Source organism: Megalops cyprinoides, chromosome 4 (assembly GCF_013368585.1).
Source record: "Megalops cyprinoides isolate fMegCyp1 chromosome 4, fMegCyp1.pri, whole genome shotgun sequence".
Taxonomy (NCBI): Eukaryota; Metazoa; Chordata; class Actinopteri; order Elopiformes; family Megalopidae; genus Megalops; species Megalops cyprinoides.
Window position 1 is genome coordinate 41,488,513 of NC_050586.1, and position 144,179 is coordinate 41,632,691.

At 40.8% G+C, this 144,179-nt stretch overlaps 2 protein-coding genes across 5 annotated transcripts; one reads left to right on the forward strand and one right to left on the reverse strand.

Annotated features, from left to right (window-relative positions):
• Positions 1-2,844: 2,844 nt before the first annotated feature.
• Positions 2,845-37,347, forward strand: LOC118776341 (selenocysteine insertion sequence-binding protein 2-like). 4 transcript variants are annotated; one of them, XM_036526627.1, is made up of 18 exons: positions 2,845-3,104; positions 4,148-4,287; positions 4,491-4,716; positions 5,073-5,151; positions 5,918-6,117; positions 10,400-10,487; positions 13,804-13,934; positions 14,776-14,925; positions 15,321-15,431; positions 19,697-19,813; positions 20,829-20,961; positions 21,222-21,388; positions 21,487-21,580; positions 22,049-22,220; positions 24,503-24,723; positions 25,078-25,232; positions 30,775-30,940; positions 35,623-37,346. In XM_036526627.1, the coding sequence occupies exons 1-18, from the start codon at positions 3,075-3,077 to the stop codon at positions 35,748-35,750; spliced, it is 2,508 nt and encodes an 835-aa protein (XP_036382520.1). In that variant the 5' UTR covers positions 2,845-3,074; the 3' UTR covers positions 35,751-37,346. The 4 variants fall into 4 exon arrangements, with proteins under 4 accessions (XP_036382520.1, XP_036382519.1, XP_036382522.1 ...); XM_036526626.1 differs by lacking the exon at positions 2,845-3,104 and adding an exon at positions 3,202-3,375 and having other exon boundaries at positions 35,623-37,347; XM_036526629.1 differs by lacking the exon at positions 2,845-3,104 and adding an exon at positions 3,202-3,375 and having other exon boundaries at positions 4,512-4,716; positions 35,623-37,347.
• A 6,109-nt stretch (positions 37,348-43,456) lies between these two features.
• LOC118776403 (semaphorin-4D-like) lies at positions 43,457-110,979 on the reverse strand. The gene is made up of 18 exons (XM_036526741.1): positions 110,931-110,979; positions 78,235-78,283; positions 72,475-72,603; positions 72,043-72,188; positions 71,820-71,882; positions 71,616-71,714; positions 71,442-71,535; positions 70,917-71,033; positions 69,510-69,658; positions 56,395-56,570; positions 54,730-54,886; positions 54,154-54,376; positions 53,943-54,058; positions 53,147-53,319; positions 52,723-52,769; positions 49,006-49,290; positions 43,892-44,125; positions 43,457-43,712 (listed from the first exon to the last, which is right to left on the reverse strand). The coding sequence occupies exons 3-18, from the start codon at positions 72,593-72,595 to the stop codon at positions 43,621-43,623; spliced, it is 2,292 nt and encodes a 763-aa protein (XP_036382634.1). The 5' UTR covers positions 72,596-72,603; positions 78,235-78,283; positions 110,931-110,979; the 3' UTR covers positions 43,457-43,620.
• Between the last annotated feature and the right edge of the window lie 33,200 nt (positions 110,980-144,179).

Sequence of the window (144,179 nt, forward strand, 5' to 3'; positions counted from 1 at the left end):
TTTAAAATGTAACTGTAATTTGATTAAAATCAATTTAAATGGTAACTGTAACGGAATACAGTTACTCATATTTTGTATTTTAAATACTTGATGCCGTTACATGTATTCCATTACTCCCCAACCCTGGTGGTGACATCCACAAATGTAATTTTGTTCATTGCAGAAGTCATCAGTATATAATTAATGGCATTGATATTTCCATTTTCAGGCTCATCCATTTTGTAAAACAGTTGTATATGTGTATTACTTACTGCTCTGTCAAATTTCTGTCCATTTTATAAGATGTTAACCCTAACCTCTCCGCAACTCTCTCTCAAATGGCAATGGATCCCAGCACTTCTTGTTTCATTAATTTGGTTTTTGGGTTCATTTCAGGTTTTTATTTCATCATTTCATTGTTTTCAGACATTGTGTGCCTCGACGCTTGTGGCTGTTCTGATGATCATTAAAAATGGCGCTCAAACTTATTCATTTGGGCCTTGTTTATTCTCCTGAAGAACTAGCCAGAGCCACTCAATCTGTATCACTTGCCAAATGAAGTTCATACAACGAATGCATTAAATATACCTGTCAGTGGAATACACAAATGTAAATTAAGACTCTTTTGATTGATAAATACACCAATTGTTAAATATAGGCTATGTCTTACCAGCTTCATTCAAGAAATCTTCTCAGTCTGGAGTTGAAAACGAACAGGATAAACAGTTGTTTGTGGAAGCTCGTGGTTTTACAGCGAGCAAGTAGCCTAGCAGATTTGATGGTAACAAAACACAAAAACCTCTTAAAGTGTTTTGGATCACTTTATTAATATTTCAGACCACAAGGGGCAGCGGGATATTACAATTCCTCAAACCTTAACATTACAAAAGAGACTGTTACATTCCAAAGTCTTTACAATCTAGTCAGTTCACTAGTAGTGATGTGCAGTTCGTGAACGAACGAATCCTTTTGAATGAATCTTTGAGGTGAGCTGAGTGTACTGAATCCCTAGTCTAAAAGATTCGTTCCTTCCTCTTTGCAAACATGCATGCTGATTAGCTGGCATAGCAGCTATAACTCTCACTCCAGTGGACATTAGATATGCGGTCTGTCCACGAAGCAGCCTATCACAAAACTGTATCAGCAGTACGCTCACGACAACAACAACTGGCTGAAATGCTAACACTCTCGAAGCACCTCCCACTGGCCATCTCGGCACAGCTGACGATGTGTGACAATGCAAAAGATCCGGTGACTACGAAGACTCTAAACTCCGCCTACTGACCTGATGAACTATTGACAAGCTCCTCAGTTCACCCGTTCGTTCGGACTCTACAGGAACTGGTGACTATGCTGACAAGTTCCTTAGTTCACCAGTTCGTTTGGACTGCAAAGATTCACTGACTATGAAGACCTGGTGACTACGTGTTGCTAGAATCGCTAGTTCTCAGTATAGCAGGCTTGGGCTACATCCGCCATTGACTGTGACGATGCAAAAGGAATCAGAGCGCTTCCGTGACATTATAGGAATTAAAACAATATTAAATATTATTTTGCTCATCTACCAGCAATGTTATTTTATATTTATATTTTTAGCAGTAGCACATAAATGTGATCCATACGCCTATGGATCACATTTGTAGCGTGCTATGTCTACATTAACAATAAATAAAAATATGACATCACTAACCAGGCCTACAAGTTTGGGCTCGGTTAGTTCCAAACTTGAAAAACTAAATTTTTCGCTTCGGATATAAGCGTGGCTCCTTTTTCCTCTGTGCTTTTTTTAGTTTTGGCAAATGACATGTACTTAGTCTATTATACGCGTTAAAATGTGGGGTTCTATTACCTTCCTAAAGACGACTTTACTTTGCGGCTGCATGATTGTTTGAATAGCATGGTGCAGTTTCACGTAATGAATATTACGATTTAATTATTATTAATTTCACTGACATTAGTTTTCACACGCGCTGTTTTGCCGCAGAGCAGGCTAATAGTTGACATGATGTTTGCAACAATGTAGAGTAACTTTTAAAATGCAATAAAACTATTTACAGATTCGTGTATACCGGACATGGAAATGAACGAATCAGTGAGTCAAAGATTCCAGTCACTTTATTGAACTGAACGAAAGGAACCGAATCACTAAAAAGAACACCACTATTCACTAGCCGGTGGACTGCAGTTCATTACACACGCTTCAGCTTGACTTGTAGGGTCAGCTACACTCATGCTGCGTTCCATTCGCCTCGGAAGCCGGAGCTGGGAAGACGTCACACTCGAGTTGATCGCGTTCCAATACAAGCCGGAAAACCTTTGTTGTGCTTGCTTTCGGAATACAGACGACTACGGAACAAATATGAGATCCACCTCAAAAACATTATAGAAGACGTTATATCCACTCATGACTGAATGGCCTGGCGCACTTAACGCTAGCTAGTTAACTAACACTAAGTTGCTAGATAGCTAGCAAACGGTACTTAAGATCAGAAGTCAATACCTCGGCTTGCAGTATGAATGTAAAATTAACTATTTGTTTAGGAGAGACATGATGACGTTGTATTTGTTTGATAGCTAGCTAGCAAAGTGCATGAAAGCCAAATTAACTAGCTAGCTACTTACACATTCAGCTGAAAAGCACAAATACCACCTTACAAACACAAGTCTAGCTAGCTAGCTAGCTACAATACAATCAAAACAATAAACGTAACTGGCTAGCTACTATCACATTCCGATGACAAGTACAAATATTCAGTATTCTCAATATCAATACTTCGGCTCCGGCTGTTCACGCAATGTATCATGGGATTGCCTACCCAGTGGACACATCCCCCAGCGAAAAGGTAGTAGGAGGTGGAAGAGGGCTGAATGTTGACAAGAGAAAGGACCAATTAAAATTGACCACACTGTTTGGGGTTCAAAGCTCGATTTTCCTGGCCTATGTATAGGTAACCTAGCAATACCAAATAATGTGACCATAGCCAATAGATCCTGGCAGATGAAGATACGCATGTTGCTGCTTGGTTGCAAAGCCAATCTGCTTGCTAAAAATACAGCAATGAAACACTGGTGAAGTGGATATCGTATTCGAAATCATGAAGCCCCATCCGCACACACAAAATACGGTAATGCATTTTTTTTTAATACGCAACTAACGTTACCTAGCTGGACGTGCCGTCATCTGATTTCGTAACGTTAAAGTTTCTGATGTTTGTTCACTGGCTAACTCGCCATTGTACCAGTGTAACTTTAGCTAACTCACTAGCTAGCTAAATGACTGTCTAGTTGGTGTTAGTTCTCAGCTAGCTAGATGGTTTACCTGGTTCGTTTATTAGCTGCATTGTTTAGTATTAGGGAATGTTAGATAACCAACGTTTAGCCATCCAATTTGTTCAGGTAATCTGACGTTCAGATGGCCGAGTAATGTTGGCTAACCGTATTTACGTTTTAGCAGGGTGGCTAACGTTACTTGACTAATCGCAGTAAGCAAAGTTAGCTTGCTATATGAACTTGTAAATTGTAGCCAGCCACAAGGCCTTTCCTTGCTTCTTGCTCCCTGGTTTCTTCGCATGTTAGCGAACGAGGCAGATCCGATAAGCGTCACTACTAACAGTATGTAACGCTGACAAGATTGTCAGACTACGGAGTGAGTTTAGATTATAATGTTAGCTAAGATCAGATAATTTATCTCACCCAGCTGACTGGCAGACTGCCGAATTGGAATTTGTCTATCTATCTATTTAAGTTAGCTAGGTCGTGAATACGACAGACCAAACAGCCCAAAACTGGCTGTGTTTCAGTACTACGCTATATTAAATATTTTTGCTTGGCAGATAACTTGTTGACTTACAGCTACGTCAAGATCAAATTCTTACTGGACGACGCGAAATCATTGAGTGCTAGTCACATAAATTGGTGGAATTAAAAGATAGTCTTGCGACAGGTCGCGATAAAGTCCGTTTGTAATGTTGGTCACCTTAATCCCATTTGAATGTCGCTGCAAGATGTCTGATTTAACCTGATGAGGTGTCTCTCAAACCATTCTAAGCAAAACAATTATAGCAAACCTGTAAACTTGCCACTTAGCTAAGTGTCACAACTGAGTGTTCTGGCAAAGAAGGGGACTCTTTTAATTTGTCTCCCTTTTATTTTTATCTTGGATCTGCAGGAAAGCGATTTGTCACCTGCTGTTAAACCATTTGTATCTAATACACTGAAGGAAACGGGACCAACGCCCTCCAGAGAAGCTGCAGCTCCTTTTAGCTTTACACTACCAAATCCTTATGTGCAGGAGCAGTGTAAAAGAAGGTAGGTGTTGATGACGGGAGCTAGCATGTTTGAGGAAAACTGTACAGAGCGTAATTATCTTAGTAACTTTAAGAATTGTCTATCCACTTTGTGAGAGAATACATGCGGGAAAATGGATATTCATTTTGCAAATCCAAGGTTGAATTTTAGTTTGTGTCAACATTATTTGCTTAATTGCAAGATGGTGGGACCATTTATTGCAGAGCACAACTTTGGAATCCTAGGAACCAGTCCTCCTCAGGGAAGTGCTCCTTGCAGACTTCTGAGCGGAAATCCATAACCAGGGACAGTCAGTGGAGTGATACATCTACCAAGCATGGCTACAGCAATGCACGGCAGTATAGAGGGGAAATGGAAGCCCTATCAGATCCAGCGATGGAAAGCTCATCACATGAAAAGCACAGAAAGGTCTTTTCACAATATGCTTCTGTAAGATGGTGAAGTTAACATTTCAGTGTTTTTGCATGCATTAGTCCTAAAGCTTACCCAAGGGACCAGTAACTACCTCATTGTCAAGGAGTTGCCTAAAAATGATTTAACACACATAAAAATGACCGTGTGTTTTTTTTAATGTTTTGTATAATGCATTTTGATTACTTTCACACAGTCTCTGCTGTGTAAAATACTAAAATGTCACATCGATGCACATTTTGCAAATTAAACTCTGTGCATGAAATGGTATATTCTTCTTGTGACTCCCCTTTGCTTTTGAAGCAAAGCTATTTAGGACATGCTGCAATAAATTTTTCATAACAGAGTAAGTAATTTTTATCCAAACCTTTTAGGCATCAAGACCAAGTACTGACCCAGTCTCTCAGTGTAAAACATTGACAAGGGAACCACTGGAAGTAACAAAAAATGAAGGTAATCTAGAAACAGTTTGCACCCTGTTAAAACATAATTGCAGTTTTTAGGGATTTGGTGTTTTTCACCTTTAATATAGTAGAATTAACACAAAACCTTTTTAAGATAATGAAGCATGCTGATTTGAAATTTTAGTTGTTATGTGGCTAAGTCCATGATAACCAAAGTCTGATAAACACAAATTTTTATCCAGATAGAGAGAAGAGTATAAAGTACGTTGCTGTGCAGGGGAACAGGAGACTACTGGCAGCAAGTAGCAATGTTGAAGGGATTGCTATCTGTTTCTGATGATTCTTTTGAAATAACAGCATTCTCAAAATGGATTGGTCAGAGAAAGCCATCTAAACATTATTTAAGGACTCATATTGGTATGTTAAATAATACAGGCGAGTCTTAGGGACCCTAAAGTCAGTCAGGTAGTCACTTCTCACTGGAGCAGGGAAATGTCACGTTTTGAAGTTTCCTGCATAGAAACTGAGAAACCAGTGGGAGCATTTTGTGCTTCTGAGATGATGTTCTTAATTTGCTAAATATTATATAAGGTGCAGCACAGTGAGATATGATTTGGAGATGAGTGCCCCTTTTACTCAGCCAGTGATTTGACACAGTGTTTGCAGTATACATGAGACCCTTTGATTAAGTAGAACTAATTTTTTGTTTTGTCTCCATCATGACATTCACTGATGTTCAGTCAAAATACTAAAACAACATTTACAACTTGAATTTATTCAGGTGCTTTCAGTTTGACACAGTTCATTTTTTCCAGGTAGCAGAGCATCCAGATCTGCAGTGAAGTCCGCAGAGAGAACCATAGCCTGGCAAGGAGATGTTGACGCATTTGAAGTGAAACTGTCCGATTTCCCAGAACTCAGTTTACTTGCGTCTTGCAAGTCCACGTTTCCTGTCCCGCAGGAGCCTCTGAACCCCCACCCAGCCCATTGTCAGGCTTCACCACCCCACAGTAAGGTTAGTTAGCTATCACAACAGTTAGTTATTTCAACTGAAAGACATGTAGCATTGTACTACCTTTAGGGTCTAAGCACCTATAGTACATGGAACACTGTTATTAGTTGTCCTCCACCTCCTCATTCCACTCCCATCTGCTGCACTGTTTTCTTAAAAACACTAAATTTAGCCTGCAGGTAGAGACCTATGACAAATGTTCAATCTGTCAGCATGGGGCTTATCAGACACTTACAATCATCTTTTGCCCATAATATGCAAAAGAGTAAACTTTATTGTTTATTTGGTCATAGTCACATTTGATGACAGATTGGGGCATACTTTATCAGATATGTGTCATGTCGCTACAATCCAGTGAAACATGTAGCTGCGTTAAGCAGTGTATTTATGATATTTATGATATTTATGGTATTTATGAAATGTTCACTCAGAAAGCGTCATCTTAAAAGTTGCAGTACTTATGTGCATGAAATGTACGGTGTCAAAGTATTTAACATATCCTGTATGTGTTTGTTTTTGACTGCACTCTCTGCTAACCTATCTTTGACTCTACCCCTGTCCTGTCTAGACCAGCTGAGTAGGGACAGAGGGAGAGGGTGTGTTATGGGCCAAGCTACCATACACAAGGGCAGCACAACTTCTGGCTCATACACATCCTTTTTGTTTTTAAAATATAAAAAAGTGCTGTGAGTGTTAGTACAGGCATAAGCTGTAACATCCTGTTCTGATTCAAATGTGTAATATAGTCATCTCCTGAACAGAGGAGTGATTATTAAAATGAGTGGCAGCTCCAAATTTAACGTGAGGATTTTTATTATGCATGGCTGCTTTTACACAATTTGCCAATTTTTGTGTTGTGTTGAAAGGCATTGTTTGCAGTTCATGCCATTTTCACACTAACATCGTTGGCAAAATAACAGTCTTGCAATGCTGTCATAACCCACACCACTGACCAGTTCTGGAAGAATTCCATCAAATTGATAGTTGCAAGACTTTGATATGCACTAGGCAAATGGTGTAATGTTGCCCCAAGTAGATATTAAATTATTACAATGGCCAGAGCCTAATTTGTTTTTATGCATCTCTGTTTACACTTTCAATGCAACAAAATTTTGACAAAGAATACAGTACCTGAAGATATTGCTTTACCATGGTTGTATGCCGTGTATACCCTACTTAATTTTTTTTCTTTTGGCATCTAGGGTAATTGAAATTTGTTGTTTTTAATGAAAAGGATGTGAAAGGGTGTAAGCATTCCATACTGTGTGCACTCTGCACTGAATTTTTTTAATCCATTTTCATGGCTTGGTCTGAAAGTGGGGAATTTATCTGAGCGAAATGGTGGAATTCTCAGACCACACAAGTATGCAGTGAGTGTTACTTGTAAGACAACATATTTGCATCAGATTGTGAGCGCTATGGTGAGAAATGCCTCTGTTGGCCTTCTGACCATTAAGCTTAGTCTCTGAATACCTTGTGGTATTGAAGGATCAGATAAATAGGCAGCTATTTGGCATAAATTTAAAACCTAATGCCAAACTGTGCTACTTATATAGCTACCAGAATTGTCTATCTTCCTAGCTTCTGATCAACATTTTACTCCTTGTCTGTTTTCATATACACATGAACCTGGTAAATATTGCTTTTAGTTGCCACCCTCTCAATGTCTTGTTGTCTTCAAAACACTCCACTCACCACTGAATTGAATATTCTGAATTTTAATGCCAAGTCAAACCTGTTTATTGTCAACTTTGTAGTGGTCTTTGGATGTATAGTTTGAAAATAACTGATTAAACCAGTAATACTGTACTTGGTCATGGAAACATTTTGTACAGCTAATGTAAATCAGTTTGATGATATTGGATAAGAATGACATTGGCTAAACTAGCTTTGGTTTGCAAACTTCTCAAAAAAGGCTGCATGTCTAATCAACCAGTAATCAACAATGTACACCATTTTAGAATAATACATCTCAGGTTTTCTAAACTATCAGCTAACAGTATGCTGCTGTTAACCAAGTACATGCTTGCTTTGGGCTCATTCCATGCCAACTCACCTAGGACCTCTATTAACTAAGATTAATATTTTGTCCAGACACATGAACAAGATGACATCATCTAGTATGCAACAAACCAAGCCATTACAAACTGTAACTTGCAAATTTCCTGAACCCAATGAAAAACGGGCTCAATAGGTATCACACAGCACTATGTTGACAAGGTTTTCTATCTCTAATATCTACCTATGAACTAAAATCATTGAATGTAATATTATGAAAAATTAGCTGTTTATTTTCTATATATCTGCAATGAATATTAACACTTTAATATTGAATTGAAATAATCATTCTTGGGAAAATATATAGTCAAAATATCTTAAAAGTGGGTTTTTCAACTCCGAAGCTATATTTAGCAAGATCTGTGGCACTCAGTTTTTTATACAGGACCAAACAACTTTTAGATGTGATAGAAGTATATTAATGCTACACAGAGTCAAAATTTGGTTGCAAGAAAGTGAAAACTAGTGGATTTGATTACTGTAAAACATTCAGCAACAACTATTTAGATGAATACATGTTGCAAATTATCCTTAGGGTTTCTTGGATGTTCAGTACAAATCCAGTCCAGTGAAAAATAAGCAATTGGTGAGGCTTATAATACACACACAAAGAATCGAAAAAATGATTAAATTTATCTTCGAGGGCCAAACTTCAGAAATTCATAACTAAAAAAGTATTTTTAGTTAGTAGTAGTATAGGAGTAAAGCTATAGGATTTTGCAAGGTCCCATGAATTTAATAGACATTTTTACATGAATTTATTTCATGAAGATCCATGACATAAACTGGGAAAAGTTCTGAATTCTGGGTGAGTTGGCATGGAATGACCCTTTGGGTACCACTGTTGGATGCCACAAGAGTGTATCCTGGTGCTCTGTCCAGCAAAAGTACCAATATGCTATTTTTTCTGAAAAGCAAAAACATGTTAAAAACAGCTATTAACTATGTTTACTTTGCTTACTCAGAATATCACCAATATGGCTTGATACAGACAAATTTGTGTGTAAATGTAGCCTCTCATTTGATTTATTTATTGGTGCTTGTGTGTCTTGCAGCCTGGTTTTCAAAGACAATTATGGTGAAAATTAGGGAGCATAACTGGACGAATGTATGGCTTCATTTTTTTAAGTTACATGATGAAAGTCTTAACAAGAATGTGGTAATATTCCAAACCAAAATTTGTTAATAGTTAATAGTCAGCAAAAGCCAGCAAAAAAGACAGCAAATTCAGACAAGCACCTGATGTGTAGGGGCTATACAGTCAAGCATGTCATTTCCCGCATTTTGTGTTGTATTTGCACACTGATACATGTGCAAAGCAATGTGAAAATATCTGCTGTCAGTGCTGTTTTGCTATGGTTGTTATGAGAAAAAAATCTCATTCCTTTACAAGAGCTTCATGATCTGCACCACTTATTACCTAACATCTGAGCTTCATTTTAATAGATCAGTCACCTTTAATCAATCATTTCCATAAACCTGCCTTTCTGTGGTGCATGCAGCCTCCAGCCACTGCCCTGGTAAACATAGAGGGGTCCTCAGTTTGGCTGACCTTAGCCAACAATGAGTAGCAAAGCAGGCAGTGTAAAATGTGCTATATCAGGCTATCAAACAGCAAACACGTCTTTTCACAGTGTTCTGAAAGATATAATAACCTGCACTTTATGGCCAGGATACATTTGAGTAATAATAAGCCTCAGTGTTCTAGTGCAAGTCAGCCCTCACACTTGTGTGTACTTTAGTTTTGCTATATAGATTTGGTAGCTGTCCAGACTTGGTCTGGTTTGTCCAGACTGTATGGCCCCTTTAACGTGTCCTGTACATTGACAAGGCTTTGAGGTCTCTGGCTGTTGTTACATAGGCTAACTGAGTCTTGAACATCAACATTGATTGATGACTTTTTAAAAGCTTATATTGTACATATTATCCAGACAATAAAAGGATATTTTGTAGTATGAACACATTAGCTAACCAGTCAGATATGAAAACATTTATTTTTAGTTGATATGCATCTTTATAATAAGCCTTGAAAATAAAGTAATTGTATAAATGAATATATTTTGGGAATTATATTGGAGGTGTGTTTAAGAGGGTAAATGTTGGTGCGAATTGTGTTGTCTTCAAACATTATGTACATTAGGTTGAATGATTTAAATGCATAATCCACAACTGTGAATATATATGATAAAAAATTACTTACCTTTTTATTATTTCTGCTCATTCTTAGAATGAATTATCTTTGAAAGGACAAACCGGCTCCTTTCAGAGCGGTCCTGCAGGGGAAACTGAGGACATTCCGTCAGTGTCTACTCAAGGTATTGAGCGAGAATGCATGTTATTTGTGGTTGTTCATTGAGAAGGAACTAAAATAATTCCATTAGAATCACATATATAGTAATCTGAGTAGAGGTTGACTGACATCATTTTTGACTGGCTAACACTAGTTTTTTAGAGAATGTGCCAATTATATATGGATGTTTTCAGATATAGGTAGATATAGATAAATATACCTATCCATGCTGGCCCTGAGTTTTACATCATTATGTTAGAAATGGAAAATAAAAAAATGCTCATCATAGCTAAATATGCTGCTCTAGAACATGTAAAAGTATTAAACAACACTGTACTGTGCAGCTGACTTTGGAAACAGTGCCTCTTGTTTAATTTTATATAAAAATGTTTTTGTATAAAATACACGGTAGAATATGGTTTTACACATGCATACACAATTTTTTTTACATTTTTAAAAGACTTGTCTTTTGACAAGTGGTCTATGATATAATTTTTCTGTGGGCATAACTTCAAGAAACTCTAGCAGGTACTAAGCAATTTTTTGATGATCGTTGCAGCTGATCAACTAGCAAGCTACTTAACATTGTCAGCAATAAGGGCTATGCTAGATTCATTGCAGTGATGGCTAGCTAAATATATACTTTAGCAGTATGCTAAAATGGGCATCTGTGGGTCTCAGCTGTCACTTTAAGAAAATCAATAGGAATACATATATCACTGTAAACGCTCTTCCAGACATTGTTCTGAATTGATGGGATAATGGTCATTGGTCCTCTTTTTTCTCAATAGTATAGCCTTAGTACCTGAAGTCACTGTTACAGTTACTCCATTAAACCATGATGTTAAATCTATTTTATTCACTTGCTAGATTGCAATGAGTGCTGTGCCTAGGGCTGTGTGATATGACCAAAATCTCATATCCCGATATTGGCCATTTCATATCTCGATAACGATACATATCACGATATAGCACATTTCTGTAAATTCAATGAATAAGTAGTTTGTATAAAATGACTACATGGAAAGGCCTATTTCTTATTACATTTTGAATTATATACTCGACAAATGAAAGGTACTTACTCACATTTGATTATTTTTCTCCTTTTATTTAGAACCTTTGTGCAAATTTTCAACTTACGCCTCGTTTCCATATAGCTCTGTGTACGTATGCAAGTCAATCGGAACTCCTTTCATTCCTATGGGAACCTCCGTGATCTCCGATGTGTTTGCGAAACTCCTCCTTCCGTTTTTCAAGGTCCAGAATTTGCCTTTGAGTGTGTTGAAAAAATTAACTTTTGCAGCAGATTTCGAGACCGGAGAGACCGTATGCAGTCTGCCAGGAAGTTAATGGCATTGGAAAAACAAATTAGCTAACGGGCTATTTCCTTCAATTCAGTTGCTTGACTAGTGATCGAAGTTAAATGAAAGTGAGAGTTCATTAAACATATTTTGAAGAAAGAATTTGCGTAATCAGGCAACCTTTTGCATCGACATAAACACTGTGCTTTAACCAATAATCATAAGAAATATAGATCATCTTTATCACTTTGATATGAAAACTTTATCTCCCTCCCCTTCTACTGCTGTGATTCCCCTCCATTATATTGCCACTCATTTGACATATAAATAGAGGTTGCTTCACCGTTGCATTCATCCCATGATGACACCGACACGAGTGAGAGTTACGTTTTGATCCATCTCCTTTTCCTTGTGTTGAACACTAGAGGGAATATTGCATATTATACTGAATTACGGACACCAAACAAAACTGTGTGGAAACGAGGCGTAACCCTTTCGTGCTTACGGTCACACCAGTGTGATTTGCCGTTAAGTGTGTATGCTAAAACCGGTGAGATTAAAACATTAGACTGGAAAAATTCTAGCTAAGTATAGCTTTCAGGAAACAGCGATATAACGTTAAAAAATATAGAAAATGCTCACTGAAAACTATGAGAAGCTTAATAACGCTAATGAAAACATAACGAACTGTGTAATGTAACACGCACTACATAGCATAAAAATAAGTTACGTGCAAAAGGGTTAAGCATGTAACAAAATATAAAATATTAATATATAAAATATAAAAAGGTAAAGAGAAAACACTTTCTCTTTCACTTATCACATTCACTCTCCTCCATGTTTGTTTGTGTTGCTTTCATGCAAATTGCCTGCCTGCGTCCGTGACATGTGGAAGAATGCAAACGTCGTCCAAATGACGAAAAATATTGCCGTAAAGTGTGTGCTTTGCGACACAACGAAATAAACGATAGAACATGATATGAAACGCTAGACGTTTTTCTATCATAACACAATATATATCGTCATATCGCACAGCCCTAGCTATGCCTGTAAATACATGTATTGTTTTTACAAAAAATGTCATGTAACTATGCTGAGATAGGAACTTCAGGTAATGGATTTAATTTCTTGCTAATTGCTAACAAACATGATACTTTATAAACAAACTGGAATTATTCGGTTATTAGTTTTTCATCTGTCTTCACATTCATTGGCAGACCTCTTGGTGTGGTTAAACTGGTTGATAATTGAGTAAGTGATTGGTCATATCAGTAAGAAACACAGTTGCAAAGTGCTGGCTGAGGGGATCACTGTATCAATGCAAGGGACAATATAAGCATTATGGATCTTTTTTGGTTGATGCCGATAAAAAGTATAAAATGCTTAGCAGCTACTAACATTGTCTAGCATACACTATATGGACAAAAGTATTTGGCCACATCTGTTTTTCAGGGTTTGGGCTAGGCCCCTTATCTCCATTGAAGGGCAATCTTAATGTTTCAGCATACCAAGACATTTTGGACAATGCTATGCTTCCAACTTTGTGGCAACAGTTTGGAGAAGGCCCTTTTCTATTCCAACATGACTGTGCCCCAGTGCACAAAGCAAGGACTATAAAGACATGGTTTGATGAGTTCGGTGTGGAAGAACTTGACTGGCCCGCACAGAGCCCTGACCTCAACCCCATCGAGCATCTTTGGGATGAACTGGAACGGAGATTGCGAGCCAGGCCTTCTCGTCCAACATCAGCGCCTGACCTCATAAATGCTCTACAGAATGAATGGGCACAAATTCCCACAGAAACACTCCAAAATCTTGTGGAAAGCCTTCCAAGAAGAGTGGAAGCTCTTATAGCTGCAAAAGGGGTACCATATTACTCCATATTAAAGTATATGTATTTGAATACAATATCATTACAATGTAATGATCAGGCGTCCGAATACTTTTGTCCATATAGTGTATGTCAGTCGAGCCTTATATCCAACATTAAGCCATACTTTATTCAAGGGGAAAAGTAACCACTGATATTGGTGTCCATAGGCCTTCCTTTAGAGCCAGTTTTGCCCAGCTCTGGACTGCCAGCAGCATCCTGGGCCAGCATTGCCTCCCAGCACCCGAGGCAAACTATCCCTGGGAAGACCAGCACTGCCAGTCCCACAACTTCTTCCCAGGTACTGTTTTATCTTGTAGTGGAGTTATTGTCTTTATTGACAGAAATGATAATATATTAGCCTGACTAAATACTACTTGCCCAGTATTCTCATCCTGTGCCATGTAAAAGTAAACATTAAATTAAAAAAATAAACTAGATGGGCAATATAGTTTGTTGCCAGTTAACAGTTCAACTTTAAAAAAGCATCGATAAAGACAGGGAGATAAACGTTTACATAGTTAGACTGGTGGATGTATAAGACTCTTGTCTAAAAATATGGGGGGTGGGGCAAATTTGCCCATCAAAATTGGAGTGATTCCCCCCGGTATAGAGTGTGTAAAATTGTAATGAGCAGAACCGTATTAAATATTACCTTTTGTTGATTTTGAGCCTATTTTTCATGACCTGAAGTGTAATTGCCACATTTGTCACATTTTATTGAACACTGTAATGAAATATGAATTCAGTAATTTTCATAATTTCCAACACTTGTGCAAATTTCGAATATTCTAATCAGTGGCAACTGGAGGACCAATGTAGAGACAAGCATTTACAATGCTATTGTGAGCAGTGGCGGCTGTTGAGCTGGAAACAGGGGAGGCTGGAACATTACCTTTAAATCTATCATTACTTTCAACCTGTTCCCCTTTATCTTCCTTGATTAACAATAAAACAAATAATACACAGAATAATTGACACCAATCGCGTAAATGGAGTAAATGATTATGCTCGCGAAACAGTGCCGGTTGTCTGTAGTTTGTGTGCTTGTGAAAGCTACAACGTGAGATTGTTTAATTAACAAGGATGGGTTACTGTTAGAGAAGAATTAACCAGAGGGTACTGTTTGCTTCCATTTACAGAATGAGGTCAATGGAGAATTGGGAATGGAGCAAGTCTCTGAGAAGAAAAGGAAAAAGAAGAAGAAGAAGAAATCTAAACAACTGAATGATTATGCAGAGGTAGAGACTTGTGCTGCCCCAGTCATTGGTCAGGAGCCACCAAAGTTTCAGGTAAAAAAAGAATCAGACAAAAAAAGTATTACTTTTCGGATCTTGCATAATATGAGATGGTGTTTTTAGATGGCATATTGCAGTATTCAGATATAATATGTATAATATTATGTAAACATTGCAGTTAACATATCGTAACATTATATAACATTGTGGGTAACACATAACATTTAACTCCATGTACATGGATCTGTTAAAGTACACGTGCAGTCTAAGTACAAATATTCCAATCTGATGTATATGTATAATGGTTTTAAAATGATTAATAAATCCTGCTCTGTTAAGCATTGATGCAATAAGTAACTGTTTCATCAAATATTGAATATAAATTTAAATGTTACTCTGTGTGTGTGTTCAGAATGTTATGTTTGAATTTCTGCATTTATCTCTTACAGGATGAAGAGGAATTTCCAGAATTGGCCCTTTCATCTGTCAGTTTCGCCAAAAGGATGAGTCCTGCAGCTGCCCTCTTCTCTTACAGCCACATGGCAAAGACTCACACAGAGGTACAGCAAAGGGGCGTACCGCTATGATTAGAGATGCACCAATCCACTTTTTTCAATTTTATTTATTTCAGTACTATTATTGTTATTATTATTATTGTTGTTGTTGTTGTTGTTGGTATTATGTGTAACAGTGTTTCCCACAGGTCTGAAATGTACTTGTGGTGGTAGCTGGCGGAAAGGGCCAGCATTACCTGCCGGCACAAAAATGGTTTACTACATGTGACAAGCAACAAATACGTGTGACCTTTAGCACAATGTTTTGATTTATTGAATATTTCTATTAATTTCACATAATACATTTCACAGATCTAACCTGCCAACCCTCCCCTCCCTCTACCCACATGGGAAGAGTAAAACAAAGTAAAAAAAAAAAAGATTAAGAGTGAAACACTCTTTAGTGTGTACAAAGTTGGCACTGTTTGTCAGAGCACTTAATCTTTCATATATTTAGCCAGGACAACTTTGCTGCTTGTTGCGCAATGGTCAAATTACGTGTGCTGAATACACTTTTGAGTCTTGTAGCTACCAACGCAGCATAGTTGCCGCTTTCTTTCATAGAATTCGAAGCTACTACCAAAGTCAGCGAACAGTTAAGCTGCTTACACATCACTAGCGTTGGGGCATCAACGCAACACTCAGCATAGGCTTGACGTGCCGCTCAGTCCTCCACATGACAAGCATCCTAGATATGTAATCAGCGCTATTTTAAAAAGTAAAGAGCGGGAGAAATAAGGCAGAGACAGAACCTCAAGTACTTACTATCTCAACAACTTTGCTGAACATGTATTTCAGCAAACAGAAAAAAGCCATGGCAATTGCTCTGATAGTTCGCCGAAGGAGGAAAAGAGCCTGTAGAACGTGGATTCACGAAATATTGCTGTCTCGGGATCTCTCGGGATCTTTAATGTTGAAAATGTTTCGGATGTTTTACTTTTACCTGTAATTTGTTGTTAAACCGTAGACATTCAAATTTGATGACTCAGAGACGTCTTCCAAATGAGCAAACGCTCTTTAAAATACCTCTTCCAGATCTATCGGCATACATCGCATAGATGTCTCGGAGATGTATGTGTGCTTACAGGGATACTAATACACTAGCTAGCTATCCAGGTTTTTTTGGCTCTGTAACGTTAATAATATAAACTCATATTTGGCACTTTGACAGAGCAGCTAACAACTAACTAAGCTAGCTAATAACCAGGGTACGTCCCTTCTGAGTATGCCGGGTATGTAGCTAATAACTATAAATTATTACAGCCGAATCTACAAACCTGGTAGCCACATCTCAATGCTCAATTTTTTTTAGCGAGGTCGTGGTACCACTTCGAAGTGGTGTCATACAACTCTGAATAGCCTGACAAACACAGTATAACCTTCTCCAGTTTGTCCTCCATTTTGACTTTGATTGGATCTTTAAATTCAATGTTTATATTTCGCGCCGGTGTCACGCTGCCCATGTTCCAGTACGTCACATTGTAAAATCATTGGTTACACTTGGAAAGGTCAGCGCAGAGAGGTAGAAAATAATTGATTGTGGGGCGTCGTTCTCTCGGATGGATAAAAAATAAAAAATCGCCAAATATACTTTGGCAGCCGTTAATATACCTGGGCGGCCCGCCCAAGTAAAGTGTACCTGTGGGAAACACTGGTGTAAGGTTACATGAGGCTGTGGTAGACCACACAGCACTTATTAAAAGAGCAAAAAATATACAAAAATGCGTTAAATTAAAATGTATTTGTATGTAAATTTATTTGAACTGTAGTTTAAGTAGGCTTCACATACAAGCAGGTGTAGGATTGCAAATTGCTATGGCAACTCCTTTAATGTTTTGAAAAACTTGAACAAATCAAGTGCACAGCCCATGCATTATCAACTACTAGTAGGCTATGCGCGAAGCATCCCAAACTGGCAACTCCAAGGCGATCCATTGCTTTTATCACGTTACTGGCATTGTCTCTTAAAATGACATGGACTTTCCTCTTCTCAATTTTTCACGCATTTAACATCTCCCCCACTGCTGTAGCGATGAACTATGTGTGAGCCATGAAACTGCTTAGCCTGCAGCACTGCTTTTTGCAAAGTAAAACCTGAGTCTATGCACTGTGCCCTCAGCTCCAGATGTCAGTTGTGAAACTACCCATTGCAACATTTTCCAAGCATTTCAAAATGAATTCACACACTTGCTTGTACGTATTTGCGATAGCCGTTTCGGAGATGAAATGCTGGTTTGGCAAGGTGTAGTGAGGCTCCAAATGTTCGATTAAGCGTCGAAAACCCACATTTTCAACAACAGAAAGGGGTTGGTCATCCAGCACAATGAATTCAGCAACTTTCTCCATTATCAGCTTTGCTTTGCTGTCTGGAGGGAGTTTCCCACGCTTCTGAATTTTTTCCAGCAATGTTTGCTGTTGCAGCACACTTTTCTTCTTGGCACTCGTTGCCTGTATAAATTCGGCATACTCCTTTCCATGTTGCTTCTGCAAGCGTTAAACAAGTTCGTGGTGTTGAAGTTTCCAACGCTGCTGCCACCCCTCGAAACACTTGCATTACATAAATTACACTCGGTTGTTTTGCTTTTTTCTTCCTTGAGCTAAAAATAACTCCACACAGCTGACATGATGACAGCGATGCTGACGGGTCCCACTCACGTTCTAGCTACTGTTCACATGACACATGCTTCTCATCTGTGTTACTTGTGACACATCTGTCTTTACGGCATGTCGCTCGAGGTTTAGTTAAGCATTTATGTGATAGTTTAGGCTAATGGATCGTTTCAGATTATACTTTTTTCCCAATATCTGATCCAGTGATTTTGGCCAGTATTGGACCGATACCAATACTGAGTATTGGAATATCGCCTCCCTAACTATGATTGTTTCAGCAGCTGTGTTTTCTAGTACTGTGAGGTAGGGTAAATATTTTGAAATTCCTTTTCAAAGTTAAATTTGATAAATTTTATATGTGTAGAGTGCTGAATGTCTGAGATTCAGTATTCTTCAGGAATGCAGACAGTGCTGCAGGAAATTAAAACATTAACTAGAAACGTGTATATAGAGGTTTTTCTTTGTTTGACAGGTGGGTAAAATACTGTCTTAAGGCAATCAGGGCAGTAACATGCTAACTAGCACTAGCGTATAAAAAGTTGTGAAAAGAAAAAAAAGGCAGTCTGATGTTATAAATTTTGTGATTAAATTTAGTCATTGTTACTTGGTATATGGACTCTTCTTTCATGGAATGGTAATACTGTGTGAACTTGCCCATATGAAGACACATTTCTCTGAGCATTGGCAGAATTGGTGACACCTCTTTACTGTAACAGTCCCTGTTAGTCTGAAGTATTTTTTCAGATTTATCCCAAAATTCATTCCGCTGCCGTTTCCCTTTGCATATAGTTTGTGTTTCTCTAGGTTGGATTTATATTCCTTATAAAAACCTGGAACAGAATCAACCAGGAGAATTCCACAGCCATAATGCAAATGTTTAAGGATTAAAATCCTGATTGCTATAAGGAATTTTTGTTTACATGCTGTACTATTGTTCAAAACTCTTCAGGTTTATTGTAGGTGTCAAGGATTCTGAAATCCTTCTAGCATGAAGTGTTCAACGTCATCATAAACTTTCAACGTGTTGACAAAATTGGTTTATTGCATTTAAACATCCCACAATTCCATCTGCCACCAAGCAGTAATTCAGAGTTTATCAATCTGAGTAGATTTCAAATCAGTCTTTATTAATTGTTCTTACAAAACAAACAAAATATGCAAACCATAGTGGTTTATCAGTGGCTACAGGTACGCTGTCAGATACATAGATATTATTCTATGTATTAGATCTATGCAAGTACTAGCACAGCTGATTCAACTGAGGCAGAACACATCAAATACACAGCTGGTGGTCACTGACTTTTAGCACAGATTTTTACAATAGTGATGTTAGCTATTTTGTTGGCTTAGCACTTAAAGATATATGAAAGGAATTTAGCCTAAGCACATCCATGTAATATATATACACAGATGTGTATATATATAAAAGGTATAAAAGGTTTGTAATCATATAATGAAAAAACAAAAGAAGACTAACGTGACTGAAGATGTGACTAATACTAGGCTAAAATGTTTACAGTTTGCATCAACAAAATTAAATGGTGAAGGGTGAAATGACTAAAATATGAGTGAGATTAATGTGCATTTTAGTCTAAACATTTTAAAAGACTAAGACTAAAACTAAATCTGAAAAGATACAATTAACACTGCTTTCTGTTTAGTTACAGAACAAGAAAGATTCTATGTCACCAGGAGATTTAACTTCCTTGCCACTAGAAAATCAGAAAAGCAGGACTCCCGTGGGAAAGCCGCCTCTACCAGAGACTAAGAATGGACAGGTAGGTGCAATATAGGATACCATTAAATTACCAGCACTTTTAAAAACTATTGTAATCATAAAACATTAAGACACTAAATGACTGGTCATTGTAGTTTTTGTATTCGTAACATAATTACATTGTCTGGCCTGCTGTTGACATTTGAGATCAGGATAGGATATTGTGGGCTATTGGATTGTAAAGCGCATCTTCTCTTGGCATTGGGGGCGGAGGGGGTCAGGGGAATCTAGTTGCTAGGAAACTAGATGGGATCCTCTAATTCGGTCATCCTGTTACAAACCAGAGAATATAAATGCAAACAATATGTTATTAATTATAACTAATATTACCATTATAGGTATGACATAGCCTTTGTAGAATATTTCAGACAAGAACCTTACTCTAACTGTGTTTAGAATGCTGTAATTTGTGATTGTCCAAAATGCCAAATAATGTGTTTAGTCATATTGATATGGAAAGTAACAGGTTTCAGGTTGGAAGGGCATACCAAATACATACACAGCACCAAAAGTTGGGCAGGGCGCTGAGTCAGGCAAGCTAGCTCTATGCATTTCCTTGTGGCTTAATTAGTTGTGACACAAATGTCCTTCCTGGAGATGATGTCACTGAAACCAGGAGGTTAACTTTTCTCTGTCAAAACAAGTTTTGGCATTTTTAACTTGACAGAGTGGTCTGTAAAATTATTATGTGTCAGCCTTGTGTCTCATTGCCCAACAAAAAACTAAGTGCATCAGTCCCTGCCTCCAATGGTGACACATTCCATGCTTGCCTCTTGTGCATACGTAGTCCAGGGCAGGCCAAATAATACTTACTGTGGGTTAGTAGGGTCATTTGATACGCAGTGTATTTCCAGTTCAATATATTTGTTCTGTTTTGTCGCGTTTTTATTCATATTTAATCAGGGGTGTGAATAAAATTGAGAGGACTGTATGTGTGTGTGTGTGTGTGTGTAATATATACTGTGTAAATAATCAAATAATCAAATTGTAAATTAACAAATGTCTTCTATTTACAGAAAGCTGAGAAAACAAGTGGCAAGAAAAGCAAGGTCCCTGTACAGCTTGACCTGGGGAACATGTTTGCTGTTCTGGAACAGAAGCAACAGTCCCAGAAATCCAATCGGGACCCTAAACCAATTATTCTCTCTGGTAAACCTAAGTTACAAGGCATACAGCTGTATAATTGCTTATACTTAATTGTGTAAGTGCTCCAGTACAAGCAGAGATTGTTATGATGAGACAAGCCTGATGTACAATTGCTGATTCTGAAAACAGGGTTGCTTAAAGGGGGAAAAAACATACATTGCTTCTGAAGTTTGAGCTATATGAAGTTTCATGTGAAGGGATGTTTTGTATGAAGGATATGTGCATTGTCTTTGATTTACTTTATTTCAATCATGAAAATGCAGTTGGAGGGGCAATACCTGTAGTGCACAAAGACTCCTCTAGTCAGAAGAAGAACTCCCGGAACCTGGATAAGGTAGCTCACAATCCCTTGGACTCCACATGTCCTCTGGTGAAGAAGGGCAAGCAGCGTGAGGTTCCGAAACCAAAAAAACCCACACCCCTTAAAAAAGTGAGTTTGTTGATGCCTAACAATGATTCTCAAGGGTTCCACATTATTGAAGTTGAGAGTCTGCTAAATTTGACCTGTTGTTATCCTTTAACCTACAGATTATTTTAAAGGAGAGAGAGGAAAGGAAGCAGACTCGCTTGCTGGAAGAGATGGGATTGGTGCCTCCAACCAGCAGGCCCTCCAGTGATCCAAGTAAAGAACCACAGGAAACACCTTAGTCAGAAAAACGACTAGCATGGCCTGACAGGTGTAGACAGACACTTGGATTTTGGGTGCATTAGACTGACAAAGAGTTGCAAAATATAAAAGCCTCAGGGAGTTATATGTGGCAAAAACGTGAAATGTTTGCTTTAATGGTTATCTCAACACTTAATTTAATGTGTCAAATTTTAAGAAAATCTGCAAAGATCATCTCAAGAAAGGTCAGATTTTACGGGGATTGATACAGTGATGTCAGTAAGTGGTTTGTAGCAACCTTGTTGGTGAATGATCCATTTATGAAAATGTACATCTATTCAAATATGTGGTTTTATGTGACACATGAATGGTAAGTCCTTCGGTTTTACACAGTCCATGGAATAAATTAGTCATAGAATGGGCCATAGGTGGTCTGTCTTCAACTGAAAATTGTGTGTGTGTGTGTGTGTGTGTGTGACACAGGTTACACAGACAAAAGGACTACTGTCATCCCTCAAACACAGGACAACGCTGAGCCTGAGCCGGATGAATCTGGTCAGGTGGAAAGTGATACAGAGGACACTACAGAGGAGATGACCCCCCTAAAAACCTGTTCCTCCAGTTGTCCCAAAATCCACAGCAGGAAATTCAGAGAGTAAGGCACTATGACTCTTAAGTTATCATCCATGTCACACCAAAATATCTTGCTTTCGTATTGTTGTTCATTTAATCCGATGATGACTTCCAACTCTTTCTTTTAATGATGTTTTTTCTTTTCATGACTGTACAGTCCAGTTCCGAAACCACAGGTTTTATGGTGGGTAGGGTATGCATTAGTAAAACTAGTGATAGGGGCAGTCATGGGCATGTTTCTCCTGAGCTGTTTTTGCTGTCTCCTTTTTTGCATTCAGCAGCGGTCTGCTGTTTGGTTCCTCATGCCTGATTGCACTCTTCAGCTGGTCCTTGTATCACTTCTTCTGCCCCTTGGTCACTATTGACTATGGTATAATTGACTGTACAGAGTCTTGCAGGTGCATCCTAATGATGTTCCCCAGCCAGTGCAATTGGTGTTGAATCATTGCCTCAACACGTCTTCAGTTAGTCATAGAAAGTATATCAGTATGAGGTACACAATCACAGCAAATGATTTAAAGGATGTGTTGCAGACATCCTATGTGGAAATGCTCAAGGACCTTGATGTGCCGGCTGTAAGTTCCTCAGGCTTCATGGGTGTGAAGTATGGTGATTCAGACAGCTTGATAGACTGCAACTATGGAGCAGAGATGGAGATTCTTGTTTTAAAAGATTCTGCATGAGAGTTTCCCAAAAGCCACTGAGGCTTGCTTGATCCTGTTTTGGATTTCAGTGCTCCAGTTCTTAGAGAGCATACTGTGCAGACATTTGAATGATGAGACTTTTGTAATCAATGGTAAAGACAGGCATAATGGGTGGAGGGCCAGAACTCCACTGGCAAACCACCTGACAGCTACAGTAAGGTTGAACTGATGGTTCTCTCGGGAATGGGCCATGAGAGTGCAGTTGTCACCATACTGCAGCTCAAGGACCCACTCCCTGGAGTGTTTAGTGGTTGTTTTGAGCTGCCAGATGTTGAAGAGGTTTCAGTCTCACTGTAACCCTGCTTCTGTTCTCAGTTTCCTTGTAGAGAAGTTGGGTGACACATAGGAGGTAGATATTTAAGAGCACATGTGCCATTATGCACTCCTGCCTTGTCCTGGTGTGAACATTGAACAGCACTGACTCTTGGTCATCTGTGGTTATCTGAGCCATCATCCCTTCATGGACCTGAGAGAGGATGTTAAATCTGGCTGGGTAGCCAGTTGTACAGGCATGTTGGCCAGCATTTTGATGTAGTCTGAGTTCTCTTTGGACCAGTGTTTATATTTCCTCCCTCTGTAGCTGAGTGTTGTACTGCTTCATAGAGCTCCAAGCCGCCCCCTTCTGGTATTACTTCAGTAGAGGCTCAGTCTTTCTCAGCTTTTCAGTGAAGGAGCTACAGATCTTGTCCCTTTCCTCAGCTTCTGTAAGCTGGGCACAATGGAGCTACTTTTTACTTGATTTCTGCAGTTGTTGTGAAGTGCACTGTCACATGGAGATGTGATGATTAGTACAGCATTCTGAACCCCTGTCACTATGATGTAGTCAGTCAAGTGATAGTGTTTAGAGTGTGGGTGCATCTGTTGATGTTTTACATTTGTTCTGCTGGTGAGATCATGCTAAGTTCAGAGAGTTAGAAGTCTCAGGATATTTGTGTTGACCTGGCCAATCCCATGTTCTCTAAGCACTCCATTCAATATCTTGTTACTTTGGCTGAGCCTGGCATTAATGTCACCTAGCAGGAGGATCTTGTCATTCCTGGGAATGCAGTGAAGAGCCTCATCTAGTGACTGGTAGAAGCAGCCCCATTTTCAGATGGTGGAAGTGAGGCAAATGCACTGAGAAAGAATTGTAAAGCACTTGTTGACTAGGGGAATATGGAGCCATGTTAGTCTTTTGCTTATGCAGACAGGCATTTCAGTCATGCTTGGTAGGAGGCTGTTCTTGATTGCCAGTCCCACACTATGAGGCTGGTAAACCTTTCCAGAAGAAGGTATAGCTCTCACCTACTTCCCTAAGGGATCCTTCATTGAGAAACCTAGTATCACTCAGGGCTGTAGTGTCAATGTTGTTGCACCTCAGGTCTGCAGGAACAAGCGCTGTCTTCCAGTGGCATTTGTCAGAGCTGTAACACTACAGGAGCTTCCAGTTCATTCAGACGTGCCCCCATCAAAAGACACCCCATCACCACCAGACTTTGATTAATGCACACTTTATTGCTAATCAAATGTATTGCTTGTGTAAGTCAATGTAAGCAAAAGCTTTGTTTATTAGTAGTTTTATTAGTAGTTGTGCCTGTTTTATGTTGTCCTCTGCTGTTAGCTACTGCAGCCAGATGCTGAGCAAGGATGTAGATGAGTGTGTGACCACCCTGCTGAAGGAGCTGGTCCGCTTCCAGGACCGCCTGTATCAGAAGGACCCCATGAAGGCCCGAATGAAGCGACGGCTGGTTATGGGCCTGAGGGAGGTTCTAAAACATCTCAAACTGAGGAAGGTCAAGTGTGTCATCATCTCTCCAAACTGTGAGCGCATCCAGTCCAAAGGTATTACCACATTTCATTTCAGCAAGTCAGGCTGCCATTCTTCAACCACTCATCATCCCTCGTTGTGTATTGTTGCACAGTTTGTATCTTTGAGGTCTGGAATGCATGAGACTGCAGTGAATGCAGTCCTGAAATTAATTGAATTATGTCAGCATGGACATTAACGGTTCTATTATAACTGCATGAGAAATTAAAGAAATGCATGCTCAATTTTCAACTGATAGTAAGAAGTGGTCTTTCTGCAAAACTTGGAATGCAGAAAGAACGATTTACATACATGTGCTTATGTTAAATATTCATTACAAGTTTAATATTTGGTGTTCAGCAGTTAATAGTGTTTATTGTGTTAAACAGGTGGTTTGGATGAAGCTCTGCATACCATCATTGAAATATGTCATGAGCAGAGTGTGCCTTTTGTGTTCGCCCTCTCCCGCAAGGCCCTGGGACGCTGTGTCAACAAGGCGGTGCCTGTTAGCTTAGTTGGCATCTTCAATTATGATGGAGCACAGGTGGGGTTGCTTGCAGGAGCCAATCATTTTTTGTTCAATTCACACCACTTGAGCACATAATGAGGCAGTTTCATGGAACAAATGCATGACCTTGTCGTTACATGAACACAAAATATTGCAGAACACTATAACTGATTGGAAACTTTTTGATGCAGAAACTGAAAACTGGACTAAAACAGACATTTATGCATAAATTACATTATTTTATATTGGTTTCTCATTGTTATTGATTTCTTTTTTCTGTGAAATTAGTGTTAATTGAATTTTTATTTTTGATTGTAAAGATGAATGGTATGTGAAAATTACTACATTAATGTTTGTACAATCAGTGTATTAGTACATTGTTTATATTTTCTTAACAACTGTTTTTAATGCTGGAGTGCTGAATCCTCCTAGAGCACTGCTGTCTTGAACGTTTCCATCAAATGACTTAGTTGTGGAGGGGTTACATTGGTTCAGTTAAGTGCAGAAATCCTTTAGTAGAAAAGAAACCTCCTGGACAATGGCAGGAACAAGATTTGACACTATAACTATAACTGCAGTAACATTTACATTACATTTATATTTATTAATTTTTTCATTTAGCAGACACTTTTATCCAAAGCGACATACAAAAGTGCATATAGGGGGCAAACAGGCACAAGGGCAAGATGTGTACAGGTCAAACAGTGCAGATAGTGCTGAAGCTGAGCACAAGGTTGGTGTAGCGAGACCGAACTAATCTGATCTAAGGTTACATATCAAATACAGTCACTGGGACAATATGCCGCTATACTACCTAGGCAAAAACATGCTACAAATACTAGGTAAGAGAGAGTGCTACAGGTACAAGCCAAGAATCTCAGATTTACAAGGTCAAATGGCAAGGGTGTCAGTCCAGGTAGAGCCTGAAGAGGTGTGTCTTCAGCCCACATCTGACGAGTTGGAGTGAAGGAGTTGTTCTCAGGGGGGTGGGGAGTTCATTCCACCACTGGGGAGTGATGATGGAAAAACGACGTTGAGAGGAGCGTGGGCCTTTCGTTCTTTTGCTGGGAGGAGCGAGGTGTCCAGATGTAGCAGAGTCAAGTTGTCGAGCGGGTGCGTAGGGTAGGATGAGGTCCTGGGGGTAGGTCGGGGCAGTCTTTTTTGCAGCAGAAAAGGTGAGAGTCAAGGTTTTGAAGCGATCCTGGCTGCGACCGGGAGCCAGTGGAGGGATCTCAGTAAAGGGGTGACGCGGGAGAACTTTGGGAGATTGTAGATCAGTCTAGAAGCTGCGTTTTGGATGAGCTGCAGTGGCTGAATAGAGGGCATTGCAGTAATCCAGGCGGGAGAATACGGTGGCCTGGACAAGCAGCTGGGTGGAGTAGGTGGTCAAAAAAGGGCGAATTCTATTGATGTTGAAGAGGAGGAATCGACAGGAGTGTGTTGTCTGCGAGATGTTGTCATTGAAGTCCAGCTTGTTGTCGAGGGTGACACCCAGGCTCTTCACAGATGTGGAGGAGGTTACTGTGGTGGTGTCAACTGTAACTGAGAGCTCTTGAAGAGGAGAGGGCTTGGCCGGGATGAACAGTAGCAGTGATAGGAGTAACCATGTGAGTTAATAACTGAACCAAGTGAGTTGGTATAGATGGAGAAGAGGAGGGGTCCCAATACAGAGCCTTGGGGGGACACCTGTAGTGAGGGGAGTGGGTGTGAAGGTGGAGCCTTTCCAGTACAACCCCTGGCAAAAATTATGGAATCACCACACTTCGAGGATGTTCACCCAGCTTTTTTACTTCGTAGCAAATAAACAAATCACAGATATGACACAGAACTATTTTTGTTGAATAGCTGAACATTGTGGCTTCGTGAAACATACCTCAAACAAATTACATTAAATTATTTTAATTAATGGCAGATCAAGTAGAGGAAAAAATAATGGAATCATGAACAAAAAAAATTCACAATTAGTACTCTGTTGCTCCTCCTCGGGCTTGAATTCTTTGAGGCATGGACTGCACTAATGAAAAACAATATTCTCCATCAAGCTGGTTCCAACTTCCTTGAATAGCGGTTGACAGATCAGCTTTGCAGGATGGAGCCATGTCATGGACCATTTTTTTAATTTCCACCATATATTTTCAATCTGACTGAGATCTGTTTGCTGGCCATGTCATTGAGTTGATATGCCTTTCCTGAAGAATAGCTTTAACACTCTTTGCTCTTTGGCAAGATGCATTATCATCCTGAAAAATGACTTCATCATCACCAAACCTATCAATGTTGAGGAAAAAATTATGGAATCACTTTGTAATTTGCATTTCTAAAACAAATACTGGCACAAGTCTAAAAATGCAAGCTAGTCTGCAGTTACAAGAGAGTGCTTGCAGACCTTAATGAGCTGTTGGGACTTGGCTAATTGAAAGGAAACATGGCCCAACACAGTTGTCAATTGAAACAATGGAAAGGATTATAAAACTCCTTCAAGAAGGAAATCCAACACAGAGTGTGGCAAAGGATGTTGGTTGTTCCTAGTCAGCTCTGTCTAAAATTTGGTTCAAGTATAAACAAAATGGGAAGGTTATAAAAGGAAAACATATTGACAATAAAGTTGACTTTGACTTTGACTTTGATATGGGTAGACCACGGAAGATGTCAAAGAGTCAGGATAGAAAACTCAAAACAATATGCCTTGAAAACAGAAAATGCACAGCAAAACAAATGAGAAACAAATGGGTGGAAACAGGAGTCAATGTTTGTGACAGAACTGCAAGCAATCAACTGAATGAAATGGGATTTACATACAGAAAAGCCAAACAAAAACCAGCACTAACACCTAAACAGAAGAAAGCAAGGTTACAGTGGACTAAAGAGAAGCAATCATGGAGTGTGGATGATTGGATGAAAGTGATACTCAGTGATGAATCACGAATTTGCATTGACCAAGGAGATGATGCTGGAACTTTTGTCTGGTGCTGTTCTAATGAAACATATAAAGATGACTGCCTGATGAAAACAATCAAATTTCAAATCAAATGGCAATCATTATCTCAACAGTCAATGCACAGGTGTACATTGAAGTTTTGGACACTTTTCTCATTCCATTGATAGAAAATAGGTTTGGTGATGATGAAGTCATTTTTCAGGATGATAATGCATCTTGCCACAGAGCAAGGAGTGTTAAAGCTGTTCTTCAGGAAAGGCATATCAACTCAATGACTACGTTTACATGGACAGCAGTAATCTAACTGTTGACCTTATTCTAAATAAGACAATATTCTGATTAAGGTGTTTACATGAGTTGCTTTTAAAATATTCCTTTCATGTTCCCGTTTTACATGTTATAGAGCATAGATTGAATAATGGCACACATGTATTACGTTCCCACGTCACGCCGTCCCTCCAGAATTTCACGTAGGCTAGGCTATCGACATACAGTTCGTTATGGTACCATACACTGTTTTGGATGTTTCATTTTTAATTTTACGGAAGCTTCAAGTGCAGTTACTTATTTGTCAAGCCATACGTGCAAATGGATGATGGCGTCGTCTCCAGATCTTACAGATCTTTCTAAACCGTCTCTGGCCATGGTCTCGTTTGCTGTCAAACGGTTGACCACCAGCGAAAACTCCCACAGGATGTTAATAGTGTGATTAAGGTGTGTACATGTCTTCGATAATGCGACTAAAATAGGAATACTCCACATGTCTTAATTCGATTAGTGTTTACTTCGAGTATGATCTTAAGCGGATTAAGGTAATCAGAAATCGCTGTTTACATGGTAGTTTCTTAATCAGAGTATTGTCTTAATCGGGTTAATATCGGAATTTTGTTGTCCATGTAAACATACTGAATGACATGGCCAGCAAATGGATCTCAATCCGATTAAAAATATATGGTGGAAATTAAAAAAAATGGTCCATGACATGGCTCCATCCTGCAAAGCTGATATGTCAACTGCTATTCGAGGAAGTTGGAACCAGCTTGATGGAGAATATTGTTTTTCATTAGTGAAGTCCATGCCTCAAAGAATTCAAGCCCGAGGCGGAGCGAGAGTAATAATTGTGAATTTTTTTTGTTGATGATTCCATAATTTTTTCCTCAACAATGAGTGATTCCATATTTTTTTCCTCTACTTGATCAAAATATTGCCATTAATTAAAATAATTTAATTTATTTGAGGTATGTTTCATGAAGCCAGAATGTTCAGCTATTCAACAAAAATAGTTTTGTGTCATATGTGTGATTTGTTTATTTGCTACGAAGTAAAAAAGTTGGGTGAACATCCTCGAAGTGTGGTGATTCCATATTTTTTTCCAGGGGGTGTAAACCTGGGAAGATCTACCAGTCAGGGGACCTGAACCAAGAAAGGGCAGTCCCAGAGATGCCAATCTCTGAGAGCTTGGCGATGAGCAGCTGGTGATTGACTGTATCAAATGCAGCAGAGAGGTCGAGGAGCATTAGGACCGAGGACGGGTCGGAGGCTTTAGCTGTGTGGAGGGCCTCTGTCACTGCCAGGAGTGCTGTTTCGGTTGAGTGCCCAGGTCTGAACCCGGACTGGTGGGGATCCAGGAGGTTGTGCTTGTGGAGAAAGGGAGACAGTTGGTTAAGTACAGCACGTTTAAGGGATTTGGATATAAAACAGTGTCTAACAACAGTGTCTGTGTCAAAAAAAAAACACGCTACTTCCTCCAAAGAGCAGTTTCCCTTTAATTTAATTTGCATGCCTTGACACATTCATTACATTGCTGCAGTACATTGCTGCTGCAAAAAAAAGGGGGGGGGGTGTTTACCATTGCTGTTCCACCCTTGCCACCAGGACGCAGCTTGATGCACAAAGGTTGTTCATCAAGATTACTGTCAGTTTTTAGGAACCCCAGATAAATTTGAAAAACGTTGAAGAAACTTTTTGGATTTTAATGGCAGGCCATTTGAAAACTGAATTGCTGACAAAACACTTAAATGTCTTATAGTCTACTGTAGGTATATCAAGTGAAGCTAAAGATGTTTGTGCAAGCTGTTACCAATATATTATTATATACTGTAATACGATTATAAATCATTATTCAAACCAGTTCCAGAGAGCCAAAGAATGAACACAACCAAAAGAATAGCACACATTAAAAATGAAAAGAATTGCATATTCAACATTTTAATGCATAATATAAACATTTTCATGATATAAGTTACATACATATACAATATCAATATCTATGCTAGTTCCTCAGAGATATAAACTTCAGAACAAGGTGAATTTTTGAGAGTTACAAACTGATGGGTCAACCAAAGAGCCAGTATCAAAAGGGAAATGGAGTTAAACGTTCACACGAGCATTCAAAATGAATGGCAACCGAAAAAAACAAACGGAAAATGACTTTTTCAATTGACAGAAATTGGAAATATTATCAAAATTAGGAGTAAGCTTAAATAGGCTTGTGTGTTAGAGCAAGGATGAGGAGTAACAGTTCACTTACTTAGCAGTGGACTGAGTTGTACAGCTCACAATAGTGTGGAAATTAAATGGGTATGTGTTGCTTTTCACTGCTTTCAGCACAAATGGCTATTTCTTCCATTTTGATTGCAGGACCATTATCACAAAATGATTGAGCTGTCATCCCAAGCTAGGAAGGCTTATGAAATGATGATTGCAAATGTGGAGAAGTCATTGCAAGACCAGCAGGAAAATCATGCTGATGAACAGAATAGTCACTCAACTGTTGACTCAACCGAATCCGAGGAGCCAGAATACAGTAAGTTCTCTTGGACAAGTGGAAGGATGGATACACAGTACTATTTCAGACCGACTCAATCATCATTTGTTTTTGTTGCCGAGCTGGGCTTGTGTTTATCAGTGACATTCCAATATTGAAATGTATCAGAACTACATAGAGATGCACCGGTTTAATTTGTTAGACAACACTTGCGCCATCATTCTGCGCAGCATTCAAATTAGGCTCTGTGGTAACGATATGTTAATGATTTCCCCTGTGATTGGTTGTCATCGAACAAAATGACGGGTAGGTGGTAGGGCTGTGACGGTAATGATTTTTTCTTCCCGTGGTAATAAAGCAACGAATTACTGCGATTTAGCGGTTTACCACTGCTTGTATAAAGTGCTATAATGTAATATAGTGTAATAATGAATTATTGAAATTAAAACATAGCTTTGTAGGAGTCAAAATGTCACCTATGAATCATTTTAACTTGTATGAATTTGTTGCCAGTCTCTTTCTGACTTGTGTTTAGACAGCTTGCCCACCTTTCAAGAGAAATATCAGATTGTAATTCTATTTCCCATTTTTCTTCACTTTAGTTAAAGGATCCACCTGTTGATTGAGAAGACAAGAATAGATAAGGGAGGTCAGACCTTTCCTGTCATAGTAATTTTCATAGTAATCAAGTATTTTCTTTTTCAATGGGGTTGGCTGCCAGATTTAATTGACAACATGTCAAAGAGTTCTTAAGTTACAGCCTAGGTGTTTTCAGTACTGTGATTTAAAAAGACCCTAAGTTAATTTGGATATACAAAGCATGGTTGATCCTTTACAAAGGTGCCCCTAGAGTTGAATGTCTGCATTGCACCACATCCCCCAGTCTAATTTTTCCTTCAGTAAACACTACGGCTGCCCCCAACCAACGATTTTCCTAGTTGACTAGTAGTCGTTAGTTCAAGCCATAAGTAGACTAGTTGTCGCACGTTTATGACATTAATTATTTAAATATATATTTTTTGGGGCATCAGAAAATGGTTTGAGTTCCAGAGCTGAGGAAGAATGTTACTTCTAACATTAACACTGTGTTACGTTACAGAGAAATACAAAATAATTATAATAATAATAGTAATAATGAGCCTTTAAAATATACATCTTACAAGCGCACGCACAAAGCAAGCCGCCTGTTAATGACAATGCTAACGGCAAAAGTGGTAATGATTCTGAATGTGTCAGAACAACCAGCAAAGAGACTGAACATTTTGTTCATTTATTTCAACACAGTATAACATAATACAACTTATGAACTTGTAACACCAACACAATAGGCTAACTTATAAAAGAAATGATAGGCTAAATAAAAAACAGAACATGAAATTAAACATGCGGTAGGCCTAAGCGAGGTAATTTAGCTTCCCCAGTCCCCACAAACACTTGGATAATCCTAATAGCGCATATGACAATGTATTTATTTAGCTGCATATAGCCTTAACTTTGCAATTTGTTAATGTTAATTAGGCCATTAATTATTTAACATAATGGAATAACCCTTTCGCACATAGCCTACGGTCACACCGGTGTGATTAGCCGTTTAGCGCGTAGCCTATGCTAAAAACGGTGCGATTAGAACACTAGATTGGAAATATTCTATTATAATTTTAGCTTTGAGGAAAGAGTGATTTAACGTTAAAAAATATAGCAAATGCTAACTGAAAACTATGAGAAGCTTAATAACGCTAATGAAAACATAATGAACCATATAACGTAACAGCGCGCTACATTGCATAAAAATAACTTACATGCAAAAGGGATAATAACGTGGACGAAAGTAACACTTTTCAGATAAACGTCATTTTATAAGATAACGTTACAGACAGAAACTAATTTTCGTTGTGATCAACAACTCACATGTGTGTTCTATCATTAGGCCTACCAGGTGCTATTTTGTATAAATGTGGAACGACTTCGGTATAATAATATAATAAGTATTGTCGTTATTGTAGAGGGAGGAAAGAAACAACTGTTACAATCGTCCCGACAATGACTCCTGACAGTTAAACTGACATGGTAAACTTAAAACAGGATGTGTTAAAGTAGCCTATGACACATGAAACTATAGACACCAGTGGCGGCTGGTGAGCTGGACACAGGAGAGGCGGAAACATTGCCCTTAAATCTATCATTACTTTCAACCTGTTCCCCTTTATCCTCCTTGATTAACAATAAAACAAATAATTCACAGAATAATTGACACCAATGCGTAAATGGAGTAAATGTTAATTAAACAATCTCACATTGTAGTTTTCGCAAGCACACAAACTACAGACAATCTGTGCTGTTTCACGAGCATAAACATTTACTCCATTTACGCGATTGGTGTCAATTATTCTGTGAATTATTTGTTTTATTGTTAATCAATGAAGATAAAGGGGAACAGGTTGAAAGTAATGATAGATTTAAAGGTAATGTTTCAGCCTCCCCTGTTTCCAGCTCACCAGCTGCCATTGATAGACACAACTTGTCATTCAAAAAAAAAGAATTTACTTTCCGTGATCGAAAACAGTTTCTCGGGTATAACTCCGCGAAAGTATGATACATCCACACGATTTTTCGGGGTTCTGGTAAGTGTTGCGTGCTGTACATGTTGACACAGTCAGGCATATGAGCCTTGTATGGGCTTGGAGAAAAATCGCTGTGTTACTTTCGTCCCGTGTTACTTTCGTACCAGCTCTCCCCTACATGTTTCAGATGACAAGTCATGTTTGAGGTCGACGAATGATAGGTGAATCTTTGCATGCAGAGTTTGCATGTCACCTTCTTGGGGTCGTCCTTTACACGCTCAAAATGATCCCACACTTTGGATGATTTCCAGCCCGACATAGTCTAATAACTTTTTAACGACAAGGCGTAGCTCCCGAATGGACCACTGAAAACTTGGTCGACTAAGACTCTTCTCATCGACTAATGCTTGATCGACTATTAGGGGGCAGCCCTAGTAAACACTAATTAGGGTCTCGGGACAGGATAATTATTGGGTGATCATGTATGCTAGTAGTCAACTGTCTAAATTCCCAGCAGCAGGGTGAAACTCCCTACCCCGCAGCCTCATCCATGGAGTACCAATAAGGATGACCACTCCCCTTCCATCCTGGTCTACAGACACTAAACAATTTTAAGTTCTGGCCCAGTGAAACCATTTAAATTTGGGGCAGCCAAATCCTCCTCTTGTTGCATGGGCCTGAAGTTTCTTTAGACCCAGGTGATGATAGGTCTTTCCACAAAAAATCTGTCTCTCTAAAATTAAAATCTGGAATTGGCATTGATATGTGAGCGAGATAATGAATCATTTGGGAAAATAACTAGATAATCCATAGTTTCAGATTGTTTGCAGCTAAATTAATATCCTTATTAACAGTCAAAAGCCATTTCATTATCAAGTGACAAAGCTATACTTGGAAGGGCAGGGTCCTGATTCCCCAAAGACCCTTTTAAAATGAATAATCTTCTAAGGATGTTCGTACTATAGCTTTGCTGTAGGAATCCTGATTGATCTGAATTTTTAATAGTTCCCACAACCTTGGTCAGTCTATTTGCTAATACATTGGCAAGCACTTTTTCATTGTCCAGAAGCAGTGAAGTAGGTTGATAGACCCCCTTGCAGCAGGTAGCTGTTCCTGATTTGTGAATCAGAGAGATGGTAGCCATGCACATAGATAGAGGCAGTGTAGCTAATATAAAGGAATACTGGAATACTTCCAATACCATTAGACATGGGCTGAGCGACCTGAAGAAAGACATACAGAAATCGTCTGGCAGGCTGTCTGTTCTTAAAGAGTTAATTATATAATGAATACAGACACATAAAGACATTAATAGGATAACAGGAAACGGGAATTGACCTACAATAGAAGGTAGGAGGTGAATAATAAATTGACAGAATTTATCACTGTTTTTTTTTTTATTCATTACCATTTGAATACATTGTTACATGCAACTGTTGCTCTCCAGTTGCGCAGTGCCTACTAGTTCACAAGTACCACAGTGTATGCAAGCTCTATTATGTCATGAGTTAGAAGGTCATAACAGTTAATATCAAATACTTATTGATCAAAAGCACTGAGATTATTACATTACGTTGCTGCAGAAATATTTCTTACCTCTCTGCCGTCTTTCCATTTCAAACAGTGCTTGACACTAATGGCAAAGATCAGGGTGGGGGAGGATATGATTTAAAAATGTGTCTTAAAAACCCACTCTCAGATTTTATAAGTATCATGCAACACTGAGCATTATGATTTTGATGTAAGGGCACTTACTCTCCCAATTCACTGAAATGATGACAGCAGAGTGTGTACGTGCTCTACCAAAAACACTCTTCCCCCTCTGTCCACAAGTACAGTATATAAAGAAGGCAACTGTATTTGTGTCATGTCAAGTGAAGTATGAACTCCTTCACTTTGCTCACTTGTATTGGGAGGCTGCTGCATTCTCTATATCTTCTCATCTGCTTTGTGGAAAAAGGACATTTACTCAGCCTTATGGAAAAAGAGAACAATAACATCTGTGAATATTCATTAGTTCATCTACGTACCACTGCAGCAGGAGATATAACAGATTTAACTGGTGCATCTGTAGCTATTACAAAGGTATAAGTATATCTTTATGACAACAAAATGTCCAAGAATTCCTGCTCTTACAAAATCATTAAAATGTCGTTTCAGTAAAGATCTGGAAGGAGATGCTTGAAAAGGAGTGTAATCATCAGTTTTTAAACTTTGAGGAGCAGTTGGCCACAGATACTATGTCCAATGACATGAGACCTCAAGTGGATGAAGACGAGAGAATTTGATGAAGAATGAAGTGTGTAATAAGTGGATTAAAATGTGTCTTGAATGAAATGGGGTGCACTACCTGAAGTGATTGCACATTATGGCATTACTAACCTGAAATTTGTTTTCTTTTTTCCCATCTTGTTCATTCTCTTTGTTTCATTCTCTAGCATGAGGATGAATGGTGAACCAAAGACAAGTTGTGAAAATTATCCAAAAGTAAATAAGGCCATGCGGCTCAAATTTAGTTTCAAACATGCTGAGACCAAACCAGTTGTCTGGAAAGTAGAACCTGGGACCAGATTCAGTAGTTCTCAGATTGTCAGTCATGCAGATTTTGTGTTTAGCATGAGTTTAAATATACCCATTAGTTGTTCAGTAATTGCTTTTGCACTTAAACCACTAATGTAGCTATATAGTTAACGAAATTCCTTTTAGTCGTGAACTGAATCTTTGACTTGTTTTATAGACTGCAGTCAACCTGAAGGTCATAATACAACCATCTAGTACCCAGTAATTGTAATTTGATTATGGGGCCAGATTAAACAACTTAAAGGAAAACAAAGTAGTTGATTCTACAAGAAAACTACAGCACCCTTCACTAATTTTACATTGTACTATAATGATAATTATGTATGTCTGTTCATCCTTGATTACCATTGACTATTTTGTGCACCAATAAAGCTGATAGATGTATTTTAGTTATCCTTTTAGGCATCTGAGGCACATGCATTTCTGAGCAACTTGTCTATTGGAGATCTGTTGATCTAATTTATCCGTAATTGTTGAAAAAAAATTACATTTTTGCAAACCTGATCATGATTATTCTTGGAGTTTGCCTGACTAAAAACAGACAAGAGAATACCATTTAATAAGCAAGTGATACCATTTTGTCAAGTTTATATAATAGATTACACAGTTTCAATAAAATGGTGCAGGTGGTAAGTGAAGCCCTTAAGGGGCACTCTGTTCTTTTTTTTTTTATTTGATACTGTATTGTAGCCTAGAGTCAAATCTCCTCACCCTCATCCCACCCTAGTGTAACTGCGATTATGGCAACTTCAGAAGCGCTGTTGTAAGTCAGTGGGAGAAACCAAACTCTTGTAGATATGACTGAAGAATTACGTGGATGAGTAAGGGTTTAATATAAGCTTTTTCAAAGAAGTGTCCGCATGACTCACAGAATATATCATCAGGTTGAAGAATAACATGCCTCTGTAGGAAGGACCTATAGCAAAAGTTACCAGTTACCAGGTCAATAGATTCACCACTCTCTTAGGAAAGCCAAAATCATGTTTTCAGTTCTCAGACAATCATGGAACTGAACATCTGTCTTATAGCACTGCAATACTTCACAAATCATACTTTATTGAATATCATACTCAATTACTGAACAAGTAGACAATTACTAAATTTGCTCTTTAATCTGCATTTTCCATCTTTAACTGAAGTTATGTATGACAAAAAGCACAGTCCGAAGGTGTTGGCAGAAGTTAAAAGGAATATGTTGGGCTTCAAAGTTTGAATCATTTGAAATGAACATATCAACCTTGTTCAGCCTTGAATTTCTTTTGTCTAGAAAATGCCTCTTCCAGCAATTATTGCTTTTATTGTAGGACTGGTGAACTCAGTAAAACTAGTTTACAAATACTTTACAAGTAGTAAAAATACTTATTTTGTAAACTTCTATGCATTTTTCCAACCAGGTAAGGATATGAAAATGAACTTGCTATATTTGTAATATGCCCTTACTTGTATTTTTTTTTTTCAATAAATAGTAATGTTTTTAAATCCATAATTGTTGGAAATGCTTGACTTTATGGACATTAATAAGATGGTTCCATTACCCTGTGTTTTCATTTTTGAACTGCATTCTTGAGTTCAAACCACAGATGTTCAAATTCATTGAGGTCTGAATATTGCCATGTCTAACTGTGAATATTTGCTGTATTTTGTGCTGAGTTAACCATTTCCATTTTACTTGTAAGTCTACATGAATGCTTTGTGGAGTGTCATGCTGGAATGTCCATTTTAGCTCCTTGAGGTTGAGCTCCTTGAGAGAGAAATCCATGGGTTAGGTTAAAATGTCCTGGTATGGGAGTACAGAGAGCTTTGAACAAGGGCTCCAGGACCCACAGATACAGGGCATTCCCTTTTTTACTACAAGCAGAGCTGTAGGGTGCATTTGATACTGACTGTCATCATCCAACAATGACCAGGAGTCCACAGCAGGGGAACATATTTGCTTTATTCTGCGGAGGGGTGGGTGGGTAGGTCAGCGATGAATTCGTCTGTCTCCTAACACACACAGTCCCTGCTGGTCAACTGATCACAACTCTGTCCTTATAAAGCTGTGCATGAATTGTCTTCCTATGACTCATGTTTGTGCAAGCTTGACATGTCGAATGTGGTATTGAAAAGAAGCAGTGATTTGCATCACATATTTCAGAGGAGAGCACACGTGGTTGTTGCGCGTGTGAGTAGGATCTCTATGATGCAACTGAGCATTCTAATTTGGGAGAAATGTTGATAAAATACTGCAATTCCCCATAAATAACAAAAATAATGTTCAGTATAGCAGAATCAGTGTTAATTTCGTTGACGAAAACTGTGATGAAATACATTCGTCAATGAACCTTTTTCCAAGACGAAAACAAGACGATGAAATAAAAATGCACCTTCGGAAATAAAAAGTGACGAAATACGAAATATAGTACAATTCAAGTATGAAATATAGTACAATATTATTTATATATATATATATATATATATATATATTATATATATATATATACATATAATATACACAAAATCAGTGTGAAAAATAGTACATACATTGAGGCATTTGAAGGTGCACCAACCAGAAATATATGATAGGGTAAGTTCTAGCTATCAAAATCATCTTAAAGGCTTGACTGTTAGCTAAAAGCAGACTGCTGTCTTTTCTTGTTTACTCGACTTAACGTTAATTGCATATCGGTAGGTAAGTTGTTTGGGTGCAGGATGAATGTTAACATTACATGATCAACCTACTAAGTCAATGTTCCTTGTATTATGGCTAGCTGGAATGCTCCTTAATTCGGACTGCCTCTTACTTCCCTGCTTTACAGCATAGATACAAACAGCGCTCACTCTCACTCTTGCCATTCGGTGTTGGCAAGTTAGCAAGTTTATAACTAGGATATCCAGCAAGGCCAGAATTGTTCTGAGCTAGGTCCTACACTGTAAGACAAAGTCAGTGGAAATATAGTCTTTTTTCACTTTGTCATTAGGAACAGTATTGCAAATGAAGCGGTGGCCAATATGTGTTATTTGTCAGTGTTTAGGTTAGCTTGCCACCGCAATAGCGATCTTTGGCGCTGTTTGTTTACAGGTCAGCTAGTGCACCGTGCTTGTCATCATGCTTGTGTCATAGAGATATTGTAAATTCAAAACCATTATTATAATTTTCGATTGTTTTCATGTACCATGTAAATATTATGCTAGTTACTGTCAGGGCACAGGCACGGACACAAATGCAAACCAGGCGTACTCAGGTTCCAAGAGGCTTTATTTGAATGGGAAATTGCAGGGCAGGTTCGTAGTGGCAGAACAGGCAGGGTCAAAAACCAGGAAGGCAGTCCGAGGCAGAATAAACAAGGAGCAGGGGTCAAAAATGGGAGTAGGCTGGGTCAAACTGGGCAGGCAGGTAGATCAGGCAACCAAGGCAGGGCAGTGGGTAGGGACGAAGTTGGATGTCAGGCTTAAGTCAGCACAGGATCAACACAACAAGTAATTAGGCGGGTATGCAACAAACAAAACTGAGATGAACTGGCAACGAGACAGAGACATGCAGGCTATATAAAGGGCTGGGCTAACGAGGAGATGGAATGCAGGTGGGCAGGCAGGCAGGTAGAGATGATCAGGAAATCAGGTGGGCGGGGAAAGGGCAGAGAGCGGGGCAGGGCAGGAACACAAGGGAACTGTAAACAAAAGCACATGGACGACACTGACATACAGGGAGAAACACAAAAACAACAGCTAGGGGCCAAAGTACTGACAGTTAGGCTTTATTACTGTGTCTGCTTCCACTCACGCTAATCCTATTGTGAATGTGGTAACCGCAAGTAAGAAGCACCGCTCTGATAATAGACTGCCTGAGTTTTGCTCGACTCAGTTCTGGGTTGAGACTACTGCTATTTAGTCCCTAATGCATTTTAGGCAAAATGCATTTGCCTAAAATTCAACTAAACCTTCTATAGTTTTCATCGACTAAAACTAATAATAATATAAAAGACTAAAAAAAACTAATATGCATTTTAGTCAAAAGACTAAGACTAAATCAAAATCAGCTGCCAAAATTAACACTGAGCAGAATGTGGTAGATTCAGGTTTGTGAATAATTGTATAGCAATCTCCCAACTGCTGAGGCTCAAACTATATCTGCCAGGAGTATTCGGTGAGTTTCTGACTTAAACTGTAAAGAATCATGCTAGTAATGAATTTCTTTTGTGCATTACCCCCTTTTATACCCCAGGATAATTTTCAGAGGGCCCTAACAGTCCCATCCATCCTATTGCCATTTATAAAAATGCAGAAAAAGGACTGTAGAAAAAATTAAATGACATGTATTTTTAATGAGGAAAATATGGAACTTTAAGTCTGTGGAATCCGTGAGAGTAACGTTTATCAAATCATAAATTTATTTCCAAAAAACAGGTGTCAAAATTATTGGCAAATTGTTACTTGTGTTTTTTGAAAATCTTGTGAACATAACGTTTCTCTGTAGTATCAACATTAAAGCATAACATTTAAAAAATATATATAGCTGCATGCAGCAATGAAGGGGCCAAGCACCACAGGGCCACAAGGTAGATAACTAATCAGAACAACCCCTGAACAAGACACCATTCCATCACGGGGTGAACAGACACTCTTACACTCACACCTATGGGCCTAATAGCATGTCCAATTGACATTACCTGAATGGTGTTTGGACTGTGGTATAAAAAGTGCATCAAATGATTTGCTATTGAAATGAAAATGACAATGATTTTTTTTTAATGCAAACTGACGACAAACCCTCAAATTTTCCGGATCCTAATCTCTGCCCACAACAGTAAAAAAATTAGCCCTGTGGCCCCCTCCATTGTTAACTAGTATCTAACAGAAATAATATTTTATAACATAGCTGTGTGAGAGGCACTGCTCAAATAAATGTACTTGTTTGTTGGTCAGTCCCTACAAACATTTTAACAGAACAGTTCTCTTTAGTTGATTGATAGCCAGCAAGCCATCACCTGGATACCATCTATTGGTTGCAAGCAAAGTCATGATTGCTGTTGCTCATGGGTATAATGAGCTGGTTAGTTAACAAGCTGGTTGTCATAGCTCAGCTATGTTGCTGAGTTGTTATGGTTAGTGACCTCATTATTATATTTCTAGGAAGCTAAAAAACTAGCTAGCTTATGTATGGTTGGGCAGCTAAGTATCTCCTTGTATGTCAACACATTGCCTGGCTCCCTATTGACATTCAGACTCTCCTGTGCTGTGTTTTGACAGCCTAGATTAGTCACCATCTCTTCTCATGAAACCCAAACCATCAGCCTCATTCTAGTGGGTAGTCACTAGTAGCGTTAGGAGATGAGACCACATCCATAGGTGAAAAGACCACAGTTGCCAAGGCTATAGCCCTGTGTCTAGGCATGCTGATAGGAGAATGTATTAATTAATTAATTAATTAATTATTGTATTAATTAATTAATGTATTAATTAATTAAATTAATTAATAATTGAGAGTGTACAGAGCAGCTTGCTCATTTCTGCTATTCTGTTTGCTAAGATGTTCCTTAAAAACATTTCACATTACATGATACCGAAATACTAAATCTCTGCTGGCATTGTCCTATAATTCTTTCCACACATAAATACAGGGTTTACATTACTAACATTCCTCTGTGGCAGAGAAATAGTGGCAGTCTGAATGTATTCTTCTCAACCTTTTCCTACTGGTGAGCAGAGGTGGACATGTGAAAGCCCTACCATGTATTTGTTCTAGGCATTCGTTAAACAAGGTGATTTCACTAATTAGCTCCTCTACCTGGCTGAAGAGTTGTGCTAATTAAATTCAGCTGGTGTAGTGCATGGGTGGAACAAATATGTGGCAGGACTTTTACTTTCTGAAGCTGGGGTGTCCACCTCTGCTGGCAAGTACCAGTACTTCACGCCTATTGACTCTGATGAGGTAACCATTTAAGAAGTCATTGATCTTATGAAAGTCCCACTTACTACCCCCTCATGCATTATGCCAATGCCATGTTCGTGCTGACTGAAGTGAGATAGAACAAATGCTTATGTGGGTAACCATGGTTTATGAAAAAGGTCAATATGTCACATTATGTCACAATATGTCATTTGGGATCATTTTGTGGGTTGCAGTTGGAAAAAGAGGGTGTTGCTGGCATGCAATGGTGTTATCTTCAGTTGGTGATGTTGTGAATACAGCAAGCTTCACCTGAGACACCAATTAATGTAGTAGATATACAGTAGCTATCCTCACACAGGACACCAAATACTGTCATGAATAAAGTGACACTCTTATGATCATAAATTGTCAATTATAAAGAATTAGTGCACCATATCAGGAATTTCACCTAAGTATTCCAAGGACTTATTCAAATGAGGAATACAAAGGGAGAGGATATTAAATTTGTGGACTTAACTTACTGAGTAATCAGACAACATTCTTCATTTACACAAATAACATTTATTAATAAAATATTTACAGAATATAATGAAAGTGAAAATGTGGTAAATGCGTATTGTTAAAGGAAACAATAATTGCATAATACAGATTTGATATTCAGCATTAGAGAGACAAAGAGTAAAGATGTTGAGAATCTTATCATTGATGGGTTATACTCAGTCTTTGTCTTTGCTTCCTCCTTGGTTGGGCACAGCAGGAAGTTCTATGTGTCTTGGCTTTCTCTGTGTGCTGGGTAGGGCTGCATCTTTAGCCTGGCTCCTCTGTATTTTGAGTGGGCTGTAGCTGAATACCTTGTCCCTCTTTGAACAGGCAGTCTGGTTGTTTCTAGTGTGTGGTTTCTTGTAGTTCTCCTTGGTTGCATTCTCAGGCAATGAAATTGGAGCTGGCATATCTCAGAACTCCTTGAATTCTTTAAAAATGTCACTGACTTATTTAACTTAATTCACAACTCACTGAAGTTGTATTTTAACATTGAGCTGGGCTCAGTCTCACTTTAAGTTTTCTAATGCAAGCTACAAAGACTTGAATTCTAATTACTTTGTTCACCAGATGCCAGTTTCTTTCTCAAGAGACAAACAAAGGAGCCCTGTGGTGAGGGCTGGGTCCTTTTGTAGACCCAGTAGAAGGAGGAGGGATCTTCAAAAGATCTGAAAATCTATGTCTGCAGTGGTTATCTTACATATGTTTTCAGATAAGACTAGTAGAGATTGGATGTCATTTGATCCCAAGTGGTCATAATGCAGAAAGTGAAATGTGAAAGAGAGTGCTTTGTTGAGCACACATAGGAAATGGAGGGAACATTCCTGTATCTCTCTAATGTGGTACAGAAAAGAAAGTAGCACAAGCAAAGTCATCTTCACTACAGTAATGTCATACTCCAAGGGAGTCAGTTAATTTGATATACTATTCAAGTAATCACCTTCAGATTACCCTGATCTCTTGACATGATATGTTGATCTCATTAATAGAACCAATGTTAGTCACAAACAGTTTGTTGCCATACGAAATGGGAAAAATGTGCAATGGACTGGGATAATTTCAGCTGCCACAAGCCTCTGCTGTACATATGGGTAAATGCACAGAATTTGACAGTGACAGTGATCAGATTTCAGGAAGGAAATTTCTAGCCAAGGGAACTAAACTGGTCACCCCAACTGTGGCATTGCCATCTGGCTGGTACTACAGGTGATGCTGCTGTCCCCTTCTTTTGCTGTATGCATTGTCCTTTGACTTATTTCTGTGGAAAAAAATAGTTATCTAATTTGAACAATTGTTGGCCCTACAACACACATTGCGTGGTTAAAAGGTAGTACAAGTTCATGATTAATGAAATAAATTAGAGGGAGCCTCAGAGATAGATAACATGTGTGACACACTGAAAGGTTACATACATGGGTAACAGGCATAGCCACTCACCCATAGCAAGACGGAAAAGCACAAAGACTGATTGAATCTGTAGACCCCATGCCTGGGCACTCTGCATGGCCAGCAGGAAGTGCAAATCCTTGCAAAGTGCCTTGATACCAACCCATATCTCATAAGAGGATGAGGAAGATGTCGAGAAAGAGGAAGAGGATGAAGAGACTGAAGGAATGCCCCCTAGAGTGTACAGGGCTGAGCTGTCAATGGGAGAGTGAGGTATAGGAGAGTCTGTGGATGAGAAATTGGGAAAATGAACAGAAACAGACAACTCTGAGGACAAAGGCCAGGAAAACCCCGAAACATCAACACCGAAGAATCTGAGAAGGTGGGCTGCACACAAACTCAGGGGCTTTGCCAAGGATTTGTGCTGGGATCTACATTACCATAGTGAACACAGGGATCAAGCTTTAGAGTTTAATCCATGAAGAAGCTCAATGCTTGCAATCTACTGATGTACCAATATAGCTATATATCATTTGTAATATGCAGTTTTCTTAATTGTTGGCCGACTTTATTATATCTTTACAAAATTGCTTTCATGCAAAAAATGTCTACCATTTTAATAATTGGTATAAAAAGGCAAGTTATGTTACACAATTTTGGTACCATGACCTCACACAAATTAAAAAACAACTATTCAAAGGCAAATCTACCCATTGATTCCTAGGGCTGCCTCTTGAAAGTCGACGAGTCGAATCATTTGTCGGAGACCTGTCAGTCGACTGAGATTCTTCAGGTTGAGCAGTGTTTTTTTTTGTCAGTCAGTGTACATTACAATAACAGGATAAACAGATAGAAGCTTACAAAAATGCACAGGGATAACAGTTCAATGAGGAATTATAAATAAGGGGAATCATAAATATATTTTCATATTCTAGCAGGGCTAGCTGGCACGCTTGCTAAAAAAAAAAAATCCACGTGACAACATGCGCTAGTGGTTAACTGATGAGAGAAGCTGAAACCTGAGGTGGAGTGGTTGGTAAACTAGGCTAGCTATAACCATGTCTCAGAAGAAGTCTAAAGTATGGCGGTATTTCGAACTTTTGAAGGACAACCCTAACAAAGGTAAATGCAAATTCTGTATGCAAGAATTTGCTTATCATTCAACAACATTGAACATGGCAAGCCACTTGAAACGGGGAAGTTGCATAGCTAAGCGGCCATTCTGCAATTATCAGGGCAGATTTACTATGCATATAATGCAGACAATAAGTCTATTTACAAGGCTAATTTAATCCTTTTGCATGTAGCCTAACTTATGTTTGTATGCTATGTAGCACGCGTGTTACGTTACATGGTTGATTATGTTTTCATTAGCGTTATTAAGCTTCTCATAGTTTTCAGTTAGCATTTGCTATATTTTTAATGTTAAATTGCTGTTTCCACAAAGCTAAAATTAGCTAGAATTTTTCCAATCTAGTTTTCTAATTGCACCGGTTTTAGCATACACGTTAAACAGCTAATCACACCAGTGTGATACGTGCAAAAGAACATTAAAATTAAATGCTCAAAAACATGTTCCCATGACTGTTGCATTTGACTATGTTAATGTTGGCAAAATCATCACTGAAACTCATGCCAATGGATTTTCTGCTTGCCAGAGGAGTCTATAATGAATGAATAATCGAATCGTATTGAACTGCCAAATCTGATTTGACTGACAAAATTCTGAGTCAGGTACAGCCCTAGTAGTAGGTGAATATTCAAGCAACTTGAAGCATGGACATCTGGAGTGTCATTTCTCAACTGCCATGGATTACATTCACGGAGAACACATATCACACTCTAACAGTTGTAACTTTATGTAACATATCGAGACCACTATGTATTTGGATGATAAAACAGATAAACACAGGACCAGTTCATGCAAAAGAATATCTGAAACACTGGGTAGCTGTACTGTTGAATAGTACTGGTCCAATTTGTGTGAGATTATTTTATTCAAATTGTGTACCATAATGTATCATGACTTTGATTTGACATCAGTTATTTGAATGCCAATCTTCATAAATGTCAACATTAATTTCATCAATATATGTGTAACTTCGCATTTTAGCACACCAAAAGCATTTTTGTGGAGATACTTTAGTATTGTATGCATATGGGTTAGACTGATAGTATGTGTTTGAGCAAAACGAAAACAGTGAAAATATTTATTGCAGGTGTTCAATGAATAAATAATGAATGTGCACATGTCAGGACAGGAAGGCAGTAAACTTTGAGATGTAAATATCAGTGTAGCTATCTAGTTAGTTAGCAATTGAGCTAAGTGACAGAAAACAGAAGCTAGCAAGTAAGGTAGCTAGTAGAAGCAATAAATTGTCAACATTATGTAATGTGTATTTGCTTAGCAAACACAGTCATGAAGCTTATTATTGCAACATTGTTACAACATGGACATATTTAATAGATCAATATCATGATTGAATGACATTATCTTTCAACTGTGCTAGCTGACAGAAAATCAAGGAAGATAGCTATCCAGGTAGATAGTTAGCATGCAGTCATCAGCAATGCATTGTTAATGCTACCTATGTAGCTGATTGGCCAACAGTCAATAGTGACACTTCTTAGCTTATTAGTAAGCTGAGAGTTCATTCTGTCACCATGTTGTAGAAAAAGTGACTCTGTTGTTGAATATATTAATGAATTTTATCTTGGTGGAGCACTAGAGTATCCTCTACAGTTTTCCAGAGGAGTCAACGAGCTTAACTGCTGAATTCCGACTGGTGAAAGCCCAGACTCATAACAAAGTGGAAATATGTTGCCACAAGTTGAGCTAGACAAAATCATCCTGTCCAGAGTTTTTCTTTACTTCTCTTTGCCAAACAACCCCAAAACATAATGGAATCCAAGCTGTATTTCACAGCAGCCATGATTTTTTTTTTCTCAGCATAAGCTTTGCCTTTATTAACTTAATGCTAATAAGCACATCCAAATAATTAAATTTTTATTTCTTCTGAGTAGAAGACATGCTTCTCATCAACACTCAGATATAGTTTGCCAAAGCCAAATCACCTCTTTTGATGGTTTGCCTTCAGAGGAGGCTTTTTCTTGACACCTGGACAATGAATGGCACATACATAAGAATATAAGAACATATTATGAGGATAACAGGCCATTCAGCCCAAATAAGCTCGCCATTACAATTAAAGAGACTCCAAAACTGCATCAAGTCTGGACTTGAACACAGCAAGGGGCTGTGCCTCAACTACATGACCTGGCAACCTATTCCATGTATTGATAACTCTTTGTGTAAAATAATACTTTCTTATATCGGTGCGGAGCTTACTCTTAACTAGTTTCCATTTATGTCCCCTTGTTCTACAGACTGAACTCATCCTAAAAATGTATTGTAGTTAATCTTATAAATAAACAAATAAAAAAAAATCCTTTTATAAATTTAAAAACCTCTTTTAGATCACCCCTAAGACTCCTCTTGCTAAGTCTAAATAGGTTAAGTAACTTGAATCTTTCCTCGTAGCTTTTATATTTCATGCCATGAACTTACTTAGTTGTCCTTCTCTGAACTTTTTCAAGAGTCTTTCTCATAGTGCGGTGCCCAGAACTGTACACAATATTCCAACTGAGGTCTGACTAAAGCATTGTATAATTTCAATATAACTTCCTTTATTTTGATTTATTGATTGATTTATAATCAATACTTTTGGCTATATATCCCAGCATCCTGTTGGCCTTTTTTTACTGCTACAGCACACTGCCTAGATCCTGTTAAGCTTGGGTCAACTATTACTCCAAAGTCTTTTTCAAATTGAGCACATTCTAGTTTTTCCCTTCCATGAAGTAGTCTTGTCTAAGGTTCTCATTTCCCACATGCAAGACTTTACATTTAGCTAAATTGAATGTCATCTGCCAGGTATCTGCCCACTTTTGGACGCTGCTTAGGTCTTCCTGTATTACCTTAGTTGATTCTAAACTGTTGGCTAGACCCCCTAGTTTTGTATCATCTGCAAATTTTATATCACACAAGTGATGATGAATAGTGCTTTTTGCACTTTGTATCCTGGTTTGTTCTTGTCTGTTTAGGAAATCTCTATCAGTTATCAGTTCATGGTTGCCTCCTTCTCCTACTGCTTATGGTAGCAAAATAATCCTCTCTCTTTTCCTGCCAGGGTTAGCACTGTATCAGTAGCCACAGATTTCATAATAGACACTACAGTGCAATATGGTCAATTGATGTTTTTGTGAATTCTTTTATTGCCATCTTTCAAGTTGTGGATGTCAATGACAATTTATCTGCGGTGTGTCAGGTAGCACTCTGACCTTAACCAGGATAATACATACTATCAATGACATTCAGGGAAACAGGCCTTTACATGGGTCAAGAACCTTCCACTGTCAAATGAACCTCCAAAAAGCATAATGTTGTTCATTTTGTATCTGATCCAATATGTAATTTTTTTCTTTTATATCATGTTGTTTGTTTTGTTTAAACAATCAGGGGTTGCTTCATTGTCATATTCAATTGGATGAATTTCACAAACAGCATCTTCAGGAAGGATCTTTTCAGTGGATCATCTAATTTGCATGCTCTACCTCAGTCTAGGACTCAGTATCCTTCAGGGCCTCCTGCTGTGCTCTGTTCTAGAGACACTGATCTTTGAGGTCAGGCCTCTGACCTCATGCCATCATGATCATACCATGATCTACTAGCCCCATCCACACATCCTAGACTATGTACTGGGGGCTAATGCTTACTGCCCATCAGGGTTGTGTACTCTTTCTGACATGGAGCAAGCAGGCACAGAATGTAACAGCTGTAGCTGATGACAGCTAGAAAGAAGAAAATGAAAAAGAGGAAGAGGAAAAGCAGGCTACAGTTGTATTGCAGGTATGCAGTGGTGGGGTCACTTGCAATTGAGTTTGGATCAGCAGGGTACAAGAGGTTCTTTTGCTGGTGGTTAGCCATATTGATGAATGCTGAGGTAATGGCTGTGGGGGTAAGACGCGGGTGGTGGAACTGGGTGCTGCTGAAGTTAGTGAGGGTCTTCTGGCATTACTGTCACCACATTCAACAGCTGTGAGATGCTTGTGGATGGTGGCAGGGCTGAAATGAATTTTGCAGTTGGATGTGAATGTCCTCTTACCCAAGTCCAAACTCAACACGTAGCTGCTGACTAAATGGGTAAAGTTCTTGGCACCAACTCTTTCCAGGGACCAGCATTCATAGTGGCCTAGCTCCTCTGGGCCCACACTGTAGATGAGCAGGCTGTCTTTGCCCTGCAGGTGGAAAGGTGATGCTTCAGCCAATACTCTGCTGTTAATCTTCCACATCGCCTGCTCCAGATTTGAGCTCAGATGGCATGGTAGCTCTGCAGAGCATCCGAGTTTAACAGAGATGTGGTGGAAATCCTTGCCAGTCAGGGTCATCCCTGTATGGTGGAGAAAAGGGTTAAGGGTGGGTTGTCTACTCATTTATAATTTAACCATTGTCTTTGTATACTCTGTAAATATTTTTAAATACAAGGCAAGGCAAGTTTATTTATATAGCACATTTCATACACAAGGCCATTCAATGTGCTTCACACAAGGCATATAAAACATTGGATAAGAATATACAGAACAAGATAAATAAAAACAAATAAAAAGAGGTAATGCAATGTATAAGGGAGAATAAACAAGAATTTAACAAACATAACAAAGAATTAAAATTGAAAGTAAGACAATACATAACAAGAATAAGGTCATGGTGCATAAGCAATGCAGAACAAAAAAGTTTTAAGTTTAGATTTAAAAGTGGTCAGAGTTGGGGTGCATCTGAGGCCTTCTGGAAGTTTGTTCCAGCTATGTGCAGCATAGTAACTAAATGCTGCCTCACCGTGTTTAGTTCTAACTTGGGGAATAGTTAGCTGACCAGTCCCAGCTGACCTAAGGGATCTAGAGGGTTCATATGGTGAAAGCATGTCAGAGATGTATTTTGGTCCTAAGCCATTGAGTGATTTGTAAACAACCAACAGTATTTTAAAGTCAACTCTTTGACTAACTGGAAGCCAGTGCAGAGATCTGAGAAATGGTGTAATGAATTCAATTTTCTTGGTTTTAGTTAGAGCTCTGGCAGCAGTGTTTGGATAAGTTGCAGCTGTCTGAGAGCTTTTTTGGGGAGACCAGAAAAAAGACCATTACAGTAATCTAACCTACTAGAGATAAAGGCATGGATGAGCTTTTCTAAGTCTTGTTTGGACATGAATCCTCTAATTCTCACCATATTTTTAATATGATAATAGGCTGATTTTGTTATTAAGTTGAGGTGGCTATTAAAATTTAAATCTGAGTCCATAATTACACCTAGATTTCTGGCCTGGTTTTTAGTCTGCAGAGAGAGATTCAAGGTGGGCACTGACTTTCAGCCTTTCTTTACAGGCGCCAAAGACAATTATCTCAGTTTTGTCTTTGTTTAGTTGAAGGAAATTCAGGCACATCCTGTCATTAATTTGTTTATTGCACTGAAGCAGCAAGTCTCTGGGACCATAGTCACTCAGTGAAAGAGCTATGTAAATTTGGGTGTCGTTCGCATAATTATGGTAAGGTAAGCAATGGTAAGCAATTTTATTTTTTTGCATAACTTGGCTTAATGGCAGAATGTAAAGGTTAAATAAAAGAGGCCCGAGGATTGAACCTTGGGGGACTCCACATATAATGTTGAATTGCTCTGATGCATAGTTGCCGATGGAGAGAAAGTAGTCGCTGTCCTGCAGATAGGACGTAAACCAGCAAGATGCTGCCCACCACATTGAGATCCTCATCACTACTGTTATTATCATAGTAATGATTACTATCATTCATATGCTTCGAAGATGCCCTAATCTAAGGCAGCCTGCATATAATCGTCAGTCTTTTGGTCAGATAGATACTTAATGAAAGATTCAAGCTAAATACAATTAGAACCTGAACCCTTCTGGCCCAAAGCCAAATTGCTGAACTTACATAGCATACTGCTAGATTGAAAGCATTATAACTGGAGACCTCTAATCCACAAACCTTTAGGCCTCTCAATCGCTCCTCTTTCCTGAGTGATTTGTTTATTTGCCAGTTCAAAGTTTATCTGGTTATAATTTGATAACGCTGTGTAGATAGTATCTATCTGACCAAAAGACTGACGATATCTCGACCGGTATCTCTTCTCTCATTTCTATCTAAAACCTTGGAACGTGCAGTACTTAACCAACTCTCCCCTTTTCTTCTCAGGAACAACCTCTTAGACCCCCATCAGTCAGGATTCAGAGCTGGACACTCAACAGAATCTGCACTCCTGGCCGTGACAGAGGCTCTCCACACGGCTAGAGCCTCCGGCTCGTCATCTGTCCTCATCCTCCTCGACCTCTCTGCTGCTTTTGATAAAGTCAACCACCAGACACTATTATCAAAGCTGTCTGAGATGGGCATCTCTGGAACTGCCCTCTCCTGGTTCACGTCCTACCTGACTGGTAGATCTTCCCAGATCTACTGGAAAGGCTCCACCTCTGCACCCACCCCCCTCACTACAGGAGTTCCACAGGGTTCAGTACTGGGACCCCTACTCTTCTCAATTTATATTAACTCTCTTGGCTCAGTTATCAAATCGCATGGCTTCTCCTATCACTGCTATGCTGACGACATCCAACTCTTTTTCTCTTTCCCTCCCTCTACCCCCCCAGGTCAACGAAAGAATCTCTGCATGCCTGGCTGACATCTCCAAATGGATGACATCCCACCACCTGAAGCTGAACCTCAGTAAAACGGATCTCCTCTTCATCCCAGCCGGCCCTTCCCCCCTGCATGACCTTTCCATCACCTTCGATGGCACCACAATACCATCCTCTCAGACAGCAAAGAGCTTGGGCATCACCCTCGACAGTAACCTGGACTTCAAGGAGTACATTGCTCGCACGTCACGGACCTGCCGATTCCTCCTCCACAACATCAGGAGGATTCGCCCGTTCCTAACCACATACGCGACGCAGCTCCTTATCCAGGCCACAGTTCTCCCTCGACTGGACTACTGCAACGCTCTCCTTGCAGGCCTCCCAGCATGCACCACCCACCCTCTCCAGCTCATCCAGAATGCAGCTGCCCGACTGATCTTCAACCTCCCCAAATTCTCCCATGTTACTCCCCTGCTGAAATCCCTCCACTGGCTTCCTGTCGCTGCCAGGATCAGATTCAAGACCCTGACCCTCGCCTTCTCTGCAGTCAACAGGACAGCCCCTGCCTACCTCCAAGAACTCATCCAGCCCTACACACCAGCCCGACCCCTGCGCTCAGCAGCAACTGGACGCCTTGCTCCCTGCATGGTCAAGGCAGGAGGTGCTCGTTCTGCCAGACATCGGCGTTTCGCCTACATCGCTCCCCAGTGGAGGAACGAACTCCCTGTCTCGCTACGGACAGCTTCTTCACCCCAGTCCTTCAGACGGGGCCTGAAGACGCACCTCTTCAGACTCTACCTGGACTGACCCAGCACACAATTGCTGCCCCCCCCCCCCCCGCCCATCAGTGCTGTCGTAAATTGCTGTGCTTTTTAAATTGTGCTTTTAAATTTGTCTCTTGTTGCCGCCTTTACCCTGACGCTCATTGTGCCGTTTGAAGTTGTTGAAGTTTGCCGTTCGAAAGTGTATCGTACTAGTTGCCCTTTAGGCTGTAATTGTACAAATCTGATAGTACTGCGTCCTCAAACAGACCTTGCTCTCAGCTGAGAACTGTCTCATTGTGGAACTGTACACATCCTGTCCCCGTACTGTCGCTGTACCTACTGTATGCACTTTTGTAAGTCGCTTTGGATAAAAGCGTCTGCTAAATAAATAAATGTAAATGTAAATGTAGATATGTACCTTTAGGGCATTCGTCTGCATCACCTTTAAGACTTTGTATTGAGTTCCTGTTAAACAAAAGAATAATGAATGCACACTCAATATGTTTACAATGGTTAAATCCTACAAGTTCTTGTTAATGAATCAGAGATTAAAAGTAGTATATCAAATATAATTTCATTATGAACAACATTTAATCATATAAAAACAGGAAATAAAACATTTTTAGGCCGAGTGGCTCATATGGTCAGAGTTTATGGTGATTTCTCTAGCGTGAAGTACAGCATGCCAGTCCATTGCACAATTCATCTCTTTTAATGCTAAAAAGAGAGGCAAAGGTTTACAATATTTGGAAACACATGGCTATAGAGTAGCATCATGGTGGGAAGATAAGTTCTGTTTTGTTATTTGTTAGCTAATCATCAGCATACATTGAAAAGCATACCATTGTGTATTGCTCTGGTCTTGCAATATATTGAAACAAGCTTGGGAGTTAGGGTCCCATGCACAGTAGGGGTCCCGTGCCAGGATGCATTTCTCACAGGAGTGGTACTTGTGACAGAATGCTTTAGGAGACTGCACAATCCGTGTGTCTGACCCAGCATAGAGGAACCCCACCTGTCCACAACATCAATGCTCAGTGTCACTTTTCATTAAAGTTCAAGAGCAGGACAGGTATTGTAACTAAGAAAAGAAAACATCACAAAGTAATTCTTTATACACTGCACAGAGGAGGAATGCACTGTGGTGTAATGTTACAAATCATGACATGAATCGAATACTTTGAACTAACCTTGAAAGGTAAGAAAAAGGTGAAGGTAAGAAAAATTACATGTTACAAGTTAGCACTAACAAATTAATTTGCACTCCTTCAGCAAGAACCACAAAGTAAGAATAACTATTTCTAAGCACTGCATGCTAATTCCATTACATTTTATCACAATAGACTTCTACAATGTAATACATTTAATAATCAGTACTAGTGGATCTAATTTACCATCTCATGTAAGTATGGCATTTTTGTTATGAGAGTATTCTTTTCTGTTAGAATATAATGAGATAATGAATTATGTTTCAGGTGTGCCGTACCTGCTTATACTGGTGTGTTTTTGTTGCAATTTTGTTCTCTAAAGGATCCACCTTAGATTGAAATACCATGAGTGTGCCACCAAACTAACTACATTTGGGGTACAGTGTTCATTGACCTTTTTCATATAAAAAGATTCAAACGTTTTAATTACCCCCCAAGAGGAGAGACGCAGGGTCTTTATAGGTTCAGAATTTGGAAACAGCTGTATTTCTTCAACTGTGTAAACTTCACTGTCATAAACAACAGATTTGTGCAGGAGTCCTTTATCTGCAAAGAGAGAGAAAACTTGTACCCTACAATATAAACAGTCAAAACAGTTATCTGTGCCTCTTGGGAAAAAAAACACAAAAGCAGACTCTCACCAGTCCCTGTGAAGATGACATCATACACCTTGCTGTTAAGAGCCCGTACCCTCTCCACAACAATTTGTGTGTAACTGACATCCTTCATGATAAGTTTGGGGCCGTTGCCAATGGGAAGGACAGGGTCTTCCAACAGAGGGTGGTCTTTGATAAACTGCAGAGTTTTATCTGGTAAGTGAAGTGAGCTGGTGATATTCTCTAGTCGATTGCTGTTGTTGATGCACTGTGAATTAATTTAAAATAAGTTCAAAATGTAACAAATGTACAGAAGGGGCAATACCCTTTAAAAATAAGTTTGGACAGGCTAAAAAACATGATTTTGTTTTGCATTACAAATGCATTTGTAGCATTTTTACATTAATTAAACCAAAACAATAATACAAAAACAGTGTCTGCTATGTTGCCAAGATAAGGAATTGACTGGTGAATCAAACTGCACAAATTGCACAATATGGCAAAAACATTGTCTATGTGCAACCCATTAACTTCCACTCTTTATCTCCCAGTTCTATAGTAACTGCTGATGGAAAACTGACAATTGTTACTGTTAATGGTCATGCCACAAAAAATGCTTACCGCTCCTGGACGAGGACTGGGTGTGATCCCACTATACCTCACCCACTTTGTGTGGGACTGTTCCACTGTAGCCTTCTGCATGTACTTCCCCTGTGAGAACACTTCATTCACTGATAACATGCTGTAGGCACACACTGCTGATAAACCTATGTTTCCCCTGAGATAGAAACAGATGTGCTGTCAATGCCTTTTATAAAGATTTGATCATTCATAGAGTATGCCTAACTAAACAAAACCTCCTCAAGTTGTATTTCTCTGATCTAAACAAGCTAACACTGCACAAGTAATACTCCTGACCACTTTCTTCAGGTTTGACTGTTCCAGCCTTTTGATCAACTCTGGGAAACAGTCTCAGACAAATTATTCAGAATCCTGTATAACAATGCCATGTATACCCACCAATACCTGACTTTGATCTATCAGACCAAAAACATTATCTCCTTACCACAAAATTCTAATATTGATGGCTATGAATAAAAAATGTAATAATTTTTAGTAAAAAAAAAAATGTAAAGACAGAAATCAGCTGACACACATGAACTATTTTAACTATTCCTTACCTTCTTACTCAATAATAAACTTATTTAAAAATTCAGATGTGTAAACAACACTTATGTGCTCCTGTGGAGAGTTGTGTGCCTGTTACTACTCAGGGCATTCAGACATGGGCTGCTGAAGCTGTTGTGTGGGGAATATGCGTTTTGCGTAGTTTGCCTAAAATGAGGGTGTTTTACCTGTGTCATATTTGTTTCCAAGTAAACATATTCTGGAGTTGACAATTAACTCTTCTCTCTCTGTACCTCTTCCATGCAGGAAAAGGTCAAATATATTGTGCATTACTATGTCCATCATGTATAATAACAGCATTGTTGGTAACTAGGCAGTATGATGAGAATAAAAATAGAAAACTGAGTTTCCATTTAGCATATACTGAATTTTACATTTACATAAATTCACCCTATTTGATAACCTTGCACCATTAGTCTATCAATGAAATGTTGAAGTTTTACCTTCTTTAAACATGGCATAATATTCTCTCTGTTGTCTGAAAAGCACTAACTACAAGATACATTCATTAATAAACATTTGACTCAACCGGAACCGAAACTCAACTAATCTGGCTACTTTAACATTCTCATTGGTCATATCTGCACATACACATACATAAATAAGTGCAAATAATGACCCCTGTTATGTGGTGTTCTATAACAACAAGTTTACATTTACATTTATTCATTTAGCAGACGCTTTTATCCAAAGCGACTTACATAGGTTACAGTTCTTTACAATGTTATCCATTTATACAGCTGGATATTTACTGAGGCACCAGTGGGTTAAGTACCTTGCCCAAGGGTACAGCAGCAGTGTCCCAGAAGGGAATTGAACCAGCAACCTTTCGGTTACGAGTCCTGCTCCTTAACCACTATGCTACACTGCCGCCCTAGTTGCCATGTGTCCTATAGTTGCCATTTGTTTCTGAGGTTACTGCATTCAGTTTTCTCTGAAAAGTGACTAGCTGGCTACAGAGCACAAAAGGAAATAATTTTATTGCAACACATTGCGCTGCAACACTGTCATTTGAAAGGGAATTGGTGAGACAATTCAAGCATCTGCTTGACAACAACATTGTTTTGCTTTATTAACATCACTACTACTGCCACTCACCACTGTGATGTGAAGACACCATAAATGATAGATTCCCTCCAGTCTTTGGTCTTCAGGATGAATATGTCATGGACCACATTGAAAACAAAGTTGATCTCAGGCATGGAGCATATCAACTTAGCCTTCAGAAAGGTCGTCCACTTCTTCTGCAGAGTTCTCTGTCCTCCAAGATCACCCTGGTTAGCAGAACAGGTTTCAATAATGCTCCATTTTCATTCTAATTAACATACTGTTACGTCAGCAGCAGTTCTGTGGTAACTAATTATTGCCAAAGTAAAATAATATTAGTTTGCTATGTTGAAATAACAAGCCAAATATATGCTGCCCTTGATATTTAGTCATACCCTGATTACACAGGAATTAAAAGCTTGATATAAGAAATGTATGTATTCATATTCATATGCTGTACTTTAAACTTGTTAGTATTGCATACAGCATACATTGCATACATGTCATATTTATATAAATAATATGATTTACTTTACATCTGGTGATCCTGATAGCCAGCTGAGAACATTTATTTTGTGCTCAGTTATCCATTTTTTGTAGATTGGAATGAAAGCTTTGGATAACTGTCATGAATGTCCATTTCCATCCAAGTTTAAGCTGCTTGGCAGAGGGAACTCTTAAAACATAACAGTTTTCCCAATCATATTTCACAGTGGATATTGTTTTTTTCCTCAACATAAGGTCTTTTTATGGCAAACATCAGATAGATGTGCATTTCAAAAAAGCTCAGTTTTAATTTCATGTCACCATATTAAACTACTTCTGAGAAAAATTTGCCTGCAGTCTTTGGAGAGCTCTTTGACCTAACCATGAGTGACTTTTAGTAAGGTATCTGAATATTGTTAGACTGCATTTTCTTGAATTACCAAGCCAGAAATTTCAAGTCTTTCTTTGTAGTTCTGTTTGTTTTACACAAGTGCACATCCTTGCAGCCAGACCAAGCAGAAAAGAAGATGCCTTTTTGGGAAGACAATGAGATGTCTAGAAGAAGACAGTATGTTAAATAGAAGTTAAGTTTAGACCACTGTACAAAATGAAAAGTATTATATTCCTTCATTTTCTGTGGTTAATTGTTGTGTTCTGAGAATGTCTAGCTTCATTATTAACTGATTGCTTTGCCTTTGATTTAAAATTTAAAAATGTATTTCTTCACTATGTTTGTGATGAATGTGAAATTGTTCAACATTGAACTGACTGATCATGCAGTTTTAAAACTTTCATCATCAATATTACATAATGGTAGTTGGCTACACCAGTAAGATGCATCAATATATTTGTTTGTATTGTACGAGCAGCACCTGCCACATTTGCATTGTCATTTGTTTTCTTGATTAATGTCTTGCCCACAGTAACTGTTGCATATGCAAAGTGAAGGTGAATTTCCTGAGAAAACAGTCATTCCAGTTTGTAAAATTCAGCACTTTCACAGATCCCTGAATGTTTCAAGCACTGTCCTGTGCCTCTACCACAATTATTGCATATAGATTGGTTAGGGTTGAGTGAGATGCCCAAAGGTAGGCTTCTGATCATATTCAGAGGTCAGTTGGACAGAATTAAGTGGGTTACATAATTATATAATGGAATGAGGCAAGTTAGCAATTTAATAATTAGTATTCCCTATAAACTTCCAAACAACTATTTTAATTACATTAAGAATAAAACACATTGACAGATGAGATCCAAATATAGCCTGCTAACTACAGTGTCATATTACACACTGAAGTCTAATGACATAATTGAAAGCAATGTTCTGTTTACTAAGCAAAATCACATTTGCAACTGCATATTCAATGAGGAAAAAATAATGCCTACATCTCAATGAATCAGAATTATGCTGCATTGGATCAGATTTTACATGTTCAGTCTGAATTCAACTGCAGTGCTGTCATGGCAAGAGGGAGATTTTACCACACCTCATCCCATTGAAAATGGGTATGGACTGCATTCCTGATAATAGGATGGCTGGCACAGAATGTGGAAATACAAAAGGTCAATTTAACCCAAATTTATGAATTTATTTGTACATTATACATTATTACAACTGTAAGGGAGTAGGGGTCATGAGTATAACAGGAGTTCTGTTTTTGGTTTTGTTGATTTATATACAGTAAGTCTTAGATAAACTTTACACACTGTGCCACACAACCCAAAACTTACAGTTTAAATTCCTGGTAATAAAGAATAAAATTCACTGAGCTTATGGTTTTACTGTGAGCATGTCATGATTAAAGTTTTAGCACTGATGGCACTTTTCTGTACTAAAACTTAAACTGCTCCATTCCTGTCAGTGATTTATGGAGCAGTTAAATTCTGCAATGAATATAAAATTTAATAATAAACAATAAATAAATCTCAAAGTGAAGTCAGTTACAATTGTTGTTGACATGAGGAATAGCCAGAGAGGATCCCCACTCAGAGCTGGTTGAGGCAAAAATGTGGGCAGTCTGACAGTCTAACAGCACTGAGAGAAATAAAACAAAACAATAACAGAAAAGCAAAGACGAAACGAGAGCTGGTGCTTTAGTTAGGCTCATCACACAGGTCTATTAGAGGAGGTTTTTTTCCCTCCTTTTGGTCATGAGGAGGGCTATACATCTTAATTTGTGCCGAGAGTCACTATGCATTTCCCAATTTGCTTTAGATTGAGAAGTGATACGACAAGAGAAATTGTTTAATCCATACTGCTATAACATACTATGATTTTGCCATGAGTGGTGGCTAACTGTTTTCCTAGTTTATCAATTTCAGTCTCCTGCTCTCTCAAGAGGGAAGCAAATTCAGAAATTTAAGTACATTCACTTTAACATTTCCACATTTATTGGGAAGCTTGTGGGCCTTCATCAGCCCGTCAGTAGACAATTCAAATAGGCAATTTAATGCTGGGTGAGACAGCAGCCTAACCAAATCAAAATTCTTTGATCAATAGCACTTCTATAAACTTCCTAAGACACTTCTGTGCTTATTGAGGCCATCCATTCCATGACAGTTTTAAAAGTTTGAATTGCCAGCGCTGACAGCATAACTTTTGCCGTGCTTTTACCGTGATCACTTGAGCAGCGAGGACTAGCAACTATTCATACTGTCATGGCTTTACATTTACATTTTTTCATTTAGCAGATGCTTTTATCCAAAGTGACTTAGAAGTGAGGTAGAGTACAACACAAGCAAAAAACCATAAGGAGTCAACAATATTAGAAGCGCTGCATGACCAGGTTTCAATGGTTGGCCAGACAAGGTACAAGATAACTGGTAGAGCTAATGAGTGCGTGAAACCATTAGATTACTTTTTATAGTTTAAAAGAAAACAGTTTAGAGAAGATTATAGTTTTAGAATAGAAGCAACATGGCAAGTACCCATGATTTACACTTTTTTAAAATTTTTTTTTTTACAACTTTTTATTAAGAAAAGAAAAGAAACATTATACAACATACATTTTCTCCCTTTTTAACCCCCCTCATAATACACAGTTACACATATAGAATGGGTTCGTATGAACATAGAGAATTAAAAGTTATCAAAACCTCTGTATTCCCCTCCCCACCCTCCCAATGGTGACCCCATACACACCCCCACCCCAGATCTCTCCCCACAAAAAAATGAACAAACAGAAGATTAAAGCAGGTCACGCTGCACTCTCTCTTTCACTCACTCCCACGCCCGGAGAGTCTTAAGGCTGGCTGCATGCATTTGGGCCACAGACCCCTCCATCAGGACAATTTCAAGAAAAGAGCTGGCCCATTGTTGCCAAGCCAAGGAATGCGGCGGTTGCCATCTCAAGGCCAACATTTTCTTGGCTGCAGTGAGACCAGCCCATAGAATATGTGTCTGTTGCAGAGACAAATCTAAGGATAAGTTGTCATTAAGTAGAAGCAAAGTCGGTGAAAGTGGGATCCTAACTTCAAGCATGTTGCTTAAAGTGAGAGATATTTGCTTCCAGAATCTAACCACATCAGGGCATTCCCAATACATATGCATAAATGACCCCAGGGTGTTAAGTGGACATAGGTCACAATTGGGAGATGTAATGTTCTTCATAGAGTGACGCTTTCTGGGGGTTAGTTACATCCTGTGAGCAAATTTGAAATGTATTAATTGATGATGAGGGTTTTTAGATGTACCACACAAATTTTCCAAAGCTCTTCATTGTATACAGCAGATACACTATATGGACAAAAGTATTCGGACGCCTGACCATTACACCAACAGGGACTGTAATGACATTGTATTCAAATACATACCATACCATTATCCCTCCTCCACCAACCTTCACAGTAGGCACAATGCAGTCAGGCAGGTAATATTCTCCTGGCATCCGCCAAACCCAGACTCGCCCATCTGACTGCCAGAGAACAGAGAAGCGTGATTCGTCCACTGCTCCACAGTCCAGTGTCGGTGTGCTTTACACCACTCCGTCCGACAGTTGGCATTGGACTTGGTGATGTGAGGCTTGCATGCAGCTGCTCGGCCATGGAAACCCATTCCATGAAGCTCCCGCCACACAGTTTTTGTGCTTACATTAATGCCAGTGGAAGTTCGGAACTCTTCAGCTATGGAATCAGCAGAGCGTTGGCGACTTTTAAGCACCATGCGCCTTAGCAGTCGTTGACCCCGCTCTGTGATTTTACGTGGTCTTCCACTTCGCGGCTGAGTTGCTGTTGTTCCTAAACGCTTCCACTTTCTAATAATATCACTTCCAGTTGACCGTGGAATATCCAGCAGGGATGAAGTTTCATGAACCGTCTTATTGCAAAGGTGGCATCCTATCACAGTACCACACTTTAAGTCACTGAGCTCTTCAGAACGACCCATTTTGTATCACAAATGTTTGCAAAAATGGAGACTGCATGGCTAGATGCTTGATTTTATACACCTGTGGCAACGGGTCTGATTGAAACACCTGAATTCAATAATTAACAGGTGTGGCCAAATACTTTTGTCCATATAGTGTAAATCCTTATGCCAAATAGCTTCTACCAGTAATGGTCAGAAATAAATTTGTAGAGTTTAGAAACCATCCCTCGTGTAGGTCCTACCGAGGCTAATAATTTATTAAAAGGATGTGTAGGGAGTGTTGCTCCCCATGGGACACCGTATGCTCGGATGGCTGATCTTAACTGCAGGTAAAAGAAAAAAGATGATCCAGGTAGATCGTAATCAGCTCGTAAATCATTAAAGGCTCGTAAACCACTGTCATCATACAGGTCTCTTAAAACATTAATTCCCCCATTCTTCCACTGTGGGTATGAAAAAGGTATATTGCCAGTGAGTAGTGAAAAGTTATTGGATATCGGTAAGTGGTTGTGCCATTTATAATCTGCGCGTACATGCTTCATTACAGTATGGCATGTTGTGAGTAGACATGAAATTACAGTGCCTAAACGTAATTTGGCTTTTTTCAGTGGTATGTTGGAATATACTAAATCCTACAGTCTGTGAGGTAACGAGAGATTCTCTTCAATTGGTCTCCAAGAGAGGAATTAGGACTGAACCATGTAGAGAGAGGATGTAACACGAAGGACCAAAAATACATCTTAAAATCTGGCAGGGTCTAGTCCTCTGTGTGTTTTGTCTTGCTGGAGCATTGTGAGCTTTAAACGAGGCCTTTCCTTTCCATATGAACTTGGAGATTAGCAAGTGAGGTTTTTCACAGTAGAAGAGGGCGAAAAGTAGCAGAGAAAGGGGGCAGCCCTGGCTAGGTCCCCTAGATACTGGAAACCGGGCAGAGCAAATATTGCCCATGCAGACCACTGCCGGGGGATTTGTGTATAAGACTTTGATCATGCTAATGAATTGTGTACCTAGCCCAAATTTGTCCAAAGTAGTCCTGAGATAATCCCACACCAACCTATCAAATGCTTTCTCAGCATCTAATGACAGGACCGAGCAGGAAGAATCAAGACAACCTGCCGTTTGAATGATGTGCAACAGGCGACACACATTATCAGATGCTGGACAGGTTTTAATGAAACCGGTTTGATCATTGTGTATCAGTTTTGTGAGATGTGTCTCTAATCGGGTTGCCAGCATTTTGATGTATACTTTAACATCCACATTCAAAAGGAATTTCAGCCTTGCCCTTTACGCACTCAGATTTGACTGGATTCCTTGAATCTTTTAATTATATTGTGCACTGTAGAGGGTGAAATGCCCAAAATCCTACCGATTTGTCTTTGGGGAACGTTGTCCTTATAGTGCTGGATTATTCGCTGACGCATCTGTTGGCAAATTGGCGAGCCTCAACCCATCCTTGCTCTTGAAGGACTAGGCCTTTCTTGGAGGCTCCTTATATACTATAACACGATTGCCTCACCTGTTTAAGATCACCTGTTTCACATCACCTTGTTATTTCAACTTGTCACATCATTGTAAGAATTGAGTAAGGCACGGGTCCGATGATCGGCAAAGCGTCACCAAAAAACAGTCTCTTTGGGTTCGCGGAGTAATTGAACCCTGATTGACACATTGAGGCACTTTATATACCTTATCTGCATTTCATTTACTGTCTCAACTTTTTTGGAATTGGGGTTGTAAATGTTTTGTTAAAATATTTGTATTTTTTATGTTAATGCTAATATTTGATTATAAGGGCACACTAAGCGGGTTGCAAATCATTTTAATAGTATGTTAAGTTTTTGTACATAGGTTCTTTGCTGTTTTCCTGTAATATACTGTTAGAATAAAGCAATAAATGTATCAGTGTCTCCTCATATAATTTGTAACATTACAGTATACTGGGAATCAGTAAATTTAAAACATATTGTGGAGAAGGCTTGCTGTTGTTTAGGTGGGTGATTGGCAACTCCATACCAGACAACGAAGTAACAGTTTGATCTTGTGTTGACCAGTGTTGATCATGTAGGCCTATGTTGACCAGCGTTGACTCTTGTTCGTCCGTGACTTCATAAAAAGTCAGTATCCCATGACCATGATTTTAGAGTGTTAAACCATTATCCCAAATTGCGCGAAATGCCTCATCAAGCATAGTATAAGCTTAAAAGCTGAGATGTTTTGCTCACAGTTTGGTCCCCCCCACTTCAAAAATCTCTCCTGCGCCCCAGTAACAAAATAGGACGCAAGTACATTTAGCATTACCACAACAGGTTAAATTCAAAGTTGTAAATAAAAATAAAAACACAATTATTAATACAATTTTGTATTACAGTCCTCATAATAAAGGTGCTTCCTTGCATTGCCTAAAATGACAAGCAATGCCGTGAGTGGATAGGTAGCTGGCCTGTATCTTTGACACGCTAAGTTTGGAGACTGCAGTTCTGTCCTGTGATAATGTTTTGTACAGGTCATCTAGCGCTGGCGCTATCCTGAAAGACAGGTCAAGTTCCACTCTAAATGTAAGAAAGCGGACTTTATGATTGCACATGTGGTCTTGTATGGATGAAGCAGCAGCAGCTACACTGGCCACAGCTCCTGGCAAAATTGACGTATAACGAAGAGCCCGAACATCTGCTTTGTGTGAGGGATCTGTATCATGCCGTGATAATGCCTTTTTGCCACTTGTCTAGGGTTGCCAACTGTCCCCTAAAATACAGAATCATATGCATTGTGCAGTTAGGTTGCACGGTGAGAGGTATAAATTCAGGCCAGCACGTGGTATTGTTTACAGACACAGTGGCTGACAGGCTTGTAGGCTAGTTAAGCAAAATAAGCAAAATGAGCGACACCGAAGAAAAAGTAGTGCTCATGACCAGCTCGAAGGACAAAGACATCATCAACAAGAAAGGTCAATCAACTTCAGTAGTTTGGAGATATTTTGGCTATTTACAATCTGACAAAAAAGAGAGCAACACCACAAACCTGTTTCATCATTTGAAACAATATCACCCATTAGAACATGCAGACAGTAAGAAATTACAGTCACAAACAAATGTTTAGTGGACTCTCGACAAACACCAGGCCAGTACCCAGTGCGACTACCTAGCAGCAAATGATCGTATCAGCATTTTCAAGCACCGTGCCTTATGACAAAAAAAAAATAAATAAATAAATAAAAATAAATAACGAAAAGGCACATCACAAAGACATCACAAATGCAACTGCATATTGCATTGCAAAAGACATGCCTCCCATTAGCACTGTCAAAAATGAGGGATTCAAGAAGCTTATCAGAGTCCATCAAATGTAGTTTTTATATATATATTGTTTTTCTTAAAATACAGTTGTTTTATTCTAAAGAATGAGAAAATATATGTAAAACTGTTGTTTTGCACAGCCCAAATAAAATTCTTGAATGATAATCTGTTACACACGTATTCCTATCGCTAAAAAATACAAAATACAAATTCAGGTTTGTGTGTTTGCTTGTCTTAATACATGGGCTTATAGATACATGTCTGGTAAATGGTTGAAGCCATTGCAGTTTCCTTGATGTGATTATGTAGTATGGATAGGACAACCAAGTATGTGGGTATTTTTATGTTATATATTTAGATACAGTACGTCTACTACTGAAGGTTAATGCAGGTGTAAGACCCGTTATATTTGTTATAGGTCCACAGTAGTCGGAGATCCCCAGTCCAACACCCCCCGTTCCAAATTTCCATTTCAGGAAGTTGGCAACCCTACACTTGTCCCAGACTGTATTTTTTTTTTCGAACACATGGTGCAAAAGCAGGTCCCCGGCTCATTTAATTTGTGACACCATGTGCCGAACGCTTGTCCGTCATTACCATTTTTATCTAACCAAGCCTGTCACCATTTATTTGTTTTTTTACCTTCACAATTTTTGCTTCCATGCTCCATCTATTTCAATGCATGCTAGCTTATAGTGCAGAAATCAAGTGATACAGGCACCGCTAATGCTTCCTGGCACCGCCTCACAGAAAGTTGAAACTAGTTGCCCGATTGGATAAGAACAGTCCTCTCGTGTCAGTACATCGCCTGAACAGGCTACTATTTGGTTAAAACTCATCCGAAAAAACACCACACCAGTGACTGTTTTTAATAGAATTGTGTTCCAGTGTGGTAATATCAGAGCCCATATACACTAGTAATAATTCATTGCCTGATGTAAAATCGCTGCAAGCTGGGGCCTGAGATCTTTAACCCATGCATTACAGCAACTGTATTCTGCGGTTTTTGTGATTTTTAGCAAAGTGATCAACAAATGAGTCAAGACCCAAAGCCTTTGCCCTCCTAGGCTCAATATTTAGTACACCAAGATTACTCAATCTCTCATCGGTTATGGTGGACCTGAGGTAAGTTTTCACCAGCTTCAGCATATTATAACAATGGAGAGGAATGCACAACACTTCAGCAACCCAGAATATTAATAAACTGTTGTTGGCTTGCTTGAATTAATTTGTGTTGTGGTAACCTTTGTGCTTACATTTCACAAATATATAGCAAAACTGATGGAGATGAATGTATAGCGTGCCATCAACTCAGGCTAACCATTCACAAAGAGAGACATTTTCTTCCAAACACTATTGAAAAGCTTACAACAAGTATTAATACAAGCAAACTGTTACCTGTAGCTGTTTACGCTGGCTGCTATTAAGTTAACTAGTCAACAACATTATTTCCTGACCAGAAGTCTTATCTTGTAAAAATTACTAAAATAAAATAGTTTTGCTCACCTTCAATACTTCGTGGTAGTCTCACAATGTTTAGCTTCGATTCTTGCTTCTAGTCAGAGCTGACAGGTGGTTGGTAGCCTACTTTCTTTCGTACTATCTGACTAGAATGCTGAGCCACATTTGTTCCGCCCTTCGCATCAGCGCCATATCATCGCAAGAAATCGATAAATTTATTATTATTGTATTACTCTTTGTTCGAAGGGGGGCCACAGAGGAGTCCAAACTCAGTGTTACAGGGGCACTGGCCCCTGTTGGCCCCTCCCTAAAACCGCCTGTGTTAGACAGAGAAGGCAAATTGAGTCCTTGAAAAAACGTGTGCATGCGCTTGTCCCAAGTGAGATTTCAGACTTATAGAGAGTATAAAAAAAAGTTTAAAAGTCGGTGTTGACATCACGAGGGTCAGTGAGAGTACGAACATGTGTTTTATTGGCCATGATATTCAAGTATTTTTCATGGTTTTTCAGTCTTAAAGCTAACAGATGACTTGGTCGGGCTCCATTAAAATAATATGTTCTTCTGGTTCTGTGTATTAAGAACTCCGCTCTATGTCTTAACAGAGAGTTCAATTCAGTTTTTGTCACAGCTATTCTCCCTTGTAAAGCCTTGGAGTGTGTAGCTTGTTGATTTGCCTCAAGTGTGGTGAGAGTGTTCTCCAGCTCACTTATCCTGCTAAGTCTACTTTTATTAAGGTGAGATGAAAACACAGAGTCCCTAATACAGCCCTTTATGGCATCCCATAAAAATCTAGAGTTGTCCACTGAGCTTGCGTTAAGATCTATAAAGGTACTTAGTTTGTCTTTGAGAATTATGTCAGTATATATAAGTATTGAAAACAAACAGAAAAATGGTTGATAAGGATTTGTAGGTTACAACTGTCACTGTGCCAGATCCATTTGCTAATTCAAACACACAGTGGAAACTGATCGGAACATCCTAGCAGGTTGTGTGCAGTCCTCATCAAGCACCGTGTCGGAGTTGTATGCTAATGCAAAACATTTAACGTTAAGCAAGCCAGCTGGCTAAGTTACCTGAATGAGTGAAGTCTCTACTCTCTGAGGGAATCAGTGAAGTCCTTCGCCTCTTGTGGGGTACTGAATATACAGTATGACTCACTCCTCCACGTGTCACCTTGAGTCTCGCAGGATAGGGGAGAAAGGTACGAAAGTCTAATTTCTGCAAAGTATCCATCGCGTCCGAGAAAGCCAGCCTGCGCTTGAAAGTATGCGGGCTATAGTCGGGGCTGAAGCGGATGTTCTTTCCCTCCATTTCCACAACAGCGCTCCGCGCAGCTTTGAGGATCTTGTCTCCATCGGCGAAACGCAGCAGCTTCAAGGTAAGGGTGCAAGGAATGGGCTTTCCATTTGCATCTTCCTTGGGAATTCCTACTCGGTGTGCGCGCATAATTTCAACTGCACCCAGCTTTGGAAACCACCGTGGAATGGCATCTGACAGGTATTTTTTCATCAGCGTTTTCAGGGACCCCGTGCACACGTATGTTGTCTCTGCACGACTTGTCCTCCATGTCAGCTATCTTTTCCTCCAACCGGGCGTGTTGTGCAGCAAGCCTCTTCACAGAAGCAGAGAGCCGGCTGTACACCTCCGCCAGACGACTCTCGCTTTTCTCCATATAATCCCTACGATTTGAACATGCTCAGCGAGCTCCTCATTGTCGACTGAACAAGAAGTTATCGGCTGCTTACCAGCCACCTTTCTTGAGCTTGCTGCCATCACGGTGTGTAATAAGCTTTCAGAAAGCAAAAAAAAAAAAACGACCAAAAGCTTAGAAAAGTAGCGTAAGGTATGAAATTATTATTAAATTTTGGGGGGATTCTGCGAAGCAATGGTTGAAACCTTCTACATCCCTCGCGATGGTCACGTGACTCCACTATGATTTACAAGTTTGTAGATTAGTGCTATAGACCTTTTTAATGAATATTCATCAGCAAAGATGCTTTGTTTACAAACAGTGGGGTCTACTCATCGGTCAAGCTATTTTTGATTTTGCTTTTCAGCACACTGAACTTTAAACTAACATGCCACCTTTGGGACCATGCTGTTGTGTGGTTGAGTGTTCCTCGATACCTGGAACAAACAATTTATCCTCGATATAGAACTTTATATTTCCAAAAAAGAGGTTTCAACAGGAGGAAAGGATCACTGCTGTTACGTGAAAAGATTGGACACCGACAGCACATTCAAAGATTTGCAAACCATGACAATTAGACACTGAAATTTTTTTTGAAATATATTCCAAGAGTCTATAGGTAGCCACACTGTTTGGGTTGGTGGTAATTTGTGGCACACAATGTAATGTTCACAGGCTCACTGAACAGGTTTCTGTGAAGCTTGATGTACACAGGGATCACCAAATCAGTAAATTCGCTGAAAACTATATACAGTTGAACTTACAATGAACAATGGAACACAAACTCTTACTGCACAAATTTAACAGCATCTAGTGGACTTACTTCCCAGTTCAATCAAGGGTTTGGTGGACTTACTGTACAACTGCATCAAACTAAGTTTGACCAGCCTAAGCATTGTAACACGGGTTCAATGGACATACTCTGCATTTGTGACAGGAATTTGTGGTGTTTAATGAACACAATATGACATAAGATATGCTCAGATACACTCATAAAAACATAAATAGTGTTGGGGTGAACTTACTGACCACACCAATGTGACACCAAGTTTTGGTGGAACCAGATTAGAATTTATACAAACCACATACGCAGGCAACAGTACGCCGTGCTTGGAGCGCAACATATCTCGCACCTGTGTACCTACTTTGCTTTGCTTTAGAATTCTAGGTTAATTCTACCTAAAGTCTGAATTTGTACTGACAAAGAGCTCATTTCAGTCTTAAGACCTCTGCCAAATCAATGACCATTGTACCTAGCGAGGAAGCCAGAAGACGTGAGCCTCCAGTGACAGACCTGGATGATGCTTTTTTTTCTTAGACCTGCGTCCCATTCTTTCCATAATAGAAACTTATTCTCCAGCTTGGATCAATTTGCCTCCAATGGCATGTTGGTTATGGATACAGGATTTGCCTTCCACAGCCAGTCGTGGATTCAGAGCAGAGTGTGTCAGTTATTGGGGAAGAATTCTGCCTTCCAGAGCTGGCTGTAAGTTGAGGATGCCAGGTGCATCCCTTTCTCAGAGCTCAGGAGGGTCCCCTTTCAGAACTGGTTGAGGTAAAAATATGGGCAGTCTGTTTCTGGGGAAATCTGTTTCAGGGAGTCCCACATCAAAAGTTTTAACATGATTAATGTTGAAACTAGCAGAATCCCTTTGTTATACTTTTTTTGTCTAACTTTTTTGACATTTTGTGGAGCTCTGAATATTTACTCACTGTAAAAGCCAGTCACTCCTTACTATGGATATTTACATGTTTTTTTCTTTATTTTGATTGTTAGCAATTTGTTTGCTCAATCTTTACACAGTCACTGTGCCAACTGTAAAGGGAGTTGTGACAGTTGTGAAAATTGTCAGTGACATGCTCTGACCTTGCATACGCGAGCTATCCTGGGGATCAACAGTTTGCCAAAGAAATCGTACTCCACTGACACCTCCGTGAAGAAGTAATAGATCTTGTCATCCTCACCATCTGCATTTTTGCTTTCTCTGATGACGTCTGCAAAAACAAAACTGGGCTCTGGGTGGAAGAAGGAAATAAAATGCATAATCATCAGTCTGAGAACACTCTCTGTGCTTGTCCAGAATGCATGAAACTTTCTAAGATCCATGTTTACTGTGATGATTTATCTAAAGAAATTCTGTACTACCCACAGTGCTGTGGTTTTACTGGGAAGATACTAAACTTAAGGGCAAAGAGCAGTTGGCACATTTGGGGTTTCTTACCTAAGCATTAGTTAGTATGAATATAAATACTATACATTCAGGTCATTGTATTTAAACAGTGATTGTACGTAAGATAACTGTTGGGTCGTAGGACTGTAAGACACCAGTCATATTTATCACCGCTCTCAACCTGGAGTGTCGGCCAGAACACTACTTAAGGCCAGGATACACTTTACTGAAGCACAGGCACAGGCATAGTCTTCACACAGGAAATGGGAATAAAGGGATGGTACAACTTAATTGTATTGAGAATGTGTGTGGTTATGTAAACAAACAAAGAAAAAAAAGTAATGCTACACATACATTGTGCAGCACTCATAGCGTTATCTGAACAGGAATATGCACCCTGAAGTACAACTTAATACACAAGCAACTATAAACAGCACTCTTATACACAGGCATACAACCAAACTTATCTAACATGAAGTACACCTGATAAGGTTAAAGATTCTTTGGCTGACTTAATACAGAAGCAACGTAGCAAGCTAACTACAAAGGTATATGTAAACACGTTTCAATTCACGCTAACAATAAACTGACATTTAACTGCCCATGAAGACATAATTAACATATAAATTACATCAACTTACTTCTGTCATTGACACACAACTTAAGGAGAACAATAAGTTGTCCATAGTTTGTAATATCAAACCGCTGAATAACTAGCACACCACATAAAGGAGCACAATGTGGCTTTCACAGAAAGTCCGTCCGTGATGACATAAGCGCTGCACCCAAACACTACCTCAATGTATCAACTAAAGAACACAAAGGTGCAATGCAAACTGAAATTATTATGTCCGACCTGTGTCAATAAATGAATATTAAATGAAATTAAAGTAAGTTTAGAGCCTTTTGTACAGTGATAAATGAATTTATGAAACAGGATGCATTTAAAAATCTCATTTACTGACGGATTCAGGTTTGTTTCACTTCCTTGTCAGAATATGACCAGCAGTAGTTTCTGTACGGTAGTATTGACTGTCACATCTGCAATTGTACCATCCCTCTTACCATTCATACAACTCTCTCAACACTCTTACCACTCTTACCATTTAACCAGGATGTTGAGTACTCTGTCCGCAACAGATTTTGTGAACCAGAGTATCTGGAAATTATTGGCTCACTTCCTAGGAAATTGTAAGCAGTCCCAGAGAAAAGCTCTCCATCTGAAGAAGAGTATAATGTTATCCTGCTGAACCTCAATTAAATTAAATAGAAATTCATTAAAATCTGGAATTCTGACTCAAAAGATCTTGATTCCATTAGATCAAATGCAATAATATCCAAAAAATCTATATTTTATTCTGAAAAACTGAAATGAGCAAATACATTTTAAAGTATATGTTAGTATCAGAACATTCATCATGTTATAAAAGTTAACTCCTCAAGTGTTACAGCTTTACAGCAAGTGATGCTCTTATACAAAGTTATGAGTTATGGTATTGAAGATGTTTGAAACAACGACAAACAAGGACCCTCACAGTGACAGATTTGATACAGGTATCTAATAGCAATAACTATGTTTTTTTGTCAAGACGTGAAGTGAGCAATACAGGTGTCAGTAATCAACTTACCAACCATGACTGTGGTGAAACTTTGTGCAGGATCAAAAGAACACTTTCCTTTACCATCTTCTAGATTGTGTTCCAATTTAAAATCTTTGATAGACTGCAACCAAAGAGATACAACACTTATATCTAGTCTGATAGAAAGTAAAAGAATTATAGATATTTGGTCTCTTTGCTTACCAGATAGTCACAGAGGGGCTGGAAAGCATGTGTCCCACAGACATACAGACTGTCATCATTAAGCACTTGAAGAACTCGGATGTAATTAAGGCACTCTGTCTGTAGTAAATACAACTACATTACTGGTCATTTACACATGATGCTGCACAGTATTTTGTACTTGTATTGGTTGTAAATACAGGATTTTGTGCATTTCTAACATACCTCTTTAGACTTCCCTTTTAAGGTGCACATAGTAATACTGCCTTCTGGAACTTTCCAAATTACCTGAGAGAGAGAGAAAAGAAGAACAGAGGAAAATACTGAAATATTGTTCCCTACAGTTTTAACTCATAATAAACATCACAACATTGGATGGATGTGAGTCTTGTGGTATTTATAACAATAAATTTGGTAATTCACTGATATTCTTAAAGTCACATTATACCTTTTTATTCATGACTGACACATTTCTCATGTTCAGCTCAAAGATGGCTTCCCTTGCACCCACATACAGCACACCTTTATCTTCACTCAGTAACAGAGTGGAGTAATTGAAGACTCCTGGTTCTGAGAATTCTATCAAAGTGATATCTGTTGATAAAATCAAGATGCACAACCACATCAGTTCAGTCATCTGGAATGACTTTTAACATTTCCCCCAAACAAAAAGTTACCCAGTAATATTTAATGAATAATTCCACAGTGTGCAGTATCCCCTGTTGAAAGGGACATACTAAACAACCATAACTGTAGCACTAATAACAAGAAAATTCTTGAATAAACTTTGGGTGAATGGTCTACTTTATTATAATTGACATGTGGAAACAATGTTGTCATAGTAAATCTATGATAAGTTGAATAAGTGTCCATATGTTACCTTGCCATTTCCATGATGTCCTTGGAATTATGGTGGGGCTGTATGTCAACACTTCCAGAACAAACCTCAGGAACATTCCAAGAACCATCAATGTCATGTTGGACTCTGAATTCTTTGGCATTGGAGTTACTTTTGCAGACAGGAGAATACCATCAGTTATCCTTTTATGAGATACATGAGAAGCACCAATTCTATAGATTCTTCCCTTTAGAGAGTGGCTGACATCACTTCCCTTAACAGTCTGAAAATTCATCTCATCACTACATGTATTGCCTTGAGGTAAGAATAATGTGAAGCAATTTTCAAATCAGTGATGAAAAGTGATGCATTTCCACCTGCACTTGTGTTTGCTCTGCTTACTGGTTACTCTGTTTTTTTGAGAATATTGGTGTATTTTACATATATTGACTTAGTATGTGACTTAGTCGTCTGCTCCTTTGGTCTGGTCCAGAGTATCTTCTGTTGACTTGAATTGTGTACAGTATTTACAGCATTTATATTCTCTCTTTATAAGATGAACACTGTTGTAAATGAAATATGTAGAAATAAGTGCTAATAGTTATATTTTTAAATATTAATATGTATACTATTTTATCCATATTACATATTATTAACACAGAATTTTGAGTATCCCTGAAATGATAAATAGGGCCATCTGGCCATACCCATAAGCACCACTCCACAAACTGATATGCCGCTGTACGTACTAAGTAATTCTTTAGACATCGATTCAGACTTCAGTTTGAGACAACAAATGCGCACGTGTTTATCAAAAGTCAACAACACCTGAAGCAAATTGTAAAGTATAAATAAAACCAGGTGAGTGGGCTAAATAAAATAATTTCGTATTGTCACAGTATGGGCCAGTATACTCAATAATAACTCCCTGCCGTGTCCATCTGGGAGACAGCTAACTATCGGCACACTTGCTAGCTAGCTAGCTTGCTCCTGCTAGTAGCTCGGTTAAGTTGAAGACATTGCAATTCAATCTCAAAGCCACCAACGCAGCCCAACTGCCACGAGAGTCTGCTGAAACAGACTACAAACGATAAGATATACAGAAAAGATCAAATGTTTAGCTGGCAAAGACTTTATTCCCTTGATGCCCAGGCTAAAATCTGCAAGAGAAATGTTTGGCTACTTTAATCACACTGTGTTCAGTACTATTACTTACAAATTCATTACATTATGTAATTACGAAAAGTTTTTTTTTCCCGCATGAAAATGAAAGCAGGTCAGGAGGAGATCGTTTTTACTTCCCACCATCCGTATTCATTATAGGGACAGAGCGCATTTAGGCCACGCCCACGTCGTGGGGGAAAACAACGCTGCAATTTCCATTGATTTGAATTGCACAGTTCTCTTTCTTGTCTTAAAACTAAAATTGCAACCACGCCAAAAGGCGCGGTGGGTTACACGGCAAATAAGATAACTAACCCCGATTTAAGCTTTTACAGGATTCCAAGACGCAAAACGGCGCCAAAAAGACGTCATAGTTGGCTTAAAGCTACCAGACAGGAGGGCTCCCTAGCCACGGGGACCTTATGGGATCCCGATACTATTTACGTCTGTGTGTGCAGCAGATATTTTGTGTCAGGTAGTTCAAAAAGTGAATTAATTCTTTATCTGAGAATTTGTTGTTAAAAAATTGTATATGATTGATTCCAATTCTCCAGATATATGGATGGGATGGGGTGTGGGATGGCATGAAAACCATCACTGGGTGCAAAAAGAACACAACAGGGGTGGTGGAGGGGGGTGTTGAGAGAGCAAACGAATTCAACATCTTTTTCAATCGGTTTGACTCAACACCTGCCCGCCCACTCACCCCCCCCACATCCCCAGCCTCCCTATCTAGCCCCCCTCCTCCTTCTCCTCCTCCTCCTCCTCCACCCCTCTCCAACCCCCCTGACTCCTCCACTTCCTCCATCTCCTTCACCATGGACCAGGTCAGGCAGGAGCTGAGGAGACTCCGCCCCAGGAAGGCAGCTGGTCCGGACAGGCTGTGTCCGAGGCTGCTGAGGGCCTGCGCTTCAGAGCTGACCGAGCCCCTGCAGCACATCTTCAACCAGAGCCTGCACCAGGGGAAGGTCCCCACCCTCTGGAAAACATCGTGTATCATTCCGATACCAAAGAAGGGACGGCCCAGTGACCTGAAGGACTTCAGACCTGTTGCCCTCACTTCTCATTTGATGAAGACTTTGGAGCGGCTGGTGATGAATGCCCTAACACCACAGGTGCAGCAAGCCCAGGACCCTCTTCAATTTGGTTACAGGAAGAATGTGGGAGTTGAGGACGCGGTGCTGTACCTCCTGCACCGTACCCACACATTCCTGGACAGAGAGAGTGGCACTGTGAGAATTCTATTCATAGATTTCTCAAGCGCCTTCAACACCATACAGCCTCTACGCCTGAAGGAAAAACTCACCAGCATGCAGGTCGACCCACCCCTTGTGTCCTGGATCACAGACTACCTCACTGACAGACCTCAATTTGTCAGGTTGGGGTCTGTAACATCAGACATGGTGACTAGCAGCACGGGGGCGCCACAAGGGACTGTGCTCGCCCCCCTCCTCTTCACCCTGTACACAGCAGACTTCATGCACAACACCGAACTGTGTCACGTGCAGAAGTTTTCTGACGACACCGCCATCGTCGGGTGCATCAGGGGGAGTGATGAGGGGGAGTACAGGGCCCTTGTGAAGGACTTTACCACCTGGAGTCACCTGAACCACCTGCAGCTCAACACCTCAAAAACAAAGGAGATGGTACTGGACTTTAGGAGGCACTGCACATCTCCTCTGCCTGTTGACATCTGTGGTGAGGAGATTGAGGTGGTCACCTCCTATAAGTACCTGGGCCTGCAGCTGGACAATAAACTGGACTGGTCTGCCAACTGTGACTCTGTGTACAGGAAGGTGCAGAGCAGGCTGTACTTTCTCAGACGACTGGCATCTTTTAGCATCTGCAAAAAAATGTTGCAGATGTTTTATCAGTCGGTGGTGGCCAGTGCACTTTTCTACGGGGTGGTGTGTTGGGGGGGGAGCGCCAAACAGAAGGACACACAGAGACTGGAGAAACTGGTCAGGAAGGCCTCCTCCATCATTGGTGCGGAGCTGGACTCTGTGGCATCGGTGGCAGACAGGAGAGCACTCCTCAAACTGCTCTCTGTCATGGATGACAGCAGCCACCCACTCCACAAGCTGGTGGTGGGGCAGAGGAGCAGCTTCAGTGAGAGGCTGATCTCACTGAACTGCTCCTCCGAAAGATGCCGCAGGTCATTTCTTCCCAGAGCCATAACACTGTACAACACCACACGTGGGAGAGGAGGGGAAAGGAGGAGCACTGTGTAGTCTTTTAGTCATTTAACTTTTTAGTCTTTTTACCCATGCGCTGTGTCCTTTACCCATGTACTGTTCACTGTTTTTATCTGTTTATTTATTTATTTATTCTTTTTGCACTTCCGCACTTTTAATGGTTGTATTATGGTTTTTATTATGAATGTACTGTATGTCAGCGAGCAGCTGGATAACTTAATTTCCCACTGGGATTAATAAAGTACATATCTATCTATCTATCTAGTTAGTTAGCTGGCTATCTAGCTACGGTAGCTTGCTCTAGGTTAGCTAGCTAGCTAGCTACCTAAGTACTCAATCTATGTTCGATCTTCATGTTTGCAGGGACTAAATGGCTTATCCATTAGTCACTTTTAATAAGGCCTTCTGGAAAGTACATGTGGAGAATAACATTGTAATGCAGGGTTTGACATTAACATTTAGCTACAAGCCACTGTGGCTAGTTGATTTCCAAAGTTAACATTAGTCGCCAGCAGGGGTGTACTGGGAAAGAAATTCAATCAGTACTGGACTTATTTACATTTACATTTATTCATTTGGCAGACGCTTTTATCCAAAGCGACTTACATAGGTTACAGTTCTTTACAATGTTATCCATTTATACAGCTGGATATTTACTGAGGCAACTGTGGGTTAAGTACCTTGCCCAAGGGTACAGCAGCAGTGTCCCAGCGGGGATTGAACCGGCAACCTTTCGGTTACGAGTCCTGCTCCTTAACCACTATGCTACACTGCCGACCTACTCATCTGCCGGCCCCGGGGGGTGTGCTTGGGAATTAAAGCGTATTTGGATACGATTCTCAAGTTCTGTCTACAACTGAGACTACCTTATTGCATGGACTTTAAAAACGATTATATTCTTCTGAATACACGTCACATAGCAAGTTTTATATCATCGCGTTTAATGCTAGCTAGGTATAACTTGGACCAGCGGTTCTGAAGTTCCCTTCAACCTGGTAGGTAGCAGCCAGCTAGCTAGCTTGCTTGCTTGCCGTGATAACGGCACACAGCTAACATTGAAAACTTGTCTCTTTTTATTTAGTGTTAATAAAAAACCGGGGGTGACATTGCATTATTTTACTTAGGTTAGATGGGCGCGTTGTTGGTAAGCTTACGCAACTAAGCTCTGTTTGAACTAATCGTGACGTGACTTTGTCATGTCAAACGATTACATACGAACGTGTGTCATTGAAAACTGCTGTGCAACATGCCTTAGTGAAAGCATTCATGAAATTATGGTATCTTGTTATTGAAATAAACGTTAATTTCTCAGTCCTCCCAAATGAACCATCAGATGATAGGCACCCAGGGGGCCAGTAAAAACTTAATTGATTATTTGACGGTCCACCGGGATTTGTCCCGGTATGCCTGATGGCCAGTACACCATTGGTCGCCAGCCATCATTTTCACCACGCAATGTCTTTATGCCTCAAGTGTAACTGCAATTTATATTTTAACTAAAAAACAAACAAATATAAAAACATATATACATACAACATAAATATATTAACATATGCATATAACACTGATTTTGGGATAGAAAAGGCACACTGAGGGCTTCCAGTCAGACTTAGTTTCTCTGTATATCTGGCCCTTTCTTCGGGCAGAAGGGTGTTGAAATAGGCTGGCTTTGACAAATTTTGTTAAAGCTGTTTCAAGACACGGTGTCCTGCAATTTCCCATTCACTCCCGTTCAACTTCGCGGAATGTTTTCCCCCACGGGGGGCGTGGTTTTCCCTTCGATGTCTCTATAGTAATCCTTTTTATGCTTTCCCCCTCAAGAAACGGTTTCGAATTGCCACTTGTGCATTAGACTTGTCTCACCCCAGCAATCTCTGCAGGAGTGCAAGTGTCGAAATGAGACCAATACAATCCTCTAACACGCTCACAAAGCCAGTGGCTATTTTCACGCTGGAGGATAGGAGCTACTCCTACTCCTACTGATGTCTGAGCAACTTTCAGGTGCCCGACAAGCACTAAGTATGCAATGATATTAAACAGACGTACAAGAATTCCGTTTACCCGTGGTACGCCAGGGAATAATGTCAAAAATAGGAACAATGGGTCGGAAATAACCTTTTTTAAAATAACACCCAGTTGTCTCGAGACTTGTAGATGCTTGTCCTCAACTTCAGATCTTTTCCTTAAAATACAAATCAAGAGCACAAGGTGGTAATTGCCTATAACATACTACTAACAAGTATTAGTAGTCCTATATTTCGGCTATTTGCTGACATGAGTGGAAAAACACAAAACTGCGTATGCAGCGTGTCGGAAATGTTTATTTGACTAAATAACCTCAATGCATTAATATTCTCACGTGTTTCTCAAAACTTAACCAAGTTTAATGTAAGGTAGCCTTGCTAATGAGCTGTCAGGCAGGAAATAAAGCCAGAAACCTTACTTGGAGTAGCCGCCGGTTGGCGCTGTCCTGCATTGATTTCGATGTAATCCTAAAAGAGAAAAAGAAAGAATTCAGTCTGATAGTAAAATGGATGCATAAGTACAGCCTGTCATCTTTGTTACTCCCTGTTGCAAGAGAAAGTACACCTCATAAAAAGGCCTCTTGACTCAGTCATCTCTCCTAAGATACTACAGTTAGCGAGCTAAATGAAACAAGCATTTAGTGTATTGGCGCACGTCACAGGGCGGGCCAATGTTCTAAATAGTTCTCTTCCGCCTCTCTCTTGGGGAGGCAGGAAACCTTCCTATAGGCACAGTTGTAACTAGCCTGCTTACCCCGGTAGCAGCAAGTTACAAAGGCACAGCAACCAACACGCGGTATTCTTCTAATGAAACAGATTCGATAGGCTACAATAAAATCTACAGGAGGAAAAAGTGTATAACATTACCTGGCAGCTTTTTGTGCCTGGTGACAAGACTAAGGACTGTGACTGGGTACACGACAGTACAGGACTACTTTACCTCGTTCAGTTCATCCAGTTCCTTCAGTATGTGTGACTCCTTCTCTGACCATAGTGTGGTGATTTGACGACGTTCACTGTGTTTATTATAATTAATAAACAGACATACGTAGCAAATTGTGTAATTAATCCGTAGGACAGATGACAAACCATTTAAATTAAATTGTACTTCTCAACGTAAAAACAAAAAGGTGACCATTAAAAACTAATCAGTTGCTCTCTCTTCCTTATTTCAAATATTTACCAAATATTTACAACATCGAAGATCCTAAATATTGGTAATTGATAATGAAAGCAATTCATATATGCATAAATGTATTGCTAGACGGGTGAATGCTGAATTTGTCCAATGTGAAATACTGACATAAAAACAGCTCAAACAAGAGATGTTTTTTGTGGAAAAACAGTCTCGATGCTGAATATCAGTAAACGAAAAACCTTACATATTCTTATGAAAAATAACCAAGATCAATAAAGAAATAGCAGCACACCCATTTGACAAATAAATAACTACTACTAATAGACCTGCCGACTTCTTCATGTCAGCTAACAACTACTGCACTCATTAACATTTCACAGCAGCAAAGAGTCTTTTTATTTATTGTGCGTTGAAAAGCACACTTGGGTGCACTTTAGCAGTATTTGCAGAAAGAGTCGCCCATCGACTGTGAGACAAAAATAAAGAATCAAAAATAGCTTCTTCAACGCAATGTAGCCTAGTCCTGTAATCTTATTTTGCTCTTTTACACTTTTAAATTCCTTAGTAAAATGTCTCTTTACAGCAATAACATCTTAATGGTACTGCCAAAATTAGTATTCCTTTCGTAACGATACATAACATCTTAATTAGTACATGTTTTAAAATATTTACTGAATGTTAGAATATTCTTTACACGATTGTTTAAACACTAGATTATTAGATCATTGTCGTAGTATTAAAACAGAGTACACTATTATCATGGCTGGCGTCACCCTATGGTTGGAGAGGGAAATACACTGAATGAACTGAACGAGATTCACTGAACAAGATGTACTGGAAGCACTGAGAGTTCCTGGTCACTTTAAGCACAGCTCACTAGCTCTAATAGCCTAAGAGTAGGCACCAGAAAAGTATTTCCTGTCATGCAGGATGTCAACATTAGGTGGAACTCCACCCATGACATGTTTAAGACACTACAGAAAAACCACTTGGCTGTGAAATCACTTGTCATGGAAAACAAGAAAAAGCAGTGTTTCTTCATGACAAGACAGCTTAAATAAAGGCTACAGTTGATGGACTGGTGCCTTGTGGACAGTCATTGACCCCTCTGGGAGGAGAGCAGTATCCAATCACTTGAGTCACTCATCAGATGTTCCACACTCCACAGAAGACCATGGCAAGAGAACTTGGAGATGGATGCTGCTACCCTGAGGAACACACTAGCAAAGCATCTACACAAGAGAGAAATCATGCTGAGCATTTGTATTATACTGCATCCTTACTCCACTTTAAAGCCCTGTGCTTCTTAGCTGAGGAGGAGAGAGAGGGGATCTGGGCCACAGTACTAGTAGAGATGAAAGAAGTGGTCACCGAAGCACACAAGGGTGGATAAGGCCATACACAAATACAAAAATTACTTGTATTTCATATGATGAATCTGTTATTCCTGTTATGAATGAATCATCCAAGGAGATAGCGCATGGAAGCTACCTTTTTCTGCCCGAAAGCAATATGAAGCTCCAAATGATATTTGAATTAGACTACATGCAGTAAAGCTTGGAGAAAATGTTACACTGACCTCAGTTTTAAGGCTTTTCAATAAAGTCTTCTGTTACTGCTACCTACTGTACCAAACTAGCTAGCTAACAATATTATTGTGATGAGTGAGCATTCAGTAACTAGTGAGTCACAACTGTTTGCAGGCAAATTGCTTAACAGAGTGCCAAACATGTTGTGATGTTTCTATGTTAGGAACATCACCAACGGATTCCAACTTTGATTAATATATTGAATGGCAGATCTGTTGCAGCACTGCTCTCAACATAATTAAGCTAAATGCAATGAGACATAACCAACACAAAGCTTGGCTTATTTTTTTAGTTAACTTTAGTTAATTAAAACCAAACAAAACAATATAGCAATTTAATAACTAGTTGATACTGAGAAATTGTACCTTTTAACAAAACGTCACCTGCATTTTAATATAAAAGTTAATAACTGAAGTTCAAGAGGACAGGAAATTCTGATATCCACACTTTCCCCAAACTAATCCAAACTAGCAAATGTATTTAAACTCCCTAATAACGTCTTCCTGTTGCATTAGCTCTCTGCATATTCATAATCCTCCTTTTAACTCCTTTTACTTTTAACTTCACACTTAGCTACCTAGTTCAAGCTTGTGTCTTGCCTTAGCTACTGCTCTGCATGGATCCCCATTCAGCTCCAATGGATTCACAAACCAGCACCTTTGAAAGTGAGTTCTCTTGCAAGCTGTTTGGTTCCTCTTCCTCTTAAGACTGTAGCCCTCCACCTTTTGCCAGCTCTGCTCTGTAGTCTCTAGTGGTGCCTCTGCTGTTTCCTCAGCATTGACAGGATGGCCTATGCTCGGGATCTGTCCCATCCACGGTTCCCAAAACACTAGGGGAGAACGGGGTAAGTTGAGCATAGGGGTAAGATGAGCCATCCCTTGTTTCTAAGAAACAGGAAACAAAATTAATCATGTGACAGCATTTTAAGGAAGAGGGAACCATTCCTCACAATCTGTGGAGAAGGTCGGGATGTGGCAAATGTGGTAAGAAATCTATGTGTAAAAATATTTTTTTGCTCTCCTAGTGAATTCTATTCATGTCCAGAGTTAAGGTGATTTAGAGAAAATGTGAATAGAACAATATTCAGATGTATTACACCTCAGTTGGTACCCTTATAAACTATGATGTGAGGGCTATACAAAATTGTGAATGTAACCCTAGCTTGCTGTGGGAAGGATTTTTTTTCAAAATGGTGGTTGTGGGGTAAGATGAGCCACCAGGGCTGGGGTAAGTTGAGCCATGTCAATGACACATTCAGTTTTCACTTTTATTGTTATTATTACATAATAATAACATATAATTGTAAGTTATGTGATGCCTCCATCTCTTATATTACAGAATAGATTTCAAGATGCCACGCTGTTATAAGAGAAAGACAGAGAGGGCTTCAAATCCCACTGTGGATTTGGACAGAGCAGCTGAGGAAGTAGATTCAGGGAGGTCCATTCGATCAGTTGCAAAGGAGACAAATGTGGACAGAATGAATCTCAAAAGGTTTATTGAGAGAAAAAAGGAAGGAGAGGTAAAGACAGGATATTCCAGGTTGTCAGTGATGCACATGGTATTCAGTGAAAGTATGGAGTCAGACCTTGCCAGCCATATTAAGAAACTGTCTTTCCAGTTTCATGGGTTCATGTAGACAGTTTGCATATGAATATGCAAAATTGAATGGTGTGAGAATGCCCGAGAGCTGGTCCAGTCAGGAAAGAGCGGGTCAGTTTTTAAAGAAATATGATTTTCAATATTGAACTTCCTGTATGAAATTTTGCATTGTATTAATTAAGTCCACATCTGTTGACAGGAGTGGACTGGTTGGCATCTTTTATGAGACGTCACCATTTATCATGCCAATCACCACAAGCCACATCATTAGGGAGGGCCACCGCCTTTAACAAACACACTGTTGGGGAGTTTTTTGATAACCTCTCCTCATGGATAGGTATATCACCATAAATAATTTTACAGTTTTGTAGTTTTATAGTTTTACATTCTTATTCCTCAAAACCATTCACCATCTTTATTGTACTTAGTTTAATATTTAACATTTCCCACCCAATATGATGTACAATCTTGACAGGCATCACCAACGTGCAGACTCCCAAGCAAATAGTAACAGAGAGGGGAAAGAAGCAAATTGGTTCAGTGACATCTGGAGAAAGAGGGGAGCTTGTCACCCTTATTTGTGCAGTGAATGTTGTGGGGAATGTGATTCCACCTATGTTCATCTTTCCTCGTGTGCGCTACCATGATCATTTCTTCAGAGGTGCTCCTGTTGGTTCAATAGGCTGTTCTTCAAAGTCTGGTTGGACAAATCAAAATGCATTTGTCCAATTCCTCCAGCACACCATCAGTCAGACTCATTCATGCTCAGTCATGCTCACCAAGTAACCATCTCTTGCTGATCCTCGACAATCCTGATTCTCATGTCACACTGCAGGCTGTCAGTTTGGCAAAGGAGAATGGCATTGTGATGCTGACACTCCCTCCTCATACCTCACATCGACTCCAGCCATTGGACAAATCTGTGTTCGGCCCACTCAAGACATACTACAACCATGCAGGTGATGGCTGAATGCGATCAAACCCTGGAAAGACCATCTCAATTTATGACATTCCAGGACTGGTCAACACAGCATTCATGCATGCAATGACCCGCAAAAATATCTTATCAGGGTTTGAGTCAACTGGAATCTTCCCTTTCAATAGGAACATCTTTACTGATGATGATTTCGAGCCATTTGAAGTGACAGACAGGCCTACCCCTGAGCAGCCAGCCACATCTGCAAGGCCTAACCCTGAAGAACCAGCCACATCTGCACCTGCACTTCCTTTCTCAGTCACACAGATCCAGCCACTCCCTGAAAGTACTTCTGATGAGTCCTCTGCATATTCCAGCAGATACATGTCTCCTGAGACCATCATTCGCCCGCCCAAAGCACCGGAGAGAAAAACAAAGCAAACAAGAAAGAGGGTTAGAACAAGGATTGTAACAGACACCCCAGAAAAGGAACAACTAGAAAGAGTAGTGACACAAAAACAGGTGAAGAAAGCAAAAGTGTGTAAAAAGATTCCCCAAGACAGCAGCTCAGATGAAAGCCCAGGAAGTGTTGTGTTGAATGACAGTTCTAATGACAGCCCAGATGACAGCCCAGACCTTACCTCTGATGAAGACGATCTTACATTAAATGTTGATGATTTTGTGATCATCAAATTTGCGGGGAAAAAACAAATCTATCACTACATTGGTCAGCTGGTAAAAACTGATGAAACTGAACTTGAAGCAAGATTCCTTAAAAGAAGCCACACAACTTATGGATCCGATCAGAGGCCAACATTTACTTTCAAAGAGAGAGATGAGGCTGTTATACTGAGGGAGGATGTTGTGAAGAAACTGCCACAACCTTTCTCTGTGGGAGGTACAGCAAGGAGAGAGAAGCAACTGGTGTTCCCTTGCAACTTGAAGGAGTGGAACATTGAATAACAAAAATGAAGACCGTCATTAACAATTAAAATTCCTTTGTTCTACAGGCTGAACAGGCTACAAATGGGCTATGTTATAAGTCTAAATGTCTTGTTTGATCCTAAAATGTCTTTGCTGTATTTGGCTAGTTCTCAGTTGAATTTTGCTGTTTCTTACGGTTTTCCTTGACTTTTTGAATAAAATAAAAATGTTTTACCTGAAATCTTTGTTTTGGCTCAACTTACCCCACACATAGGCTCATCTTACCCCACACATGGGGTAAGTTGTGCCACAAGACCAACTTTTTTGCAGAGAGTATATCTCTTCACCCATAGAAGTTGTCAAAGAGTTGTTGGTTACAGAATAAGTAGAACCTTAAACTTTTGTTTGGTGTAAAGATCCTCCTGGACTGTTGCCTACATACTGTCTGCCCTACGGTCAGTGTTTATTTTGTTTCAGGAATGGACCACAAGGCTTCCCTGTTTTCCATTTACAGGTGCTCCCACACCTTCCCTGGACAGTCCGGGGCCTCTCTGCTGGATGCTTGGCAGTGCAACCTCCTCGTGTTCCTGCTGTCCCCTCCCCCCACTTTCCTGTGTCACTACATTGTGGTGTTCCTCCTGCCGCTGATCCTCCTCACTCTCTCTTTTTCCTCTGCTCCCCTGTGATGGAATGCCGTCACTACGGTTGAGTATGCGCTCTGATTGCCATACCAACGAGCCAGGCTTGGCCAAGTCGCATGTTTGGTACCCCGTAGACCTGGGTTCGAGGCCGGGTGGGGTGACTGCTCTCGCACTTCACTGCACCCTCAGTCCTGGATTGTCTGTCCTCATGGATGCTCCTTGCACTTAACCTATAATCTCTCAGCCTTCCTGCCCTGCATACCTGCCATGGCATTGGCCTTTCTCCAGTGATCTGGTGGTGACTTCCACATACCAATGGCCTAACCTTTTACTCCCCTCTTCCACACGCCTTTTCTCTCTCTGCCCTGCTCACAGGTTCTTCCCTCCTACCCCTGCCTCACCTTTCTGGCCACTGGTCAAGCTTTATCCACCCTCCTCTACAACCCATCCCCCTTTTAAATTTCTGTTAAATAACTAAATATTCTTTAGCATGAACATGATTTTTTTAGCCTTCCTCATGTCTGCTTCCTTTGATTGTTCTGTTTGTTTTAGAAAGTTTCACTTTCATACTTATCAAAAATTGTTTATGGCAAAAGCAGCTGCATATCTCCTGAGTGGATCCAAGGGGTTTACTGGGGTTGTAGAGATTTTAATCTTTATACACAAAGGTGAGTATAAATAGTGGCAAACAGTGAATGTATGGTGTCTGTTCTGATTTATGCACTGTTTGTGGCTTGTTTGAACACTCTTCACATCTTTGTGCCACCTCACATCCCATTCCAATCACATTCCCTTCCTCAATCCCCCATCTCCTTGGCTTCTGCTCCAAAACATTAGCCTGTGACTCAAAATTTTCAACCTCTACACAGAAAATATCTGTATGGTTGCCCCCTGTCTATCTTACAACTGGGAGCAAAAACGTCTGTAATTTTTCCAATTTCAATTTGCACTCCTGTAGGAACTTCCGATTATGGCAGCTTGCTGAGTGGACGTGTGTTAACCTGCTCCACTACTCTGACAGCTAAAACCTTTCTAAAACTCGTATTTTGGACTGCTGTGTATCCAGTTTTATTAGAAGAACCAAAGGTAATGCCTTTGTCACAAAGAAAAGCAAGCCAAGGTCGTAATAAAACACTTCAAGCTAAACTGTTGAACTTGGCATCGCCAAGCGCCAACTCCAAGACTACTGCTAATGCCAAAGCTATGGATACCGACAAAACAACTAATGCTAGCATAGCACCTGAGGATACAACATCGGATAGGGACAACCCTACGACTACCGAGCAGTCACGTGCCATATCAGAAACCATACTGGCAGCTATCAACAACATGAAATCTGAGTTTTCCACCAGATTTGACTGTATATGGGCCGCTATTGAGAATGTTAGGAAAGACATTACTGACTGTGCAGAGTGGATCACACAGGCAGAGATGAGGATCTCAACAACTGAAGACAACGTCACCATGCTCCAAGCTAAAGTAAAATCCCTGGAAGGTAAAAATAAAGATTTGGAGGAAAAAACACTGGACCTAGAGTCAAGATTCAATTCAATTTTCAATTCAATTTTATTTGTATAGCACTTTTTACAACACAAGTTGTCACAAAGCAGCTTTACATTGTTCCCAGGCCTGAGACCCCCTGAGAGCAAGGCTAAGGCAACAGTGGCAAGGAAAAACTCCCTAATTAACAGGAAGAAACCTTGAGCAGAACCCAGCTCTGAGGGGGAGCCCATCCGCTTCTGGCCAGCACTAGGCAGATAGAATTAGAGAGAAACTTAAAGTTGTACAATGTACTTTAAGACATTTGAGTTCACCACTGGCTTCCTGTCGCTGCCAGGATCAGATTCAAGACACTGACCCTCGCCTTCTCTGCAGTCAACAGGACAGCCCCTGCCTACCTCCAAGAACTCATCCAGCCCTACACACCAGCCCGACCCCTACGCTCAGCAGCAACTGGACGCCTTGCTCCCTGCATGGTCAAGGCAGGAGGTGCTCGTTCTGCCAGACATCGGCGTTTCGCCTACATCGCTCCCCAGTGGTGGAACGAACTCCCGGTCTCGCTACGGACAGCTCCTTCACCCCAGTCCTTCAGACGGGGCCTGAAGACGCACCTCTTCAGACTCTACCTGGACTGACCCAGCACACAATTGCTGCCCCCCCCCCCCCCCCCCCCGCCCATCAGTGCTGTCGTAAATTGCTGTGCTCTTTAAATTGTGCTTTTAAATTTTGTCTCTTGTTGCCGCCTTTACCCTGACGCTCATTGTGCCGTTTGAAGTTGTTGAAGTTTGCCGTTCGAAAGTATATCGTACTAGTTGCCCTTTAGGCTGTAATTGTAAAAATCTGATAGTACTGCGTCTTCAAACAGACCTTGCTCTCAGCTGAGAACTGTCTCATTGTGGAACTGTACACATCCTGTCCCCGTACTGTCGCTGTACCTACTGTATGCACTTTTGTAAGTCGCTTTGGATAAAAGCGTCTGCTAAATAAATAAATGTAAATGTAAATGTAAATGATAGACAACAGTAATTAACAATAGAGTAATTATAAAATCTATCCTACAATGTCCGGTTCTTGGCACGCAGTTGGCTTGATGGGCAGGGCAGCGAGGTAGCAGGAGTGGAAATCGGGATGTGACGCTTGGGCTACAGCTCCAGGCAGGAGCCCAGAGCAGGGATAGGAAACAAATAGAAAACAGTGATTAGTGGATGTTAAGTGCAGGAATGGAAACATAAAGGCATAAAGACAGAGGGGGGAAGAGGGATGCATGTGTGTAATAAGGAAAAATCCCGGCAGATAAGCACTATGGCAGCATACCTAGGGGACGAGAGGCAAGGGGCCAGCAAAATCATGAGGGTGACCCTAAGGCAGTCAACACCAGACCACAGCCAGATCAGCTGAACACAGAGTACCCAGGCCATGATGTAGTGACAGCAATGACCACTTAGTCCACCAGAGGCTCTACAATCAATGTCAGCACCATGCCGTGTCCCTCAACTAAAGGATTTGAAATAAAGATACATTTTTAGCCTAGACTTAAAGGCGGAGAGAGAGTCTGCTCCCCGGAGTAGATTGTTCCACAAAAGAGGGGCTCACTACAAAAAGGCTCTACCGCCTGTAGTACTTTTACCCACTCTTGAAACAATGGGAAGTCCCCTGCTTTGGGAACGTATGGTTTGTTTTGGAGAATATGGGTGAAGAAGGTCCTTAAAGTAGGGAGGGGCAAGCCCATTTAAAGCTTTAAATGTAAGGAGAAGTATTTTGAAATCAATGTGGTATTTGATAGGCAGCCAATGGAGAGAGGCTAATACTGGGGTAATGTGCTCAAAGCACTTTGTTCTGGTTAGAATACGAGCAGCTACATTTTGAACCAAATGAAGGGGCTTTAGGGAGGCATATGCACATCCTGACAAGAGGGCATTACAGTAGTCCAGTCTGGACATGACAAAAGCGTGGATTAGCTTTTCAGCGTCGTGTATTGATAGAATTTTCATGATTTTGGCAATATTCCTCAAATGAAAGAAAGTGGTCCTGGAGGTGTTTTTTATATTTGTTTCAAAAGAGAGCTCAGGATCAATCGTGACACCAAGGTCTTTGATGGTTCCACTTGAGGCCAGTGAGACACCATCAACATTTAGTGTAATATTGGCGAGTTTGCTCCTGATAAGACTTTGGGCCGATAACCAATATTTCTGTTTTGTCCGAATTTAGAAGGAGGAAATTATGGGCCGTCCATGTCTTTGTCTTTGAGGCAGGCTTCCATGATTGATATTTCCAAGGAGCCATCAGGTTTGGCCGACATGTATAACTGGGTATCATCTGCGTAGCAGTGGAAATTAATGCCATGTTTACAGATGATATTGCCAAGAGGCAAAATGTATAAAGAAAAGAGCAAAGGTCCAAGCACAGATCCTTGTGGTATTCCATGTCTTACTCTGGAGCGGTTGGAAGACTCATTGTTACGACAAAGTGATGTCGCTCTAATAGAATAAGATGATCAATGGTATCGAAGGTTGCATTTAGGTCTAGGAGCACAAGTAGGGAGATACAGCCATTGTCAGAGGAGAGAAGTAGGTCATTAATTACTTTTAGGAGAGTGGTTTCTGTGCTGTGATGTGGTGTAAACCCAGACTTCCAGAATATTATTGGACTGTAAAAAGGAGCAGAGTTGCTTTGTTACAACTTTTTCTAAGGTTTTTGAAAGGAATGGCAGATTTGAGATGGGCCTGTAGTTCGACAGGTCATTCGGGTCTAGAGCGGGCTTCTTCAAAATGGGCTTGATGACTGCGAGCTTGAAAGACTGAGGTATATGTCTGAACGTAAGGGAGGCATTGATAAGACTTAATAACAGAGTGCCAATTTCAGGTAGCAGCTGTTTTAAGAATCTTGTTGGAATGGGGTCTAGTAGGCAGGTAGCATTTTTAGATGAATTAATTAGGGAGAAGTCGCTAAATTTAATGGGTGTGAAAGAGTCTAGGCATGTGGCTGGCCTATTAGACATCTCTACGTTATCTGAGTTTGAACAGGCCAGGCTGGAGGCAGAATTAGAGGAGAGTTTTTGAATTGTGTCGTGTATCTTTATGATTTTGCTGTCAAAAAAATTCATGTAGTCATCACTACTATGAATTGCCGGAATGCAGGGGTTGGCTGATGCAGGGCTCTTAACTAGTCTGGTGATGGAGCTGAACAAATACCTGGGATTGTCCTTGTTTTTCTCTATTAGGGTAGAAAAATATGCAGATCTGGCAGCGGTGAGCGCATGCTTGTAGCTTAGAAGACTTTCTTTCCAGGCCAGGAAAAAGACCTGTAATTTGGTGGAACGCCATTTCTTTTCAAGTTTCCGCACAGTTTGTTTGATAGCACAGGTCTGGTCACCAAGGTGCTAGCTTTTTGTCTTGGACTTTCCTCTTTTTAAGGGGTGCAGCGGCATCTAGGGTATTACGTAGTGTGAACTCAATATTTTCGGCGAGTTTGATTTATTTTAGTCGAATTAGGGTTCAAGCATATGTATAAATATTCTTTGTTGTGCAGACTGTATGGTGCAGGGAGCTCATCAATAAAGGCTTTGGTAGTAGCAGAGGAGATGGTGCGCCTGAGAGAAAATATGAACTCTGAGTTCATGTAACAAGCTGAAGGAATGTTGAAAGTCACCAGGTAATGGTCCGACAGTACGGGATTGTGTGGCATAGTTACTACATTGTTAATTTCAAGTTCTCAGGGCAAAGGCCCCAATAGATTTCTTTAAACAGTATGGGACCGAAGATGGGGGGGGACAGGGCTCTTCTAACAGGTTTCTCAGTCAGTGTGTTACTGAGGGGAGAGAACCTATTTGAAACGTGAACCAGGGGTTGGTGGTGCACCGTAGCCTTGTGTTTTCGTCTGTTTTCTGTAACTATACATATTACACACAATGCAGGGGAGACAGCGAGAGGGAGCAGAGTTGAGAATAGACGAGACAGAAGAATTGGTAGAAGTATTGGTAGAAGCCATTATCTCAGAGATTACTTATGTCTATATTTTCCTTCTTTAGATAAGTGTTGTAGTTTGAGTTGTAATTTTCTGTTTAGTTGTAACTTTTCTTTTTGGAAACCACAGACACTCTGAGTTTGGGTCCTGGCTGGGTCCTAGCCAATCGGCATCTGCGTCTGGTGTTTGGGAAGCGAACAACAGGAAGCAGGTAGGAAGCAGGTAGCTCCAAAATCAAAGCGCTCCAACTTAAGGCTTGTCAATCTATATGAGGGAGCAGAGGGTGAAGACGTGTGTGCCTTCGTAGAGAGCTGGATACCAGAGGCGCTGGAGCTGGCACCATTAAGCACAAAACTCACTGTAGAGAGGGCACATAGAACTGGTCCAAGAACAGAGATCAACGCTTCACCTGGAATGCTCATAATGAAGTTTCTGAGCTATAAAGGTAAAGAAACGGTGGTGAGAGCAGCCAATACAAAAAGACAGGTCCCTGACAAGAATCAGCCGGTGAGGTTTTACCAGGACATGGCAGCAGGCGTATACAAGAAGCGAAGAGTTTGACGAGGTGAGGCGTTAGCTCCGATCATTGGGGCACCGGTACGGCATGATTCCTCCTGCTCAACTCCTTGTGACATAAGTTTGAAATGCACTTATGTTTAGAGATGTTTGTTAGGCTACATCACTTCAGTTGCTTACATACTCTGGACTGATTTCAAAGACTATTGAGGATGTATCAATCTTGACATAAAAACTGGATATATTAAGAAAATGGGAATTCTCTACAGAACAGATAGGCATTATTTAACTCCTACTTTACGTATTTCTGTCCTCTTTTGTTTTGTTTTTAAGTAATGAACGTAATGTCGCAAAACTCAAGACAACTTTAGGGCGCAATTGTTACTCGGTTAATGTGCTAGTGGGCACTACAAGGAACAATGGGGTTTAGACTCATATATGTATACATATATATATATGTATGTATTTTGTTCACTTTTTTCCAAAAATAATGTTACCATCTGAAAATAAGGCACGTTACAGTCCCCATTCAAGCTATGGTGTTCAAGAAAGAGATTTCTGTTTTCATACCGTAGCACGGGAGGTTAAGGTTAGAGTTATATAGTTATTTGAATAGCACAGCTGCGCTGATCCTCACTTTTGTGTGGAACAGTTATTAGCCATCTGGAAGCCTTAAGATTTAAAGGGGGAGGAAATGGTAAGGGACCTGAATGGGTTACAGTTTTTGTGTTTATATAATGGCTGTGGGTTGTAACATTTATGTTAGACTAACATAAATGTTACAACCCAATTATAATTACATCATGGAACTGTAGAGGGCTACAAAAAATCAAGAAGGTTAAAAAAGTTATGATTAGGATCAAATCAATGCAGTCTAGTGTAGTATTTCTTCAAGAAACACATCTGATTAATGAGTTTAAGATTAGGGGGAGGTGGAAAGGCAATGTTTTCTTAGCTCCCTTTACCTCCCAAGCAAGAGGTGTCATTACTTTGGTTCATGAATCTATTCTATTACAGGTGAATAAGGTCATTAAAGATAAGGTGGGAGGATATATTATCATTCAGGGAAATCTGCTTAAGGAGCAATTAGTTTTGGTGAATATTTATGCCCAAAACATTGATGATGATTGATGAACTTTTTCCGAAACCTGTTTCTTACTCTATCCACTCTTCCTGGCATTTGTGTGATAGCAGGTGACTTTAATTGTACTTTGGATCTGGTGAGGGACAAGAGTTCAGGAGTTGACCAGTCTCATCCACGAAGTAGGGGGATAATACACCACTTCATGAAAGAAATGAACCTGATAGATATCTGAAGGAATGCTAATCCTAATGACTTAAAGTTTTCATGCTACTCCAGTACATTACTCTCATATTGATTTCTTTCTGATGTCAGCAAATTTAAAGTATAGAATTAAAGAGTGCTCTTATGACGCTCCAAATTCCTTAGTGTATCAAGACTTCAAATTAGTGAGAGACTCCCCCAGGTGGCGTTTCAAGCAAAAATGGTTGGCTGATAGTATAAACGTAGGAAAAACACCAGGGCCGATGGTCTACCCATTGAAATATATAAAAAGTTTAAAAACAGACTGCAGACACCACTTTTAGAAATGTTTAAAGAATTCTTTCATAATGGAATTCTGCCGCTCTCCTTAAGAGGAGCCTTGATTACTTTGTTCACAAAAGCTGGTAAACCAAATAACAAATGCGAGAATCTGAGGCCAATTAGTCTTCTAAATGCAAATGTAAAAGTGCTGTGTAAGATTTTAGCTAGAAGGTTTGAAGGAGTAATACCAAAGATAATTGGAAAAGATCAGAATGGTTTTATTCGTGGCAGACAAGGCTTCCATAATGTCAGAAGGCTTCTGAAAATACTTCATAACCAAAAGGGGGCGCCAGATACTGCTTTACTGTCACTGGACGCTGAAAAAGCCTTTGACAAGAGTTGAAGACCCTACCTATTTGAAATTCTTGCACGGTTTGGACTAAAAACTATCAAGGTAAAACAAGGATGTAGACAAGGGGATCCTCTGTCCCCATTGTTATCATGGAAATTGAACCACTAGCAATTGCAGTAAGAACGCATAATAACATTTCAGGAATAACCATAGGACAGCAGGAACACCATCTGGCTTTATATGCGGATGATGTCATTATCTTTCTCAAAGATATGGGAAAATCTATCCCTGCCCTGTTGGATCACATCATTTGGAAAGATCTCAGGCTATAAGATAAACAAATCTAAAACCTCAATTATGCTATTAAACCATGTAGACAGGAAAAACCCACCTGAAGAAGCTGTTCAATTCAAAGTTGTTGATTGTTTCACATACTTGGGCATTCAAATTGTACCATGTCTTGAGAATATTGTAGAAACTAACTACAGAGCAGTGGTGCATGAAATCTCAAATTCAGTAGATAGATGGACATCTATACCAATGTCGTTAATAGTGAAAATAAATATTCTCAAAATGAACATACTTCCTAAGATGTTGTATTTTTATTATTTACCATTGCCACCACTGAGAGTTTATTCTCTCATCTAAAGAGACTTTTCATCAGATTTTTATGGAACAATAGACGCCCCAGGTTGCGACTGTCACTGTTGTACTTACCCTTTGATAGAGGGGGGCTTACATGCCCCAGTCCGCTCTGGTATTATTGGGTAGCACAGTTGAGAATGCTGATGTTCTCTTTTACAGAGGAGGATGCCCCCTTATGGAGGGAGATGGAAGGCCACCTATTGAGTCTACCTCTTCCCGTTTACCTGTTCTCGGCTAATGTTAAAAAGCTTAAAAAGAACACAAAAAATCCCATGGTTAGAAACACGACTGGCGTGTGGCACCAAGTCAAAAAACATCTGGTGGAAACTGCCTCTCTCTCACTCTTTAGTCCAATATGGGGAAATGATTTTTCCCCCCCAGGAAGATCTGCTGGGGGATTTAAAACTTGGGATGCAAAGGGACTATAAAATATAGGACAATTATAATCCTGACAGTGAACATCTGATGTCATTTGAAGAAACAGCTGATAAATAAAGCTGCAAGATGGAAAACATGCTCAAAGATGGCGGCGCACATGAGTGCCACGGCTTTTGGCTCTCTTGTATGGTGTGTTTTTTGCGGAGTGTATGTGCCTCTTATGGTGTGCATGGCCGAGCTTTGCAGTGCAAAGCCTGTCTATAGCCGACAGGAGTTAATAAATTGTGGACTGCTGTCCAGAGGAGTTGTTACGGAGGACTTTCAATGAGCTAACAACATCCCTGTGGACATAGCGAGACCACCGGACTCTACGTGGATTGTTGTCGGGTCCTTCAAGTGGCGCAAACGGCGAAGGGAGAGGAAGCAAAAGCAGGGCTGCAGAGCAGGCCTACTAGCTAGGCTAAGGAAACAACCACACAAGCCACCGCTACCGAGCATATTCCTCTCCAATGCCAGATCCCTTGTCAACAAAATGGACGAGATGGAACTCCAGCTAGCAAAGAACAACTGTGTGAGGGACTGCTGTGTGTTAGTAATAACTGAGACCTGGCTTCACTCGGCTATCCCTGACGCCACGGTACAGCTAGCTGGCCGCACCATCCACCGACAGGACCGCAGCAAAGACTCCGGTAAGAACAAGGGAGGAGGACTCTGTGTATATGTGCACAATGACTGGTGCTCAAACAGTAGAATTATACACAGTCATTGTTCTCCCGACATAGAGGCCCTGTCGGTCATGTGCAGGCCTTATTATTTACCAAGAGAACTGACAGTTGTGATTGTTACGGCTGTGTATATCCCCCCCGGATGCCAACGTTAGCACAGCGCTAGCCCACTTGCACTCCACCATAAACAAACAGCTGCAGGCTCATCCTGAAGGGGGTCACATCATAGCTGGTGATTTTAATCAGGCATGCTTGAGGACTGTATTACCTGAATTCACCCAACATGTGAAATGTGCCACCAGGGCTCAAAATACATTAGACCATGTTTATTCAAATATTAAGCATGCATATAAAGCAGTGCCCTTACCACACCTGGGACTGTCTGACCATCTCTCACTGCTACTCATCCCAGCATATACTCCCCTCAGGAGGAGACCAAGGTCTAACATAATGACTGTGAAAACCTGGCCGGGGGGGGGGGGGGGGGGGGGGGGGCTCTTGCACAGCTACAGGACTGTTTCACGCACACTGAATGGGACATATTTGCACAACAGGACCTGGAGGAATACACACAAACTGTTCTGTTTTACATCACTGCCTGTGTGGATACTGTCACCATGAACAAGCATGTCAGGATTTTTCCCAATCAAAAACCCTGGATGAATAATACACTCCAGGCTCTCATCAGGACCCGCAACACGGCATTCAGTTCCGGGGACAGGAACTGGTACTCCAACGCCAGAGCCAACCTGAAGAGGGGCATAAGGGAGGCTAAACGGGACTATAAGAGGAGAATAGAGGAACACTTCATGAAGAATGACCCACAGCGAGTATGGCAGGGGGTAAAGCATATTACCAACTCAAAGAGCAGCAACTCCACACCCACCAACTCTGATGCCTTGTTAGCAGAGGAGCTAAACTGTTTCTTTGCTCGCTTTGAGGCCAAAAGAACGACTTCGGCCACACTATCTCCACCTGCCACCAACACTAACCCACTCACACTGCAAGAGTGTGACATGAGGCAGGTACTTAGATCTGTGAACACGAAGAAGGCTGCGGGCCCAAACAAAGTACCTGGAAAAGTACTTAAAGCATGTGCTGACCAGCTTTCAGCAGCCTTTACCAACATCTTCAACCTGTCCCTCACACAAGCCGTCATCCCATCCTGCCTGAAGGCATCCATCATTATCCCAGTCCCAAAAAAGCCCTCCCCTGACAGTTTGAATGACTATAGACCTGTTGTACTCACCCCCATAATTATGAAGTGTTTTGAGAGACTTGTACTAAAGTACATCAAACCTGTGTCCCATCGACCCTGGACCCACACCAATTTGCATATAGAGAAAACAGATCCACGGAGGATGCCATCGCCACAACCCTGAGCCACCTGGAACAAAGTGGAAACTATGTGAGGATGCTTTTCATTGATTACAGTTCGGTGTTTAATACCATCATCCCGGACATCCTCATCAGAAAGCTGCCTGACCTTGGCCTCTCCTCTCACATCTGCTGCTGGATCATGGACTTTCTCACCAACAGGCCCCAAACAGTCAAGCTCGGCCCCCAGCTGTCCTCCACCCTTACGCTCAGCACTGGCTCCCCACACGGCTGTGTGCTAAGCCCACTGCTATACTCACTTTATACTCATGACTGCACCCCCACCCACCCCACCAACACCATTATAAAGTTCGCTGACGACACTACGCTGGTTGGATGCATCGCGGGGGGAGATGAGTCAGCCTACAGAGCAGAGGTCGACAGACTGGTCATGTGGTGCAGAGAGAACAACCTGACACTCAACACTAAAAAAACCAAAGAACTTCATAGACTTCAGGAAGTGCAGTGCTGACCCCCTCCCTCTGTCCATCAATGGAGACCAGGTGGAGAGAGTTCACACATTCAAATTCCTGGGAAGCCTTATCTCTGACAGACTCACCTGGACCGACAACACCACGGTTGCTGTAAAGAAAGCCCAGCAACGCCTGCACTTCCTGAGGCTCCTCAAAAAAAAAAAAAAACAGTCTCTGTGGAAAAACTGTTGGTGGTCTTTTACCGCTCCACCATCGAGAACATCTTGATGTACTGTGTTACTGTGTGGTACACTGGATCCTCCGCAGCAGATAAAAAAGCGGTACAAAGAGTGATAAACACAGCGCAAAAATCATTGGCTGTGCTCTTCCCTCCCTGGAAGAAGCTGCAAACTCCAGACTCCTCTCTAAAGCCATAAAAATTTCTAAAGGCACTTCCCACTCAGGACACTAGCTTTTTGACCTGTTACCCTCAGGCAGACGCTACAGGTGTCTTAAAACAAGGACCAGAAGAATGAAAAACAGCTTCTTTGCTTAAGCAATAAACGCTTTAAATCACACAAAACTGTCCTGATCACAAAGACACATAGATATTTATTTATCTACACACATATTTAAATTTTATTTATTTATTTAATTTTTTTTATTTATTATTTATGTATTCTTATCATTCATTCACATCATTCACATTATTATTTACTTATTTTCTACTGAGCTTTTATTGGGTGAATGAGTTGTAAGTGAAGTATTTAATGAGTGAATGTGTTTTACTGTGTGTTTTATGGAGCCACCTTACGAGAGCAGCACAGCAATTTTGTTGTATTTTTAATACAATGACAATAAAGGCATTCTGTATTCTATTCTGTAAGTAGCAATTCTGGGGTCCAAGCACAAATAAGCTAATTGCCTGGGGGTCTTTAATTTTATACAGTAAAAATCTGTGATGAAGATTTTCACAGGCCAGTGTTAAGAAGAATTTGATGAAAGATAAAACTGTTGGCTCATTGTTAATAAAACCGTTCGAAAATAGTTATGAAGGCCTTGGGGAATGCATTATAGTCATGCCAATTGGCCACACAGTTCAAGAAAAGTTGACATTTAAGAGTCTTACAGATAATTCAAGATGGTCACCAAATTATGTGACCTATGGCATTCTCCCTCATTGGGATGATTGTTGACAGAGGGAGAAACTTACCTATTAAGTCTCAGGAGTTCCCAATGTTTTGTTTTGGTAGGAGGACAAACTGAATTTGTAACATAAAATTTAATGTAGCAGCCAAACCATGTCATCAGTGTACAAAATTTTCATATAGAAGAATCATCCTTTGGGCTTATAGAAGAATGCGAAGTATTGACACTTTTTAAGCAACTGAATTTATACCCATTTGAACACAATTTTTCAACATTTTGAGACCGTTGAAAATTGATTAGCACGTAGCTCTGGTGTTATTTGATGTAGAAACTACTCCTTCGCAATTTAGATAGAGCATACCCCAAAGGCAATACACTGGAAATTTTGCATCAGTTGAAGTTATGGTTCATGAAAAGAAGATTTTTATGTATATTTTTCATACTTTAAAAATTGGGTTAAAAATGGGCGTGTTGAAGTGCTTGTAGTGCTTGTCCATGTTTTTTGACGAAAACAATATAAATAGTTTATATAAAATGACCACATGCAAAGGCCTATTTCGTATTACATTTTGAATTATATACTCGACAAATAAAAGGTACTTACTCATATTTGATTATCTTTCTCCTTTTATTTAGAACCATTTTCAATTTACGCCTCGTTTCCATATAGCTCTGTGAACGTATGCGAGTCAACCGGAACTCCTTTCATTCCTATGGGAACCTCCATGATCTCCGATGTGTTGGCGAAACTCCTCCTTCCGTTTTTTAAGGTCCAGAATTTGTCTTCGAGTGCGTTGAAAAAATTAACTTTTGCGGCGGATTTCAAAGGGACCGTATACACTGCGTGCCAGGAAGTTAAACAAATTAGCCTATTTCCTTCAATTCAGTTGCTTGACTAGTGATCGAAGTTAAATAAATGTGAGAGTTCATTAAACACATTTTAAAGAAAGAATTTGCGTAATCAGGCAACCTTTTGCATCGACATAAACTGTGCTTTAACCAATAATCTTAAGAAATACAGATCATCTTTATCACTTTGATATGAAAACTTTATCTCCCTCCCATTCTACCGCTGCGATTCCCCTCCATTATATTACCGCTCATTTGACATATAGAGGTTGCTTCACCGTTGCATTTATTCCATGATGACACCGACACGAGTGAGAGTTACGTTTTGATCCATCTCCTTTTCCTTCCACTGAACACTAGAGGGAATATTGCATATATTATACTGAATTACGGACACCAAACAAAACTGTGTGGAAACAAGGCCTAACCCTTTTGTACGGTCACGCCGGTGTGATTTACCGTTTAGTGTGTAGGCTATGCTAAAACCGGTGCGATTAAAACACTAGACTGGAAAAATTATAGCTAATTTTAGCATAAAATGAAACGATAGACGTTTTTCTATTGTCACACGATATATATCGTCATATCGCACAGCCCTAATTGGCTTATAGCGGCCATGTCTTTTGATATAGCAACTTTGGCTTCATAAAGTAGACAGAGGTCAGTGTGAGGGTTTTACATACCAAGTTTTGTGTTGATCAGGCTAGGGGTTCAGAAGCACACGAGTATTAAATGTCAAAAAACTCATTATGTGACCATTGCAATTTGATTGACACATAGCTCTGATGTTGTTTGACGTAGCAACTACTCCTTCACAATTAGAGCATAGATAGAGCATACCCCAAAGGCCCTACAAGTGAAATTTTGCATCAATTTAAGTTTCTGAGTTCATGAGAAGAAGATTTTTAAGTATTTTTGACATATTAAAAATTGGGTTAAAATGGGCGTGTTCAAGCGCTTGTGGAGTCTGTGTTTTTTGACAGATTGCTTTCAAATGTGGAATATCCTGTCAGTGAGGCCTTGTCATTGTGCACAAGAAATTTCAGAATGATTGATGCAATGGTGAATGATATTGGGCAATTTGCATATTAATTAATAAATGAGGCAACTGGGCTTGTGGTGGCCATGTTTTTGATGTAGCAGCTTCTTTTTTGCAATTTAAGTCATAATTTGGTTCAAGATGACATGTTTCAAGTTTCGTGCAAACGGCCCAACCATTCAGGAGAATATGTCATTTTTGCTGAAATCATAATTATGCAAGTTAGTTCAAAATCCAATATGGCGGACTTGAAAGGTTCAGAAGGAAAAGTTGTTCCTTGTGATGAGGGGAACCTGTATACCAAGTTTCGTAACTTTTCGTCAAAAATGGGTCAAGGGGGCTGAGCTTTTGAAAATGGCGATTTCAATCCAAGATGGCTGACAGGTCATGTGACCTATGGTCGCCAATTGTTCAGGAGATGACCCTCTACCATCCTACTAATTTTGGTGCCTTTTCGATGTACGGTTTTGGTTTTATGGGCAAAATTGTAGGGCTGCCTCTGACCAAAGATTTTCCTAGTCGACTAGTAGTCATTAGTTCAAGCCATTGGTCGACTAGTTGTTGCACTTTATTACAGTTATAAGTAACATTGTTAACACTGTGCTACGTTACAGAGAAATACAAAACCTTAATAATGAGCCTTTGAAATGTTACAAGCGCACGCACAAAGCAAGCCGTCTTAATGTCAATGCTAACGGCAAAAGCGGTAATGATTCTGAATGTATCGGAACAACCAGCAAGGAGGCTGAACATTTTGTTAATTTATTTTAACACAGTATAACATAATACAAATTATGAACTTGTAACACCAACACAATGACTTATTAAACAAATGACAAATAAAAAACAGAACATGAAGTTAAACATGCAGTAAGCAAGGCAATTTAGCTTCCCCAGTCACCACGAACACTTGGATAAGCCTAATAGCACATATGACAATATATTTATTTAGCTGCATATAGCCTTAACTGCAATTCGTTAATGTTCACTAGGCCATTTATTATTTAGCATAATGAAATAACCCTTTCGCGCGTACAGTCATACCGGTGTGATCTAATTTTAGCTTTGAAGAAATAGCGATTTAACATTAAAAATATCGTTCTCTTTCATGTACAACATGGGCTGGAATGACAATAAAAACATCCTTATCGTTAATGGCAACCGCAAATCCACATTTCGGTGCCTGGATTCCAGCTTCTTCTACGAATTGCAGCGATCTGTTTGCTTCTCTTTAGCTTTCAGTAGTCTGTAAAAAGATAGCTCCGATTTCTTGTTGAATGTATTTGTACAGCATATATATACAGCATATATATCGCACAGCAGCTCTTTCCCATTTTAGACGTGTTTTTGTGTTTTTGCGGCATTCAAGCTGAATGCTAACACTGCCACTTAGTAAGTCTTTCTGCCACTCAGTGGGTGTAACCAGCAGTGACTCCGCCTACTGTGACGTCACGTGCATAACCTCTTATTATGTTATGGTTTACAACAATTAGCTTTGATGATGTTAGCTAGCTTGAAACTACATAATGACAGATCTAGCTGTATTTCTGATCACTGCCTTTACTATAATTCCTGGCAAAATCCATCTTTCTCTGCAGTAAACATTAACAGATTGTTAAATTCCATGATGAATGTTGGCATGCAATTTCACGATGGGCTGTTGCATATGCTGTGCTTGTGGACTGGACTGGTATTAGAGCAGGAGAGTAGACTAACACTATGTCTTTGTGAAAAGCTACCCCTTACTCCAGCAAAACTGACCTGCTCCGCTTGCACTCCACACTGATTACATGTTGTGCCATACAAAGCTGCAAAGCTCTCGATGATACAGACATCATCGACACGAGTTGCTCAAAAAATGCGACATGCTATGCACTTTCTCAGCTGCCTGACATTAATCTGCATCAAAAACCAGTTCATGAGACATAATGCTCACATAGAAAATGGTTCCACAAACAGGTAAGGGCATTACTCACCCTGCTGACCAGTAATCCAATCATTCCTGTCACATAGGAGCAGCTACAACTGCCCGGCCCAAAGGCATGCCTGACCACCTCATTAAACAGTTGCCTTCATCTCCTATAATCATTCCAACCTGAAAAGTCTTCACAAAATTTACAAAAGCATCTCTGTGAAATGTGTACATTTCTCACTTTCACAAGTTCTACCTTTGAGAGGCCCTCTCAGCACCATTCTATAGCCGGACTGACGTGCTTGCCTTCCTGATCAGATTTGCTGACACTACAAGCATCATTTAATTTCCTCTTTCAAGGGGCCTCTCTGCATGGTCCCATAAATTCATTACTCTAAAATTACTTAAATGTTCTGTGTTAATCTAGATTTTATCAACTTTGTGTGTGCTGTAAGGCAGACCTTTAAAGCCACTAACAGAGGCTGGATTATTATTCATACATTTCCAAAGATGGAATTTTTAAAAAAACAACGTTAAGTCTATCAACAAATTGATCTATACAAAATTTTCTGTAATTATTTTCTTTTATTTTTAATCAAGTAGAACATACTGGCATAAACCTATAAAATATGCTGGTAATACCAGCTATTAGGGACTACAGTGGATCCCTCCATATGTTTAAACTGAAATTATTTCATATTTCAAGTAAATCTTAAAATCATACCGAGATCTATACTTTTATTTAAATTTTATCTCTTCACTCTGTAAACGTAATTCTGCACCCTTAGCTAACATTACATACTAAATTATTGCTTGTTAAGACACCATAGAAATGGGACTCTTAATATTTCAACCTGAGTAAGTGTTAATGAATAAATGTTTTTAATTCACAAGATGTTATATCATCTGCAAATTTTACTATTTTACTACTAACCTCTGCATCCAGATCATTTATGTATGTAAGCAGTGATGGCTGGTGGTGATATTGGGTGGGTGGGCTAACAAATGCATTATTCCCATCAATAGTTCACACTGCAGCAACAGCAGCATCACATCCGAGATACCAAGTTACAGCAACAACACTATATACCTTGTTATAGCAAGTGCTCTACAATAACACTATAGAGACGTACCCACAAGAATGGCCTGATGCCAAAAATCTCTCTCTGTATCTTTCTCTCTCTCTCTCTCTCTCACACACACACACACACACCATTTGACTTTTTCTCTGTACACATTAGAACATGCCATTTTTAACAAAAACAAAATATGTAAGGAATCATAGAATGATAGGCTACATGATAGTATGGTATGATAGCAGACATACGATGGGGCAGCTGTAATGAGCGGCGGATCATGGAGGCTCAAATAGCTCCTAATAGTGGCTAGTCACAAGCACCGTTTGCCATTCTTTGAGGAATAATCTGAAGAAAAAATATCCAGCAACAACGTAAACAGTTGAATCAGTCTGATTTTTTAATATTCAACTTGCTGGTGCAATAAGTTAAATTTGAAGAACAGTCAGGGATTCATTTAATGGAGTATTTTCTGTCATTTAGCTACTGTTTTTAAAAGCTTTTAGGGATAGGTCCAAAATCACCTCTTATTTTAACCAACAAAATAAGCCTTCAGTATATCATCACTATATTGGATTGACTGATAGCTATTTGACAATACTAGCTAGCTAACGTTGGTTGACAAATAGTGAAAACGTTATCTAGCTAGAGAGCTAGTGATAGCTATTGTCAGCCATTCTTTTTTTTTTTGCGACTCTACTTTTGCCATGATCATGAGATTATTAGAAGAAATGTGCAAAACAGTCAATAGATGTCAGTTACTTGTATTCTAGATGACAAATATATAGTCTGATACAGTAAATGATCTAGTTTCGCTGGACTTTCTCAGATACTTCTCAATAGTTTCTAATGGAAAACGGCATTCAGATTGACCAGCGAGAAACTATTTGAGTCTCCATAAACCACATGACCGCCTGAGACTTCCGGGTACTTCAACGGCTCTGGGCTGAATGAATTTAGCCCAAATGATAAGCAAATCAAGGGGACGTGCCACGACATCTGTCTCTCACTTGACAATAAGAAGATGAATGGAAGGTGATGCTACTGTGTGTGGGCTGTAAAAAATAAGCCCATTTAGAGATATCCTGTGTTTTTCTTGTGACTGTTTGGTGCTGTTGCTCCTTTAGGTTCCACCAAAAATTTTAAAAAGTTTTTTAACAATAATTTTCTCACCTTTATTGTAAAAGATAGGGAGGGCTTAGCCCTGTTAGCCCATTTATACCAGCCGTCCCTATATATTAAGGAATAGCAAAGGCCCTTTGGGACTCCAGGAATTTACATGTGATACAAGTTAAGCTGACAGGCCTATAATTTCCTGGATCAGTCTGGTCTCCTTTCTTGTGGATAGGTACTACACTGCTATGTTTCCGGTCATCTGGTATTTCTCCAGTTTTAAAATACACTAAAAAGTTCTCTGCCACCCCTCTTGCAGCAAACAATGGGCACATTTGCCAGCTAGCATCTTAGCTTGCTCCTGCTTGTAGCTTGGTTGATTTGAAGATGCTGCAATTCAGCCTCAAATCTAAAACCTCAAAGCAACCAACACAGCAGTAGCCTTATTGAAATGTATGTGAAAATCAAAAGTGATACACAGCTCACAGGGAGGTGGATCAGAGATATTTTGGCTGCTCCAATCAGTGTTCATGTATTGATTGACAGCAGTACTATCAATTACAAAATTGCCAGATTAAGCAGTTAGAATTTCACACATGGGGTTCATAAAGTTTATGAATGCCACAATGTTTTTTTTCTGGACGAAAATAGGTACTATCAGGTTTTAGGCAGGAAAAGACAATTTTGACAATTATTGTTTTACATTTGCTGGTTGTATTATTATTTTTATTAATTCATTTTATTGGGTAGGCATCCTATGGTATTTGCGGGCTTTGTTACTACAAGCACCTCAGGTGTGTAGGCCCCCTATTGCATTTGCTGTTCTTCCATTGATTTTCAGTTCAGTTCTGGAAAAATAGTTTTTTTTAATTAATTTATTTATTTATTTTTACCAAATTTGGTTAAACTTGGATTTTCTGCCATTTTGAATCAAAAAAGCTTAAAAGATTCCTCTGAAACCGTTTGATGTATCAATACACACTTGCACTGATTTGTTCCTTAACATATTCTCTTCTCATACCGAAAGCTGCTACATGATAAATATGTCTGCAGTAAGCCAATAAACTTGCATGTGAGTGTAGCTTTTCACAAAAAAGGTAATAAATCCCAAATCCCAAATCCCAAGGATGAAACTGTGCATTGATCAGTATGTCAAAACTACAGCCCTAAAGTATTGGCCAAATCTAAATATATAGTTGCACTATAAAGCTATAAATATACCCAAAAAAAAAATCATCATTGCTTCACAGAAATTTCTCAAGTGCTTGGCCCCCTGCAGCTATATTTTATTGTTGGGTTTTTTACATGGTGAGAGATTGTAAACATGAACCACCATTGCAAGACAATGACTAGAGCAACTGTTTTATTTCAAGAGGAAAAGTTTTCTTAATTAACATATTTTTGTTTTACAAGCTCTGCAACCGGACAACAGGAAATGGTTCTCAAAACCTTTTGATCGGTGAAATATGGTTGTCCCAGGCAACTGGCCAGCTGTTAATGTCAATTAACATTTTTGTAATAAGGATGTGAAGGGTATAATTGCTTTTGTAAGCTCTGTCATTCCACATCTTTCTGATTTGGTCTTAATTGGTGTTAAATAACAACTGCAAGATATTTGAGAGAAAAAAAAACTTTTTCTGTTCCTAGAAGATGTCATTCCATTTCTAATTCATGTGGCCCAAATTGGATTTTCATCAGAGCACTTTACCATATTATGCTGAAAGCTAGTCCACTCTAAACTCAAGCATGCCTTTGAACACAAAAAGGTTTTGGCAGGATTGTGCTACTTTTCCCCTGACTGTCAATTGCTTTCAGTCCCATCTTCACACATTATAGAGTATCTGTTTCCTCTGTCAAAAGTATTGAATTTCAAACTCATTTTGTCTGTTTCACAGAATGAGGGAGGAATGACCATTATCTTCTTTAATATTCATAGCACTGTAGCCTCTTCCCTGTGCAATCAATACTAATGTACATATTTTCGGAATCTCTACAGGTGGTAAAAATGAATATATACGTTCAAAACAATTTTTTATGTGTAATATACTTTAAAATTAAACAAATACATTGTTATTATTAATTATTATTATTAATATTAATAATAAACATACATCTATAGAACTGGGGGTCCAAACAATGGTCATTGGGTGCTATAGGATAGATTGTCTTTCACATAATGGAGAGCACCCTCCACAAAATGTAGGATCTTGGATGTTGATGTTGCTTGGAATCTTATTGATAATTTTTTCCAAGACTTTTTTACAATTAATTTTACTTATAACCTAGAGCTCCTATAACCACTGGTATAATTTCTGTGGACATTCTCCACATCCTTCTCGATCTAAGTCTCAAGATCGTTGTATTTAGATTTTAGTTTCTCAGTTGACAGACAATATTATTATTATTATTATTATTATTAATAATAATAATAATAATAATAATAGCAATGTTCAACAGTATTATCCAATCATCTAATTTTGAGAATTGCTGTCCGGAAAGTAATCACACCTACAGCAATAATCAAGGACAGGGATACTTTTCTAGGAACATTTTTCTGACAAACTGAAACATCAGAACAACATTTAAAGTTATTTCTCAGAACAGGTTTTGCTTTATCTTGTCAGAATTTACAGTTCAGTGTACAACTCAGTGTAGAGGAATAGCACAGACTACAATCAACATGAATCTTAAGTGGGTATTGTTTTGAAACTGTTAAATGTGAAATTTCCCCATTTACTTTGCTTCCATGTCAGAACATGCGTCATTCTTGCTGACAAACAATTGTGCTCCAGCACGGACCAGTACAGGCTGAACAATAAACAAGTAAATCAGGCCCTACATCATTCACTGCAGTGGTTGCTAGGATACTCCCAGAAGGATAGCATTTAAAGACTTTTGTTGGCCTTGATTTAGTGTACTTTGAAATTCAAGTACTTTGTGTGATATTACAAATGCAAATTCATTACTATCAACATTGTTAAATCTCTTTATTTACTTTGGTCACATACAAATAAATTTTCTTATATATATTGTGTATTGTATTAGATGAATATATTTTCATTTGGATGATAAAACTGTGGGATGTTTCACTGTTCAGTAAGACTCATACAAACAAATTTCTTCTTAGCATACAGCAGATATTGAGGAATAGCAAGCTAATATTTGGCAATAAAAGTCAGAGTTGTTTGAAGCCAAAAAGGGAATTCACATGAACACCTCAGCTCTTAACTTCAAGTGAAATTTCAAAAATATGGAAAAAACTGGTAGCGCAGTTTGGAGAAGTACGAGAGGAGGTGAACTTCATAATTACATAATTATGGTTATATAGTGTTCAATGATGTTCAATCAAAATGTTAATGGTGTGGGGGGAGGGGTTTGGAATACACACAGAAACATTACGGGTTACAATGAATGGTGAATAGTACCAGTTGAGAAGCTTCCTCTACTGTGACATTGATATGCCTGATTCACTGTGCTCAATAGGTGCAGTTCATCATGTCACTGGTCTGACCTGCCAGGGACCATCACAACTGACCATTTAAAAATACACCACAGTGTGCATAGCAAGTTCCCAGATCACATCACAGTAGCCCAGGACCTTAGTAGACTGCCTTTGCACCCTTTCTATCCACCATAGTTTGAACTAGAGCATTTCAAAATTAATATTAATCAACAATGCACAAGCTGTAGATTCAGGCCACCTGGGTTTGCTAACCATGAACTGTGTTGCAAGATGTAGCATGGGTACTTTAAGAGCAATGCATCATGGGTAATGTAGTACTGGAGCAGGGATGCATGCGAAAGAAAGTAATTTGGAAGATGGCAGAAAGTGAGCTGTGCTGGGAAGCAAATATTTTGTTTTGGACTATGTTTGTTTCACGGCAATAAAGCCACTCTGCCTCAAGGTGATCCACAGAGTGCTAGAGTCATTTCTGCTGCTGGCTGCAGGGAGTTAAAGTAAAGTTTTGGGAAGTTACCCTGAGTTGGCTACCCGAGCGGCTAGCACTTTGGCCCTGAAGCCTGCACACAGAGGCTTCCCTTTATGTCCTGACCACGGTTGGGGGAAGATGACAGGAAAGGTAACAACTGTTGTAAAAGTAACATTTGCAGAATCATTCTGTATCAATGCCTGTCAGTGGAAAGAAAACCATGAACCACATGAACTACCAGGTTTTAAAACTATTGTGCAGAGAGGTACATATTCAAGCATATTAACATAGATTGCACTGAATTGTTAAACATGCTGCATTTGTACTTTTGAATGGCTCCAGTCATCTGCCCACCACAACAAGGCTACAGTCTGAATTAGATCTGACATGCCTTTTTTCGCTTATTGTTCTACTACAACAGCCACTCTGTACAAGACACATATCTGGGTTTGTTGATTTTAAAATAGTTTTAACATGTTTGTACAGTTCTATTCAACTGTTTTTGTTTTTGGTTTATATGTTAGTACATGTCCACAACAATCCTTGCAATGTTCTGATGAAAAAAATTTTATTTGAACAAATATTTGATATTTTGAAAAAAATTAAAATGGTATGGTGATGCTAATGACATATCTGTTAAAATAATGTTTTAATGTGTCTGGAGATGGTAGTCAAGGTAGACAGAGCACTGGAGACAGTGCACCAAGTCTCAAAGGCAAAATGCTCTGCTGTACTGTGCCAAACACCACTGTACCCCAAATATCCACAACTACTCTATAAAATTTTTGATCACTAACCCTCACCTTCCTACACAGGGTGAAGCACTAGCACAATGAGAATGAAGATTAGCAAAAATTCCATCAGCACCAGGTTTGCAATCGAACTCACAAGAAGGGACCAAAACCCACTGCACGGCATGCATTTGCTGTCTGCAATGCACAAATAAAGGAAACACTGGTGTAAATGAGGGATACAAAATATATTGAAGGCAGATGCTTCCACACAGGTGTGGTTCATGAGTTAATTAAGCAATTAAAAATGACACCATGTTTAGGGTATATATATGTATAAAATATATGTGTAAAAATGCTGGGCAGGCCCAGTTGCCCATTATTTTGACTACCATGGTTACAGAAAGAGATCTCAATGACTTTGAGAGAAGGGTGATTGTTGGGGTACATTTTCCAAGAGCTTCAGTGGCGAAGACTACTCAACTTACTGATGTTTCACCAGGAACTGTGGTTAAGGTGATTTTGGCATGAAAGTCTGAGGGAAAGATACCATCAGCTAGGGGCAAAAGCTGTGGGCAAAAGCACATATTCCTGTGCACTGATTCCAGATGCAAGGCAAAACAGGAGAACAACTCTGAATCAGTTAACTACAAGTATCAATCTAGGGCACTGATTCCCAATCCTGCTCCTGGGACCCCCCTGCTCTGCACGTTTTCCATCTTTCCCTGCTCTACCTACCTGACTGAACTCATCAGTGGCACTTTTGATTAGCTGAGCACACCTGATTTAATCAAGAGCATGTTAGTCATTTCAATCAGGTGTGTTTGGAGCAAAGATAGATAGAAGATATGCAGGACAGCGGGGCTCCAGGAGTAGGATTGAGAAACACTGATCTAGGGCATGAGAAGGCAGTTTTGTCAAGAACAGCCTTGAAATTCACTGAAAGGGACACTATGGTGAGGTTGCAGGACACCAAGAACCCACTATTTGTGAGAAAAGCGGTGTAAAAAACACAGGCAGTGGTCTACTGAGCACTTCTCTCCTCTGTTCTCAACAAGCTGATTAGTGCACACCAAAAGAAACCTATGGGCCCAATTGTTTGTTTTCCAAAGTGCTTTGTTATTGTGTGGAGTGCATCCACCCGGCATGGTTAAACGTCCATTCAACCCCTTAAAGGGCAATGTAAACTCTAATAAATACAAAGCCTTTCAGAGTGATCATGTTCATCCTGTGGTGAAGCATATCTATCCTCAAACAGGGCACAAGTGGTCACTGAATGATTTCATGAGTATGAAAACGATATCAACCATATGCTATGGCTGCAATGGCCATATGCTATGATGGCACATCCCTCCAAAAGATATCTGGACACTTGTAGAATTTATACTATTGAAGCTGTAGTGATGGCTTGTGGTGGCCCAATGCCCTATTAATACACTTTACGTTGATGTTTCCATAATTTTGGCAGTTACCTATACATTACATAAGGAATTCAGAATAAACAAGTGATGCTTATTACTATGAAATAATTTTTCTACAAACCTGTTCTCTTTAAACTATCAGTAGTCTTGGTGAACAAACTTTGTGAGTCCAGCTGCCCCTGGTGGTAATTGTTGGATAACACAGTTGAGCATTTTAAAATAATAAATGGGGTACTGAGACAATGACGTTGGTACCATTATTTAAGGCAGGGATGTCACAATGTTCATCCCATGACAGACAGAATTATTAGTTTGTGTTGTTGACATTATGGAATATCTAATTAAATCTATAAAAATGCAACCTCTGCTTTGGTTAGTCAATATCATCAAAATAAATCCTTGTAAATTTCCAAGATATGTTTCCTTTCCTAAAAATGCTGAGTTTGATGCATCCAGTCATGACTAGAACAGTTTTAAAGCTTTGAGACAATTCCAAATTGACTTTTTGCCAGAAGAGTCACAAGCTCTAAAAACCTCCATGAATCATCATAATCATCATTTAACAAATAAATGCCTCTGCTATGATGAATGGCCACTGGTAAATTGTGAATCTCAGAGTAAACAATACCCAAGACTTACTTGGGTCTGACATCCTTGTCTTTCCTCAGTGGATGCTTTACAGCTGCTATAGATGCTGATGATAATGATGATGATGATGATGAAGAAGACAATTATGACAGCACCTTATTTCAGCCAAGAACTCTTTGATAATACAGACCAACATGTACTGAACCAAGAGAGTATAATTACCTTCAAATGCAACCAAAAAGCCATGACTTACATTGTCATGGTTTCAGACTACAGTCTCTAGGGCTGTGTCTTATGAAAAGGTCTAAGATGAGTACAAATTTAAAAATTAAACAATGGCATTCACCCAGAAAAATAATGCTAACCCTGCTCATATGCTGCAATTGTCCAGGGAATGTCCTTCTTTTAAAGTACTGCTGTTATCAATAAATGACATACAGGTCTAATAAATACATAATTAAAAAAAAAAAATCTGAATAAAGCAATTTTGCTGTAGTCTCTTGATATTATTTTCAACTCGCTAGGACATAGGAATACGGAAGAATAGTTAGGGAGGAATGCGAAATGAAGTAGTGCACTCCTCCACTTACCACAGTCCACTAATTGTGCGACTGCTTTATTTTAGTATATACGTGCTACACAAGATCGCATTTGTTTTGCACAAATAATACAATGATGATTTATACAAAGCAATGGAAACCACAAAAGCTTTGGGTTAGCGCTGACTTTGTTTAACTAGGTCGTTGCATTGTTACAGTAACGATCAAACTCTGTTCTGCAGCACGGAAAATATCGGTTAAGTCTTAGGTGCTCTGATATAGGCATGCCAAATGTCCACTATAAAAGGAACATACATATGCCGTCAACAGGTGGACTGTATGCTTAAAAGCAACAATGTAACATGGATCCCCCTATTTAACAAGTGTAAGGTTCGGTGTCCTGCGCGCACGACAACACATTCACGCAGCATCTGCTGCTACTGTAGGAACTACATGCTGAAAAAGTCGGGGATAAAATTCCACAACTTTTTGTATAGGTGTCTGTAACATACTTTATCTTATTTAAACACATGGAAAAACTCACCAGATGAAGGCAAATGTGTTCCCTCTCCTGGAAGGAGTAAAAGCACCGTTCCTGGTGCAAACGATTAAGAACTTGGTATTCACTATGACGGCTGCATTCAGTCGTTAAATCCTTTCCCACGGAGTCAATGAAGTCGTTATGGAGGAACACTGGACAGGGTATTAAACAGTAAAGGTCTGCCCATGAGAATATTTCACGTGCAGCTTGATAATGCACATCCACACGGTCCAGGAGATCTGTCAATTGTTTCACGCTCATAATAGGGGGGGTTTATTTTAGATGCCTCTAAATCATGGGCTTAATGGCTATAGCCAAAGAATATACTTGTTTGCTACATATGTTAACAATGGATTGTTGCATTTATTTGGTAGGTTTGCATTTTATTAGCAGGTTAATATTGAATTTGAAGGAAAAAGGATCTATTCTTCAGAATCACTAGACTTCAGACTACTGAATAAAGCTTCTAAAGGACTGTGTTAACTGAACAGTATTAGGTTACACTGTCCTGTCATTATGGATGATGTAGTACTCCTACACCTTATCAAGAACTATTTCTATATTACATAGCAAAGTATTATACATATCAATGAGTAGTGGTGTGTGTTTGATCTACATGTGCATACATTCTCATTTACAAGTATTGTTCATATTTGACCAGTATTAATTGTGGGTTTAAGGTACAGATTCTTATCACACAGGCTCAAGGGCCAGTTATCAAAACACTGTAAAACCTAACAGTATATCTTGTCTATATATAATAAAAGAAGTTAACATAACTTACTCTTGGAAAAGTCATTCCCATCAATTTACCCTAACTCAAAAATGAATTGTTGAAGTAATAACTCAATTGTTTTGAGTGCACTTAAATTTTTGGAGCATTTTAAGTATTGGTGATATAATTCCAGTTTGCTCCATTGACTCATTTTCTTTAAGTTGACTTTATATCATTACAAAAATGTAAGCCTTACTGGTGGTTTGATAATGCTGAGTGGCTTAGGATTTTTCAATTTTTGTTTTTATTTAATTTTATAAATCATCATATTGTACTGCAAAATGCATTGTACATATTGTATTGCAAATGAATTGCCATTTGAATACAGAGGTCAAAAAACAGCAATATGAAATGCAGTCGATTGAACTTTAATTTTAATTTTTAATCAAACTGAACTGAGGACTGCATTGCCACTTTGCATATTGAATTGCCAATTGCAAAATGCATTGCCATTTGAAGAAAGAGGCCAAAAAAACATGCACAGTAAAAAATTGGGTGTTAATATTTCAGTGTTGACTTATTTAAACCCAGAGTGAGTATTTTCAACATTGTGGAGAGTAAAGGCGCTGTAATGGTGGAGTTAAAAGAAAGTAAAATTCTGCAGGCATGCAGTGAAAATTCTACTCTACAGCGTGATAAATACGTGCCACTCTGCTGGTGGCTGATGGATCATTTTGTAAAGCTGCTCTGGAGTGCTGACATTGTCTGTTAAGTAACGTTACTGTGTTGTCAACAACAAATAGCTCATTTTTCAACTTGACATAAATTTAAAAGAGTTGTATTGATGTTAATTGAGGTCACATTTGTTAAGTTTATGTCTAATGTTGTGTTGTCGAGCTCCAATGTGGCGGTACAACATACCGTTACCTAACGGTAACTTCGTTAACTGTTACAATATTTTTTTTGTACGTGTTAACGTCCCAGAGGTCCCCAATGGCGTCCAGGGGTATGGGTGAGGGACGCAACACAAAAGAAAACAACCAACCACCGCTGCCTTGGATGGTGCAGAGACGGAAAAACGCACAGACACGGGAGCAATTATATAAGGGTGTGCGATATATTTAAAATATTTACAAAGCTATTTACAATAACAGATTTACACAGGGAAAGGGGAAAGGAGAACAGACGGTGCCAACAAAAAGAACAAAACAGAAACAGCCCTAAACACCTTCACCCAAAACATACAACTGACTACAAAAGGGTGGCAGAGACAAACAAAAACCTAACGACACTAACTACCTGAAAACAAAACGTTCAAAGGTGGCACCCGCCTCTAACCTACCGCTAAACAAAAGTGAACACAGGGATCCCCACCTTACCTGCCGTCCTCCCACGACAACCGAATGCAACCAAACCAAGACACAATCCAGAATCGAGGTCAGTAAACAATGCAAGGTTAAACACGGTAGGGGCAAGTTTGTAAATCGTAAATGACGAAAAAAACACAAAGGATCAGATTAGCGAGAGATCACTCTAAGAATCCGGTATCTTTAAGTTGTGGCGCTCTGTCTCTGGTTGGCCGGGCCATAACGAGGAGGCGAGACGCAGCGCAGCGGGATACCTGCGTCAGGAGTAGTGAGAGAGGAGAGAGGGAAGAAAACCAAGATGCAGATGGCCCAGACCCCACACGTACAGTGCGCCGCATGTAACACCCCCACCCACAAAAACAAACTTGCCCCGCAGAACAAACAAAGAACACCAAGTCAGGGTACAAGACACAACAAAAAAAAAAAGCAATGGTTCAGGTACGAGATAAGGCATTCGCCAATACAATGTCACAACCCTTCTTGTAGCGGATCTCAAGATAGTAGTTCTGCACGATTAGCGACCAGCACATAAGGCGTTGGTTTTGGTTCTGCATGGAGGCTAAGAATACAATTGGGTTATGGTCGGTGTACACCTCAACCAGGAGGGAACTAGATCCTACATAAACTTCAAAATATTGCAAAGCTAACAAGAGGGCCAGACATTCCTTCTCAAAGGTGGCATAGTAACACTTATGTTTTTTTGAATTTCTTGGAGAAATTGGTAATGGGATGATCAATGCCATCGTCATCCTCCTGTAACAACACAAGCGGTTGCACTGGCATCCGCCTCTAGCTTAAAAGGTCTGCTGTAATCAAGAGCAGTGAGAACAGGTGCGTGCCAGGAGTCTTTTCAGCACGTGAAGTTGCTTTTGTGCCACTCAGGCATCCAGACAAACACATGCGAAGGGCTCAAAAGACTGGTGAGAGGGGCAACTATGGTGGAAAAATTCTGGTAGAAACACCGATAATAACCCACCATGCACAGGAAATGTTGGGGTTGCCATCTCGTATCAGGCACAGGGAAACAGCGGATGGACTCCTTTGGCTTTCACGGGATGCACCTGAAGATGGCTAACTGTCTTGCCCAGGTAAGTTACTGTGGCCTTGCTGAACTCACACTTAGCCAGGTTAAGAGTCAGGGAAGCACAACTCAAGTGGTTAAATATAGTCTCTGCATTCACCTTATGGTAATCCGTACAAAAACGGGCTGTGCCATCACTTTTGGGTAGAAGAATGCACGGTGAACTCCAGGGGCTCGAGCTAGGGCTGGGCTAAGCCATGGTCAAGCAGGTAAGACACCTCCTGGCACATCAAAGCTTCCTTAACTGGGTTCATGCAATAAGCATGTTGCTTAATTGGCCTGGCCCTATTTACGTCAATGTCATGCTCAAGCACACTTGTTTGAGTTGGCACATCATTAAACAAAGAGGGGTACTCTTGTATTAACTGTAGCACGGCTGCTTGCTGCAGGGCATCTAAATGAGTGAGGTGACGGGGGAGCTCCTGTAAAGCGGCAGAATTCTGCAGCCTGGCACACTGCTCCGGGGGATTCCGCAGCACAAGACTATCCGCGTCCTCACCGATAGCCAGCACCGGAACAGTGACTGCAGAGGGAAGAGAAGCTTCCACCTCCGGACACAGAGCTTCCGGAACCTGGCCACGCACATGATAGGGCTTCAGCATGTTGAGGTAGCACACGCGAGTTTGACGCTTTTGGTCAGGCGTCCAAATCACATGTTTCAGAGAGCTTATGGTCCACCACATAAGGGCCAGAAAAATGAGCCTGCAAAGCCGAACCAGGGACCGGGAATAATACCAGAACTTGGTCCCCAGGCCTTAAACAGCGTGGCACTGCTTTCTGATCATAGTGGGCTTTCATTGCTGCCTGCAAAGACAACAAGGATTTATTAGTGTAAGCACAGGCAGAGTGAAGCCGCTCCTTGAACTCGCTAACATAGTCCAGTATGTTGGATGGGGGCTTCGGGGTATCACCCAACAACTGCTCTTTGAGGAGCTTAAGAGGACCTCTCACTGTATGCCTGAATACTAGTTCAGTGGGGCTGAACCCTAGAGATTCCTGTACTGTTTCACAAACAGCAAATAAAACAAAAGCAATGCCAGTGTTCCACTCTTTTTCATGTTCTACACAGTAAGCACGCAGCATGGACTTCAGGGTCTGGTGAAAACGCTCTAAAGCTCCCTGTGACTCTGGGTGATATGCACTTGAAACCTTTTGGTTGATGGAGAGCGTTTGCATAACCTGCGCGAACACTTTGGACCTTGCCTTGATCAGTTTGGTTCAAATGGTTCTCCTATCACCGGTATGGGGTACAGAGCCACAGGGGGAATAGTCTGATTCAGTTTTCCCACAAGCTGGCAAACAGGTTCTACAGTAATCAGCCACCACAGACTTCATACCAGGCCAAAAGAAGTGCCGTAGCATACGGTGGTAAGTCTTAGTGACACCTAAGTGTGTCAGGCAGCACAGGCTAGGACTCAGTCGCAGACCCGAAAGCGCGAGGGTTTCCGGGCAGAATAGTGAAAACACACGGCAGGATCGAAAAACCAGTTCACAGGCAGGGTCAAAACCAGAGAGGCAGTCCAAGGGATAATCCAGAAACGGGAAAGTCAGAACGGGCAGGGTCGGAAAACGGGAGGGCACGATCGGGCGAACAAAGCAAAGCGGCAGGCAAAAAACGGAGTCAAAAACAGGCAGGTCGAATCTCGGAAAAACAGCGAACAATGATAACGGCGGGGACGAAACAGGTAGAAACTACTGCTATGAACTAGCAAAGACTGCACAGCAAGCAGGGTATATAAAGGGACAGAGCGACGAGGGGATGAGATGCAGGTGCGCAGGTAATCAGGCGGAGACAGGGTGGAGAGAAGGGCAGGGCAGAAACACAAGGGAAAAAAAAAGAAAAAACAAAAGCACAGGGCTAGGAGGCGGGAGCACTGACAGTACCCCCCCCCTACAAACGCCACCAGGCGTAACAGTGGGTGAACCAGGGTGCCGGCGGTGGAAGTCCCGGATGAGGGCAGGGTCCAGGATGTCTCTGGCGGGGACCCAACATCTCTCTTCGGGGCCGTAGCCCTCCCAGTCTACCAGGTGTTGGAATCCACGTCCCCGGCGCCGAACCTTAAGCAGACGGCGCACGGTGTATGCCTCCGCTCCGTCGATCAGGCGAGGTGGCGGCGGAGCCCGGGGAGCAGGGCAGAGAGGACTGCGGACGACGGGCTTGATCTTGGAGACGTGGAACATGGGATGGATGCGACGGAGGGAGAGCGGGAGCCTGAGCCGGACCGCTGCAGGACCAATAACCTTGGCGATAGGGAAGGGACCGATAAAACGAGGAGCCAGCTTACGGGAGTCCACCTTCAAGGGAAGGTCCAGTGTAGAGAGCCACACTCGTTGGCCCTGGCGATAGCGAGGGGCTTTGGAGCGGTGACGATCAGCAAACTGCTTAATCCGGGCTGTGGAACGGAGCAGCGCGAGCCGAGCACGTCTCCAGGTACGGCGGCAGCGTCGTATCAGCGCCGCCGCCGAGGGGACGCCGACCTCCTCCTCCTGTGCCGGGAACAGGGGCGGCTGGTAGCCAACACAGCACTGAAAGGGGGACAGACCCATGGATGCAGAGGGTAGGGAGTTTATGGCATATTCCACCCAAGAAAGGTGTTGGCTCCACGCCGTGGGCTCCTGGGATGTCAGACATCGCAGCACCGTCTCCAGTTGTTGATTCGCCCGCTCGGTCTGGCCGTTAGACTGGGGGTGGAAGCCGGACGACAGGCTGACAGTGGCGCCCAGTAGCCTGCAAAACGCCCTCCAAAAATGAGAAGTAAACTGGGAACCCCGGTCAGACACGACGTCGGTGGGCAGACTGTGTAAACGGAACACATGGTTCACCATTAGCTGGGCCGTCTCCTTGGCGGAGGGTAGTTTAGGCAGCGGAATAAGGTGAACAGCTTTGGAAAAACGGTCTACGACAGTGAGGATGGTGGTGTTACCGTCAGACAGGGGCAGACCGGTAACGAAGTCGAGGGCGATGTGAGACCAGGGTCGTCTGGGCACAGGCAGGGGTTGCAGCAGGCCGGCTGGTGGTCGGGTGGTAGTCTTATTCTGGGCACAGACCGAGCAGGCGGCTACGAAGCCCCGGATGTCTTTAGCCATGGTGGGCCACCAGAGTCGTTGACCGATGAATGCCGTGGTGCGACGAGCACCGGGATGGCAGGCGAGTCTTGAGGAGTGCCCCCACTGCAGGACCTGAGAACGAACAGACTGGGGAACAAAAAGACGGTTAGGGGGACAGGAGCTAGGACCCGGTTCGGTCCGGTCCGGAGAGCGGTGCGCACGGTGGTCTCGATGTCCCAATGCGCCGCCCCGACGATACATCGGGCGGGCAGGATGGTGCTGGGCTCCTGGGTCTCATCTGCAGGGGCGAACTGACGGGAAAGAGCGTCTGGCTTACGGTTCTTGGTTCCCGGGCGGTAAGACAGGGTGAAGTGGAATCGGGAGAAAAACAGGGACCAGCGGGCTTGTCGAGGGTTAAGGCGCTTAGCCGACCTGATGTATTCTAGATTCTTGTGATCCGTCCACACCAGGAACGGCAGACTTGCCCCCTCCAGCCAGTGCCTCCACTCCTCCAGCGCCAGCTTGATGGCCAACAACTCCCGGTCGCCGATGTCGTAATTACGCTCCGTGGGCGAAAGGCGGTGGGAGAAGTAGGCGCAGGGGTGGAGCTTGTTGTCAGCCGATGAGCGTTGCGACAAGACAGCTCCCACACCCACATCCGAAGCGTCCACCTCCACCACAAACTGCCGGGCAGGGTCTGGCTGAGTCAGAATGGGCGCCGAGGTAAAACGGGACTTCAGATTGCGGAACGCCCCTTCAGCTTCCGGGGACCAGGTGAACGCCCTGTTGACCGAAGTTAGAGCCGTGAGGGAAGCTGCCACCGTGCTGTAGTCGCGAATAAAACGTCGATAAAAGTTCGCGAATCCCAGAAAACGTTGCAGCTCCCGACGTCTACTGCCTGGACCTTCTGCCGGTCCATCTGCATGCTCCCTGCCGTGACGATGAAACCCAGGAAGGAGATAGTGCTACGGTGGAATTCGCACTTCTCCGCCTTGACGTACAGGTGGTTCTCCAGCGGGCGCCGGACCTGCTGGACATGTTCTGACAGGGAACGGGAAAAAACGAGGATGTCGTCCAGGTAAACGAACACGAACCTATTAAGCATGTTGCGAAGGACGTCTTTAACCAGGGACTGGAACACGGCAGGGGCATTAGTTAAACCGAATGGCATGACGAGATATTCGTAGTGCCTGGATGGAGTGTTGAAGGCCGTCTTCCACTCATCCCCCTCTCGGATCCTAACCAGATGGTAGGCGCTGCGAAGATCCAGTTTCGTAAAAACGGTGGCCCCCTTCAAATGCAGAAGTCAGAAGTGGCAGGGGATAGCGGTTCCTCTCCGTGATGGCGTTGAGGCCCCGATAATCAATGCAGGGACGGAGGGAGCTGTCTTTCTTGCCCACAAAGAAAAACCCGGCCCCGGCAGGTGAGGAGGACGGACGAATAATGCCGGCGGCGAGGGATTCCCGGATGTATTTGTTCATTGCCTCGGTCTCCGGTGCAGACAGGGAATACAGGCGGCCCCTAGGAGGTGACGTTCCCGGGCCGACAGGCGATACAGGGACCAGAGCGTCGCAAGGGCAGTTGGAGTGACAGAATCGACTCCAGCCCAGGATCTTGTTTCCCTCCCAGTCGATGTGGGGGTTGTGCTGGTTCAGCCATGGGTAACCCAGAACCACGGGAGCTTGAGGGGTGTCAATGATGTGCAGCACGATCGCCTCGCGTGGTTGCCGGAAATGAGGAAATTCACCGGGGGAGTGGCGTGGGTAATGCGAATCAGCGGGGCTCCGGTGATGGCGTGGGCCTCCAGAGGTGAATGCAGCGGGATGCGGGGGAGACGTCAATGAAGCTCCCGTTGGCCCCTGAATCGATCAAGACAGAGACCGCATGAGGCTGATCCCCGACGAGCAGGGAGGCAGAGAACAGGGGGCGGATTTCAGGGGACTGGCAGATAGGGGTAATGCTCACCTGTAATCCCCTCGCTACGGGTGAGCGCCGGCTTTTACTGGACAGGTCGCCACAAAGTGACCAGTCTGCCCGCAATACAGGCACGACCTGGTGCTGAGTCTCCTCTGATGTTCAGCGGGGGACAGGCGAGTGCGGTTAACCTGCATCGGCTCCGGGGAGGCAGGAAGCGGAGGCGTGGGGCTTGGTGCTGCGGGCGCTAACGGAAGGGCTCGAGAGGGACCAGGCAGTCCACCGGCAGCTCTCTCTTTACGTCGCTGCGTCAGGCGCTGGTCCACACGGACGGCCAGTTCCACCAAAACGTCGAAGCTGGGGGTAGCTCCCGGGTGGCCAGCTCATCCTTGATGGGTTCTGCAAGACCGTGGAGGAAGGTGTCGTACTGTGCCTCGGTGTTCCAACCGCTGGTGGCAGCCAGGGTGCGGAAATCGATGGCGTAGTCCGACACCGACCGGCGCCCCTGGCGGATCAGCAGCATCTCCCTGGCAGCCTCGCGCCCGTGCCTGGAGCGGTCGAACACCTTCTTCATCTCCTCGGCAAAGGCGGCATAGACGTGGCAGAAGGGGGCATCGGCGTCCCAGACCGCAGTGCCCCACTCCCTGGCTCGGCCTGTCAACAAGGTGATGACGTACGCGATCTTCGCTCGGTCAGTAGGGAACGTGGAGGGCTGGAGCTCGAAGATCAAGGAGCACTGGGACAGAAACGATCGGCAGGTTCCCGGATCCCCTGCGTACGACTCCGGAGGTGGCAATCGGGGCTCCCGGCTCGGAGGCGCGGGCAGGACAGGCGGAGAGGCCGCTGCGGACGGAGGGGAAGAGGATCGGCTGCCCAGGTTGAGCTGCAGCTGCTGCAGCTGTGCAGTGACACCAGCTAGGTTGGTCGCGAAGCTCTCCAGGGATCGACCGATGGCGTCCAGCTGATTCTGATGCCCCCCCAACAACGCACCTTGCAGCTCCAGCGCAGCCTTCAGGTGAGGTAGGTCTTCTGGGTCCATGATGGCTAGTTCGTAATGTCAGGCAGCACAGGCTAGGACTCAGTCGCAGACCCAAAAGCACGAGGGTTTCCGGGCAGAATAGTGAAAACACACGGCAGGATCGAAAAACCAGTTCACAGGCAGGGTCAAAACCAGAGAGGCAGTCCAAGGGATAATCCAGAAACGGGAAAGTCAGAACGGGCAGGGTCGGAAAACGGGAGGGCACGATCGGGCGAACAAAGCAAAGCGGCAGGCAAAAAACGGAGTCAAAAACAGGCAGGTCGAATCTCGGAAAAACAGCGAACAATGATAACGGCGGGGACGAAACAGGTAGAAACTACTGCTACGAACTAGCAAAGACTGCACAGCAAGCAGGGCATATAAAGGGACAGAGCGACGAGGGGATGAGATGCAGGTGCGCAGGTAATCAGGCGGAGACAGGGCGGAGAGAAGGGCAGGGCAGAAACACAAGGGAAAAAAAAAGAAAAAAACAAAAGCACAGGGCTAGGAGGCGGGAGCACTGACAAAGTGTCCCGCAAGATGATGATCATGCGCTAAATGTAGAACGTACTGTCAGTACTACAATCTGAAAAACAGTGTTCCACCCTGAGTCATCAGATACTGCGGGTGACCTCCTCCGCATAAGTAAACTCTTTTCAACAGAATAAGCACTTGGTTTGCCCCGGATAGTCCCGGACTCCCCGGCAGCAGACAAACATGAAGCGAGAGAAAGATCAGTACATTGGTCAGTGTCAGACCCAGCATTGTCTGGACATTTCATCACATAGTCTGCAACTGGCGATACCTCCTAAACTGTGGCTTGGTCAGAGGAGGCAAGAAATGAATCAGACAAATAAACCATGTCTCCATTTTTACAGGACTGAGCACGCGTCATTACACAAGCAGGAAATGCGCAAGGAAACTCACAAGCAAGGCCATCATCCTGGGGCTGCTCCAGGGGCGTAGCAGTCACTTCTGGTAAAGGCAGCACCTTACCACCCGCCAGGTCAATCCCCAAAATTAAGGCAACCCCTTTCATCAGCAACAAGGGTCTTACCCGGCCAAGCTCTCTCCTCTTCAAGAGCTTGCAGTTACTGTTGACGGCACCACAGTAACTTCCTCTACATTGGTGAAGAGCCTGGGTGTCACTCTCAACAACAGGCTGGACTTCAACGACTACATCTTGCAGACAACATGCTCCTGTCGATTTCTCCTCTTCAACATCAGGAGGATTTGCCCTTTTCTGACCACCTACTCCACCCAGCTGCTTGTCCAGGCCACTGTGCTCTGGACTACTGCAATGCCCTCCTACTGCAGGCCTCCCAGCCTGCACCATTCAGCCACTGCAGCTCATCCAAAACGCAGCTGCTAAGCTGATCTACAATCTCCAAAAGTTCTCCCATGTCACCCCTTTACTGAGATCCCTCCACTGGCTCCTGGTCGCAGCCAGGATCCGCTTCAAAACCTTGACTCTCACCTTTTCTGCTGCAAAAAAGACTGCCCCGACCTACCTCCAGGACCTCTGCTACATCTGGACACCTCGCTCCTCCCACCAACAGAACGAAAGGCCCACGCTCCTCTCAACATCGTTTTTCCATCATCGCCCCCCCAGTGGTGGAATGAACTCCCCACCCCCCCTGAGAACAACTCCTTCACTCCAACCCTTCAGATGTGGGCTGAAGACACACCTATTCAGACTCTACCTGGACTGACACCTTTACCATTTTGACCTTGTAAATCTAAGATTCTTGGCTTGTCCTTATAGCACTATCTCTTATGTTGTATTTGTAGCACGTTTTTGGCCTAGGTAGTATAGCAGCACTTTATTGTCCCAGTGACTGTATTTGGTATATGTAACCTTATGTAACCTTAGATCAGATATGTAGCCTTATGTAACTTTAGCTCAGATTAGTTCTGTCTCGCTACACTGACCTTGTGGTCAGCTTCAGCACTATCTGCATTGTATGACTTGTCCACATCTTACCTTTGTGCCTGTTGTTTGCCCACTATATATACTTTTGTACATCGCTTTGGGTAAAAGCATCTGCTAAATGAATAAATGTACATGTACCCCTACCTTAAGAAAACCATTCACAAGGTCAGACTGCAAGAGGATAGTGTGCAGTGGAACCCTCAAGCAGAACATCTCAATACCCTGCACAAGGATATATGACCCAACGAAGGTATCATCTGCAAAATCTAATGTATTGGAGCAAATAAAGAACTGTGCTGCACCAGTATCATGCAGCATAACTATGGGTTTCTGCTCCTCCAGGTTGCCAGATTTTGACACTAATCCTTTCAACAGGAAAGGAGTATACCCATGGTCAGGTGTGGGTTTAACAATGACCAGACTTTTAGAAGGCCCAAAGACCATCTTAAGACCCACGCGCTTAGATTGATCCAACTTTTGTCGCTGCTGTTTGCTTTTTAAACTTGGACAGTCAGCAATTACATGACCTTCTCTATGACAATAAAAACATTTCCACTCAGCCTTAGAATGGGACAAAGTAGGGCTGAACTGCTTCCCATTCTGAGGCTTGGTGACTGTGGGGGTTTTCTCACCACTCTGACGCCACTTTTCCACCAAGGCAGTTCGAGGGCCAGTTCGGAGCCAGTGCCTAATCTCGAATCAGTTCTTCGCGTTTTGACAGCCAAAGAACTGGCTCTCGGCCAGGAAAACTGGTTTGAGAGTGGCACCAACTCTTTGCTGGTCTAGAACAGTGTTTTTCAATCCTACTCCTGGAGCCCCCCTGTCCTGCATATCTTCTATCCTTGCTCCAAACACACCTGATTGAAATTAGTGTGATGCTCTTGATTAAATCAGGTGTGCTGAACTAATCAAAAGTGCCACTGATGAGTTCAGTCAGGTAGGTAGAGCAGGGAAAGATGGAAAATGTGCGGAGCAGGGGGGCCCCAGGAGCAGGATTGAGAATCAATGGTCTAGAACAAAGAGCTGCTACATCAGGGGCTGGGGGTGGGATTATCGTGACCAATAAGTCCAACTAAAACTTTGTGACTGCCGTTTTTTAAAAAACCAGAGCTAGTGTAGCGTCTAGTCTGCGTAAAAAGCTACTAATTTCTCACATCAATGTTACAAATGTAACATTGATGGATAGCTAGCTAGCTAACATTACCCAAGCAAGCATAGCTACTAATTTCTCACATCAATGTTACTTTCGACGTTCATATCATTGATGTAAGAAATTAGTAGCTATGCTCGCTTGGGTGATGTTACCTGACCAACAGCTAGCTAGCCAGGTACCGTAACCTTGGTAACAGTACCTAACGTTAGCATGCTACTTTCTAACATTACCATCGACTCACCTATCAACGTCACTTAACATTTGGCTTCACAAAAGGCTAACATTGTATAAAGTGTAGTGAACAAGTTTGTTTTTTAAAGCACTGTTCTTTTTTATGGTTGTTTGTTGAAACACTATGCTCACGAAACATTGCAGATTGTCTGAAATTTGTGTACTATTGTCACGGGTTAGCCGACCCAGACACTGAACTGTTCCGACCACAGTCGGCCCACCACAACGCGAGACCAGGTAGGTAGCAATACAAACTTTATTTTCTAAAGTTGGAGTTAAAACTTACAATAAAAAAAGTTCATCACTGACAGCACACCTGGAGTCACCCCCTTCGCCTACTCCTCCACTTGTGAGCCCCGGCAGAACCGTGGCCCCTCCCCCAAAGGATAACGCCCCCCACAGGTAAGTGTACACACTCCAGTCCCACAGCACACAGTGATCCCCTCACACCTTCACACTCAGGCAGAAGCAAGCACTGCAATTTCCCCTCACAAGCTGCCGTTGGCACCTCCCTCTAGCCAGGGTGAGCAGGTCCCACACAGGGCTGACCAGGTAGGGTCGCAGGCTGCCACTGGGAGCGCTCCCATACACACACACACATACACACACTTATATAAAGCAGGCGTTGCTGCTGATCACCTTCCCTCCAGCAGCAACGCAAAAAAAAAAAAAACACAAGAAAAACAAATTTAACAAAAATATCCCCCAAATACACCCTTGTGTCCCATAAAGAGTCCTTTGCTGTCCGGTTACCAGGCTCCATGTAATCGTGCTGCCAGGTGGAATTGCGCTGCCTCTCAGATCCGATCCCCCGCTGCGCTCTGCAACTCCTACGAATGCGAAGAGGGAACCGAGAAGCCAGCGGAGCCAAATTTAGTTAAATCGATTTAAATTACTGAGAACAAACTTTTAGGTTAGGTTGAGTGCAATAAACAATAACGTTTAGAACACAGACCTCACAAAAGCTGTGATGTGTGATGAGCATTTAACGTAATTTAAACTGATAAATGCCATCCTTGTTGTGACGGAGTGCGGTCACTACGGTTGAGTATGCGCTCTGACTGCCATACCAATGAGCCTGGCTCTTTGGCGTCGCGGTCAAAGTCACATGGTTGGTACCCCATAGACCTGGGTTCGAGGCTGGGTGGGATGACTGCTCTCGCCCTTCGCTACAAATGGTGTCAGCAGTGGGATGGCTTGCCGTGAGGCCATCGGAGGCGTGCCCGGTGTGTGGGCCACATGAGGGACCCCCAGGTTTGGTTGACCCCAGTGTAAGGAACCCCAGAGATGGGTGAAGCACTAGTGAGTGGGGCACCCAGGGATGGGAGAAGTATGGCAGGGGAATGCGTGAGGCACATGGGCACGCTTCCCGAAGGGGAAGGTAGTGTGACGGAGTGCCGTCACTACTGTTGAGTATGCGCTCTGACTGCCATACCAACGAGCCTGGCTCTTTGGCGTTGTGGTCAAAGTCGCATGGTTGGTACCCCGTAGACCTGGGCTCGAGGCTGGGTGGGGTGACTGCTCTCGCCCTCGCCCTTCGCTACATGCATGATGGGTTTGTTTAACATGGCTTAACTCATGGCTTTGAAATGGTCACAGAAGCTAGAGTGATTTTAGATAGGGATAGTTAAGTAGCTAGCTGCATTATAAGAAGTGCTGGGTGAATTACATGAATGGCAGTTGACAGCTAACGGGACATGTCTGCTTAGCTCATGTTACAGTTCACCAATTTGCGGTTCCAGAGAATAACTTAATCAAATTCAACCAGTGTGGCGTATTCTAGACGTCCAACATTAAACTGTCTAACGTTGTACTATAATGTGATGACTTTACTTTGCAGAACAGTACTGACAGAAGCTGAGGTAACTTTAGTTGGTTTGATTGTGTTAATGATGATTTTGGATTATTTTTTTTTTTAACAGATGAAAGAAGGTACATACATTAGCTTAAAGCAATATGCCACCCTATTACAAAGTTTGGTTTACCATGACTTTCCAACTCATTAGAACTGAGTCCACAATTATTTTTTGCTACGAGCTTTAGATCTTCAAAAAATAGCAATATAAAATCAAATGAGGATGGGTTATACCTTCCTTATCTTTCATCAGTATTTTGTGAAGACATGAGGTTAACTAAAATAATTGTGGACCCTTGATTCTCTTGGCAATAAAATGCACGGCCATCCAAACTTTGGAACAAGGTGGGATGTTTAATGGTGCTTGTGGCTGGTTAAGTTGCGGCCCTAACTGATATACAGTAGACATGCTCCACTACATGACCAGAACACATAATTTCTGCAATTTGCTTTTTTTACCAGTGTTCCGAAAATTCAACATACCAGAAGGAAGACAGCCTGACATCAAGGTGTATGACCAGTCTGACAAAGAAGTTGACTTAGAGGTTTTTGAAGAAATTGCAAAGGAGTCACCTGGAACCTTCCGGGTCACTCTAGGCAATGAAGAACTTGGTAATCATTCCAACTCTTAACAAATTAGTTTATTATTAAGCTGAAAGGCTGGGTTAGTATGAGACCATTTAAAATACTAAAGATTTTATACATATGGATTGAACATGTAGTTTTTTACGTTTTTGCTTTTTTAAAAAAAGTTCCTCATAAATATAACTGCTCTATGTGATATGTTTCTATTTTGTACAAATTTCATAATGCACAGGTGCCTCTCAATCATTGTCATCCTCTGTAAGATCTGACACCTTCGTTCTGAACTTATCTGAGTGTGACCCTCATGAAAAAGCAGCCACTGGTGATGGAAGCCAACCTAAAGGGCCATGCTGAATAAACTATGAGGCAAAAGTGGTTGTAGTCACTGTTAAGTCTAATCTGAATGTTGTTTCAAATGGTGGGGAGTGTTCTTGAGCTAATTATTTTTCAATTTTACTTTTTACATATGATTTCAAAATTACTGAAAGCACATTTTTATTCCACTTACAGCTGATTGAAAAAATCCTAACATCAAAACCTGGTGGTGAACGCATTATGCAAGAGTATGGAAAAACCAAAACTCTGACAAAAGACAGATGATTAACATACTTGCTGCTGAGATGACAGAAACACATGGGTAAGCATTAAGCATATGATTAGGGCACAAAGAAATATTGTTAGTATTTTACAGTTAGCAATTATTTTAATTATGTGTTGTCTGATGCCAATTTAGTATGATGGTATCATCACTGAATTCATATACCTTCCCTAGGACATCCCCCCCAGAAAATGTCAGGGTGATGTATGCACAGGGGATAGTTGCATTGTTTCCTTATCTGGAAGACCCATATTCACAACATGGCTATGTAAGTAAAAGTGTCATTGCATCATTATGCACATATTCATTCTTTGAAATGTTGATATTATTCATTTGTATATGTTTATATATAATAATGCAGGAACATTACGACGATCCAGAGAGTGGGTCTGGATACCTGGCATGGCGATTGAAGACCACACAAAGAAAAACTGCAGAAGGGAGAAGTGCCTCAGGAAGCAAATCCTCCAAAGGTAAGTTCACTTATTAGCAGTGGTGGACGAAGTACACAAACCATGTACTTGAGTTAAAGTAGAGATACCCATGGTAAAATATTACTCCAGTAAAAGTGCTCCCTTTAAACTTTCACTTGAGTAAAAGTACAAAAGTATTTGCCTTCAAATGTAATTAAGTATCAAAAGTAAAAGTACTATGGTTTGTTATGGCCATAATGTCCTAGTATCATTTTTGCAACAAGACTATTGCTTAATCAACTCAGTTTACATGAAGACTCCAATGTCCTTGGCTCACCAATCTGTTAACAGAATGACATTAATTAGTCAGACACTGATGTCTACAAAAATTATCATAAGCACAAGAAACATTGACACCAAATAATTTCCTTTATAACCAAATGAAATAAGAGAATTTGAGAGCAGGTAGTTTCGGTTTAAGATTTATTTGTAACTTAGTGACAAGGTTAAATTTAATAGAAACTTGCTTTAAACACAGGTTCACATGAGTTTTCCATCACTATATTGCATCTGTATGTCTCTGTGCATAAACAAACTGGCAAAATCAGATTTACGGAACTTTCGCTACAAAAAGAGAACATTCAAGACATTAACTTCATATCCAGAGATCAATCTCCCTCTCCTTGACAAATAAAACAAACATTTCGTGTGCTTTAAGCGTGTCAAAGATGTAGGCTAAAGAGTAGGCTATTTTCAGCATAGGCTTAGATCAGTCTTTGAGAGCTGAATTTTTAAAAATAGCGATCTCAGTTCACAAGGAGCAGCCAACTGTTTTAGCCATGCAAGTAAAACTAGTCAAAATAGATTTTATTTTCCAACGTTAAGTGTTACTATCAAGTGATTACAATTTCACAATATCAGAGCACTCAGCAGACAACCTTCAAATACTACGAACTTCGGTGAAACAGTTAACTTAGCTGACGAATGGAAAAGTAGCTCCAGCCTGCGTTACTACTGCCGCTTTGGGTTGCAGTGTGTTACCAATCAGCTTAGCCTACTTAGCTAACTAGCCATGCATACAATCTTCGTGGTAAACATGTCGGATATATTTTAACATACCTAATGAAACAAATGCTGCAAGCTACTGTTAAATTACCCATTAAAGAAAATGACTACCAGAATGAAAATGGCTTACCTCTACGTGTTTCCTTAGGTTGGAGTACGGGGCTGAGGCAGGCAAAGATGGCACTTAAAAATGAACGACTCCTTCTTCTTTTCAACTATTTAAAAAAATCGCGCAAATAAGGCCATGGGTGTTGTGGCAAGTTAGAGTCGGACGTTTCTTCCATTATTTATGAAGGCATAGGCACTCTCGTATGTTCGCGCTAGGTAGCTACCGCCAACAGAGGCAACCAACAGGTCAAACCATGGCGTGTAAACAAGTTGAAAACAAAGCGCGCGCTGTACCCTGATTGGTGTGCTTGCTGCGTGCTTCAGTTTGACCTGTTAAATTTTATCCACTCATAAATAAAAAGGAACGACTGATTTTGCACAATGTAGTAGAGTAAAAAGTACGATATTTGACTTGTGTATGTAGTGAAGTGAAAGTAAAAAGTCTCTCCAAATGGAAATACTTTAGTAAAGTACAGATACGCGAAAAAGCTACTTAAGTACAGTAACGAATTACATTTACTTCGTTACTGTCCACCACTGTAAGTCAAACGTTAGTAAAGTCAGTGTAAGATAACTAACTTGTGTAAATCAAAGTAACTGTATGTGCCAATTTGCAAACCACCCCCCCCCCCCTCCCAACTTTGTTTTGATTTTCATAAATAATTTAGTGTTGTCATTTTGTCCTACCTTGTTGAAATGTCTTATCTGTAGCCATCGATCTTTGCTAGCCTAACTTGATATACTAGCCTACCCTAGGTTGCGTACCATTTTAGTAGGCCTAGGCAACAAATGGATCTTGTCAGAAAATGCTACCAACATATTATACTTATCATATTTAAAATATCTAAAATGACAAAAATTGTCTAAAATGACCTTAGAAGAAAATTATACCACCATAAAACGACTGGTAGCATTTTTCGATAGTGTACACACTCATTAGAAAATGCAACCAGCGTTTTAGTGAACTGTGACATATAGCACTGAAAACATTAGGCATCTCATTCGCTTTGATCTAGCATTGCAGAAGTGCAAAAACGTTAGCTAGCTAGCAAGCAACATGTCATGAGATATGCACAGGTATATCAGCTAACATAGCCTATATAACAAGGTAGCCTGTGCGCGCCATTAATGCTAAGCTAGCTAACTAAGTTTTAGACCACACGGTCACATAAATGTAAATATCGCATAATGTGTCAAATGTGTAGACATACGACGGAGAAACGTTAGATAGATAGTTAGATAGTAAAGTAGTAACTAGCTAACTAACAAACTATTGTTTAAAATAGTGAGTGAGTGGGCTACAAGACCGTCTCTACTGTCAGAAAACGCAAAAAATTATGGGCGGGCACTTGGTAGCCTACTGTCAGCTGTACCGTTTACGCATGCCTACGTATGCGCACCACCTGCTGGTTGCACGTTCTGATGGGTCGTAAAAAATGACAGTGAAGGGCCGCCTACTCACGGGGATTAAAGTTCTCCGTCGCTAATACAACAATATTTTAATGCTTCAGAAAAGATTAATCACTGTCAGGTAAGCAAAGATTTCTGTATGTAGATAAAGCTTAGTATTGCGTCTTTTCGATGAAGTTACACCTTGGATTTACTGGCAGTGATTAATCTTTTCTGAAGCGGGCTCTATTAATGGCACTGTCATGCAAAATAAGATGAAAGTACATTATTATACTAACGAAAACACAAAGTTCAAGTATCCCTATGATTATAAAGACCTGCCTTATGTTAACCCCGTATCCATTTTTAAAATTAAATACACATACAAGACATTTTATTTTTTCATTTAAAAATAAAAGCATCACTTTGATGCACTCCCGTGGTAATCCGCCGATTAACTTCGCCGCGGTTCTACTGTGAAATAGGCTAATGGTGTCCGGGATACCGTGAGCCCGGCGGCTGTATGAAACCGTGAGATGTAGAACGTAGGCTATTCGAAAGGTAAACAGACAGTTAATGACCCAAACGCAAATAAGAGCTTGTGATAGATTCAATGCATTACATATTGCATAGCAGGGAGAATTTTTGTTAGCATGATTGTTAGCAAAATTGTGTAGGTTCAAGAACTAATAAAAATGAAGTTTTCAATCATTTATTTGATTTTTTTTTATCTACTACTGAATCGTACACACTGTGGTACACACTATCACTCGCTGAACCCATTGTGAAATTCAGTGAATGTAATGGTTATAGCCTAATGGAAATATTTATTATAGAGCATGTTAATTTTGTGGAATTGCCAAGAGTTCATGAAATGCACTATACCTGTATTATGCTTTCTTTCTGGTGATACTTTATTTAATAGTCATGAAACAATTAATTAACTATCTATAAATATTATAGGAGAAAATTTCATAATGATGCAGTGGATGAAATTTATCCTAGCAGAAACTTTGATTCCTTTTGAAAAAGAGCATAATCCCAAATTGCATGCATTTTTGAATCAGCACATTATATACTACATTCCATAACCCAAATAACTTCAACAGAGCTATCTATACAATTATTTACAACATAATAATGGTGTAATAACAAAATAATGATTTACAAAGATGGGAGAATGTTGATGGAGTAATCCACACCACAAATCTGGTTGCCACTGCTTTAAATGGACTGCATTTATATAGCGCTTTTCTACTCATTTGAGTACTCAAAGCACTTTACAGTTAAATGCCTCACATCTACCTACCAGTGGCAGAGGCTGCTATACAGGCTTACCAACTGGCCACTGGGAGCTGTTGGGGGTTCAGTGTCTTGCTCAAGGACACTCTGCCAGGATGAGCCAGATTCGAACTAGGGACCTTCCAATCCCCAGTCGAGCCACTGTCGCCCCGCTTTAATACAGAGACCTGAGTCAGTGTTCATAAAATTCTGAGAAGTGAAAGCAGAAATCAAGTGCAGGAATTCTAATAAATTCTAATTCTGTTTTCATCTGTGTTGAACAATTTACCTGGAAGTGGTTCATAATGTTTTCTAAGATACAATGGTATTTTAAAAATCAAATCAAAACATTATCAGTTAGATTACCATTAGTTTCCAAAAGAAAAATATTTTACAATGACTGGGAATTCCTGAGAACGTATCAATTGGTATCAAGGTATTGTTAGTCAACTGCCAGAGGATCGAAATAAGTTTTATTCCAACAAAGAAGCAGATCCGATGTTCGGTGAAAGACAGGAAGGTTTATTTGCACAGCCGGCCGTGGGAACATCAGCATGGAGCAGAAGTTCGATAAGTATAGGATTTAGTTCTTTTTTATACAGGTACAGTAGGTACTAGGGTTGTTAACGATTAATCGACGATTGATTATTTGCCGCTAAGAATTTAGTCAATCAAGAGTTCCAAACTAAATGAATAAATTGCAAGTCTCGCGCATTTTAGTAACAGCAAGTAGGCCTACTCTTTGTACTGTCTATGGGCCTACTATGATAGCATGCAAATCTCGCGTGGTTTCTGAAAGCGCAGTGATGAAGCGGGCGAAGACGAAAGTCGTGTGGGACCATTTCACGCGGAAAAAATGAAAACGTGCATTGTAACCACTGTAACACTGTGCTTAGGTTTAATACAACAAGTCCTCCTTTGTATCATTTAAAAAGCCAACATCCAACCTTGCTGACAGGCGAAAGTTCCGGCGGATTCCAACCAACCATTACTGTTGCTTTGGCCAAGAGAAATTGCGATGATAGGCGAGATAACGAAATCACAAAACTAACATGTGATATGATCGTTAAAGACATGATGCCACTAAGTACAGCTGACGGTGAAGGTTTCCGTGGACTAATGAACTTTGTCGAGCCAGGATATCGCATCCCATCCAGAGGCACATTGACAAATCGTTTGGAAGAAACTATACGCGGAAAGGAAGGATAAATTAAAAGTACAGCTTGCTATGGTCGATGTTGCTATCACAACCGACTGTTGGACTGCATTGACTACAGAGAGCTACATTACTGTTATGTGCCACTAAATCGAGGAGGACTGGCAGGTGAAATCAGCAGTCCTGCTCACAGAAAGCATGTCAGTTCGACATACTGCTGACAGCTTGGCAGAAAAATTGAACCAGGCAGTGCATGCATGGGGACTAGCTGGCCAAGTTGTCGCATGTGTTCATGTAGCGGAGCTGAAGTGATTAGCTCGTGTGAGTCCTGCGTAAAAAGCCTCAGGTAGCGGGTAGCCGAGCGGTTTCAGACCTGGTTAAGTAGCGTTGTTGCCGGCAGGTTAACGGCAATTTGCCTTTAGCTCAACTGGCAACGACGCTGGCTGTAAGGGGTTGGCAGCGAGCAGTAAGAACCTCGTTTCGAAATTCGCTCGCCGACGTAACATGTAACATCAAATTATACACAACGCAGGAAGATACCACCCGTTACATTCATGACAATGCTAATAATATACTGTAGTTGCAGCAAACGACCCAACTCAAGTGAACTGGCAGTCGGTCCCGTGCTTTGCACATACTTTGCAGATGGCCATCACCGATGGCTTTGCTCTCAATTTGTATAGGGTTATCGCGGAATCGCAACTGCCGCTAAAGCACTGGAGGCTAAGCAACAACAATTGCGACTACCAGATCACCGCCTGATCCAGTCATGCAAAACCAGATGGAATTCGGTCTGTGAAATTTTCGACAGTGTCGGTTGATGAAACAACGAAGGGCTGTGACCGCAGTACTCTCGGATCGTACGGTGACCAACCTCCAAGACGCCAGGGCTCTCGAGCTAAAGTATGAATATTGGCAGTTAATGGAAGACTCGTTGCCTGTGTTAAAAGCACTCAAATGTGCCACCGCGGTTATGTCTGCTGAGACAGAGGTGTCCATCTCCAACATGTACCTGATCACATTCAGCCTGATAAATACCCATCTGATGAGAGAAGAAGGAGACAGTCCCAAAATAGCAGCGTTTTTATTTTACTTGTGTCCCTATCGATTTTGCATGAACAATAATAGTCTAGATAGCCTGTCATTACAAAAAAAAAAATACCCACAGGCGACAGATCTTATTGATTGATTTTTATTATGTGTATCTGACATAGGTTGAATCAGATGACTTGTCATCAACACCAGCAATGATTGCATCGATGATGGACCCTCGCCATAAACACTTCCTCACGCCAGCGAAGACAATGGCTGTGAACACCAAACTTCTTGAGTTAGCAACAGCAGTGGTTGTGACTGCCACAACAGTTCAATCGAGTCATATGACTGGCAGCGTAAACAAAGGGGCTGGTCTTGCGGGGGAAGATGCGCCACCGCAAAGAAAAAGCGCTGCTGTAAACGCCATGGCTGTACTCTTAGGGGACAACTACACCACTCGCCCCAATGATGTAAATGCAGAAATGGAGATTTACCTCAAAGATAATCCACCCCCCCAGACACAAGTCCCACAGATAGGTGGAAAAATCAACACAGGAAGATTTCTGGCTGGCTAAATTGGCACGGCGCTATTTATGTGTACCTGGGACATCGGTACTGGCTGAACGGGTATTTTTAGCAGCTGGACTTACAGTAATGTTGATCTTATGTTGATCTTTTTGAATACAAACAAATAAGTAGGCTAACCTTTATCTTTGGAAGTGCTTTAGAAAGTTGCAGTTACAATTGTTTAAGTAAACAGCCGTTATGTTTTGATTTTATATCAACATAGGTACATGGCCTAAATAGCCTATTAGGCTAATCTTCACACCCAAGATACCGCGTAAGCCTATTGCCAAATTATGCCTGTACCTGCGCTGCGGTTCAAACTTCGGAAGTGAGGTCCATATGTGGTCATGGGGAACTCCGTATTCCACAGACTGTAACCATCAAGAGGCGCATTTTGGCTCCGGTCGGATGTAGCGGCATCGCTTTGTATTCGAATACACATTGCTTGTCTCCAGTATTTGTATTCTAATACACATTGCTTGTCTCCGGATCAAACGCCGTGCCGTTCCACAGAACTGTCTCCTAACAGTATCAACACTTGGATGATCTAATACAGTGTTTCTCAGTCCTACTCCTGGAGGCCCACTGTCCTGCATATCTTCTATCTATCCTTGCTCCAAACACACCTGATTAGTGTGATTAACATGCTCTTGATTAAATCAGGTGTGCTCAGCTAATCAAAAGTGCCACTGATGAGTCCAGTCAGGTAGGTAGAACAGGGAAAGATGGAAAACGTGTGGAGCAGGGGGCCCCCAGGAGCAGGATTGAGAATCAGTGATCTAATGAATTTAGTATTCTCACTGTCCCTCAAACTGTGACAGTTAGCCACAGTGGTGGTGTGTTCTTCCCCCAGAAGTACTTAAGTTTTTGTATTCTGCCCATGTTTTAAAAAGAGAGAGGGTATGATTTTAATTTCCTCTGCACAGTGCCATGGATAATTATAACTTTACTCAGTGGCCAAGCTGTGGTCTTTAGCCTGTAGTTGGCTTTGTATTTCAGATGCTGTACAGCAGGGCTGGTCCCTAGCATAATTAAAATAACTATTGGCACTACCCATTACTAAGGGTGCCATGTGTCATTGGCTCATTGGTCTTTAGTTCCCTTGTGCTTTTCAGACAGCGCTGCCTCATAAACTGCATGATCAAACTCTGCCTCAATAAATTCAAATCCACAAGAGGGAAATTAATTACTTTTGTGGATGACATAATTTATATTTTGTTGACAAGGGGTGGGGGGGTATGTTGGAAATACATGGGAACAACTTGGGAAATAACTGGGAAATATGATATTTCTGTACATTAGAGGGACACCACACTGTGCAACAGGGAGTTGATTGTGGATAACTCCATCACACACATCATTGTGAAAGTTGATTGGGGCAAAGGCTGTCCAGTATGTGTGACCAGCATATGTTTTTTTTACCTGTTATATGTTCATTTTACATTTGTTTCTTGTTTATTTTTAATATGTTGTTATTGTGAAGAAGGGATGTTAACTGTTAGCAATTTGTTAATTTGTTATTGTTAATGATTTAATGAATAGCATGTCTAATGTTTATTCGTTTTTAAAATACTTTTTCCCCTTTTTACAACCCATTTTTGGAATCACCAGATGGGTATGCTTGTCTCCCCACAACAACCACTGTACTCAGGCAGGGGCACTGGCTTCATCAGTGGCTAGATCTTTCTTACTGCATGTACTAGGAAACAGTACAGTACATTTAGTACACATTTGAATACATGACTGGATTTGCTTTATATGAGTAGCTACAATTATCTGTTTTACAGGCATCACATAGGAATCACAGATAGTTGGTAGCCAGCTAATGACAGATGACTCTGTAGTTCTACATAAAATGAGACAACCAGCTCCCTGTTCTGCCTGTAAACAATTGTGTCAATATACAGTCGCTAACTAACTTTCTCATAGGGTAGGCTATTGCTGTTTGTGTGTTTCCAATGTAAGAATTAACCAAATTGTTTAGAGCACAAAGTTTATTAAAGATGAGGGATGGGAGTAAGAGTTTTACTGCTTGCATTTTTTCTTTCTGAATATTTGTCTGGGACCTATATGACCTTTAAGGTCCCAGTCTCTTTACAGGGCTTAAATTTGATACTTCAAGTGAACTAGGACTGGAATATAAACAATGATATGATAAGCCTAGAGGTAAATGCCAGGCTGTGGTGGAAAAATTATTCCACACTGTCCTGGCAGTAATTTCCCAGAGGCAAATTTTTAGAAATTGTTGGATTGGTTATCTTGTTTTACAAATAACCTCACTGGACCCCTTGCTTAACCTTCAGTTGCTTGGATATGCACTTGGATGCAGAGATTAATTTTCTCAGGGGGCATTCTGTAAAAAATCAAATATGACTATGAGAGGAGGGCAGGAGTGATTTCATATATGTATAAGTATGAAATAAGTATATGTGCAAGTATTATCATGGGTGAGACTAAGAAAGAGTTTCTGTGGGTATATGTGTATGTATACATATGTGCCTGTGAAGCACACCCTTTGTCAAAATCTTTCCCTACTGAACATTACTGTTGCTAGAGAAATCCTGTTAGGTGTGCTCACACACTTCCCTATGCCCAGTGCATGACATTCCTGACATTATACTTTTCTATTTCCAGACCTGCCAACATATACTCATTTGCAATGCAAATTCTGAGACATATATAGGGGTACAATAGATGACGCCATTGTAACACTTTTAAAGTTTTTATATATGCACCTGGAGGCTTGTAGAACACATGCATGAGTCCTCTTTGCAGACTTTTCTTCTGCATTTAATACAATCCACCCACTAATTCTGGCTGACAGACTGAAAGAGCAGTTTCAACTGGACTCAAAACTAATTGTATGGCTTTTGGATTTCCTTATGGGCAGATCGCAAAGAGTAATCACTCATAAGAACAAATTGGGAAAAATAGTTAAGATCTGTGGAAAAATCATGGGGCTGCAGCAGGCTGACCTGTATCATCTGTACCTGACCAGGCTGACTGAGAAGGCAGACAAGGTCTGCATGGATACATCACATCCACTTTCAGCAGAGTTCCAGAGTTCCCGACTTCTGGTCGGGGGCATAGATACCCCAATATCAGAACTAACCGAGCAAAAAACTCATTTATTCCCATGGCAATAACTTAATTAAACAAGATATGGTAGCCATGGGAGTCTGGGGCAAAACATGGACTAGGGGGGATGCATTTTATGCACTTTAAATGTCTGCCTTCACTGTGATGGTATGTATGATGGCTGCTATGGACAATTTTGGATTGTTATCTTGTTTATTTGATGTTTTTAATGTGTCTATATGTTTTGATCTGTACCACAGATTGCCTCTTGGAGGACATTAAAGTTTTTCTATCTATCTATCAATATTTGCACATGGAACTAGACAGTGAGAGAGCATAAAGCTGTTGGGGTTTTCTTTTTTTCCTTTTGGACTGGGTGAATGTGTCTTTTCTACTCTTGTTGGCCCTCGACCAGTTTGTCTAATCCCATGTTACAAATGATGGACAGTTTACTTAATCAGTTCCATCTGTCCAGCCATATGTGTAACATGCCAGACATTCCCCCCCATTCCCCCCACAATGTAATTTAGAGAGAGAAATTGAAGTCGTTGGCCAATCTATATAATGTTTTCCAGCTAACTTTTAACTAGTGCACTTTGTGGTGACACCCAATAATGTCCATACATGTAATGTAGTGATGTTGAAAAAGAACCTTTTTGTTGCAATGAATCATTTGACTCAATTGTTTCGAAAGAAACTGACTGTCTATTTGCTTGAACATTCTACAGCACAGTTAGAATTACTCCTGCTACCAAGAACTACCAAGGCCTGCCGATTCCTCCTCCACAACATCAGGAGGATTCGTCCGTTCCTGACAATATGCGCGACGCAGCTCCTTATCCAGGCCACAGTTCTCCCTCGACTGGACTACTGCAACACTCTCCTCGCAGGCCTCCCAGCATGCACCACCCAGCCTCTCCAGCTCATCCAGAATGCAGCTGCCCGACTGATCTTCAACCTCCCCAAATTCTCCCATGTTACTCCCCTGCTGAAATCCCTCCACTGGCTTCCTGTCGCTGCCAGCATCAGATTCAAGACCCTGACCCTCGCCTACTCTGCAATCAACAGGACAGCCTCTGCCTACCTCCAAGAACTCATCCAGCCCTACACACCAGCCCAACCCCTGCGCTCAGCAGCAACTGGACGCCTCGCTCCCTGCATGGTCAAGGCAGGAGGTGCTCGTTCTGCCAGACATCGGCGTTTCACCTACATCGCTCCCCAGTGGTGGAACGAACTCCCTGTCCCGCTACGGACAGCTCCATCACCCCATTCCTTCAGACGGGGCCTGAAGACGCACTGCTTCAGACTCTACCTGGACTGACCCAGCACACAATTGCTGCCCCCCCAAGATCAGTGCTGTCGTAAATTGCTGTGCTTTTTAAATTGTGCTTTTTAAATTGTTTCTTGTTGCCACCTTTACCCTGACGCTCATTGCGCCGTTTGAAGTTGTCAAAGTCCGCCCTTTGAAAGTGTATCGTATTAGTTGCCCTATAGGCTGTAATTGTACAAATCTAATAGTACTGTGTCCTCAAACAGACCTTGCTCTCAGCTGAGAACTGTCTCATTGTGGAACTGTACACATCCTGTCCCCGTACTGTCGCTATACTTGCTGTATGCACTTTTGTAAGTCGCTTTGGATAAAAGCGTCTGCTAAATAAATAAATGTAAGTGTAAATGTAACTATGTTCAGACTCATGTGTTTTGGTGTGTACAAGTACAAGCCCCTTTTACACTTCCCTTCCCTGTTCTTTTCTTTTGCTGCACCTTGGTATGTATATGCATTCTCTCTATGTGCAAAATGGTGCCTACGCAGCCAGTTAGGCTGCAGTAAAAGCCAAGCAACACTCGATCAGACAAAGCGATCAGTTCAAACTCACTTGTTTTGATGGGAAGGGTATGTATCATCTGTAACTTTGTTGTACCACAAACCTTTGCTTTCCCTACACTGAAAAAAAAGATTTTTTGAACTTACAGTATTACAGTACAACTTACTGATTATTACAGTACTTTCTACAAGAAAATATTATTGCAGTCTTGCTATTTCAGAATCTCACACATTATTCAGTGTGCTACTTGGTGCTTCTTTGTAATTATTTGTCTTCAAACACATTTGTAAATTTGATTCTAAATGCCAAAGTAAAATTTATAATGTTTTTGTCATCTTATTGATCGATGCAAAACAAAACTGAGAAATGCAAGTAAAATGTTGCCTACACAACCTGCGCATGGGAGCTATGACATCAGAATTAGTAGTAACTGAGGGAAATCAAGCTCAATCTTGTTCCACAGGGAGTGCAATGGAAATTTTCAGCTCTTCTCACCACCAGTTCAGTGATTGTTGGGGATTTTGCACTGGCCAAAGGGGATTTTACTACGGTAAGGGGTCACCATTTGAGAAATAAAATTCGATTACCATGCCAATTACTAACCTTTACAACGTTATTTAAATTTCTGCACTATTGGTGCCAAGTTAGCTGTCGCTATCATCGTGGAATTAATGTTATCCAGTTATGTCAACGGTAGCAAACGTGGTTCCGTTTCATGCACATGGCTAACCTTGCCATTAACGTTAAGTTTAAACTAGGCTATTAAAATAGGTAACTGAGTTGAGCTAACATGCTAATGAGCCAACCGATTAGCTTAACTGAAGCACATGTAACTTATCTGGGGGCAGAATCGTTAGGGCAAGATAACTGGGTTAGAGATTTATGAAATGACTGTTTTAGCAAGGCTATATGTTAGATATATTTAAGATACAAAACAAGGTTGGTTTTATTACATGATCATTCAAGCATTAGCATGAAGTGAGGATTGGAGGATTTAATAAAATTATGAGCTCAGGATTCCCTCGTGTCTTTGAAAACCTGCTGTGTTAACATCTTTTGATAGACATCGCATGTTGGACCATTAATTTGGTGTAGGTAAGTTAGCTCTCAGATAGTTCTTTGGCCTCACGGTTCATGGCAAGCTTAACATTACATTAACTTGCTGCCAGACTCCAATTCCAGCCCTTTCCTTCTCTAACATTATCTGCATGCCTGCGCGCGTGTGAGAAAGAAAGAGAAATGATGAATGCTGATATGTAACATTAGATGATGATTCAATAAGTAGATACTGAGCTGGCTAACACACATTTCATTAGCTACACCTACAGCTCTCTAATGGGTTGCTAAATTGAAAACCAATTAGCTTATAAATATTTCTTTTCACATACCAACATAATATTGACAAATGTTTAATGTAGATATGGGTACTTTACAGTGGATATGAGTACAACTGGGTGAACTTGAATGGTTAGGCCGATTGCAGCACAATTGAGGCAAAAGATGTGCATGCGGTGTTAACCAACTAACACTAGTCTATGCCTTTGCTTTGTAGTTCAGTTGTAGCTCCTGAAATGTCCTAAATGGAACTCGTTATGCTAGAGGTGCTCATTATTAATTCATACTGTGTGTGCATTGTTTTAGCAGGAATAGCTGGACAATAGTTTATGCATTCCACAGTAGACTTACCATTTGACTGAGGCAGCTTATTCAAGGTAAGTTGAGCACATACTCACTATAGCCCCTTTCACACATGCACTGGATGCCGGAACGTATCCGGCCCTTAGCCGGAGGAGCTGTATGTGAGAACGCAATTGTCCGAATCAGTCAGACTGGACATGTGACGGATTTCGTTCTGCCAGCTCCCTAGTACAAAGTCCACCTCATGTTGGAGTGAGCCCATGTGTGAATAGAGGAGGCAACGTTCCAGAGAATCCACCGCGAGCGAGTGGTCGTGTTGATGACGTTTCTATCATGTGACTGGCGGAAAACCAGAAGAATACAAACATCTGCCTCGTACTCTTTTCCGCGTGCCTGTACATTGCTTTCCACTGTTTCGTTGACATTGCAGATACGTCCAAATACATGTTATTTTGAGTCCAATGATCATTAAAGAGATAGTTAACTATAGCTATATTGCCAAAAATTGTTTCTTACGATGATTAATAACGTTGGTTAGTAGTTTATTATCTGGTTAGGAGCTAGCTAAGCTATAGCTAAGTAATAGTGATAGGTATAGTGAGATAGGTGAACTGGTGACCTAACATTACATAGCCAACAACAAAAACTTACCTTATTGTTATAATAAATGTATAATTAATAATAAATTATGTGTACCGGTAGCACCATTTGGATGGCTGTGTGTGAGTTTTTTATAGGCTACCCAAAAGTACAATAGCTGTGTTCGCCTTCTCCTCCTCCATGCCACATTATGTACCCGAACCACCAAAAGGTAAGACGTTGAAAAGAAAAAAACTGAAAATACTTCAACTCGCGAATACTTAAGGTGATCTCATCAATACTTTTCACTCATGAGAACGCAAGTGGCGTCTAACTGGAAAATACCACGAGGAAATCTGGATGTTTCTAAACTCACAATGATTTCAAGCGACAATGTAACATACTACAAATGTAATCATTAATGGTCACATACTGGGTACAACACTGAAAAATAGCATGCAGTATACAGTATATACTTGTGTAGTACGCAGTACATAGTATGCAGTAGGCGGTTTCGAATACAGCCACTGCGATTTCTGCAGCGTAGTTTTTGCATCATGTCCTGCCTCCTGCACGCTCTACCCAGGCGCTGCCCCTCACCTAAACCAAACCGGAGTATTTCCTGTAGTGAGAATGCGTATGTCACGGACAATCTCCTGTTGTGTGCTACATGTGTGAAAGGGCAATTCCGGCTAAGTTGCGGACCTGATTCGCTGCACTTTGTCCAGAGTTCATATGTGAAAACAGCTTATACAACATGACAGGGCCAGCCCAAGCCTTTATGGGGCCCTAAGCAGAATTTGATTTGGGGGCCCCCCACTGCCTCGGCGCTGCCAATACTATTGACTGTTGTCGATGCTTGATCATTCGCATGGACTGTAACCTAACGTTAGGCTGACTGACTGTGCTTGCATGATGGGCCGTAGCCAGGGCAAAATTTTAACTGAGGTCCAGAAGCATAAGTAGAGCAGGTTTATTTTATAGCTGTACATTTGAAAATTTGTAATTCTAATACGCTATTGTGTACTAAAAATGTAGGCTAAACAAACATCATTTCTTACCACCAACTCACTTTTAAGGCATTTTGAACCATTCCTGTAAAATCATCAGCCTAGTCCCTTCTTGTAAACAAAGATGTTTCTGTTATGGACATGAATAGGTTAAAAAGACAGCGGCCCGAGGTGACTGACGTTAACTAGCCCAGAGGTTTTCAACCTTTTTGGGGCTAAGGCATATCAAAGGTCAAACCAGAACGTCAAGGCACACCAGCTTAAAGTTGGTTATCGATTATGAAGAATTTCACACACATTATGACAGGCTATAATGTCATTAGCGAGATTTGACCCATATTGCACTACAGCAGACAGTCAAATAATTATCAGACAGATAGTTAAATCAGACAGGCAATTGTATAATTTATTAAAAATGCAATGAAGTGCATCGGAGCAAGAACTTGTCCGGAATCATGAACAGCAACAAACTAAAATAAAATAAATAAAATAAAACAAAACATTACTCCATTAACCCTTTCGCACGTACAGTCCCACTGGTGTGGTTTGCCATTTAGCTCATATGCTAAAACTGGTGCGATTAGAACACTAGATTGGAAATATTAACTAATTTTAGCTTTGAGGAAACTGCGATTTAACGTTTAAAAATATAGCGAATGCTAACTGAAAACTATGAGAAGATTAATGAAAACATAACAAACCATGTAACGTAACACGCACGCTACATAGCATAAAAATAAATTAGCACAATATAAAACATCTGTCAGAGCTCCGCCCCCTTAGCTGTGGTGCTTTTGTTTTCCTTGTGTTCTAGGCCCGCTCCGCTCCCCGCCTGGTCTCCGCCCGCCTGATTTCCTCATCGCCTTCACCTGCCTGCCTGCCCACCTGCATCCCATCTCCTCGTCACCCCAGCCCTATATCTTCCCTGCGTGTCTCTGTCTTGTTGCTAGTTCGTTTCAGTGTTTTTACCTGTCTCGTCCTCGCCGTACTTTTCCCAATTGATTGCCGCTTCACTGATCCTGCCTGCATCCCGATCACGATTCTGCCTGCCGCCTGGACTCGATCGCCTGATTACTCGTCTGCCTGGTTCCTGACCCTGCCTCTCCGATTCCCGACCTTGGATTCGCCCCCGGACTGCTTTTCTGTTTTTCGAACCCTGCCTGTCTCTGGTCTTACGAACTGCCTGCCGATTACAATAAACGCCTGGAACCTGAAAAACCCGTGGTCCGCGTTTGTGTCCCAGTCACCCCCGTGACATCAGTCATTTCACAGAGTATAAGTGTGCACGCACGCGCGCGCGCGCACACACACACACACCTATATACAGAGCCGGCGCCAGCGGAAAACGAATCGGGAGCGATTGAAATGCAGTGAGGGGGCGGTGACTTAACCCAAAAAATTACGCACGCTGCGCACAGCCATACGATTGTTTAACAAGTGCATTATTACACTACACACAAACACACAGATCAACAAACCTCAGGAAACACGTACCATCCACATACCATTGCATGACAGCGACTCTGTGCTTGATTTCAACAGAGCCAACAACATTTACTGATTTAAAGCAACAACCACCAGGTCAAGTCACCCATACAACGCTCTGGAGAAGCCTCTGTTAATGAACACATGCAACTGGAAATTGAGAATCAGTCTCTACTGAAGAACAGAATCTAACACAGGCACTGGAACGTAGCAGGCACATATTGTCCTGTAGGCTGGCTATTATAAAACTAACAAAACTATTGGTGACATAAACAATAGGTTAATACAATAGGCCTACCCAACAAATATAAGTATCCCTCGACCAACCTAGCACTCCAAAACATGAAAAGAGTATTCAATCCTACCTTATTCCAGTACAGTTGACGCCAGGGGGCGTTTCTAACTAAATCAGGGGCGAAGTCAAGTTTGCCTGGGGCTTGTCTTTTTTTTTTTTTTTTTTTTTTGAAGGGAGATCGGCATCAGTAGGTTGGGGAGGTTATATCTACCTTTATAATAAATATTATCACACCTTTGGACGCTGCAAGTCAAGTTCCGCTCTGTTACACAGTCTGTCTGTTGTTTTGCTATAAACACCTCCTTTTTCAGGGCGAAAATATTTGGGGCTATAGCCCCGAATGATCGGACCTAACGACACCACTGGCTGAAGCCAAGGTCCCCTGTCTGAAAGTAGCAGGCTGAGCAGGACTGTCAGTGAGCGACTGCTCTCCCAAAGTCATTTTTTTCTGGCTTGCCTGTGTTGTCTTGAGCGGCTGGTTGGTCAGTGCTGGTTGATACACTAGTCCCAGGGTCCACTATCGTGTTTTTTTAAATCCATTTTCGGATGTCCATTTTGTTTGTTAAAAGCTAGACAAACTAAGCTAGCTACCTTCTTGAAATACCGTGGGAAAGTTGCCAACTCGGAGTCCACACACAACGCAACACAACAAGCTTATGCTACGTTAGTTTGCTCGCATTCACCCAGACAACCAATCAAGCGGATTTGTGTGGATTTGAAAATGTAGGCTAGAACGTGACTTTGGTTTTAGCTAACTATGGTGGGTTAATATATGTATTTTAAATAAATAAATTAAAAAAAATCAAATTAGGCCTTAATCTTCACTGAG

Coding starts and splice junctions, on each gene's coding strand:
- LOC118776341 (XM_036526626.1), top strand. CDS start 3,337: ATGTTAGATAACCAACGTTTAGCCATCCAATTTGTTCAG. Junction 4,717..5,072: donor TCTTTTCACAATATGCTTCT/GTAAGATGGTGA, acceptor CAAACCTTTTAG/GCATCAAGACCAAGTACTGA. Junction 20,962..21,221: donor TAAACCAATTATTCTCTCTG/GTAAACCTAAGT, acceptor ATGAAAATGCAG/TTGGAGGGGCAATACCTGTA.
- LOC118776403 (XM_036526741.1), bottom strand. CDS start 72,595: ATGCCAAAGAATTCAGAGTCCAACATGACATTGATGGTTCTTGGAATG. Junction 71,715..71,819: donor TAAAAGGGAAGTCTAAAGAG/GTATGTTAGAAA, acceptor TATTTACTACAG/ACAGAGTGCCTTAATTACAT. Junction 71,536..71,615: donor AGCCCCTCTGTGACTATCTG/GTAAGCAAAGAG, acceptor CTTTGGTTGCAG/TCTATCAAAGATTTTAAATT.